This window comes from Cnephaeus nilssonii (genome assembly GCF_951640355.1).
Source record: "Cnephaeus nilssonii genome assembly, chromosome: 15".
Taxonomy (NCBI): Eukaryota; Metazoa; Chordata; class Mammalia; order Chiroptera; family Vespertilionidae; genus Cnephaeus; species Cnephaeus nilssonii.
The window spans coordinates 41,792,421-41,936,599 of record NC_137086.1 but is presented as its reverse complement, the minus strand read 5'-3'; the positions used below and the strand labels follow the sequence as shown (position 1 = coordinate 41,936,599).

The following is a 144,179-nucleotide window of genomic DNA, read 5'->3' as shown; positions in this document are numbered from 1 at the left end:
TTCTGTGCCTGATTTTTCTAATCCATAAATGGTAATAATAATAGCAGAGTATAGAGAAACGCAATTGAAATAGCAGTAAGGTGCTATGCAATGGTGGTTACTGTTACTGTTGATTCACATATAGGCCTCCTGACTTTGAAAGGCTGGCTGAACTACTGGCCACTTAATTTGGTTAGTGATTTGTGTCTATAGCTGACTCCAGTTAGAGCTAATGGTTCTAATAGCCTTAAATAAGTTTTGGAATTTAGGCCAGGCACCTCTGGTTATTGCTTGTTAGAAGTGGCTGTGCACAGGCAGGTTTCTATACAGTGAGCCTAAATACACGGCTAAATGGAGTCAAATACATGGCGAACAATTTTTTTAAAATATATATTTTTCTTGATTTCAGAGAGGAAAGGAGAGGGAGAGAGTATAGAAACATCAATGATGAAAGAGAATCATTGATCAGCTGCCTCCTGCACGCCCTCCACCGGGGATTGTGCCTACAACCCAGGCATGTGCCCTGACCAGGCATTGAACCGTGACTTCCTGGTTCATAGGTCGACACTCAACTACTGAGCCACGCCAGCTGGGCCAATTTCTTTTCTTTTCTTTTTTTTTTTAAAGACAGTACTTGGGGGTTTCTGGACAGTGAGCACTGCCTGCCTCCCAGTCAACTCTGAGCTTTCTAGATTGTATGTCTTTATCTCTGCTTGCCCTGAGCATCCCCGTGATCCCTAAACTCCCAAGGGTGCCTTGGGAAGACAAGCTCCAGAGTAGTCACCCTAGTGCAGTTAAGTTGAAATTTAACTGCACCAAGGGGTCCCCTGAGTTTAAAATTGCAGATATGTTGCCAAAGTTTGCAACCCCAGATAATGATGAAACTATGAATGGAACAGTATGCAAAGCTGAGGCTGAATTTATAGCTCAGAATATATACAGGGGCTTCTCGGGGTGACAGGGCACTCCTGTTCCCTTCTTCTCTCCCCCAGAAAATTTCCTTCTGGGGCACACCCGGGGGTCTGCCTGGCTCACAGGGATTCCCCCTTTTTCTGAGAAGAGCTGACAACCCAGGTTGAGGCCCGGCGGCCATGTCTGGGGTTCAGGATTCCCTTTCTCTGGGCAGAGCTGACTGATAGGGCTATGGACACCTAATCCAGGCAGGCAAACCAGATTCTCTCTCCTGAGAATTTGAAACCTGAACGGAGAGTCTCTGAGCCTGGTCACATGAGCCACTGCGTTATAAAGAGAAGGTCCCCAAGCTGCCTGGTTCTGCATGTCTCGCCCTGTTTGTTAGCTCTTCCTTCAGCTCTCTGAGCCACCGCAGTTTTCTTCTGGAATGTCCCAGCATTGCTTTGGAAGAACGAAAAAACAACAACAACAATAAAACAAACCAACAACCAAACCAAGCCAAGAAAGAAAAGCATTTATAAATATTATAGCGTCCAAGAAGTAGCAGCATGCTGAAGCAGAGAGAGCATGGACTTTTTTTTTTTAACTCCACACCTAGGGTAGTTTTGAATCTGGCCAGCTGTATAAATTTAGGCACGTTCCCTTTTCTGAGCTTTAATTTCCTAGACTATGAAATGGAGATCTCCTATGTCATAAAATCGGTTCTTTATTTAGCGACATTTATTTTGGTCACTGAGAGCCTGTTTATGCTTATTTCCTAGTCCCAGGCTACATGACAGATAACTGAAGCTTCTGGAAATTAGTGATATTAAGGCACTTTAAGTATCAATCATTACAATTGAACATTGTATTAAACCAGGAACCCTCTCTTTCTCCATCTTTTTTTGGGTTTTATTTTATTTATTTTTTTGTTAATCCTCGCACGAGGATATTTTACCATTGATTTTTAGGGAGAGGGAAAGACAGAGAGAAACATCGATGTGAGAGAAACACATCGACTGGTTGCCTCCTGCACCAGCCCTGACCATGGCCTGGGCTGGGGAGGAGCCTGCAACCAAGGTATGTGCCCTTGACTAGAACCGAACCCAGGACTCTTTGGTCCGCAGGCTGATGCTCTATCCACTGAGCCAAACTGGCTAGGGTATCATTTTAAAAAATAGTTCTAGCCCTAGCCGGTTTGGCTCCGTGGATAGAGTGGCGGCCTGTGGACTGAAGGGCCTGGTTTGATTCAGTCAAGGGCTCGAACCTCGCTTGCAGGAGTGTGCAGGAGCATGCAGGAGGCAACCAATCAATGTGTCTCTCTCACATCATTTTTTCTCTCTCTGTCTTCCCCTCCCTTCCACTCTCTCTAAAAGTCAATGGAAAACTATCCTCGGGTGAGGAGTAACAACAACAAAAAAGGAATAGTTTTAATACTTTTCCTACTCAAAGATGGTAGTAACTACATTCAAAACAGTCTTAAAAAATTGTGGTGAGCCGAAACCGGTTTGGCTCAGTGGATAAGAGCATCGGCCTGCGGACTGAAAGGTCCCGGGTTCGATTCCGGTCAAGGGCATGTACCTTGGTTGCGGGCACCTCCCCAGTGGGGGGTGTGCAGGAGGCAGCTGGTCGATGTTTCTCTCTCATCGATGTTTCTGACTCTCTATCCCTCTCCCTTCCTCTCTGTGAAAAGTCAATAAAATATATTAAAAAAAAAATTGTGGTGAAATATACATAACATAACATTTACCACCTTACCATTTTTTCATCTTAACTATTTTTAAAAACTTATTGATTTATTTTAGGGCGAGAGAGAGAGAGAGATTGATTTGTTGTTCCACTGATTTATGCATTTATTGGTTGCTTCTTGTATGTGCCCTGCCTGGGGATCAAACCCAGAACCTTGGCATATTGGGCTGACACTCTAACCACTGGACACAACCGGTCAGGGCTTAACTATTTTTAAGTGTACAGTTCAGTGGCCTGAAGTACACTCACATTGTTGTGCAACCATAGAATCCTCTTGTTTTTAATGTGATTTAAAATATTTAATTGCATTTTAATTTAATTTGTATGGTTTACTAAAAATTTACTAAACTATTAATGGTTTACTAAAACAAACAAAAATTGTTTAAACCCTTTGCCAGACCACTTGTCTCTATTTTTCTGGACTGGGAACTGCGTGACTATTAGTATGAACTGGGTCAAGTTCTAAGCACTTTTGAGCTCTGCTCCTGGGAACAGTTCTCAGAAGTTAGGGCTGGGAGAAGGGAATTTAGGAATTGTCCCGTCCAAGGGCCTTAATTTACGTGTTTTTCTATTCAGGCATCAAACCTTACAGAGGAACTAGGGTGGGTACTAGAGGATGGATGCAGCCAAAGTGGCCAAGCCACTGTCTTTCCTGGTGGAACTCATGGCTATCCAGAGGCGGACACGACACGGGATGGTAGGGCAGTGGGTTCGGTGGGCTGGAGAGCAGGAGAAAGGTGCAGATTTTTTTAAAAAATATATTTTATTGATTTTTTACAGAGAGGAAGGGAGAGAGATAGAGAGCCAGAAACATCAATGAGAGAGAAACATCCATCAGCTGCCTCCTGCACACCCCACACTGGGGATGTGCCTGCAACCAAGGTACATGCCCCCGACCGGAATAGAACCCGGGACCCTCCAGTCCGCAGGCTGACACTCTATCCACTGAGCCAAACTGGTTTTGGCAAGGTGCAGATTTTTTTTAAAAAATCTTTAAAAAAATATTTTATTGATTTTTTTACAGAGAGGAAGGGAGAGGGATAGAGAGTTAGAAACATGCACACCCCCCAGTGGGGACATGCCCGCAACCAACCCGGGACCCCTCAGTCCTCAGGCCGACGCTCTATCCACTGAGCCAAACCAGTCAGGGCAAAAGGTGCAGATTTGCAGAAGATGAGGTAAAAAATGTAGCCTGGGACCAGATTTTGAAGGGTTTCAAATGAGACAGAGAAGAGTTGACATTTTATTTTTCTACAGGTAATGGAGTCTGTGGGGTGGGAGTGGAACTGAAGGCCGATCTTACACCAGGGAGTAACACTGTTGTTAGATGTGCATTTCAGAGTGAGCACTGGCAGCAATGTAGGCGGGAGGGGCACAAAACAGGACTGGGGGTGGGGGTCAATGAGAGGCCTGTTGCACTTAGGGGCTTGCAAACATGAACGGTCTTTAAAAAAAAAAAATCATACATGAGAAAGCTAAGTCCACAGCCCAGCCTCCGGTTCTTTCTAAGTGACTGAGACATGAAGGATTTTTCAAAACGTTGCATATCAGAATTTGCTGATGTTTCCTTTCAAATAAGCCTCCCTCCCACCTGGCCTGCCTTCTTTCCCTCATTCCATTGCCAGTTTCCCCAAGGCATTGCTGGAGGAAGGTTTCTTCCCTAAGAATGTTATAGGAATGAAACTTGTTAGAAAAATGTGAAGCATTTCTAACTATGCCACCTCCACACCAGCAGCAGGCTTTGCAATGCTATCTTTGTGCCTTCAGATAAAGAGATCAAAGTTTCTCCAAGATCTGATTCCCTAGGCTGATTTACATAAGGAGGAGTGGGGGTGGGGAGAATTCGATAGGCATTGGAGGATACAGATGGAAGTTTCTGTGTCAAAGGTGAAGTCGTTGAGAGAGAGAGAGAGAGAGAGAGAGAGAGAGAGAGAGAGAGAGAGAGAGAGAAAGGGAAGGGGGAGGGAGGGAGGGAGGGAGGGAGAGAGAGAGAGAGAGAGAGAGAGAGAGAGAGAGAAAGAAGGTCTCTATTATGGCTGTAGCATTAAATCACTAACAAGGGAACCAGCCCTATTTTCCGGCTGTGGGATCAGACACAAATCTAGGGCAGAGTGACCTCAATCTAGAACGGCGATTTTCAACCCTTTTCATCTTCTGGTACACATAAGCTAGTTATAAAAATTCTGCAGCAAACCAAAAAATATATTTTTTGCTGACCTGACCAAAAAAAAAAAAAGGTATAATTTTGATTCATTTACACTGGATGGCTATTGTGTTGGCTGTTGTCATTTATTTGACAATCTGAGGGAGAGAGGTCAGTAACCCTGACTAAACAGTCAGGTATTGCATGTTTTAAAAATTCTTGTGGCAAACTGGTTGAAAATCGCTGATCTACAATCCTGAAATGTCTATGCTGGAAGCTGCCTGTAGGCCTATCTGGACTAACCTGCTCTTTTTACAGATGGGGGAAATGGTATCTCAGAAGTGGCAGACAAGTGCTCTGGGCTTTTTAAAAAAATTGAATTATGTTTGAGATATAATGTGTACATTTATTTAAGGTGTACAGAATGTTAATTTGATACCTGAATATTGTCATTGTAGTGGTAATTAGCACCTCTATCACGATAAATAATTATCCTTTCTTTTTCATGGTTGGAATTATTAAGGTCAACTCTTTTAGTAAGTTTGATGATTATAATACAATATTGTTGTCTGTCTTCACTATACTGTGCATTAAATCTCTAGGGCTAAGAAAATAAATACATTCATCATTCAATTAACCAATCAAATCTGTAGGCCTTATTTACTATTTGTTGTAAGTGCTCTTGGCTTTATGTCCAGTGTACTTTTCGTAATCTCCTGCTTTCATCCACTCAGTATGTGTGCATGTGGTTATGGGTTTATAATAAAAAAATTTGAGAGACGAATAAAATTGAACAGAATGTGCCCTAAAGTAGCTGTATTTTAAAAATGTACCACCAGTTCAGCCCTAGGTTTGGCTCAGTGGATAGAGCATCAGCCCATGGACTGAAGAGTCCCAGGTTCAATTCTGGTCAAGGACATGTACCTCCGTTGGGTTGCAGGCTCGATGCTGATCCCCAACCAGGGTGCCTGCGGGAGGCAACCAATCGATGTGTCTCTCACATCGCTGTTTTCCTCTCTCTGTTCCCCTCCCTTCCACTTTCTCTAATAATCAATGGAAATATATCCTCAGGTGAGGATTAAAAATAAACAAACAATCAAATAAAAATGTACCAATTCAGAAAGAGCCTGAATCAAAGTGCTCAGCCATTAGGCGGAGCTGGGTCTTGGGGGATCCAATCTCCATATGGATCAGTTAACTTTTTACTCCAGTGATTCTCATCCATAGCTGAACATTAGAACCACCTGGGGCAGCTTTTAAAAATCCTAAAGCTCAGGCCCCAAACCTGACTAAATACATCAGAATCTCTGGGGGCGGAGGCCTAGGCAGCGGGATTTTTCAAAGCTTCCTAGTAATGACACTGGGCAGCCACGGTGGAGAACCACTGCTCTTTCCCAGGGTCATGTGCTGAGCCTCTTACTCTGACCAGCATGTCAAAAACATTTGCAATCTTTGGGAAAAGAAATTGGGGCCCTAGCCGGTTTGGCTCAGTGGATAGAGCGTTGGCCTGCGGACTGAAGGGTCCCAGGTTCGATACTGGGGTGGTGGGCTTGATCCCCATTGGGGGGTGTGCAGGAAGCAGCCAGTCAATGCTTCTCTCTCATCATTGATGTTTCTATCTCTCCATCTCCCTTCCTCTGTTTGAAATCAATAAAAAAATATTTTTTAAAAAAGAAAAAGAAATTGGGAAAGAGAATGTAGATAGATTGCTTGTGTTTCAATCACATAGAAAACATTTAAAGTGTATGTGTTCCTGAGGGTGGGTTTTAACGTGGGTATTCTCTGCCATGTGACAGCTCCTTTGTTGTGTCAGGGCAGGTATGGTGATCCACCTCAATTATACCTCCAGGTCTTTGCTGCCAGGGAGGCAGTTTGGCCAATTGGTTAATAATGGGGTTCTGGAATCCAACTCACTTTCTTACCTAGGGCAAGTTACTAAATCAGTGCAAAGAGCCCGGCTAGTCGTCAACCTTGTAAAAACTGGAGCTGCTATTATGATTATGATTATGATTATGATTATTATTTACTAGAGGCCCGGTGCACAAAATTTGTGCACGGGGGGTGGCGGGGAAAGCGTGTTGCCTCAATCCGGCCCCTGCACCCTCTCCAATCCGGGATCCCCCTCAAAATCTGGGACTGCTGGCTCCTAACTGCTTGCCTACCCGCCGGCCTGATCGCTGCCTAACCACTCCCTTGCTGGCCTGGTGGCCCCCAACTGCCTCTGCCTTGGCCCCTACCACCGTGGCTTTGTCCAGAAGGAAGTCAGACATCTGGAAGATGTCCGGTCACCTGGTCTAATTAGCATATTACCCTTTTATGAGTATAGATGGCTTTGTTCCTTCATGCTTCCTTGGCCAAAGTATCCATTTCCATGTATCCATTTCATTGGTTGATGGGCATAGGGCACCACTGTCCAACAGAAAAATGGAAGCCACAGATGTCCTTTCACATTTTCTAGTAGTCATATTTTAAAAAGTAAAATGAAACAAGTGGACATATTTCAACATGTAGTCAGTGTAAAAGAAGTATTAATACACTAGAGGCCTGGTGCATGAAATTCATGCACTGGGGGGGGTGTCCCTCAGCCCAGCCTTCACCTTCCCCAATCTGGGACATCCCTCTCACAATCCGGGACTGCTGGCTTCCAACTGCTCACCTGTCTTCGAACCTGATCACCTCCTAATCACTCCCCTACCAGCCTGATCGACACCTAACTGCTCCCTTGGCGACCCGATTGCCCCCAGCTGCCCTCCCCTGCCAGCCTGGTCGCCCCCAACTGCCCTCCCCTGCAGGCCTGGTCGCCCCCAACTGCCCTCCGCTGCAGGCCTGGTTGCCCCCAACTGCCCTCCCTCCCCTGCAGGCCTGGTCGCCCCTAACTGCCCTCCCCTGCAGGCCTGGTCACCCCTAACTGCCCTCCCCTCCTGGCCTGATCACCCACAACTACCCTCCCCTGCTGGCCATCTTGTGGTGGCCATCTTTGACCACATGGGGGCGGCCATCTTGTGTGAGGGTGTGAGGGTCAATTTGCATATTACCTCTTTATTATATAGGATTATTAATGAGCTATTTTACACTTTTTTTCCTGTACTATCTTTGAAATCTGCTGTTTATTTTACATCTTAATTCAGACCAGTCATTCACATGTTCAACAGTCACGTGAGGCAAGTAACTATGGGTTAGACAGCACAAGTTTGTTTCCTTCATGTCCCCAAACCTGTACATTGTAAGTTTACATTAAATGTGTTCCTCTGGGTGGGTTCTATCTCCCAACCCCTACTTCAGTACATTCATGCTCTGCCCAGGCCTTCTCTTGTTCCAACCTGAACCCTTTTTGAAAAAAGAGGCCAGTTGTTAGCCTAATATTATAAACCCCAATTCTTGTGTGAACATCCCATGCCTTTGCAAGATCTGTCAGCCTCATTCTTGCTTCAGCTTGCCTGCTTATACCAGGAAATTTGTGGCCATGAGAGGATAGCTACATTTTCTGTCATAATTTTTAAAGAAATATTTGGTTGGCTCAAAAGGCAGCCTGCCCACCCAAGGCATTGTGGGAAGTTCACAGGACCCAGGTACCTGCAACTCTTCCCACCCAGGCCCTGCCCTACGGAGGTGGCAGCCCCCCTCCCCTTCTAAGCCAAGCAGCATGAGTCATCATGGTCACTTGTTAAACCTCCCTCCAGTCTCAGAGCAGCTTTTGTTTTTTAGTTGAATCGGCAGCTTGAAAAACACACACACACACACACACACACACACACACACACACACACACACTGAACCAGGCTGAGGGGTTGGTTCTTAAGCAGGAAAGCAGATTGTTTGCCATAATTACTATGATATACCCAAACCTGGCCCTTCACTGCCATTCCAAGGGTCACTGGGTCTCTCTGCCAGGGAAGTTCTCTGTGGTTTAACTTCAGGCAGAAGGTTGGAGAGGAGTTCAGATCCCAATGAAAGGGCAGAACAAGTCATCCTTCTGTGACTGGGGGGATGGCCACAGCCCCCACAGGACTCCTGGTTTCAGCCTAGAGTTGGAGATTCAGACTCCATATGCACAAACTTACTTTTTGACCCCAACAATTCCCATGGTTGCACATTAATGTAACCAGGAATGTTTTAAAATTTCTGATGCCCAGCCAAAAACCAGACCAATTAAATCAGAATCTCCTGAGGCCTTACTCTGTGACCAGGTGTATTATGATTTCCCTTTTCAGCCGGAACACTATCTCTGCCCAGCAGCACTTAATTCCCTCCAGTCAGCAGGCCCAAGAGCAGTGGTTCCACACCGACACTGATCTCTGGGCTCCCACACTCCCTCCTCTGTCTGTCTGGTTGAAAAAGGACGGAGGTGGGAAGATATTTTCTCCTGAGGCACCAATCCTCACTCATCTTACATACTTCCTTTCTGCTACAGGGAAAGCAGCGGTCAAGGCTAACAGGGTCCCCACCAAAGCAGCTGGGTTATATTTTCCCTCTGTCTTTCTAAAAACTTTAATTAATTAATTAATTAATGTTTTTATTTATTCTTTTGAGAGAGAGAGAGAGAGAGAGAGAGCGAGAGAGACAGAGAGAGAGAGGTGTTGTTTCACTTATTTACCCATTCCTTATTTGATTCTTACATGTGCCCTGACTGGGGATGGAAACTATACCCACAACCTTGGCGTATTGGGATGACACTCTAACCATCTGAGCTACCCAGCCAGGGTCCCTCTGCCTCTTAAACTTTTAGTCTGTTTCACTGTCTTTTCACTTTCAGTTTATAAATATCCTGTGTCACTGTAGTAGTGTCCCCCCTTAGAAGCAGTTTGGCTTTCCATGGTTTCAGTTACCGGCGGTCAAATGTTGTCCGAAATATTAAGTGGAAAATTCCAGAAAGAAATAATTCATAAGGTTTAAATTGTGCACTGTTCTGAGTAGTGTGATGAAATCTCATGCCACCGGCTCCATCCTACCCGGAACATGAATTATCCTTTTGTCCAACATATATGCTATTCTCCAGTTAGTCAATTAGTGGCCTTTCAGTTATCAGAGCAATTGTTGGGGGCATGAGGACAAATATGTGATACCTTAATCAATAAAGAAATTAAAAAAAACAACAAAACAGAGCAATTGTCATGGTATCACAGTGCTTATTTTCAAGTAACCCTTATTTTACTTAATCATGGTCCCAAAATATAAGAGTAGTGATGCTGGCAATTCAGATATGCCAAAGAGAAACTGTAAAGTGCTTAATTTAAGTGAAAAGGTGGGCTGAAACCGGTTTGGCTCGGTGGGTAGAGCGTCGGCCTGCGGACTGAAAGGTCCCGGGTTCGATTCCAGTCAAGGGCATGTACCTCGGTTGCGGGCACATCCCCAGTAGGGGGTGTGCAGGAGGCGGCTGATTGATGTCTCTGACTTTCTATCCCTCTCCCTTCCTCTCTGCAAAAAATCAATAAAGTATATAAAAAAATAAAATAAGTGAAAAGGTGGGTATAATACAATGAGATATTTTGAGAGAACCACATTCACATAACTTATTACCCTATGTTGTTATCATTGTTCAATTCAATAAGTCTTCTTATAAGAAGAATAAGAACAATATATGCTAGAAAAAAGTTATTATTTACAGATAGCAATTCCAGAGAATCACTTGAAAAACAAACCTAATCAAATAATTTAGCAAAGTTGCCTGTTATAAATCAACTAGAGGCCTGATGCACAAAATTCATGCAAGAGTAGGCCTTCCTTCACACCGCCCTCCTCTTCCCCCCTCCCCCCCCCCCCCCCCGGGGCTGCTGGCACCAGCTTCCCTCCGGCACCTGGGACCCAGGCTTCCCTCGCAGCCCCAGCTTCATCTGGAAGGACATCGGTCTAATTAGCATATTATGCTTTTATTATTATAGATGACACACTAAGACAATAGCATTGCTTTATGTCTTTATTTCTTTTTTAAAAAAATATATTTTATTGATTTATTACAGTGAGGAAGAGAGAGGGATAGAGAGTTAGAAACATCGATGAGAGAGAAACATCGACCAGCTGCCTCCTGCACACCCCCTACTGGGGATGTGCCCGCAACCAAGGTACATGCCCCTGACCGGAATCGAACCCGGGACCCTTCAGTCCGCAGGCCGATGCTCTATCCACTGAGCCAAACCGGTTTCGGCTATTTCTTTACTCATTTAAAAACTTTATTGAGAGCCCTAACCGGTTTGGCTCAGTGGATAGAGCATCGGCCTGAGGACTGAAGGGTCCCAGGTTCAATACTGGTCAAGGGCATGTACCTTGGTTGTGGGCACATCCCCAGTAGGAGGTGTGCAGGAGGCAGCTGATGGATGTTTCTCTCTCATTGATGTTTCTAACTCTCTATCCCTCTCCCTTCCTCTCTGTAAAAAAGCAATAAAAATATATTTTAAAAAAATGCTGGCTCAATGTGTGGGTACAGAGTAGGGGCAAACAATAAAAAAATAAAAACTTTATTGAGAACCTAAAATGTGGAGGCACTGTTTCTTAAGCTCTGTGGTTACAGTTATGAACAAACGATGTTTGGTCTTTGCTCCCATGAAGCTTTCATTCTAATAACAGGACTTTAGATGTTATACTGAAAAATTCTACTTATAATAGTCATCAAAAATATAAAATATCTAGGAATAAATTTAACCAGTAATGTAAATTACCTATCAGAATAAAACTATTCAGAGACATAAAGGGGATCTTTAAAAATGGAAAGAAATACTATATACCTAAACTGAAAAATCTAATATGAATTTTTAATTAATTAATTTTGGAGGTACTCCAATACAATAAATTTAGTCAGAAGTTTAAATGAGAGAAAATAGTCAAGAAAGTGTTGAAAAGGGTGTAAGGCTGTGCTACCAGATATTACCATTTCATACATAGTCATAATAACCAAACAGGGAAGAGAGCTGCTATAAGAAAAGGCAGGCATATTTATAAAACAGAAAGCAAAGTCTAGAATAAAAAGAATGTATTATCTAATAAAGGCCTCTCACATTGATAGGGAAAATGATGGACTAGTCTAGGGGATGACAAAAAGTTTCATCTAGCCGAAGCCAGTTTGGCTCAGTGAATGGAGTGTTGGCCTGTGGACTGAAAGGACCCAGGTTCGATTTCAGTCAGGGGCATGTACCTTGGTTGCAGGCACATCCCCAGTGGGGTTGTGCAGGAGGCAGCTGATCGATGTTTCTAACTCTCTATCCTTCTCCCTTCCTCTCTGTAAAAAATCAATAAAATATATTAAAAAATAAAAAGTTTCATCTAGATTCAGACTACACAGGTAGGCAGTGGCTGCCTGAAGTTATAGGAGGGCTTTGAGGCCTAGTCTAGGATTAGCCAGGAGTTCTGCGTTTGATTAGAGATGTCTTCCAGGGGCCCAGGAGGAGGAGAATACACTTAGGCCACATATTTGTCATTCCTGAATTATTTAATAAATATCATTGGGACAACTAGATAGCAATTTTGGGGGAAAAATTGTTAGTTTTTCCCATCATAGATAGCAAAATAAATTTCAGATCCCTTAGATTTAAATGTAAAAAATGAAAACATAAAATACTAGAAGAAAAAAGAGGACTTTTTTTTTTTTTTGTAAATGTAGTGGTGAGGGAAGGACTTCCAAAATATGATACTAAAGACAGAAACCAGAAAGTTAAAGATTGATAGATTTAGCTATTTAATCATTAGAAAATTCTGCAGAGCAGAAGTTAAAAGGAAACTGATCACTAAGAAAAAATTCAGTATATATAATGAAGGGTTAATATTTTGCTACCTGATGTGCTCCTCAATCAGTAAGAAAAATATGAACACCCCAATAGAAAAAGGTAAAAAAGATGTTAATAGGTAATTCACCAAGGGAGAAATGCAAACAGCTGAAAAACATACGTTTTTTTTTTCCCCCCTCACCAGTAGGCTAAGGAATGAAAATTTACACAATGCTATGCTATTTTTTTTTTTTTTCATCTGCCAGATTGGCAAAGAAAAACCTCTAGTGTGGTTAAGAATGTGGGAAACAATATTGAGAAAATTCCAGCTAATGGGGCCTGCTCTCACCTTGGACACAAAATCCACTTTGTAATGGTTTCTAGTTACCTTATTCAGAGAAGTCAAGCTATATAGAAGGTAGTATTTACTGGAGAGGTCTGCAAAAGTTGCTAAAGGAGATCTCGGTAGCTAAGCTGTAATTCTGTAAATTTGTGGTTAGCTAGAATATCCTGTCAGACTGTTAAGTTCTAGTTTCCTTTTCTTGATTTAAAACCTCTCTTCCTAAGAAATGGGTCATGAATGCTTAGGCTATTGCCCCCTAATAAAGCTTTAACTTCTTGGATACCCAAATTCCTTGCTAAAATTTTGTGTATAAGCTGGCCTCACCCCAGGGTACTGATCAGACAGCCCCCTGCTGGGCACCACAGTGTTGGCAGGAGGCCAGCATGCCCACCCAAATGGGTCTCCAGACTTCTGAGCAGGTAAGACCCACCTATTCTGCCACACAAATAATAAAACCCACGTTTGTCACCCTGTTCTGGGTGAGCAGGAGTTTTCTTCCCAACAACATTTGGTTGGGAGGTGTCCTAGAATGATGACAGTAAAGATCATCTTCATTATGGCTCAGATGTGATTTTATTTTCAGTTTGTAATACTCAAATAATCAATAGAATAAAAATGGTAAGATTTTGCTCTAGCCCAGGCATGTCAAACTCGTGGCCTGAGAGCCACATACCTCTTTTATTTGGCCAGTGTTAGTCTTTGAATTTGACATGCTTGCCTAGCCGGTTTGGCTCAGTGGATAGTGTTGGCCTGTGGACTGAAGGGTCCCAGGTTTGATTCTGGTCAAGGGCACGTACCTCAGTTGCAGGCTCCTCTCTGGTCCAGGCCCTGGTCGGGGAGCTTACAGGAGGCAACCAATCAATGTGTTTCTCTCACATCAATTTTTCTCTCTGTCTTTCCCTCTCCCACTCTCTCTAAAAATCAATGGAGCCCTAGGCAGTTTGGTTAAGCTGCTAGAACATCAGCCTGCAGACCGAAGCGTCCCAGGTTTGATTCCCGGTCAAGGACACATGCCCTGGTTTCGGGTTCAATCCCCAAACCAGGGGGGTGTGCAGGAGGCAGCGGATCAATAATTCTCTCTCATCATTGATGTTTCTATCTTTCTCTCCCTCTCCTTTTCTCTCTGAAATCAATAAAAATATAAAAAAGGGTAAGATTTTATTAATACTATGAAAGTGCTAATCAGATGTCTCCTGATGCCTTCCTAGGCCAAACGAACATTCACACACTGCTCGTGGGAAATTAAATTAGAGGACAATTTACATATTTGTGGGTTAGGGGAAAGGAAAGGACGAAACCATTAAAAACACTGATAGGTTTGCCTTTATAAAAACAATAATAATAAAAACCTCTTGTAGTCTAGTTGGTGTGGCTCAAGTATTGAGTGTCGACCCAGGAACCAAGCAGTCACCGGTTTGATTCCCAGTCAGGACACAAGCCCGGGTTGCAAGCTTGATCTCCAGTGGGGGTGCGTGCAGGAGGCAGCCGATAGATGATTTTCCTCTCTAATCAGTGTTTCTATCTCTCTATCTCTCTCCCTTCCTCTCTAAAAATCAATTAAAAAATATTAAGAAAATTTTTAAATCTGAAAAATTAATTAAAAAAACAAAAAATCTCCTCTTGTACATCAAAAATATATGCAACATTCATGACAAAGCACTAATACCCTGAATATAAAATATACTCTTACAATCATTAAGATGCCCGTCCCAGGAAGAAAATGTACAAATGGCTGAAACCGGTTTGGCTCAGTAAATAGAGCATCGGCCTTTGGACTGAAAGGTCCCAGGTTCGATTCCGGTCAAGGGCATGTACCTTGGTTGCGGGCACATCCCCAGTGGGGGTTGTGCAGGAGGCGGCTAATCGATGTTTCTCTCTCATCGATGTTTCTAACTCTCTATCCCTCTCTCTTCCCCTCTGTGAAAAATCAATAAAATATATTTAAAAAAAGAAAAAGAAAATGTGCAAATGATACAAAGAGGCAATTCATAAAAGAAAAATATAAATTACAAAAATCATGAAAAAGTTTCCATAGTATTAGAAATTACAGAATGCAAATTAAAATCACAAACAGAGTCTGCTTTTTGCTGAACAAATTAGCAAACGTTAAAAAAAGTATATCATGCCCAATGTTGAAGAAGATGCAGGGAAAAGGGCACAGTGGTGATAGTGTAGTTTGGTAAAATCTTTCTATTGAGCAGCATTTCTCAAAGAGTTGTTAGAGAACCACCCCTAGGGTTTCTTGAGACTGTTCTGAGAGGGCAAAACTATTTTCATGATTATACTAAGATATTTGCCCTTTTCATTCTCATTCTCTCACTAGCTTAGGGCACAGTAATCCAGAGGCTAGATGATGTGTAATATCACAGCAGACTGATGCAGAAACAGAGATGAAACTCCAGCATATTATATTAAGCCAGACATTAAAGAGCTTTGCAAAATAAATAAATAAAAATAACAAACAAACAAAAAACTGCCAGTGTTCTCACTAAATAGTTTTTGTTTTGGAAAATTTTTTTTTCAAATATATTTTTATTGATTTCAGAGAAGAAGGGAGAGGAAGAGAGAGATAGAAACATCAATGATGAGGGAATCATTGATTGGCTGCCTCCTGCACGTTGGACCCAGCCTGCAACCCAGGCATGTGCCCTTGACCGGAATCGAACCTGGGACCCTTCAGTCTGCAGGCCGACGCTCTATCCACTGAGCCAGGGCGAAAATTGTTGTTTTTAATAAAAATATATTACTTAGCCCTAGCTGGTTTGGCTCAGTGGATAGAGCATTGTCCTGTGGACTGAAAGATCCCGGCTTCAATTTTGGTCAAGGGCACATGCCCGGATTGAGGGCTCAATCCCCACTAGGGGGTGTGCAGGAGGCAACCGATCATTGATGTTTCTATCTCTCTCTCCCTGACATCAATAAAAATATACTTTAAAAATAAATATATATATATATATATATATATATATATATATATATATATATATATATTAGCAGTTAATGGTTTCATTGGTCATTTTTAAAAAAATATATTTTATTGATTTTTTACAGAGAGGAAGGGAGAGGGATAGAGAGTTAGAAACATCGATGAGAGAGAAACATTGATTAGCTGCCTTCTGCACACCCCCTACTGGGGATGTGCCCGCAACCAAGGTACATGCCCTTGACCAGAATCGAACCTGGGACCCTTCAGTCCACAGACCGACGCTCTATCCACTGAGCCAAACCAGTTTCGGCTCATTGGTCATTTTAAATGAATTAATATATAAATGTTTAAAATTCTTCTATGCTTTAATTCTAAGATAGTTAAAATGAATAGAAATTACCACACAAACAAAAGCCCTTTAAAACCTCAGCCGAAACCGGATTGGCTCAGTGGATAGACCGTCGGCCTGCGGACTCAAGGGTCCCAGGTTCGATTCCAGTCAAGGGCATGTACCTTGGTTGTGGGCACATCCCCAGGAGGGGGTGTGCAAGAGGCAGCTGATCGATGTTTCTAACTCTCTATCCCTCTCTCTTCCTCTCTGTAAAAAATCAATAAAATGTATTAAAAAAAATAAAACTTCAATAATTTTTAAGAGTGTAAAAGGAAAGTTTGAAGACCGCTGCTTGCAAGCTAAGTAATAATATGTATCTAAAGCCTTGAAGATGGAGCTAGCCTTTAATCCAGTCTTTCTCCTTTTGAATAATTTGTCCTAAGAAAATAATCAGAAATGTATCTCAAGATATTTTTGTAAATATTCCACCACTGTATGATTTAAGACAGCAAAATGTAAAAACAACTTAAATGTCTGTAAATACGAGATTGGTTAAATAAATTACATCAGTGGAATGGAGTACATACAGCCAATAAAAAATATTACTGCAAAATATTATTTATTATAGTGAATATGTTCACGATTTATTAAGTTAAAAAATAGGATATAATGAAAAAATAGTTTTTTCAACAAATGGTGGTGGGACAACTGGATATCTACATGCAAAAGAATGAATTTGGAGCCCTACTCAAATCAAATACACAAGAATTAACTCAAGAATTAATGCACTGCCCTGGCCGGTGTGGCTCAGTGGATGGAGCGTCGGCCTGCGGACTGAAGGGTCCCGGGTTCGATTCCCGGTCAAGGGCATGTACCTGGGTTGCGGGCACATCCCCAGTGGGGGGCGTGCAGGAGGCATCCAGGATTCTCTCTCATCATGGATGTTTCTATCTCTCTCCCTTTCCCTCCCTCCCTGAATTCAATAAAAATATATTAAAAAAAAAAAAAAGAATTAATGCACTCACTCTGACTAGGGCCTGGGATGGAGCCTGCAACGGAGAAAGGACAGTCTAATGTGGCTGGGAGTTGTATGTCCTGGGGACTTGGGAGTCAACCTTGGACCTGGCAGTCAACCTTGGAATAAGGTCCATTCTCAGTCAAGAGCTGCCTAATATCATGGAAAGATTAACAACCTTGTTGCCCAAACAATGGAGTCCCACCCCAGCCCTCATTGCTTACTTCCCCATGCCTGTAATCCCTACTTCCCCGTGTAATCTTTGTTCTACCCAATAGAAGCAGCTGGCTTTTGGGGGTGTAGAGCAGATTTTTGTGGGTGACCTGTTGCTTTCCCATACTGCCAGCAGTTTTGGAATAAATGCTCATATATGATTAAAAAAAAAAAGAATTAACTCAAATACCTAAATCCAAGGTCATGAAGATTTATCCTTGTTTTGTTTTAAGAATTTTATAGAATAAGACATAGAACCATAAAACACTTAGAAAAGGAAACATTAGTAATGGATTAATCAATAGTTTCTTAAATATGACACCAAAAGCACAACAATAAAAGAAAAAATAGGTAAACTTGACTTGATCAAAATTAAAAACTTTTGTGCTTCAAAGGGCACTGTTAAGAAAGTTAAGCGACAACCCACGGAATAGCAGAAAATATTTACAGTCATCTATCAGGTAAGATCCTGAATATATAAAGAACTCTTACAAATAAATAATAAAAAGACAACCCAATTTTTAAAATCGGCAAAATATTGGAGTAGACATTCCTCCAAATAAAATACTCAATAAAGAAAACTCAGATCATTAGGGAAATGCAAATCAAAATCACAATGAGGTACCACTTCATGCCCACGTGGGTGACTGCAAAAAAAAAGGGGGAAACTGACAAGCCTGGGCAAGAATGTGGAAAAATTGGAATCCTCATACACTGCTGGTAGGAATGTTAAATGGTGCAGCCACTGGGAAAACAATTTAGTAGTTCCTCAAAAAGTTAAGCGGAGAGTAATCATATGACCCAGCAGTATATACTCCTAGGTATATACCCAAGAAACCATAAGTTCACACAAAAACTTCAAAACAGCATTATCCATAATTTCCCAAAGTGGGAACAACCCAAATGTCCATCAACTGGTGAATAGATAAACAAAAGGTGGTAGAATTATACGATGAAATATATTCAGCCATGAAAAGGAATGAAGTACTGATACATGCTACAACAAGGATGAATCTTGAAAACATTATGCTAAGTGAAAGAAACCAGACACAAAAGGTCACATCCTATGTAATTCTATTTATATGAAATGTCCAGAATAAGCAAATCATAGAGTCAGAAAGTAGTTTATTGGTTGCCAGGGACTGGGGTAATGGTGAGTAGTGAGGAGTGACTGGTAATGGGTGTGGATTCCTTTTTGAGGTGATGAAAATATCTGGCACAAGATATTGGTGATGATTGTACAACATTGTGATTATACTAAAACCCACTAAATTGTACACTCTAAAATTATGAATTTTAACCCTGGCTGCTGTGGCTCAGTTGGTTGAGCATCCTTTCATGAACCTAGAGGTTGCCATTTCAGTTCCTGGTCAGGGCACATGCCTGGGTTGTGAGCTCAGTGGGATTGATATTTCTGTTATTGATGTTTCTCTCTCTCTCCCCCTCTTTATTCCTCTCTCTCTAGAATCAATAAAAACATATATTTATATATAAAAGCCTAATATAAGTGGTCAACTGCTCGACCAGTCGCTATGATGCACACTGACCACCAGGGGGCAGATGCTCCGACTGGTAGGTTAGCTTGTTGCTGGGGTCCAGTCAATTGGGACTGGGTGAGATGAGCCGGACATGCCCTGGAGCCCTCCTGCGGTCCCTCCCCGGCTGGCCTGCCCCGATTGGCCCCAGTTGGCCCCAATGGGGACTGGGCAAGATGGCCCTGATCAGCCCTGATCAGGACTGGGTGAGATGGGCCTGAACGTGCCCTGGAGCCAACTTCCTGTGGTCCCTCCCCGGCCTCGAAAATATTTCTTCTAATTAATTTCCTTTCAATGTGCACAAATTCATGCACCAGGCCTCTAGTTAAAAAATAAAATAAGCCCTAACCGGTTTGGCTTAGTGGATAGAGCATTAGCCTGTGGACTGAAGGGTCCCAGGTTCGATTCCGGTCAAGGGCATGTATCATGGTTGTGGGCACATACCCAGTAGGGAGTGTGCAGGAGGCATCTGATAGATGTTTCTCTTTCATCGATGTTTCTAACTCTCTATTCCTCTCCCTTCCTCTCTGTAAAAAATCAATAAAATATATTAAAAATATAAAATGGTGAATTTTATGGTATATGAATGAATCTCAATTTAATAAAAAGAAAAATAGCACACAAATTAGTGTGTAGAGTATGATCCCATAAAAAAATAATACATATATGCTACTTTAAAGGAGTCTTATATATAATAAATAATGGAGGATGTTAACAGCAATATGGATTTTCATGTATTACATAGTCATGTATGTTTCATAAAATATGTATCACCATCTTACTTGAAAAATTGGGCAGTAAAAGTTATTCAAGACAAAAAGTGAAGACTATTTGTCCATTTAGACTCTCCCAGGAGCAGTTTCTCTGGCTTAGTAAGACAGTCCAGAATAGTGAGTAAGAGGAACAGTGTGGGGACCATATCGCTTATGTTGAAATACTGGCTCTATAACCTTGGACAAGTCACCTCATTGCTGTGTGCCTCAGTTTTCTTACCTGTAAAATGGCATCAAAATATTATCTATCTCATAGGGTTCTACAGAGTCAGTGAGTTAATTCATTTAAAGTGCTTGGAACAATGGCTTGCACATAGTAAGAATTTGATAAATGTTAGCCAGTCCTGGGGATGTTGCTTTGGAGCTGCTCAAGTTCCAGGTTCCAGGCTGGGAAATAATTGCAACTAACCTCACTAAGGCCCTATCAGGAGCCAGTGGGAGAAGGTTATTTTTCTTTATTTTTTTTTTTAAAGCATGAGTTTAATTATATATTTTTATCTTTTTAAAAAATTATTGATTTTTAGAGGGAGAAGAAGAAGAGAGAGAGAGAGAGAGAGAGAGAGAGAGAGAGAGAGAGAAAGAGAGAAATATTGGTCCCTTACCCTGACCCTGACCAGGGGTCAAACCACCACCTTTTGATGTATGGGATGACACGTCAACCCACTGAGCCGCACCGAACAGGGCAGGAGAAGGTCTCCTGAGCAAGCCCTGAAAATGCTTTTTGAAGCAGAGGTGAACTAACAAATGAAAGTACAGGTTTTCATTCACATGGAGGCAGTTTTAAGAAGGTGTGTCTGTATCTCCTCATAGTGGGTCACCTTCTTAGGGATAACTAATTTGATGTCTTCCACCACTTCAGTGACTAATTGGGTAGTGCTTGCTGTCACTGGTACAGCTGCCTCAGCTCCCTACCGAGGTGGACTCAGCCTGGCGGCAGATGTCTGGAGTCCTGGACGGAGAAGTGGGGCAGCTACAGTCACCCTCTCTCTACTTGAGTAGACACGGGCTCGGACACTCAGGGGTCAGAGCCCTCTCACAGAGTCACATCATTAGGGCCTGAGAGCAGGGGAAGGAGAGAGAGGAGGCTTGGCTCTGCTTAAGGGGCTAACTGCTTCCGTGTAACTCTCTGGCATGCCTCCTTTGCTTTCTCCTCTACTGCCCTCTCCTCTTCCCCATGGGGTTGAAAGGTGACAGCACCCTCAAAAATGTTCGGAGCAACATTCTTTGATAGTTCCTTTCTTTTTGCTTCCTCCTCAATCAAGCCCTCGTGAGTAGTTACCCAAAATGCCAAGCTGGGGCTTGTTGCTGCCGGTTTTTTAACTTCCGTTTCTCTCTCTTAGAGTGCTTATGAAAGATGTATGTGTCAGAAGTCAGCCTGTGGCAGGAGGCAGAAGCAGGGATGGGTACCCACAAAGGCAGCATTATTTCCAATGGCAGCCAGTGAACTGTGGGTATTATCTTATCCCCTCTTCTCAGATGGAGGACTAAGACCCAGATAGGGGGAGCAGCTTCTCCAAGGTCACCCCGGAAGTTGATGCCAGAGTCTCCTGCTCCTCAGCAGAGTGTCATTTTTCCTGCTGAATGTTGATGCTCAAGAGTAGGAGCCCCAGAACCCCAGGCAGGTAACGAAGAAGAGGGCAGCCAGTCTCAGAATTACCAAGAAACCATTATTTCCCAAGTGCATGAATTACCCAACAGAATGACTTTGGGAAATGACAAGTCGTTCTGTATGGGAGGCCTTGCACTGCAGAGGCTGCTGGGAACAGATCCTGAAGGATCTGTGAGCTGTGCTGAGAAGTGTGGATTTTCTTTCGTAGACCATGGGTAGAGGTGGGACTTGATGGCCTTTAAGCGGGGGAGTGATGTGGTCAGATTGGAATTTTAGGAAGGCCCCACAGGTGGCCAGGCCAGGCAAGGTGGCCAGAGCCTTGGCAGTAGAGCCTTCTCTGGTTGTGACTGCCTATTTATATGTCTGGCTGAGTGCTGTCTCATTGGCAGGAGGGACAGGCCCAGAGATGCTGGACAGGATGTGGCTCACTACTACGTGGGGTAGCCAAGAGTAGCAGGGGATGAGGTAGATTCGACTCACAGACCTCAAGCTCTTGGCAAACAGTTTACTCTCCAGGTGACAGAGAATAAGGAGCCATTCTAGGGGCGAACCTAAGATTCACTGCCCAAACTGCTGCCTGGGGTGGAGCATGTGGTGGTGGTATCTGTTGAGTGAAGCGAGGGGCCTGGGGATTGGGGTGCGGGGTACCAGCCTTCTAAACACGTGGCACAACAGGTGCTTGCTAATGTTTAGAGAAATTATTATACACTCCTGACTGGCAGTGGCTGTGGCCTAACAGCTGGTGGTAGGAATGGGGCTGTGACAAGAAACACAGCAACTCTTTGGATTAAGGATTTCCAGTCCTTAATGCAAAAGAGGACAGGATATACCTCAAGCTGCTCCAAAGAGAAAGGAGAGGAATCCTGTGGGGACAAAGGGAATTACATTCTAATAGTTAAACTGGCCTGGCATCTGATATTTATTGCTCCAAAACCCTCTTCTATCCTGTCCTTTCCTAACTGCAGCTTTTTTCAGCCTTCTATTGATTCCCTATTATCTACCTTTAGTGAGGTTCCTTTAAAAAAAAGACAACCCCCCCAAACCCCATTTCTCCAATTCTTCCCCCTCAAGTTGTCCTATTTCTTTCTTTCCTTTGCACCACCAAGTTTTGAGCCAGCTACTCTCCTGTCTCCACTGCCTCACCCCAGTCCCTCCTGTCTTGGTACAATTTGGCTTCCCCATCACTCTTCTGAAATTCTACTCCCCAAGGATACCTATGACATTGGAATTGTTTTCCCCAGTCTTCTCTTCAAGTGGTCTCTAAAATGACCAGAGGGAAGGGGTAAAAAGAACTATTAGAAATTAGATTTCAATTTGTTTGTGTTTTTTAAAATATATATGTATATTTTAAATACATTTTTATTGATTTCAGAGAGGAAGGGAGAGGGAGAGAGAGATGGAAACATCAATGATGAGAATCATCGATCAGCTGCCTCCGGCATCCTCCCCCTCCACTGGGGACCGAATCCGAAACCTGGGCATGTGGCCTGACCAGGAATCAAACCATAACCTCCTGGTTCATAGGTTGACGCTCAACCACTGAGCCATGCTAGCGGGGCTTCAATTTGTTTTTTATCTTAGCTATTTACACTTAAGTTTTTGTGCTTTTTTTGATATATTTTCATTTAATGCTTGTATTTGGTTTATAAATAAGCATGACTAGTATACATATGTAATCTGTAAGTACTCAAACATGTACTAAGGATATATGTATATTAAAGACTTGTTACTGAAGGGGTACATTTAAAGAAAATGTTTGGAGATCACTGGGTTTTAGAATAAAGCTCAAACCCTTTATTATGGCACTCAAGGCTGTTTATAATTTAGCCTCAAATGATTTAATGGCTTCCTCCACCTCCTCTCCCTCCATTTACCACATACCATACTCTAACTACAATGAGCTACTATATATCTTCCAATTGTACCAAAGCATCAAGCTTTAGTTCATTTTGTACATAGATGTTCAATCAAATCTGTTAGACCCAGCAAGTTTCAGGGATTCCTTATAAATGACTTGCTTTGGTGTTTGAGGGGCCAGCCTAATGATCCATTCCTTCCTTATGCAAACTTAATTTGTGCTTATTCTTTTCAGGAGACACTTAACCCATCCCTGCCTTCAGTAGGGCCTCCTTTACCTGTCTTGGCCCCTCAGTCCAACTGTCTTAGCTTATTTAGTATACATTGCTTTGTTCCCTACCTTTTAATCGTTCTTCTGTGCCCAAATATATTGTGGGCAGAAGTGGGCTCTTTGCAATCTAAAGCATATTTAAGTTTACTGTGTTGTGAGTGCTCTTTTGCTTTCAATACATGTTCTTATTCCGCCCCCCCCCCCCGCCCCCCGCCCGCCCCAAGCCCAGGAGATGAGTACTTTTGCCACCATTTTATACTGAGGTGGAATAATTTGCCCAAGGCCCAAGTAGCAGAACTCAAAATTTGAACTCAGGTTTAACTCCAGAATCTGGGCTTCCTTCAGTGACTATGTGCCTGACCCCAGAGTGGATGTAAAGTATATGGAAGACCCCAATCTTACCTCCAGGGACTCTCAGAACCAGGTCTGTACCTCAGGAAAAAAGGAGCAGATGCCCTGTAGAGAATAAGTCTCAACATATACTTATCATGGATAAAGTTCTCCTCCCATCAGAATTCTTCTTCCCGTTAGGGATCTCCCACAGTGCCTGGGGTTTGAGCTACAATTTGGCACTTAATTGTCTATTGTCTTGTACTGTTGTTTCTAGTGTATCTTTGCCTAATGATCCTTTTTATTCTCTGTCCACACCAGCCTGGTTCCACTGGCTGATGTGGACATGAGCCTTTACAGCAGGATTTTCCTAATTCACTGGTGAAGAGAATCAGTGGCACTCAAACCTAAGAACCTTTTGGAGTTTTCAAAATGCAGCCTGACTAAATTTGGGGCAGAAACTAAGAATCCACATGTTTAACACCGAGGTCATTCTTAGGACTTAGCCAATGGCTCAGCCTACATTCCTGCCTTCGAGACTGCCCCATTTAGGCAGGATTATTTCCTGGTATAATGATTTCTCTAAATATTGCACACAGCTGAAGAATTAGGAGCTAGGCCTCTTTTGTTTCTGGATACGCCACTTGGCAGGTGTAATAACATCCTCTGACAGGCTGCTTGCCACAGGTGCCTGCTTGACACGTGTGCCCCGCTGGTACCATCCCCCATTCATTCAGTCCTGCAGCCCAACCAAAACCCTTCTATCCCTACCACCAGCCACCCTCTTCCAAACCCTCAAACCCACCCTTGCCCCTTTCCCTTCCCCCCACCTCAGCCTCTCCCTTCCTCCCCAGCCACCCCCCCCCCCCCCCCGCCCTCCGGGTCCCCTGGGGCTCCTCCCACCTCAGGACATTTTTTTGTTCCTGGCTAAGAGTTTTCCAGTGAGATTGGGGGTGGGGAGGGGGCTGGTTAGACCAGAGGACACAGGGCCATTCAAAGGTCCTAACGAGTGGGCATACTTTTTCCATCTAAGAAAACACGTTTTCTATCAGAGAAATGGGCAGAGGCCTCTCTCTGGAACTTGGGTGGAGGGAGGGAAGGAGGGAGGGAGGGATGCTACTCTCCCATCGAGACCCCATGTCTCTGTAAATATCCCAAAGCAGGCCCAACCTGCAGTGTTTCCTTTGTTGGGACGGAGAGGAAATGGAATCTTACCAATAAGATGAAAAGGGCTTGAGAGAATACCAAGGATGGGCCCACGTTTCTCCCTGCAAATGCCTAACACTAAAAGGGAAGGGGAAAAAATGCACCAACAAAGAGTTTAAGATCGTAGTTCCCAGCTTTTTCAAATATGAAGCATTTTTTTTAACCAATCCACTTTTTAATTTTTAAATTCTTGACATTACAGAACTAAACTGAAATTTCTTAACATTCCACTCTTACATTTCTTTTTGACAAACAGAAATAAAATCCATGAGCCAAAAACCCAAAACAAAACTAAAAACAGGGAAAAGCTTATAAAACTAAATATGGATCCCAGCATTAACAGCTGAACAGAGAAGGTGATTTTTAAATTCTTAGCAGATGATAAAGTTGTGTAGAAACTGAACACTTACAAATTATTTAAAACCTGGAATCACTGACCAGAAATTACACATTTGGATCATGGGAAAAACAGCAGAAAGAGGTTATGAGTGGACCTACACTGTTCTAGCTGCACCCCATGCCCTTCTCAGAGGAAAGCCTGGCATTGATTAGATATTGGGCCAGACTAATACTGGCAGCAGAACCAGTGATAGTAACCTGCCTACCAGAAGAGCCTTCCACTGGATTGGCAATTTTGATCTGGGCCCCAGACATCTGGCGGATCTCATTGATGTTGGCGCCCTGGCGCCCGATTATGCAGCCAATTAAGTTATTTGGAATGGTGAGTTCATGGGTGGTTTGAGTAGATGCATCCAAACTTGCCCAATAGCCTTTCACCTCCGGAGAGCTGGAGTCAATTCCGGCGAATCCGGTCCCGCCGTGCATCATGGCAAAGTGGGACTGTTGTCTTGCCACCTGGTTCAGCTTGGCCAGATCGAGCGGAGAAATGGTGTGTTGTCCTTGAATCGAGTAGGCATCTAGCGGTGGTCCCTCCAGGTCGTGGGTGGCATGAGGGTAGCCCGCAGCGTCGCTGCACCGATCTTGGCCGCCCGCGCAGATGACCGGAGAGCTGGCTGGCATGGGCTGGTACGGAATGGTCATGACTCTTCCTTGCGGAGACTGGGAGAGCGTCTCCAGCATGACCAGGCAGATCTGCTTGACACACTCGGTGACAGACTGCGGCACGCCAGCAATGGTGATGGCCCGCTCGGTGGAGTTGGGCAGCATATCCCCCGCCACCTGGACTTGGGCCCCGGTGCTCTCGCGGATCTCTTTGATCTTACAGCCGCCTTTCCCTATCAGGGAGCCGCACTGGGTGGCCGGCACCACCAGCCGCAGGGTGACCGGGGGCCTGCTGGCCGCCGTGCTGTTGGTCATGGAGCTGTTGATATCTTCCTCCAGCTTATCGATGATCATAGCGAAGGCCTTAAAGATGGCATTGGTGGGGCCGGTCAGAGTGATGATTCTCTCCGGACAATTCCCCTCCGAGATGTTGATCCGCGCGCCACTCTCCTCGCGGATCCTCTTAACCGACTCCCCTTTCTTCCCGATGATGCTGCCCACTTCCTTTCCGTGCATAAGCAGCCGAATGGTGAGAGTCACATTTAGTCCACTTTCAGTCACACCGGCATCCATGGCGAGCGGCGGGCGGCGTTCGGGGGAGTTGGGCTCGTTACGTGGTCAAGTCTTTGGCGGCTGGCGGGGGGGGAGGGGAGGTGTAGGCCCAAAACTGCCGGCGCGAGGCGAGCGAGGGCCGCGGGAGCGAGCGGGCGCGGGCGGGAGGCCGCGGCGTCGTCGCAGGGGCGAGCGGCGGCGGCGGAGGGGGCGAGCGGGGCCGGGAGCGGCGGGCAGGCGGGTGGGCGAGGGCGCGGCGGTGGCGACTCCGGCGGCAGCCTCGGCGGTCTGGGCGGGGCGGGAAGCCCGCTTTCAACCTCGCGTACCCTCTGACCCCGGAAGTGCTTGCTGCGCAGGACCCCTTGAAAAAAAATGAGGACCCGTCTTTTTTAGGTCACAAGATTGCGCCAACCTCCAGATGGTAGTTTTACAAAAAAATCCTTTAACAGCCTAGCCTTGAATATAAAGCTCCGATGGGCAGAAACTGTGAGTCCGGCAAATTTTTAAAACCAGTATTTATTTTATTAACCCTAGTGGCACCGGCAGATGTTTGGACACGTTAGTGTTGTGAATGGGGGCGACACATTATTTTACCGCCTTACGAAAGGACTTTGGGCCAGGAGGAACAAGGGCAGGCCGGGCGGCGACTGCAGGCGGCAGCTGGGACGCCGCGGATTTAAAACGTGCGCGTAAGGCGTCCACAGCGCGTGCGCGAGGGTGTGGGGGGACGGGAGGGGCAGCGCGGCCTTCCGGGGGGGGAGGGGAGGCGAGGCGAGGCTTCGGGGCGGGCGCGCGGGCGGGCACGTGGGACTCCTTCGTCCCCGGCGTCTGGGCGCAGGGCGCCAGCCGCCACCCCGGCCTGGGCCTCGGCCCTGTGGCCGGTGAGGAGAAAGACCGAAACCCACCCCCAGCCGCCGCCCAAGTTGCGGCTCTGCTCGTGGTTTCTGGGACGTGCTAGAAACGTGGCCCTGAAAGAATGGCGTCCATTTACATAATGCTTTGTTTGCAGTTTGCAAGTTTTCTTTCGGTTCAACCCGCAGGAACCCCACCTCCTGCCCGAGTGGCGCTCTAGTTGTGGCAGCCCCCTCAGCTATTTAAGACAATGGTGTGCCTCGTAGGGGCCGTGTTGACTCCTGGGGTGCCGAGCAGTGCTTTGGGGGAGCTCCCGCGGCTTTCCCCGCACGGCTTAGGCTCCCGCTGCGGCTAGGCCGCCCTGGCCCCGCTTGGTGCAGCCGCCGCGCCCCGCGCTTTCCGGGGGCGGCACTCGCCGGGCCGCCATCTTGGAAGGCTTTTCCTGCCGCAGGCGCTGCAGCACGTTCCTTCCGCCAAGGAAAGGTCGCTGGGGCCGCCGGTGTGCCAGTGATGATTTCTGCCCCTTGCCCTTCCCGTCAGCTAAGCCAGACAGAAAAGGCTGTTTGCGCAAAGTGCTCCAGGATCCCCCAGGGAAAGCGGCTAACGGCCGACTCTCTGCCCCCCCCCCCCGCTCCTTCCCCACGGGGGTGGCCGCCATTTTTCCTCAACACAAAATGGCCGCACGTGGTCCGGATTGGTCGCCAACGAGAAATTGGGGTTACCGTGAAAGCTCTAGAATGCGCCCCCGTCCCCCCCCCCTCCCCGTGCCTGTGGTCGGGGCCGTCCCTGCCCAGCGAGTCCTCCGTCCGCTCCGATAACCCCCACGGGGTGGGCCAAACCTGGGGGGGTGGGGGGCGAATTTTAATGCAGTTCTCTCCCGATTTTGAACCGGGAATTGGAACTGTAAAATGTAGGCGTAATGCCGAGTCTGTCGCTCATTTTAAACTGAATGCACAGTGGGGGCTGGGACCCGTGGGTAACTTGGACCCCCAGGAACAAAGCGTTTAGGAATCCCTGCCTGAGGAGTGAGATGGGAAATGGCTGCATTCCTAGCCCAGCACAGGCTGGGCTGCTGTGCTGGAAAGTCCAAGAAATGGCCTTTTAAATCTTTAAAACAGACACTTTCAACGAAGCGACTAAGATGCCTAGGATTCCCCCCCCACCCCCGCCCCCCGGGCAAGTTGGACAGTGAACCTCCGTTTGCCACAACTGGGGTTCTCTTTGAGTCTGGAAGGGACAGGCATTGACTGTGCGTTGACCAGAGCTAGGTCTCGTGCTAGGCATTTCACTGCAAACCACCCAATTTTTACCATGATCCTCTGAGGTAGGTGGTATTATGGTTCTCTCTCTCTCTTTTTTTTTTAACAGATGAATTCCCTTAGGCACAGGGAGATGAAGTGATTAATTCAAGGTCACAGTGTCAAGGATGGAATCCAGACCTCCTTTTTTCCTTATGGGTGAGCACATTTCCAAATTTTTCTGTCAATTAGAATTTTGCAATTTAAGTGCTGTTTGAACGTTTAGGTGAGCTTGTTTAAAGGAATCCCCTCAGGTAACCTTTTGGTGGGTAGTTTCCCCCCTATTTGTACCTATTTGGGGATTCCCCGTGGTTCCTGGTGTGAGCTACACCTGTGACGGGCTCAGGGCTCAAGTGTTGTTTTTTCTGAGGTATCTGGGTGAGGGTAGGGAGGGGAAGTGATTCAGCCCTGCACAAAGGCTCACGTATCTGTCAGTCCTGCCTTGTCTGTGGCACCTTGGAGTCTACCTGGCTCTATGGAGCAAGCAATTGCTCTCGATGACTCACTTGCTTCCTTTAGCTACCAATGGCTATGACTTCGCCTTCCCCACCCCAACCAGGTAAAAATAAATAATTTTACACTGGCGCCACGTCTCCATTTCTTTGCAAATATTGACAGAGCATGACAGAGTGTTAGATACAGTGTAGTCTGTGGACTCCTCAGTTCAGTGTAATAAATTACTTGTGGGCCAGGCAACACATATGTGCCTAAGCAGGGTTCTGCTTGTGTGGGTGTTAGACATGGAGAGAAGGGCCTTTGCTTCCTCTAACTCACATTCACATCACATTACCAGGCTCTCCAGAGTGCTTTCACATTGCCCCTTGCATAATCCTACAGACACCTTTACACAGGCAGGTGCACAACAGCAGCAATGACGATAATAGCACTCAGTGCTTACTATGTGCCAGGCAAGGTTCGAAGCTTTATTTTTTTATTTTTATTTTATTTATTTATTTAAAATATATTTTATTGATTTCTTACAGAGAGGAAGGGAGAGGGATAGAGAGCTAGAAACATCGATGAGAGAGAAACATCAACCAGCTGCCTCCTGCACACCCCCCACTGGGGATGTGCCCGCAACCAATGTACATGCCCTTGACCGGAATCAAACCTGGGACCTTTCAGTCCGAAGGCCGACGCTCTATCCACTGAGCCAAACCGGTTTCAGCTTATTTTTATTTTTAATATATTTTTATTGATTTCAGAGAGGAAGGAAGAGGGAGAGAGAGATAGAAACATCCCTGATGAGAGAGAATCATGGATCGGCTGCCTCCTGCAAGTCCTCCACTGGGGATAGAGCACACAGCCCGGGCATGTGCCCTTGACCAGAATCGAACCTTTCAGTTCACAGGCTGACGCTCTATCCACTGAGCCAAACTGGCTAGAGCTTGAAGCTTTATTTTGTGTTAATTCAGAGGTTCCCGCTTTTCAGAAGCAAACCACTGTAAGGAATAAATTTTACATAACAACAGACATATATGTACCATGTATATATAACAAACAAAATTTTTGTAAAATGGTACTTATCCTTTACTACATGCAATATATTTGGGTAATTAAAAAAAATATGTTTTATTTTTAGAGAGATAGGAGAGAGAGATAAACATCGATGAGAGAGAAGCATTATCTATCGGCTGCCTCCTGCATGCCCCATACTGGGATCAAGCCCTCAACCCGCGCATGTGTCCTCACTGGAATCTGACCAGTCACCTCTTGGTTCATGGGCGTCTGACGCTCAACCACTGAGCCACACTGCCTGGTGATTTTTGTTTGTTTTGTTAATCCTCACCAGAGGATATTTTTCCCATTGCATTTTCAAAGGGAGGGAGAGAGGGAAAGGGAAAGAGAGAGAGAGAGAGATATCCTTGTGAGAGACACATTGACTGATTGCCTCCTGCACCCAGTCAGGGCAGGGAACCAACCCACAACCCTTCGGTGCTCCGGCTGATGCTCCAACCACTGAGCACAGGGCTACTCCGGTGATTTTTATTTTTACCTTTACGTTAAAAATCGCGGTACATGATAGTGGCCCTACCCAGTTTGGCTCAGTGGATAGAGTGTCAGCTGGTGGACTGAAGGGTCCCGGGCTCTATTTCCAATCAAGGGCGTGTACCTCGTTTGCAGGCTCCTCCCCAGCTGGGGCCCTGGTCAGGGCGAGTGCAGGAGACAACCAATCAATGTGTTTCTCTCACATCAATATTTCTCTCTGTCTTTCCCTCTCCCATTCTCTCTAAAAAATCAGTGGAAAAATATCCTCGGGTGAGGATTAAAAAATAAAAAATAGGGCACATCAAAACTAAAGTGATGAAAAATCCATTGTTAGGTGTTACTAATATGGTTAATGTACATATATAATTCTCACAAAACCTCCTGAGTTCAATGTAATAAATAACTTATGGGCCAAGCAACAAATATGTGCCTAAGCAGAATTCCATTCTGAGATGGGAGTGATGTTATTTCCTTTTCACAGAGGTACAGAGAGCTAAAGGATTTCGTCTAAGGTCACATAGCTAGTAAAGCAGGATTTCAAGCTAGGCAATCTGGGCCCAGAGCCTGTATACTTAACTCGTAAAGAAGTGTTCTCTATAGAGGGCCTTATCTTGTAGGAAGACAGTTGATTAGGGAATTAAAAATGTTAGTAAATGTTAAAAACTTAAGAGACAACAAAAAGACTAAAATACATATAATCAATAATTAATCATGATTCAAAGCATCTGCCACCTATTTATTTTCCCTAAAGAAAATTTTATCCATTGGGTCTTTCTTCACAAGACTGCCTATTTTAAGTCTTTTATGCCTGAAATATTCTCTTAATTTCTTATCTGAATACCTTCAGGACTCGATCTACTTCCTCATTTTCCTAGTTCTTAATCTGCCCACTTCCTCCAGAGTCTTATACCTCCTCCCAAGAATAGCCTACATTTGGCTGTTTATTAAGTTGTAATATGTCTTGGTATTGATAATGTGTTCTACAGGCCACAGGTACCTTTGGTAACCCTGAGATCTGGCAAAAAGGGCGCTGGACTATTCTTCACTCCTTCTTCAGACACCACCCATTTTACAGATGAAGTCACTGAGATAATGGAGCAACTGACTAAATAGTCACCACCCTACCTCTGGAGCCTCACATATGACTCTTCTCCTCCCACTTGAGTGACTGCAGGTTGGTTAAGGGGTTTAACGAGGCTGGGAAGGTGAATTAGGCTTAGACTCTTAAAAATTGAACCACAGGATTTATACTCCATTCAGAGGAAGGATTTTTGCTTCCTCTTACCTCACATTGGCTCATTCTTAAACAAAACCTTTCAGAGTGATATCACATTGTTTATTTAATCATCACTGGCAATGTTTCCAGAAAGGTATTATTCTGCCTATTTTATGGAAGATCCATTTCTGGATCAGAGTAATGAAGTGACCTGCTCAAATTTACACAGCTTATTAGGACCTGAACTGAGCCTCTTGACTCCTAGTTGTGGACTGTTCCTTTCCTTGTCTTCTCATGTTTGTGACACTGACTTGGATACATGGAAAACCTCTATTTTAAACTCGGAAAGCTTTCCATTCTGTCTTTATTTTTCTGTTTCAGGACATCCAATCCTTATTTTCTAATGTTTACATTTATGGATTTGGGGAGTGGTGGGCATGATTCCTACTCAGTAAGACTCTTGGATTCCCATGGTTTCTTTTTCTCTTTCTCCTTCACACTTAGCTTCCCATTTCTCTTTTATTTAAAACTAGAGGCCCAGTGCACAAAATTTGTTCACTGGCAGGGTCCCTAGTGGCTGCCGGCCATCGGCCGGGGCCTCTCTATCCACAGCTGCCTGCTGCCGCCACTGTTGGCCAGGGCCAGCCGGGGGGAGAGGCTGTGGGTAGTTGGCCAGCCAGCCCGGCCCCCTGGTCGAACTCCTGGACAATTTGCATATTAGGCTTTTATTATATAGGATTATAGAAAATTAAGAATCCTTTTCTCTCATTACTTTCAGAGTGCAGCCTAGAAATGTCATTCCCACTTTGTGTGGATAGTAACAATTTGACCTTATTTGCTGGTGACCCTGCATTGTTGTTATGGGGTCGGTACTTGTTTCCTCAGAAACAGAAGAAATATGTTGGTGTGCCTTACAGAAGTGACGAGGAGATACAGCAACGTCCTTGGCCTAAGGCAAAGCAATGCCCATGGATTCTCCAGGGTCACTGAAATAAGGGATGGAGAAGGGAGTACAGAAAAAATTAAAAGGGGAAATGAGAACAGATACTTAGCAAGTGCTAAGTATCCAAAGTGAGAAAGGAAAGAGAAAATAATAGGGCAGAAAAGAGGAGAATACAGGATTAGTGGAAGGGAGGTGACAAGAACAATCCAGAGGTCCATTAGCCCCTCCTGTATTGTGGGAAGCATAGGCTGCTGTCGTGCACCCAGGAAGAGCAGCTGGTATAATAACTCCTCCTGGAGCTGATCTTGAGTAGCAAATCTCTTTTAATTTTTTATTTCCAGTATCAGGTGGGGAAAATTTTTTTGTTTTTGCTATCAGCTGGGTATGTGATTAGATGCCAGTAATTTTTAAAAAAAATATATTTTATTGATTTTTTACAGAGAGGAAGGGAGAGGGATAGAGAGCTAGAAACATCGATGAGAGAGAAACATCGACCAGCTGCCTCCTGCACACCCCCTACCAGGGATGTGCCCGCAACCAAGGTACATGCCCTTGACCGGAATCGAACCTGGGACCCTTGAGTCCACAGGCTGACGCTCTATCCACTGAGCCAAACTGGTTTTGGCAGATGCCAGTAATTTTAATATCAGCATCAGTTCAATTAGTTTATTAAGGAAAAGTGTGCTACAAAATCACATAAGGTATTCCAGGTCAAGTTTCATTTTATTCATTCAATAAACACTGATTGCTTAATATATCCCAAACACTAAGGATATTCAAATGAGTGAGATCCTGTCCTTGCCTTCAAGATGTTTATGGTCTGGAGAGAGAGAGAGAGACTAGTCAGTAGATTTACAGTACAGTGTGTTAAAGTATTAGGATATGAGTAAGCAGAGGGTGCTATGGGCTCAGAGGAGGAACCTTGATTCAGTTTTGGAGGGGACCCAGGGATCTAGGCTGCCTAGAGAAGTTGACATTCAGGCTGAGTCCCAAGTTGGCAAATTGCAAGGTGGAGGGCAGGGAAGGGTATTATTACAGGAAGAGAGAGCAAAGGCCCAAAGGCAGAGCACAGTTCCTTCAGAAGTTATAGGCATTTTAGGAAGGTATGAACGATGTTTGCATGATCCAGTTATTGGTGATTATTGTTCTGTTTCAGAAATGTAGATTATTGAGACTTTACTTGGTAGAGCACAGAGTTGAAGTCCTTATTTTATAGCAGTAATTCTTTTTTAAGATGAAGACATCAGAAATTTTATTTCCTGTCTTAGTATAATGACAAAATGTAAATAAAACACAGCTTTTGAGTTAGCAAATGATTGTTAACCTGCTGTGCAGTAAAAGGAAGAAGGTGAGGGTACAACATATCTCTTTCTCATCCAAGTTTTGAATTTGATTGTGTTCTGCTTTGTTTTTAAAGGGTTATGTGGAAATTTAGGGTCTTGACTAGGATGTTTGAATTAAGGAACAGGGAAATGAGTTGAAGAGTAATTACTACTTTGTGGCAGAACAAAATAAATATTTTTAAATAGTTGATTTACCTGATTTCGCCTACTGAGCATAAGCAAGATGTAGTTGGGGACCTTGTTTCAGAGATAATTACTTGAACCAGACAAAGCATTTGTTCAACATTATTCACTGTGTAAAATCTGTTGTGTCCAGATTAAGAGCATTGATTTTTGTGTGTGTGTTGTTTTTTTCTGAGACACGGATATATTTGCATTAAACAGAAACCTTATGTGTATTCATTGGCCAATACTAGGATTTTACTTGGATTAAAAGATAAGTGGCCCTAACCGGTTTGGCTCAGTGGATAGAGCGTTGGCCTGCGGACTGAAGGGTCCCGGGTTCGATTCCGGTCAAGGGCATGTACCTTGGTTGCGGGCACATCCCCAGTAGGGGGGTGTGCAGGAGCAGCTCATCGATGTTTCTCTCTCATTGATGTTTCTAACTCTATCCCTCTTCCTTCCTCTCTGTAAAAAAATCAATAAAATATATTAAAAAAAAAAGATAAGTGATATTGTGTAGTAGGGAAGAACATGCTTAGAAAATAACACATAGATCATTCAGTAATCATTTCTCAGTTGTCTTCTTTCTTGACCTCTGAGTAGCATTTGACACTCCCTCCTTGCACACTAGTTTCACTTGGCTTCCAGAATGCCACTCCCGTGGTTCTCCTCCTACCTTACCGTCCCTCCTTCCTCCTTTCAACCTCTCTTTCCACCCCCCACCCTTCACTCTTCAGCCTCCAATGATAGAGTACTCAGATCAGTCCTTGGATTCTCTCTCTGTCTATGCTCATTTCCTAGATCCTCTATTTCAAGACTTTAAATACTATTTATACCCTGACAATTCTCAAGTGTATATTACTAGCTTGAATGTCTTCCCCTGAACTCAAGACTCTTATATCTTAGTGCCTACTGGATACTTCCACTTGGGTATCTGATAGCTTCTTGAACTTAACATATTTAAAAAATTGACTCTGGAACTTCTCCTCTCAAACCTCTATCTCTGGCAATTCATCCCCATCTCAGTTTCAGTTGTATTGAATGTATGGAGACCTCTTCCTTGACTTGTTTTTTTTCCTCTTACTTTCTTCATCCGGTACACCAGCAGGTCCTGTCAGCTGTACCTTGAAATAATACATTCAGGATTTGAACATTTCACACTACTTCCTCTGCTACTATTAGAATAGTTTCTAAATGTTCGTCCTCCTTTGCTCTTTTTAAAAATACATTCTAATTGATTTTTTAGAGAGAGAAGAAGGGAGAAGAGAGAGATAGAAACATCGATGAGAGAGAGATCATTGATCGGCTGCCTCCTGCTTGCCCTCCACAGGGGATTGAGCCCACATAGAGGGATAAGGAGAGGAAGATCTGTATGAATAAGACGTTGTCCTTGCCCTCATGTTTCTTTCTTTTTAAAAAAATATGTTTTATTGGTGTTTTGTTTTTTGTTTTTTTTAGAGAGAAGCATCCATGTGTGAGAGCAACATCAGTTGGCTGCCTCTAGCCCCTCTTTCCCGCTACGGGGATCAAGCCTGAAACTTGGGCATGCGTCCTGACTGGGAATCTTAACCAGTGACCTTTTGGTGCATGGACAACCCTCAACCAACAGACACACTGGCCAGGGCTGCCCTCAAGTTTCTTAGTCTAAAAAATTATTATAATGACCAAACAGTACTGTGTTCTCTAGCAGGATAAAGTGCTACATCATTTTGGAATTGGGGAGGTAAGGACTGGTGTGTGAGAGTATGGATGTCTTCAGAGACAAAGTCCTGCTTTGTCAGACTTAATAATTTGCTGAAACTGAAAGAAAAAAAATGTGCTAAATTTTCATTGGAAATATTTGGTCTGTATTTAGCTTTCATAAAATTTACAGCAGAAAAAGTACATTTACATATATAAGTTAAGCTAAAAGTTTTCAAAAAATAAGATTAGGTATAAGTTTTAAATTGATTGAAATAAAATACAATAAATGCAAAAAAGTAATTGCACTGCCTCTTGGAGGACAGGATTGATGATAGCTACCTAGCATTACTGGCTTTTGGGTTATAGTTTGTATTTGGTCTTTCCTTGTTAATAGCAAGAGTTTCTTAAAAATCCCATTATCAGTCTTAGTTATTTTTAGGTACCTCCTAAGAACCTTCTGTCATAGCCACCTCCTCTCAGGATAAGTGCAAGAGTTTACTATCTTTACTTCTTCCATATCTGAAAATTCTTTTCCGGAATTCCTGACTATCCACTTATTAGCCGTTTGGTCTTACGCCTCAGTTTCTGCACTTGTCAAATAGAGATAATGTGAGGGTTAAATGACTAAACATGGGTTTGAGACTAGGAGAATGAAAAGAGAAGATGGTAAAGGGCAGATAATTTTTTTCTTTTTTAGCAAGTACTGAATATTCTGCTTTATTTTGAAAGAATAATTTTAATAAGCATGTTTCTTTTCTAATGAGAACAATGAAGCTTTTCTTTTTGAAAACAAAGACTAATATATATATATGTATGTATATATATATATATATATATATATATATATATATATATTTATTTTAAATATTCCTGCCATTTATTTTTTTAATTTCTTTATTGATTAAGGTATCACATATTTGTTCATATATTGCTTTATAGAATAGTTGTTTATAGAAAATATTTCTCTCTACTCAGATGCTTATCCCTATATTGCATGAGAGAAATGAAATGCTAGAACCCCACTCCTTGCTGCCCAGTGAGTTGGTATCTAGAAAAGAAAACAACTATTTCCCTTTAGATGAAATTGGAACTCAGGAGACTGTAGAATTTGAGAGAGGTTCAAAGGAGTCTGTGATTATGATAATCGCAATAATAGTAATGGCTAACCTTGATGAAATTGGCAATGTGCTAAGCACATTTTGTGGATTGTCTTATTTTAACAACATAACCATATGAGGCAGGTGCTATGAGAGGTAGAACAGTGTTAGGAGTAAGGAACGTAGACTTTGAGGTCAGACCTGTTGCACTGATTCTTCAGCTTTTTTTTTTTTTAATCCTCACCCAAGGATATTTTTCCATTGATTTTTAGAGAAAGTGGAAGAGAGAGGGAAAGACAGAAATATTGATTTGAGAGAAGCACATCAATTGGTTGCCTCCTGCACGAGTCCTGACCAGGGCTCAGACCATGGAGGAGCCTGCACCCGAGGTACATGCCCTTGACTGGAATCGAACCTGGGACCCTTTGGTCCGTAGGCCAATGCTTGGCTCTATCCACGGAGCCAAGCATTGCCAGCAACTAGCCATGTGGCCTTGAATAAGAAAAGAAAAATACTTCATTTTCTTCATCTGTATCTGTAAAGTGAGGGTAATAATAGTACTTTCTTTATAAAATTGTTGTAATGATTAAAATAATGTAAGCCATATAAAGTGCTTAGCATAGGGCTTGGCACATAGAAAATGCTCACCAAATGTCAGCTGTTATCATAATTAAAATAATTGTTATCATTTAACAGATGGAGAAACAAAGCTTAGAGAGAGGTAAGGTTTTTTTTTTTTGCTTAAGTGACACAGCAAATAAATTATGGGATTTGCTCTGAGGCAGCCAGACTTCAGAACTCTTTCTTAACCATTACATTACATACACCACCTTCATGGGTTGAGGGGAAGAGACTGGAGAAGAACTGCAGTTTGTCCAACCTGAGGTAAACATAGATGTAAAAGTTAGGTTTGGGTTTGGACCTAACTAATCTTCATTTGTTATCTTAAGCATCTTATCACCATAGCATGTGCTTGGTTATTCTTTGAGTTGATTCTTACCTAGGTCCAAAAAAATGAATGAGTGGTGGGTTAATGATGGTCTTCTCCATAACTAACCCATAGGGTGTTTCCTGGCCAGGAAACAGCTGAATAAACACCTGTGCCCTTCCCAGTGTTCTTTGGTTTAGAGGTAGAAGCTTGTCTGGTCTCTTGTTAGTATGATTTGTTTCTCTTCTTAATACACCTGGTAATGATGAGAAGTAGAGCAATGTATACGTTGAACACTTTCTGTGTGCCATGCATTTTACATGGATTATCTCATCTAATTCTTAAAATAATGCTGTAAAATAGTTGCTCTTATCGCTATTTTATAGAAACAAAGAGAGGTTAGGAAACTGGCTTAAAATTACACAGTAAGTGGTACAGCTCGGATCTGAATAAGCAATCTTGCTCCAGCATCCATGCTTTTAACCGCTACACTCTACTACTCCTATTCCTCCCTTACCTGTGTAAAGTATGGGCCTGGTGGCTTAGTAGGACCAGTTGTTTTTCCCATTGAAAAAATGGGAAGATTTTGAGTGTTGGGCCTGTGACCTTCCTCCTCATTATTATTATTTTTATTGATTTTACAGAGAGGAAAGGAAAGAGAGAGAAACATCGATTAGCTGCCTCCTGGTCACCCACCATTGGGGATCGAGCCCACAACCTGGGCATGTGTCCAGATCTGGAATCGAACCAGCGACCTTATGGTGCATGAGATGATACTCAGCCAACTGAGCCACACCGGCCAGGGTGATCTTGTCTTGACCTTATCACCAACTTGCCTGGTCCAGAACTTCACTTTTCTCAGCCATATTGTCCACATTCATTAAGCAAATGTGTCGCTCTGAACCGTCTCTGAGATGGATCCCTCCTACCTCTGATGTTCTGTGATTGATCATATGAAATAAGGAGAGTAATAGTAGCTCAGCTTCTTGATTTTGAAGCAGTGGTATTTGTGAGGTTTTAGGGAGTCTGCTCTGTGCAGGGAAGATGCCAGACTTCTGGGCAGAGAGTGAGCTGCCTTCCTGAAGAAGGTAGGTCTGATCTCTTTTTTGAGGATGGTTGCCAAGGGAACCTTGCCTCTGGCCAGCAACAGTCAGGAATGCTTTGGTTGAGGGTTGGGTATAGATAACTAAAACAAGCAGCACATTTAGGTTTCACTTTCCAAACTACCCCTTACCTCCCCAGTTCACTTTCCTTTTCAAGATGCTAGTTTTATATACTTTCTATGTGACAGGCACTGTTTAAGTACTTTACAAAGCATTATATTACTTAATCTTCATAGTAATATTATGAGATAGGTACTTGTATATTTACAGTTAATGAAAGTGAAGCAAATAGAGTTAAATACTTTGTCTACATTTACTCAAGTGGAAAGTGGTATTAAATCCACTAAATTATAATGACTGGTTGGAGCTGGAAAAAAAAAAGCAGAGGGAGGACTATTTATTAGTGGGTTTTGTTTGATTGTTTTGTTTTTGTTCTATTTAGAATGATAGACCCTTGGAGTTGGAAAGGGCCTGTGCAGTAATACAGTCAAGCTCCTTGTCTCCAGATTGCCATCCAGTTAGTGACAGGAATGCTTTCTGTCATTCCCTGGCAGATGACCATCCAAGTTCCTTTTGAATACTTCCATTGCTGAGGAACTCATCACTTCTTGAGGAGTCCCATTATATTGTTGAATAGCTCTCATTGGTAGGAAGTTATTTCTTGTTTTGAATTGTAATATAATTAGATAACTTATCCGTTTTAGGCCTGTCCCCTGGAACCATACAGAAGAAATACAGTCTATCACATGCCAATCTTGTGAATGTTGGGAGACATTCTTTGTATTTATAAAGCATATTTACAATTTTCTTTAAAAAAATTTTTTTAATCCTCACCCTAGGATATTTTTTAGAGAGGTTTTTTTTTTTTTTTTGAGAGAGAGAATGGAAGGAGGGGCAGAGAGAGAGAAACATCTAGAGAGAGACACATCAATTGGTTGCCTCCCTCCAGCACCCGACCAGGGATCGAACCTGCAATCCAGTATGTGCCCTTGACCAGGAATTGAAACCATGACCCTTCAGTCCCCAAGTCAGTACTCTAACCACTGAGAAAAACAGGCCAGGGCTGCAGTTTTCTTGTAGCATCTAAACTTGCATTCAATTCAGATTGGTCTGCACAGAAGCAATCTATCTCTTACTACTTTGTAAGTACAGCCTTGCAACAAATTTATGCTTCTTGTGATTAGTTAGGCACAAAGTGTGGGCCCTTCACATATTTTGGGGGAATGAATGGATAATGAGCTGAATCTATACAATTGTATATGAGACTGGCGGTAGTCTCCTACTCTTGTAGTCTCTAGAATATCAGGTTGCTGCCCTGTACACAGTCAGAGCTCACAAAATGGCTGGTGGTTTATCCAGGCACTTGATGAAACTGCATTTACTTCATCAAACCACTAGGTGACGAACGACTCACAAACCCGGACTGCCTGGGCCGGTTGTGTACAGGGCAGTTTTTGCCTGTACTTGCAAAGGCCATCAGAAGTCATCTGCTACAACCTCATGAAAAGGTTTTTTTGAGGGGAGGGGAAACACATCTTTGTATACTTTGTATTTTCCAGCTTTGTTCCAATTTTTAATATTAATTTGACTAGGATACTTCTTTGAGTGATTTTCTTAGAAAAGGGACATGGGTAATACTTTCTAGGTCCTTATATGTCCTTTTAACCTTTAGGTATATAAATGATACCTTGTATGGATTTAGCATTCTTGAATAGTACTAGTCTCTACAAAGTCTGTATGCAGCTTTTTACTGTCTTCAGTTTCTAGTGATACAGATGAAAAGTCCTATGCCAATAGGATACTTTTTTCTTTGTAAGTAATAAGCTGTTCTCTCTTTCTGGAAGTTTGTAAATTTTTCTTTGTGCTTTATGTTTCGCCATGATATCCTTAGGTGTGTGTCTTTTTAAAATAACACTTGCTTGCCATTTGGTGAACCTTTTAGACTTAAAAACTTAAGTCTTTTCTTAGTTCAAAGAAGCTTTATTGCTTTCCTTCCATCTGTTTCCAGCTCCTTATTTTATAGGTGAGGAAACTGAGCCCAAGGTCACTAAACTAGTTAAAATGAACCTCAAGCAAATAGCCTGACTCCTTTGTGAGTTAGACTTTCATTGTATTGGATATTGCTCTAATGGGAGGGCCATCATGAACAACTTGGAGATTTTTTAGTGAGAGAGGAATTTTGCCGAAGGAAGAAGAAATGATTAAATTCATTATAATTAAAATGTGGTCCATTTGAAGGACTGCAAAATTCACCAGTTCCCTAGTATCTCAGTTATTGGAGCTACCCCAAAGCTCTAAAACTTAATAAAGCCAGGAAGTTGATTGAACACTTGGAGAATTAGATATTTAGTTATCAGAATTTGGATAATCATGGCCATGCTCTCTTGTATATATTGGAAAACATAAAAATGGCATCTGAAGGCTTGGAGACAGATATCATAAACTGTGTCTTATCAGTGATCTGGTTTCTGTTTTGAGTTCCAGCCTGGGACCCTGTTTTACTGGGAATCACCTATTCCTAGCTCTGTTGATCTTTGGATTTCCCCAGCCCTTCAATCCCTTTCAGTTTTGAAATGAAACTTACCCTAGAGGGTGAGGTTGGGTACCTGAGAGGACTTTGACAGCTCACACCAGGTTGTTTTCTTTCTAGAGCTGTCTGGTATGTGAATGCGTGAGACATAAGGCTCAGCAGGCTGTGATATAGACTAATTGGTGGTGAATCAGCCTTGCGTAAGACCTAGGCAGTATCATTTCGTTGGGTAACCAGGAAAACATGGAGACCAAATATATTGTCTTTCATCCTCAGAAAGTTGGAAGTTAAGAGCACAATCTCTAGAAATCTGCCACGATCTCTGTCTTTGGTTTACAGAAGGGAAGGCTTTATTCAGTATTTTTTCTCCTCATTTGTAGAACCTCTTTTCAGGAGATAGCCAAGTTCCTGGCTGTTTTCTGTTGCTCCAGCTTTTATACTGTGCCTCCTGAAATTACTGCTCTGATATGAGGTGACTCTTCTAGATATCCCTAGACACATATCTCCACATACTCTGCTCCTGACCCCTTCACAGAATGTAGCTTCTCTTCCCTTTACTGTAAACCTGGTTTTCACCATATTACAGTACTTCACTTGGAATTTTTATAAGTGCAATTGGTTCTTTCTTCAGCTTACCCCATACTACTTCCGCCTGATTTTGCCTGACTGTCCCCTAGCCTCATTCCCCAGCACTGCAAAGCTGCTTTCAGACTTTCAAATACCTTTTCTCCTTTGGCACTTCTGCTGGCCAGCAAGGCTAGTTGATCCCTGTCCTTCATGCTGGCATCTATACTCATTCTCCCATGTTTGTATAGGATTTTGGTATCTGACCTCCTCTCCTGGGGCTCTGCCTAGGCTAGGGGATTAGTGGCCAGGCTTAAGGAATCAGAATAGAGCATGGAATTACGGGGCTTGGTATTAATGTTACAGATGTGGGCAGATGGAAAGCCAGAAGATCAGAACATCAAGGCCAGTGTGGGATTGGAAGGGACAGAAAATTTAGTATCTGAAGCAAAGGATGTCCTTTGTAGGCTCCCTCTTCTGCCCATTAAAAAAAATTAAGTTTTTTTTTTCTTTTTTCTCTTTTTTCAATATATTTTATTGATTTTTTACAGAGAGGAAGGGAGAGAGATAGAGAGTTAGAAACATCGATGAGAGAGAAACATCGATCAGCTGCCTCCTGCACACCCCCCACTGGGGATGTGCCTGCAACCAAGGTACATACCCTTGACCGGAATCGAACTTGGGACCCTTCAGTCCGCAGGCCGACGCTCTATCCACTGATCCAAACCAGCTTTTGGCTTTTTTTTTTTTTTAAGAATAATTTAGTTCACAGCAAAGTTGAGAAGTCAGTACAAATTCCCATTTTTTGAAAAATTGCTATTTAATTTTACAAAGAACAGATCTTTAAAAAATCAGAACATAGATATTTTGAATACTCCTGCTCCCACATTTTAATTATTTCTATTCCTCAGAGGTAACCTGTTGGTTTGGAGTGTACCTTTTTCTGTATGTTTGTATATATATGTATGAGCCAGAAAAAATTTAAAGTATAATTTTTGTATTTTATTTATTTATACAAATAGGGTTACATTTTATGTATTGTTGTGGTATTTCTGTCTTTGATTCAGTAGTATGCCTTGATAGTATTCCATGTTGGTACATAAAGATACTTATTCTGCCCTGGCCAGTTTGCTCAGTGGTTAGAGCACCGGCCCATGGACCAAAGGGTCAAGGGTTCAGTTTTGGGCCAAGGGCACATACCTTGGTTGCAGATTCCTCAGCTCTGGTAGGGGCACATGCGGGAGGCAACCAATCGATGTTTCTCTCTCTCTCCCCTTCCTCCCTCCCTTCTACTTTCCCACACTCCCTAGAAATCAATGGAAAAAATATTCTCAGGTAAGAATTAAAACAAAAGATACTTATTCTTTTTGGCTACTGTATAATATTTCATAGAATAGATATACTGTATTTTATTTAGCTATTTTACTATCAAGAGTCATTAAGGTTCTTCCAATTTTTTTTGTTATGAATGGTTCTTGTGATTTCATTGTCAGCATTCTGTTCCTAGGCCTTTCCCCCCCTTTTTCTCATATTCTTCCCTAGGTGATCCCAATCTCTCTGATGGCTTCAGTTTCCGTCTACACATGGATGATGCCCAAATCTCTCTCCAACTACTTTTATGGACAACTCCACTGGATTGTTTTGCCGACTTGATAAAATGAAGTCTCCTGCTCTTCCCCACTTGCTTCTTCTCATCTAGTGTCCTGTCACATGGTAAACAGCCCCAAAGCCTAGTAGTAATTTTTAAGTCCTCCCTTCCCTTTCCACAGTTGACAACAAGCTTATCACTAGGACTTGTCCTCATATATATATATATTTTTAATCCTCACCTCAGGATATTTTCCCATTGATTTTTAGAGAGAGTCGAAGAGAGAGGGAAAGACAGAGAAAAATATCAATGTAAGAGAAACAAATCGATTGGTTGCCTCCTGCACGCGTCCTGACCAGGACCTGGGCCGGGAAGAAGCTTGCAATCGAGGTATGTGCCCTTGACCAGAATCGAACCTGGGACCCTTTGGTCCACAGGCTGACGCTCTATCCACTGAGCCAAACTGGCTAGGGCCTCCCCAATATTTCTTGAATCCTTTTTTCTGGAATGCTTTCTTTCCTTCTTCATTGTTACTACTCTGTACCTTAGTTTCCTTATTTGTAAAATGGAGTATCTGTGAATATCTGCTTAGGGATGGATTGGCAACTAGTAAATGCTATGTGAATGTTAGCTGTTATCAACACAGTTGGCTCCTCATTCTCCTCCCCTCCCTCTTTTTCCTCCTCTCCCCACCCCCCTCTTTGTCTTCTTAGTCTTAGTTTTTAGTTGTCATTGTCTTCGTTGTTGTTACTGTTGTTGTTCTATTCCTCTTCCTCTTCCTCCTCCTCCTCCCACACAGTCTCTGTCTCCAGTCCTGATTTTATCGTCTCCCACTTCCATTCCATTCTCCTCACTGCAGCCAGACTAAGCTTTATAAAATGTAAGCCCTAGCCAGGCCGGCATGGCTCAGTGGGTGAGCGTCGACCTATGAACCAGGACATCACGGTTTTAATCCCAGTCAGGGCACACGCCCAGGTCGCAGGCTTGATCCCCAGTGTGGGGCGTGCAGGAGGCAGCCTATCAGTAATTCTCTCATCATTGATGTTTCTATCTCTCCCTCTCCTTTCCTCTCTCTGAAATCAATAAAAACATATTTAAGAATATATAAAAATAAAATGTAAGCCCTAGCCTGTTTTGGTTAGTGGATAGAGCGTCAACCCTCGGACTGAAGGGTCACAGGTTCAATTTGTGAGGATTAACCAAAAAAATAGAGAGAGAGAGAGAGAGAGAGAGAGAGAGAGAGAGAGAGAGAGAGAATAATTGTGATTTAACTCTCCTGTTTAAAAAATCTTCAGTGATCTTTCTGTTGGGCTTTTGCATGTACTATTACCCCCACCTAGAATGTTTTTTCCCTTGATCTTTGAATTACTGTTTTCTTTTTAATGAGATACCCATTTGTTTGTTTTTTTGTTCATCCTCACCTGAGGATATTTTCCCCATTGATTTTTAGAGAGAATGGAAGGGTGGGAGGGAGAAGGGAGTGAGAGAGAGAGAGAGAGAGAGAGAGAGAGAGAGACATTGATGTGAAAGACATTGATTGGTTGCTTCCCAAATATGCCCCAACCACATATGGCTCCACTGGGGCTAGGGGTAGAACTTGTAACTCAGGTACGTGCCCTTGACTAGAAATCGAACCTGAGACCCTTCGGGTGGGTGGGCCAGTGCTCTAACAACTGAGCAACCCCGGCCAGAGCTGAGATACTTGTTTTTAAATGTCATCTCAGAGAGGCCTTACCCTGACTTTCCAATGATTCTAAAGTAGCTTCCCATATACTTTTCATAACATCACCTCTTTCAGTCCTTTGTGTAGCATTTAGCAATATGATATTTTTCTGGTTTATTCACACATTTGTTTATAGTCTCCTCCAGTTAGAATATAAATTCTCTGAGGACAGTGCTTGGCACATTGTAGGAACTCAATGAATACTTGTTAAGTGAATGATGGAACAGCTCCATATGTCTTATGAGGCCCTTCTTGATCTTCCCAGCACCATCTGCCTCTTAGTACACCCTCTACTTTGGCCTCCCTACTCCTCATCCCATCCCATCTCTTCAGATGTGCTTTCTTGCTGCAGGACCTTTGCATATACTGTTCCCTCTCCCTAGAATATTCTTTCTCAAATGCCTTGCCACTGCCTGAGTATCTCCTATTTATCCTTCAAGTTTTAGCTTAGGTGTAATTTCACCTTATTAGCCTTCTTAATCTTACAGTTTTTCAAGTATTGCCTTTAATTATCATTCATATTGTAATTACTTGCTTGTCTTCTTAACTAGACTGTAGTTTCTGTCGGGTAAATGCCCATGTCTTGCCCACCATCAATTTATGTACTCTTAGTCCTAGCTGCTGTGGGCTGGAAGAATCCCTTGAGGTGGGGGTGGTGGGTAGGAGGGATGAAATACCAGGGGTATCACCTAAGGGGCAACAAAATGTATCTTAGAATGTCAAGCCATTTGGCCCTGGCTTATTATCTGAACCATCTAATATTCTTGAGAGGAACCATCTAATATACTCATTGTCTGAGACATATTCATAAAATCAGAGTAAGCCTGGCAGGGAACTTGTCCATGAAGGGGGCATGAATGAAGAGGACAGAGGTTGAGGATTTGGGTACTCTTAGTGGCTTATGGCAGAGTAACAGACTGGAGTAAAATCCTAAGCAAGGAAGGAAGCAAAAAGGCCTTAGGGATAAGGTGAGGCAAAGATGAAACAGGAAGCTGAATCATTAGGTCAGAGATGTAAAGAATCAGGATAGTGGGTGGAGTGTAAGAAGGGACAGAACAGGCAAGTCAGGATTAGGACCATAAATAATCTTGGGGGTTGCTCAAATCATCTTTAGCATTCTTAGCTCTTTAGTGTGGAAACAACTTTTGGGTTATAAGAAGCATTAGGTAGTTAGGCCTACAAGGGTTTGAGCTGGATTGCATATTGGTATTTTATGTGCTATATACAATCAAATCCTACCTTAATTTCCTCCAGAAATTCTAGGTTAACTTTTTCCCTACTTCAGTTTCTGCTCCCAGGAGCCAACCTTCACTCTTTTTAAATATACTAGGTGCAAATAACTCATCTTTGAAAAAAGATTCCTGTATAGAAGCCTGTAGCAATACTGGTATTCCCGTCAGGCAGGGTGAGCAATCCTTCAGGCTGTCCTCTCACCAAACCAGGCATAGGAGCTGGCCGCAGCAGCCTAGGAATTCAGGGCTCTCTGCCTAGCCTGACTGTGGAATTTCTCTCTCCATTTTGGGGAGGGACATGATAGTGTAGAATATAGGGTGGTACTCTCATAGGTGAGGCATATTAAGGAGTAGTGGAAGAATGGCTGGGTGTACATAGATGGTAGAATCTGAAGGTGTGTAGGCAGTGGACTTCAAAGTTTCTGACCTGGAATGGTTCTTGAGTTTGTCAGCATTAGGGGCCTCTGATGTGTCAAGTAGAATAGTGCTTGTCATTAGCCCTCTGAGTTTTTCTGTGTAGCCTAGAGCTCTTCTGCAGAGTAATAGCTGGCATAATGGTGGGTGCTAAGGGATAGAAACAGTACTTATTGAGGAGGAGTGTGTTCTCTTTTGAAGGTTGGATGGATTATTGTGTATTATACTGGGCAGTCTAAGACCTATGTAAGGCTAGGCATTTGTACTTCTATCCTAGGGCTCTATTAGGAAAACCAATCTAAGAGAGCTGGAGATCATGGCCTTTGTTAGTGATTTCCCCAAGAGTGTGAGTGCTCCCAACTTTGACTCCTCTGTTCTCTAAGCCCCAGGCTCTGAGGTCCTACTACTTGTTTTCTACTTGGTGGCCTTCAAATTTCATAATCCATTCTGACACTTCTTTTTATGCCCAGCTTGACTCTTGACTTTACATGGTCCCCTAATTTAATTTTTTTTTAAAAAAAATATTGATTTTTGGAGGAAGGGAGAGAGGGGGTGAGAGAGAGAGAGAGAGAAACATCAATCAGTTGCCTCCTGATGGTGCCCTGACAGGATCAAACCCACAACCTGGGTATGTGCCCTGACCAGGAATCAAACCCACCACTCTTCAGTATACTGGACGATGCTCTAACCAACTGAACCACAGCGGCCAATGCCATAGTCCCCTAATTTTGATATTGCCAGGTAGCTTCAAGTGAGGGCCTTCCTCCATTAGCCCTCTTTCTAGAGCTATGATTTTGAAGCTTTAATGCATTAGAATTACCCATGGGGACAAAGGTTGTGGAAGGGGAGCTGAATACTTACTTAAAATGCAGATTATTGGTCTCCTAGCTATTCTGATTCAGTAGGTATGGGTTGGTAAGCAAGAATCTGCATTTTGATTGGCTTCCCTGGTGACTCTGACACACCAGTCATATGCAGAAAAACTCTGACTTACAGAAGTCTGCTTGACCCCCGACTTCTAAAGGGGAAGGAATGGGCTTTGAACCCTTTCCTTGGATCCTAAGGTCCTAGGAACATTAGTTATCCATTTGGGACTATGGATAACTCTCTGTGTACCAGTACCTGTCTTCTCATTGCCATAGTAGGTGCAGAGCCCAGATGAGGTAGCGGGTCTTTATGACTCCCCCACGGCAGGTCAGTATCTCTGGGATTTACAAAAGGCATTAACTTTGGATTCAGAAGGCAGGCTAGAATATAGACCTTAAAGGCTGCCAGGTATACTTCAGATTTATCTCTGGGGTGCCTCTTTTTCCTGTGCACATAGACCAGCCCTAATATAGGTTATCTTCATTTGGTCTCCAAACTGTCCTCACTTCCTACTGTGGTCATCCTCTGTAAAGTTTCCACTGTCCTCCCATAAAACAACTCATCCTGTCAACCTGTCTCTCTCCTTTTCAAATCCTCTATTGGATTTCAATTATGTGTACAATCAAGTCCAAATGTCTCAGGTTGGAATAAACTGTTGCACAGTTTTGTCCAAATTATGGTCTACAAGGCCCAGCAAAAACTGTTTCTCAGGGCTTATTCCAAGCCCTTCTTCCCCCTTATGTCTGTCTCCTGCAGGCACCCTTGAAGTGCCTGGACTTCTTCTTTAGCTCTCTGGCTTTAGGGCCTTTGCAGTGCTATAGCCTCTGCCTAGAAAACTCTACCCTGCTCTTCACCTCATTAACTATCCATTGCCTTTTTAAATTATTTTTTAAAAATTGATTTTTAGAGAGAGAGAGACATTGATGTGAGAGAGAAACATCGATCTGCTGCTTCCTGCACACTCCCAACTAGGTATTGAGCCCACACCCTTTTGGTACACCGGACGGCGCCCAACCAACTGAGCCACACCAGCCAGGGCTCCCTTGCCTTTAAGTTTCAGTTAAGTATTATCTTCTCTTAGAGGTCTTTTCTGGCCACTCCATATTACTCACACTCACAGGTTATTTAGCACCTTGTTTGCTTCCATTAGCTCACTTACAACTTTTTAGTTTGTCTTTCCTTTCTCCTAAAAATACATCGGGTAAGCTCCTTGAAGGCAGGGACCTTGTGAATGGTTGTATCTTCAGTGCCTAGTGCATAGAGATACTCAGGTACTTGTTGAATCAATTGCCTTTCACCTTGTTCGTACCTGTGTTGGTGCTTTGTGGTTCTGCACAACCTTCACCCTTTGCATATGTTGTTGCCTCTGCCAGAAGTCCCTATTCCAGTGATGGGCAACCTTTTGAGCTTGGTGTGTCAAACTTCGCCAAAAAACTGAGCATAACTCGGGTAGTGTGTCACTTTGAGGAAAAAACATTATTTCACAAATGTTTCATCCTCAGGAGCAGCAAATGTTTCATCCTTGGCATGCGGCCGCCTTAGCGGCCGCATGTCATCAGAAATGGCTACACGTGTCAGTGCTGACACGCGTGTCATTTGTTTGCCATCACTGACCTATTCTCTCATCAACTGTTCAGATTCCCTCTTGTCCTTTACCACTTCTCTGAGCAATTCCTTACTCTCCCAGGCAGTGCTAGTTCAACATAGATAACATTTTGGTCCTCTTTTTTTGTTGTTGTTAATCTTTGCCCGAGGATACTTTTCCATTGATTTTTAGGGAGAGTGGAAAAGAGAGAGAGAGAAAGACAGAGAGCAACAGTGATGCACATCAATTGGTTGCCTCCTGCACAAGCCCTGACCAGGGCCCAGGCTGGGGAGGAGCCTGCAACCAAGGTATGTGCCCTTGACTGGAATCAAACCTGGGACCCACAGGCCGATGCTGTATCCACTGAGTCAAATCTGTAAGGGCACATTTTGGTCCTCTTGAATGGACTTTTGCCCTGTATGGTAATTTCATGTATGTAGGAGATAGATAGTATTGCCTTTGATTTACAGATGACAAGCCAGAGGCTCTGAGAGATGGATTAACTTGGAAATGGCAGAACTGAGATTTGAACCTCGATATATCTGTAGAGTCCTCACTCATTCTACTTCATTGCACTGTCTCTAAAATAAACAAATAGTTCATATCTTTGGGGATTCCTTGTGATAATGACAAAGTCGACATACAGCCTACCAGAAATGAGCTAGGGTGAAACACTATTAAAACCAAAGCAAATTTCAGTCATCATTCATAGTTGCTATGAGGATAAAGAATGAAATTTTAACATTTTTGTTGAGAGGAAAAATATGCAAAATTGGTATACAAAGCCTTTAATACATTTTGCTTAAAAATACATCAGTAAGATATGAATTAAGTAAATTATGGTAGATATTATCATATTATGCTCTTTGAAAAAGAATTAGATACACACACACACACACAAAGTAGTCTTGTGGCTCAGTGGTTGAGCGTCGACCTATGAACCAGGAGGTCATGGTTCCATTCCCAGTCAGGGCACATGCCCAGATTGTGGGCTCGATCCCCAGTGTGGGGTGTGCAGGAAGCAGCCAATCAGTGATTATCTCTCATCATTCATGTTTCTTTCTCTCCCTACCTCTCTGAATTCAATAAAAATATATTAAAAAAAAAAAAGAACAGTAGTCTTTAAGATCTATCATTAACAGAAAACTAAAGGTGCACAATAGTGTTTGTGGCCTGTTAGCTTTAGTATTTGTATGAAAAAGGGGTGGACTCTATATTTATTATACCCAGACTACTTCTGGAAGTTTGTTTTTTAATATCTTTATGTGTTGCTGAAGTTTCTTTTTATTTATTTATATTTTACTCATATATGCATTGCCTTTTTAAAAAACTGTAGTAAAAAACATGACAAAATTTACCATTTTAAAAAATATATATTTTACTGATTTCTTACAGAGAGGAAGGGAGAGGGATAGAGAGTTAGAAACATCGATCAGCTGCCTCCTGCACACCCCCCACTGGGGATGTGCCTGCAACCAAGGTACATGCCCTTGACTGGAATCTAACCTGGGACCCTTCAGTCCGCAGGCTGACGCTCTATCCACTGAGCCAAACCAGTTAGGGCCATCTTAACCATTTTTAAGTGTACCATTCATACAGTAGTGTACAATATGTGCACATGTTGTGCAACAGATTGCCAGAATTGAAACTCTTTTTTTTTTCTTCTTAGAATAAAAGTCTTTATCTTTGGGCATTCATAGAAGTATAATTCTAAATCTCAAATAATAATTATCATTTGTGTATAGAATTCTCTTTGTGTGTATGCAGTTGTTCTTGTTATAGTTCAGTTATTGGTAAATGAATGTAAAGGCATTCAGACATTTGAAAGAAGTTTGATTCACTTTCTGTTTCCTCAGTCCCATTTCCCACAATCTGATGCAATTCCTTCTCATAAAACTGATACTATCACCACTGAGCTACTTTTTGATAAATCCATTGAACTGTTTTGACTCTTTGTTTCTTATCTCTGTCTTCAGTTCTTAGCACTCCTGTCTATTTCCTTTTATTTATTTTTTACTAGAGGCCTGGTGCACGACATTCATGCACTGGGGGAGGAGGGACGGGGTCCCTCAGCCTGGCTTGCGCCCTCTTGTAGTCCAGGAGCCCTTGGGGGATGTCTGACTGACGGCTTAGGCCTGCTCCCCAGTTGGACATCCTTAGTGTTCCCACATCCTTAGTGCCTCTCCCGCCACTGCTACTGCGCTCACCAGCCATGAGCCCGGCTTCTGGCTGAGCGGCGCTCCTCCTGTGGGAACGCACTGACCACCAGGGGGCAGCTCCTGCTTTGAGCATCTGCTCCCTGGTGGTCAGTGTGTATCATAGTGACCGGTCGTTCCACTGTTCGGTCAATTTGCATATTAGCCTTTTATTATATAGGATATTATATAGGATTGTTGACAGTATTACAGATATCACCCATTTCTCTCTCCCTTGCCCCTTTCCATCCAACCCCCACCCCACACCAGGCCTTTACCACATTATTGTCTATGTCTGTGGGTTATGTATATATGTTTTTTGGTTAATCTCTTCCCACCCTGCAAAACTGAAACACTTATACCCATTAAATAAGTCCTCATTTTCCCCTCCCAATGGCTTCTGGTAACTACCATTCTACTTTCTCTTTCTATGAATTTGACTACTGTAGATACCTCATAAAAGTGGAATCATGCAGTATTGGTCTTCTTGTGACTAGCTTATTTCACTTAGCAGAATGTCCTTGAGATGGTTCACCCATGTACCATGACAGGATTTTCTTCCTTTTTAAGGATAAATAATACTCAGTTTTAGATATATGCTACATTTTATCTATTCATCTGTCAATATATTGTCTTTTATAAACTTGTAAAAAGTACTTTGCTTCACCCTTTACATATGATCATAAACATTGTGTGTGTGTGGCAACAGGGAGAGGGGTTGTGGGGTTATTAAATTGTATCTCTCTAAACTTTATAGCAAAGAGAAGGATCCCTTTTGTCTAGTGAATGATCCTCAACTTTATGTTTTGGATTTTTGTATTTGAGATTTTTTTCTTTAAGTGAAACATCTTTTATTAGGAATGCAACAAAAAAAGGGGAGATTGTGTTTGAAATTAAAGCTATCTGTGTATGTCAGGATACACCACCATTTGTCTTACTTCACCCACCCCTTTGTGTTACTAGCATCTCTGTGCTTCTCTGTGTTCCATGCACTAGAAATTTCGGGACCCCCTTTTTATAACATGTTTTCTGTGTGTTGATTTTGTCTTTCTAAATGGGATAAATTATTATTTTTTAAATATATTTTTACTAGAGGCCCAGTGCACGAATTCATGCATGGTGGGGTCTGGCCAGCCCGGCTCCAATCGGGGTGGATCGGACCGGCCTGTCGGGAGGAGGAGACAGTGGGAGATCGGCCAGCCGGCCTGCCCCTGATCGGAGGGCCGGCTGGGGGGAGGGGCCAAGGGCAATTGGCCGGTGGGCCCCGCTCCTGATGTGGGTCGGGGGCTGATTGGGGGTCAGAGGCTAGAGGTTGTGGGAGGTTGGCTGGCCAGCCCCACCCCCGATTGGTGTGTGGGGGAGCAATAGGGGACGGAGCTGGCTGGGGGGAGGGACCGCAGGCTGATAAAGGTGGTGGGGGCTGATGGGGGACCAACAGCCTGGAGGAGGGGCCATGGGTGGTTGGCCTGGAGGAGGGGACCAATCGGGGGCAGAACTGGCTGGGGGGAGGGGCTGCGGGCCGATTGGGGTGGTGGGAGCCCATTGGGGTTGGGGCTGGCCTGGGGGGTTGGCCAGCCGGCCCCACCCCCTGATAGGGCTGGTTCGCTGGCCCCAGTGGGCATCATAGCAACTGGTCATTTAGTTGTTCCGGTATCTGGCTTTATATATATATAGATTGATTTTAGAGAGGAAGGGGGAGAGAGAGAGAGATAGAAACATCAATGATGATAGAGAATCATTGATCAGCTGCCTCCTGCACATCCCCCATTGGGGATCGAGCCCGCAACCCAGGCATGTACCCTTGACCGGAATAGAATCTGGGAACCTTCAGTCCATAGGCCGAAGCTCTATCCACTGAGCCAAACTGGCCTAGAATAAATTCTTTAAAGAAGGAGACATGTCTTATGTTATATCCTCTAGTCAGGAGCTTAATAGAAGTTGCTCAAAAACTACATATTCGAGGAAGATGAGAGAAGGAGGTTCCTCTTCTGAAGAGATGACTGCTTTTGGTTTTCCTCTGACTTATCTTGTACTCTTCACTAGTAAAGAATGTTTACACTTGTAGACTAAGTGTTCAACTGTCAGCGGGACAGCTGGATCTGCATGTGCCTTAGGCTTCTTAAATTTAGTAGCACATAATAGGAATGTTGGATAAAAGTGATTTTTCATTTTGGTGATAGTATATGAAAGCATTTAACCCAGGGCCTGACATATAGTAGGTACCCAAGAGGTGACAGAAGAGAGTATGTGAGAAATATTTTCAAAGTTAAATCTTTCTCTAGGACCCCTACCTCTATTCCTGTGCCTCCACTCCTACCCTCTGGCTAAAGAGATAGGGGATAGCAACATGGATTCCACCTTTGGGAAGCTTCCAGTTTCTTGTTTGTGGCTTTATGCTCAGGTGAGAAATGTAATCTGCTCCCATAAAACCTCACCCCAGACTGATAATGTTCCAAACAAACTAGCCTGTCTTGTCACTTTAGGCAACTTTAAAAAATATATATATTTTTATAATTTCAGAGAGGGAGATAAGGGCTGCCTCTCGCACGCCCCACATGAGAATGAGTCCACCACCAGGGCATGTGCCCTGACCGGGAATCAAACCATGACCTCCTGGTTCATAGGTTGACGCTTAACCACTAAGCCATTCCGGCTGGTCCCAGCACCTGTCTATGTAGACAACTTTCTTAGTAGGGACCTAGCCTTGAGAATCTTAGTGGAAAAGTGTGTGAATCTCTAGGGTAGTTGTGGCAAGGTGGTGAGTGTATGGGGTTGGGCATGAGTTCAACTTAGCCAGGATAGCTTGTTAGGTGCAGGTATGGAGAAAGGGATATGGTAGAGAGAGAAAAGGGCTCAGCTCTGTCATTTTCTGCTCATAGGGAGATACAGGCACTTGTGCCAAGCACATAGCTCTGGCCTGCTACCTGTCACCTCCCGTGAATGTCACCTCCTGGCTGCTCTGCAAGGCATTTGTGGTTAAGTAGATGAAATAGGGACTCTGAATCAGATAGCCTTGCTTTAAGTGTTACCAGTTTGCCGGGTGGAAGTGTGCCTCTCAGAATCTGTTTCCCTTGTGCCGAAATTAGTGGAATCCCATCCAGATCTGGGAGGGTTTCCCTCCATCCTTCTTATGCCACCTCAGCTTACCTTGATCTTAAGCTTTTATCCCTTTCATCCTATCACTGGTCTGGCTTCTGGGAAGAGGAGGGAAAAAGATGAGGAAAGATAGGGAGAGTTGAATACCTGGTGGATAGTATGTGGATTTGCTATCCTTACATGCTTTCTGGAACAAAGTGTAGGTGGGAGGAGGATGAGTGAGTGGATGGGAGAACAAACATATATTACCTGTACCACTTGTTTGTCCCTCAGCCTGGACCCTTGCTTGGTATTCTCAGTCTCCGGTGTTGTTCCTCCCTCCCATTTAAAGTATCAGCATAGCCAAAACCGGTTTGGCTCAGTGGATAGAGTGTCGGCCTGCGGACGCAAGGGTCCCAGGTTCGATTCCGGTCAAGGGCATGTACCTTAGTTGCGGGCACATCCCCAGTAGGGGGTGTGCAAGAGGCAGCTGATCGATGTTTCTAACTCTCTGTCCCTCTCTCTTCCTCCCTGTAAAAAATCAATAAAATATATTTAAAAAAATATATATATTTTATTGATTTTTTACAGAGAGGAAGGGAGAGGGATAGAGAGTTAGAAACATCGATGAGAGAGAAACATCGATCAGCTGCCTCCTATACCCACAACCAAGGTACATGCCCTTAACGGAATCGAACCCAAGACCCCTCACTCCGCAGGCCGATGCTCCATCCACTGAGCCAAACCAGTCAGGGTGGTTTTTTTCTTTAATACTGTTTTGTAATCCTTTTTTTTCTTTTTTACCTCCCCCCCCCTATTTTATTGAAATATAATTGATATATAACATTGTGTAAGTTCAAGGTATACAATGTGATGATTTTATATACATACCAGTATATATTGTTAAACGATTACCACATTCATCACCACACATAGTTACCTATTTTTTGTGTGTGGTGAGGACCTTTTTTCATTTAATTGTATGTTATGGACATCTTTTCATGTTAACCAGTACTAGTATAGAGTAAGTGGTTGAATTATATTTCAATGTGCTGCTATACCATAATATATTTTGTTCTCTAATATTTAATCTATTTATTTCATATATTACCAATGGGGCCTTTCCTGACACACCCCCTTTCTTAAAATTATAACAAACCTCCTTCCTTTCCTATCTCCTTTATTTTTTTTCCATACTATTTAGTACCACTTGATATACATTTAAAAATGTATTTGTTTATTGTGTAACATGCTCCATCCATTAGAATGTAAGCTTCATGAAGTCAGGGATTTTCCCCCCTCCTTTTTTCTACTACTGTATACCTAGTGCTTAGAATAGTTCCTAGTCACTATTGGTGCTCAATAAATATTTGTTGAATGAATGAATTTGTTGGACTTTTTGTGTAACTATTAAGTTTTTAATTTGCAATATTTTTGTTGTTATGTACATTCTGTGATAAATGCCCTGGTATATACCCTTAGCACACTTATCTATCTCCTTAGGATAAATTCCAAGAAATGGAATGCCTGAGTTAAAGGATTATGCACATTTAAATTGTCAATTCATGGAGCCAGACTACCCTTAAGAATGTTAACTTCCATCAATAGTGCATAAGGTTGCCAATTTCTCCATATTATGTGTAACACTGGGTTGTGTGTTTTTTGTATCCCCCAGCTGACAGGTGAGACATGGTCTTGTCACTGTAACATAGTAGTTGAGAATGTGACTCTGGAGCCAGCCTTCTGGGGCGTGAATTCTGACTCAGCCACTTACTGTGTGTCCTTGGGTAAGTTATTTAATGTCTCTTCCCTCAGTTTTGTCTTGGGTAAAGTGGGTATAATGATAATATTAATTTCATGGGGGAGTAAATCTATTAATTCAAGTAAAATTAGTTGAAAGAATAACAGATATAGCACACAATAAGTATGATTTAATTTACATTTTTTGAATATTAAAGATTGAACATCTTTTCAGAAGTATCTTTTCAGATGTATTTTGGACATTTATATTGTTTCTTTGGATCACTTATTCATGTCCTTTGCACATTTTCCCAGTCATGTTTTTCTAATAATTTGTAAGAGGTAAAGTGTTGACTATTATGTATGGTGCAGAATTGTTCCCAGTTTGTCATGTCTTTTTATCTTTGTTTTTTTTTTGATGGTGAACCAAACTGATGCATTTTACCTTGTTCTTTATTAACATGCGTGAATATTCTTAAGTTGTAGAATCTTAGAATACCAGACCTAGAAGGGTTATTCATCCAGTTAAATTTTGCATTTTATACAGGAAAAGAGAGAGAGAGAGAGAGGATAAGAAAGGCGGGTAACAGATTCCTGATTACATGAATAAAATTTACTGCGAATGTGGATGAAGCAGAATTTGATATATGAGGGTTTTCTAGATTCTTTTTATCTTTGTATATGCAGGTTTTTTTTCTGCCTGCAAGTTTTATAGTTTTAGGTAATCAAAATAATCTTTTCCTTTATAATTTTCTCTGCTACTAGGCCAATCTTTTTTTTTTTTACACTCTACTTCTTTATTTTTTTAAAAATTACTTTATTGATTAAGGTATCCCATATTTGTCATCAACCCCTCCCCCCCATTCCCATCCCAAACCCCCCCATACTCATGCCCCCATCCCCCTGTTGTCCGTGATCACTGGTTAGGCTCATATACAAGCACACAAGTCCTTTGGTTGATCTATCTCCCTTGTCCCCACCCTCCCCTACCTTCTCTCTGAGGTCTGACAGTCTGATCAATGCTGTTCTTGTTCTTCAGTCTATGTTGTTCATCATTTCCCCTAGATGAGTGAGCTCATGTGATACTAGGAATACACTTACAGGAACCGAAAATGAGACAAGCAATAATGGTTATGCTGAGAGGCAAATGAATCAGTCTATAGTGAGTTTCTTTCTGGGCCAACAGTTTTTTTGAGTCCCGATTTCTGTGTCCAACAGTTGTTTATGTGTTCATAACAGCAATGATATTTCAGTTCTGGATGGTGGACAAATGGTGGTAATGCAGGTCCGACCCTCTCTGGTTTGGTCCTGGGCAATCTGCAGTGACGTACATCTGCTGACTGCTAGTATGGCAAGGCATGGTCAGCGTCTTCCATCTCTGGACTGTTTCTCTTCTGTCTTCATGGCTGGAGCACTCCTGTCAATTCCTCTCTGTTGCAGGAATCCACATGGTTTCGGAGTTGTTTTCTGAAAATATACAAACATATTCTTGACCAAAAGTTAATAAAGGAATATTTTCTATAAATTTGACTTGCGATCCTTTTTCATTTTTTTGCTCGAGCGATTTTTCTTTGGCTTGTTTTGACACCATGTATGTTTTACCTGGGTGTCTTGCTGTTAGCATTACAAATGAAAGTTAATTTTCTAAAGTAAAAATTTTCTAGATATAATTTATTTACAGGATATTTTTCCTTACATGATATTCTTCTACTATCTCCCCTTTTTTGGTTTAAATATTGTGAGGCTTTTGGAAATTTTATGCTGTAATCTTCATAGCTTTTAAATTTTACTTTTTTGCACTAAAATGTGACTGCTTTAGGTTCATTATATGTTACGCAATTTTACCATGAGATGAACTACCAATAAAAATTTTAGTTAACACTTTAGGAACAGCTTTTTTTGTCCAGTACAATTGATTTTTCTAGAGTATTTGCTTATTTTGATTGGCCAATTTAAATTGGTCTGAAAACTTGACTACTATTTTACTGTCAAATTTAATACTCTAACAACCATCTTGTTTTACCCTGTAAATATTAGTGGAGAGGATTATTTGCCTTATTGAGTAGACCCTGAGCATTCCTGGTGCTAGGCTGGATTTAGATATCATAGACCCCAGTTCCCGGATCATGGGTGCAAGACATCTCCATCAAGTCTTGTTGCAGTGAGAGGGCATCTGCTGTCGGCCAGGTCTCTGTTACCTGGGTCCCGATTTGAGCTGGGCATGTGAAGCTGAGCAGCCATGGGGGCAGGAGATCTCCCTCAGCAGGGGTGAGGGTTCAGGCCCCTGCAAACTTGGGGGGGGTGAAGGTCTGTGCCCCACCTCTGTTGACCCCCAAGTTCTCTCCTAATGGCCCTTATGCAACTGTGCCTGTCTTAGGTTGTTCCTTCCCTGAGGAATCTTACCCGTCTCTGGCTAACCAGCCATCCTCCGGGGCCAAGCAGGGTGATGTGAGGTTTAGTTCTGTCTCCTTGGTCGCCTATGCCCCCATGGCCTCCACGCCCAGCACCTGCCTTGGGATCCCCTCGCCTGCTGGCAGGGTCCCAGCACTGATCACATATCTTGTGGAACCCAGGTTTCTTCTCCAAGGATAGGCCAATCTTTTTAAAAAATATATATTTTTATTGATTTCAGAGAGGAAGGGAGAGGGAGAGAGAAATAGAAACATCAATGATGAGAGAGAATCATTGATCATCTGCCTCCTGCATGCCCCCTCTCCCTCCCTCCTAGGGATCGAGCACACAACCTGGGCATGTACCCTGACCGGAAGTCAAACCATGACCTCCTGGTTCATAAGTCAATACTTAACCACTGAGCCACACCGGCTGGGCTACTAGACCAATCTTGAGAAAAGGCATGTTTTAACAGACTGACAGCTGTCAGAGGGAAGGGGTATTGGGGGTTGGGGGAGAGCTGGGTGAGGTAGGTGAAGGGATTAAACAAAACCAACAAAACCCTAAACAAAAAAACAACTCATGACACAGACAAAAGTATGGTGATTACCCGAGGGAAGAGGGAGTGGGGAGAGGTAGAAGAGGGTAAAAGCGGGGGGGATAAATGATGATGGAATGAGACTAGACTTTGGGTAGTGAACATATAATACAATGTACAGATGATGTATTATAGAATTGTACATTGAAACATAATTTTATTAACCAATGTCATCCCAATAAATTGAATAAAAGATATAAATAAATAAAAAGAAAAGGCATGCTTTGTTACCTCAAAATTATAAAAATAGTAACCCATTCTCTTTGAGTACTTTGTGTATATGTGTATTTTTAAGTCTTTAATCCACCTGAGATTTATTTTCATATGAAGACAGCAATTGTGATCTGGCTCCTTCTTTGTATTTTATTTAAAAAAAAAACACTTTTATTTCAGAAAGGAAGGGAGAAGGAGAGAGAAATAGAAACCTCAGTGATGAGAGAGAATCATTGATTGGCTGCCTCCTGCACACCCTCTACTGGGACTCAAGCCTGCAACCCGGGCACATGCCCTTGACTGGAATCGAACCCAGGACCCTTCAGTCTGTAGCCCGAAACTCTATTCACTGAGCCAAACCAGCTAGGGCTGGCTCTTTTTAGTTGGGTAGTTTCCCAAACCCATTTATTGAAGAAGAAGGATCAAGCGTAGGAGCAAGAATGAGGAAGGGCTCTCCTTCAGGAGAATCTGTTCTCCCCTCCTTTAATTTGAAAGTGGGATATCCTAGAGATAGCAAATCTCCATTTCAAACTCAGTCAATAGTCAATAATCATTCTGTTGCTAAGCTGTGGAATGAATATGCTGTGTAAAGCAGTTTGGGATCAGAACTAACAACTTGACTCTTAAGTGATGAGACTGCTCTGCTCATTGGTGCAATTCTCCACTGGCTCTGGAGGCTCCTCCTAAGTGGATCCTAATTTGGGGACTATTTTGAAGGGGCATTGTTAGTTTGCAATAATAAGTTCTGTGTTCAAGAAATAAATAAAGTGACTATAGCAGATATTTCCTCACTGCAGCCTGGGAGTATTGTTGGGGTATTGATAGGAAGTATTGAATAGTAATAAATTCACTGTGTTATAATTCTGCCCTTACTAGCTCTTTTTGGAACTCTAGTCCCATCCAGTTGCTTGCCTCTGACTCAAGATAGAGGGAGGATGATTCTTGTATTGTAGAGCATCCACATATCCCATGGCAGCTACTCTCTTCCAGAGATAATAAAGAAGGGTAGCTAACTCTTAGATGGCATATATTATGTGCTAGGAACTGTTCAAAGCAAAAAAAATATATATATATACACACACACACACACACACACACACACACACACACACACACTCTCTTCATGAAGTAGATCCTCTATATTGGGTTGAATAGTGTCCACTCAGAACCTATGAATGTCATTTTATTTGGAAATAGGGTCTTTCTAGATGAATCAAGCTAGGATGAAGTCATACTGGGTTAGGGTGGGTCCTAATCAAATGATTGGTGTTCTTATAAGAAGAGGGAGACATACCAGAGGGAAGATGGCCAGATGAAGATGGAGGCAGAGATTGAAGTTATGCTGCTACAAACCAAGGAATGGCAAAGATAACTGACAACCATCAGAAGCTGGAAGAGGCAAGGAAGGATTCTTCCCTGCAGCCTTCTGAGGGAGCACAGCCCTGCTGACACGTTAATTTTTGACTTTTAGCCTTCAAAACTGAGAGAATAAATTTCTGTTGTTTGAAGCCACCCAGTTTCTAGACTTTGTTACAGCAGCCCTAGGAAACCAGTATACACTCTTATTATCGTCTTCATTTTCAGGTAAGGCAATGGAGGCCCAGAATGGTCAAATATTTCGAGATCTCTCAAGGCCACTGCTCGGCTGGCTGGGTACTTACTCTGAAGCTCCTGCTGTTGCTGTTGTCAGCTCTACACTTTCACCACAGCCATCAGCTTCTGGTAGTGCTGGGGCTGAGCTGCTGGAATGGCTCCTTTCTCTCACAGCAGGCCCAGCCTTTTCCCCATCCTTGCCCACTTCACATCCTGAAGCAGAAACTCTTTTCATGAGATTTCTGGCTATAGCCTGATCATTTCACCAGGTCTCTTCCTAACTCCAACCCTTCAGGGGAAATCAGGCTTTTATTTTTCACTTCCATGCATTATCAGAGAAGTGTGGGTGACATTTGAGGGGAGGGTCACCCAGCTCCTGGCAGTTGAATTATGCGTCTCATTTCTGGCCTGCTATGCTTCCAAGAATTTCTGTCAGTAGACAATTCAAGTCTTTATTTTTATTTGGAGCTTTTAAGATCTCACACACAGCTCATATAGCACATATCACAGTTCATGGCTGTGAGCAGAAAAAGAGCTGCTTCATGGTAGCACTGTCTGTGGCTGCCCCAGTCACCTGTTCTTGATGAACACAAATCACCACAGTGGCTCTCTCCCCTGCCACTGGGAGTGGCGGGGATAAAGACATTATCTGACCCAGCTCTTCACTGTAGCTCCTTGTTTGCCCATGGTCTCTTTTGCTGGCATCCCAGGAGAGACCTGCATCCTGTGGCTGCCTCTGGAATCTCGTCTATTTTCTACTATAGACCTTTTGCTTTGGATCCTGCTCTTATTGTCAGCTCCTCTCACTAGATTGAACTTTGGGAACTCGGGAACCATCTCTTTTTTAAAAAAAATATATTTTTATTGATTTCATAGAGGAAGGGAGAGGGAGGGAGGGAGAGAGAGAAACATCAACGATGAGAGAGAATCATTGACTGGGTGCCTTTTGCATGCCTCACACGGGATTGAGCCCACATCCTGGGCATAAACCTTGACTGGGAATTGAACTGTGACTTCCTGGTTCATAGATTGATACTCAACCACCGAGCCATGCTGGCCAGACAGGAACCATATCTTTTGTTTGCTGCTGTAGCCCAGGACTGAGCAAAGACCTGGCACTTACTAGCTAATCCCTCAGGAAATGTTTATTGAATGAAGAAATGAATGTTGACCTTGAAGCTTTGGAATCCTAGTTTTTCTTGCTTCTTGTTAAAGCCAATGATCAGATTAAGAACTTTAGAGGCCTACACAATAGGATAATTATGATGTCCCTCATACTTCAGCCCCCAGTATATATATTTTAAGGATAGTATTAAAATAAGTATAGAGAAAATCCAGCAAAATTACCATGGTGACTACTTGGATAAATATTAAATAATTTAAAACATTTGTTGTTATTGTCTTTGCTTTGCTAGTTCCCTAAGCACATGCTGTTGGATAATCATGCCTGGACTAGCCTCTCACTCACCTTGAACTTCACTTTCCTCTTTATGCCATCTGCTGAAGCTGCCAGCTAGCCCCTTTCACCCCACAGTGGTGTCTGGCTCCTGAGATCCCAGCCTGGGCTTGTGCCCTGGGCTCCCTGGGGGCTTGCCAGAAAATCAAGTAGAACACAGCTAAGGAGAACTCCCATGCTGACTTGGAATTATAGTTAGCATAGCACATTGTGCTACTTAGGCCATTGTAGTCATAATAATATGCTTCCTGATCCTATATGTGGAAAGCTTAGAAATTGTCTTACAGTCTTCCTTCCTGGATTACCGAGAGAGAAGTCAAAACACAGGTTCACTTTGCCTCCTGTATTAATCTGGGCCTTGCTGGGATCATTCAGAAAAGTAGGGTGTGATTCTGGAAGTGGAGCCCAGACTTCCTACAGGCTGTTCCAAGGCTATGACCATAGTCAAATCCAGTTGCTGCTTGATTCTAAGGAGTTTAAAATAGTATTGGAAACCTCCTAGGAAAAAAATCACCACCGTTACTTCTTGGCTAAGAAAGTGGTGTTTGCTGGCCAGAGCAGAAGGGGTAGCCAAGGCTCGCAAGTTCTATTCTGGACCTGTTGATTTGAGGTGTGACATTCAGCATTTTGAGATGATGTCCTGGAACTCTGATGGTTTCTCATCTCAGCATAGAGAGTGATATGGGCTGTGTTTTAAGGGAAAGAGGCCAATAATACTGTCCTCTAGGAGAGCCTCACCATTCGATGTCCTTTCATTTGAATTTCCAGGCTCTTTAAATACAGCCTCCCCCCCCCCCCCCCCCGCCACACACACACACACACACATATACACAATATAGGAACCCAGCAATATTATCCACATTTTACTTGAACTCATTTAATCAGAATTGCTTTCCTTTTAGCAGTGTGATTAGATCAGCTCCTCTAAGGGATGAGAACTTTGATAGGGTTTAGGAAAGGAAGGAAAGGTTTACATGGGGCACATACCTTGGCTTCGGACAGCCAGGGAGTAACATGAGGGCACCAGGTACATGATGTGCTAGATGAGGAAGAACAAACTCAATTCCTGGAGAGCCAGGCATGTAATTAGATGCTTTTCATCTATTTTCTTACTTAGTTACTATAATGCAATCCAATAAATTATCATTTTTGCACGGGCAAGCTGAAAGTCATAGAACTTATGTAACTTACCCAAGGTCAGACAGTGAATAAAAGGCTGAGCTAGGATTGATTTATCCTCAGGTCTGTCCAATTCCAAAGCCCATGCTGTTTTCACAGCTCTTCTATCTCTGACAAGATTTAGCAAAAGAGGGTGGGCAAAAAAGAGAAGATGGGGAGATGCCATCTTTCTCTGCCTCACAGTTTTGCTTGTTGAGACCTGTTTAGCCAGAGCATCCTGTTTATAGAAAACTAGGTTCTATATATAGAGATGCTACAACAACATATGTGGGAAAGATACCAATTGGCTGTAGGGGAGGATTAAAAAAAGCCTTTGTTCTTTACCTCTAGGTCTCATTGCAGTGTAACCACAAGTGTCAAAACACCACTAGTAACACTGGTTTAGTGCGTAAGAGGCCCTGTCCTATCATCCAAATAAAATCTGTTGGTCTATCCCAAGGAGTAAGTAAGTCATCATGGGGCAGAGGTGAGGGTGTGGTGTGCCCTTACTGCATTTACTGGAGCTGGTGGCACCTGTTATGTGACTATTGCAGTGAATTATTACTGAGTAAACAAGAGGTGTCTCTCTCTTGCTTTTCTAAGGGAGACCAGATGGCAGTGGGTGTTGGCCAAGATCCAGGGGATCCTGGCCTCTGCGCTGGCAGAGTAGACAGCTTGAGAGGTCAGGTGATGGAATAAGAAGAGACAGGGCTGGTCTATCAACTGATGTAATCTTAGGGGCACCTAGAATGTGTCCTGCCCCTCAAAGACTTGCCTCAGTGATTTGTTCTTGCTTGGAGTTCCATAGTGAAACTTTCCCCCTAGATTTAAGTCTTTGAGACCCTACTTAAAATGAAGAGACTCCAGGAAGGAGTTTGATTATGAAGCATCCTGGTCATCTAAGTGGAAGTGTGATTCAGCTTATGAGATTAATTTCTGAGAACTAGATTAAGGCAAGGGACAGAGAGGAGAGGACACTGTGCTCCTAGTCATAGGGACAGGAAGGAGATACCACTGACTTGGATATAAAGGCTCTACAAAGAAAAGTTGGGTCCCCAAAGAAACATTTTGTCCTTCACAATTTTGTCTGAGAGGAAACTAGCAGACGAGGGTGGTGGGGATGGAGGCTCTTGACCCCAAGAATGGGTGTGGGGCAGAGATTTCCCACCTGCATGCTGGGTATGCAGGCACATCATTGTCTGGAGCGCAGCTGACAGGCAAAATGTAACAAGGAGTGCAGGACTTTTTGGTCTGTGGTTTGCTGTTATGTCTTCAGACAAGACCGTCACAGATCTTAGGAAGCAAGAGGGAGCTTCACAGAAATGATGTAAAGTGGTGGTGCAAAAGAGGCCGCTGATGACAACATGGGCAGGGTACTTCCTCAGTACCCTGGTCACAGACAACTGTGGTCTTGATTTCCCAATGAGTTGTGCTGAGCTAGGGCTTTATGGGAAGGCAAAATAAGCCATGTCAAAAGCAATGACAAAGCACTTGGGTGTACGTGCACGTCCCCTTGTTCACTAACTTTATGGAGCCAAAATAGCTAATCCAGAGCCTGCCAGGATAGCACCTGTGATTCAGATCTACAATTTTTTGGCCTGAGTTACTCAAAAGTGAGAGAGCCTTCCTAATTGACTATTCATCTTCGTGATCTGAATTTTCACATCTTTTCCTCCCCCAGAGGCAACTCAAATCCCTGCCTTTCCCAGCTCCTCACAGATGGATTCATGGATGTCTTTTACTCTTAGGCTTCAACTTCACTCTGTTCACTTTCCTACCCTAAGTGGAGAGCATTTTCTTTTGAATTTTTAAATTTTTATTGATTTCAGAGAGGAAGGGGGAGAGAGAGAGAGAAATGTCAATGATTGATTGGCTGCCTCCTGCACGCCCCCTACTGGGGAACAAACCCAGGACCCTTCATTCCACAGGTCGATGCTCTATCCACTGAGCCAAACCAGCTAGGGCAAGAACATTTTCTTTTGATCAGACTTTTGGCTTCATTCAGACCACTGTGGTTCTTACTCATTTCTTCTGGCATAGAAGCTTCCTAGAGAGCTGTCCTAGAAATGATCTCTATCACTCACCTCCTAAAGTTTGACAAGGTTTGGACTTCCATCCTTACTGGAATCAACACAATGCTGTGGAGGTTTCTGGAGGTACCCTACCCCATCCTTTTCCCCCAACCACTGTAGCCCATACACAGGATCGAATGATGTAGCTGGATCTGATGATTACCGAGATTTTGGAGCCAGTAGCTCCAGCAGGGAGGGACTCCTGGTCATGTGTACTATGCCCTAAATGACAATCTGCCTCCCCTCCATGTCACCTATATTTTGGCTTTTTACTAAGAGGATCAAGCTCTGTCCAATTGCCCTATTCAAACCCCCTCGCCATGTCAGGACTCCACCCTTTGTCAATTCCTCACCAGGGGCTGTGGCCTTTGCTTTGCAGCCTCCTTAGGCCAGGTCTCGTCTCTGATACTAGAGCCTTTTCTTGCATCTAGGCTTTGGTAGGTAGAGTCCTGCTCATGCACAAATCTCCCAATGTTGACCACTCTGAATTCAGCTTGCTACTTTTTGGCTAATTGGATGTCATACTGATCTGTCCAGCTTCACTTCTGGAACAAGGTTCTTAGCTTAGGTCCCTATCCTGAATTTCATGCTAGCTCTCCAGCTGCCTCTGCCTCAAAAAAGAGCTTTTAATATGCATTTATAAAGCTCCAGAGGGAGGTAGAGAATATAACATTTTTCCAAACTTATTTGTTTAGAGAACCAGGCCTGCTGGTGTTTGAGCATCAACCTATGAACCAGGAGGTCACTGTTTGATTGCTGGTCCGGGTATGTGCCCGGATTGTAGGCTTGATCCCCAGTAGGGAGCATGTAGAAGGCAGCCGATGTTTTCTCGCCCTCCCTCCCTCCCTCCCTCCCTCCCTCTCTCCCTCTTACTCTCTTTCTAAAATGAATAAAAACCACACATTTAATTAGAGAACCATTTTATTTTCTGAAGGAATATTTATTAAAACCTCACAGAATATGGAGTTTGGTGGAGCACAGTTTTGGAAAGTATGAACCTTTATCCCAAAGGAATGGATGACAAATGGAGGAATTCCAGGTGAAGGTAATGTGACTATCAGTGAAAAAAATTCTTTGGGGTTGGAAATTTCTCCTTGTGCTCTTCATTGAACAAATGCCCACTGAACCACCTACTATTTACCAGTCTCTGCTGGAGTTATACCAGTGTTTGACTGTTTACTGTGTGTCTGCGTAAGGCCAGTTCCAACCTGGAGTGGAACCTAAGGTGGGGAGGAAGTAGATATTCTACATTCTTTCTCCCACATTTGAATTCACTTCCCCTTTCCTCCAGTTGAAACAGGAAGTGGTGAATGGGGTGATGCCATTATGGCCACAGACATCACTAGCTTTTGGATCCAAGGAAGGAGGGCTTCTCTGAGGCATCTTTCCCCATGTTTGACCTCTTCTAGGATTTCTTAAGCACTCCTCCTACTCCAGGACTATTTATCTCAGCATCAAAATCCTGCTAGTTCAGGATTTTGACTTTACATATAGGGATCAGTGCCAAGTGGAATGGAACTCATTCTTATGGAAAAACTGTGACATTCTATATTTTCTACTTTTCCTTTTCTTTTATAGCTCATGGGAAGTCCAGATTATAATTTTTTCAACCTTTCAATGAGATAAACCCATGTTCTGTGGGCAGGATGATCTTGCAGGTGGAGATCAATTTGGTAGGGAAGGTGATCAAGTGTCAGGAACTCAAGCTGGCATAGGTGGTAACCAAAGAGGAAACCAGTCACTTCCTTTGTGTGCGATTCTCAACCAGGACAGACTGGAAAAAACTACTTGAAGCAGATAGAAATCTCTTAAGTCTTGTGATTAAGAAATTACTAGGTCTCTTTGAGACCCTGATGTATATGTCTTTACTGTCATTAGTGAGATCTTTGGTCAGCCAGTCTTGACTCAGTTGGCTGAGCTAATCATAAAACAAAATAAATGGACTCAGCTTTTTTTTTTTTAATTCTAGATTTATTATTTTAAAAAATATATATTTTATTGATTTTTTTACAGAGAGGAAGGGAGAGGAATGGAGAGTTAGAAACATTGATGAGAGAGAAACATCGATCAGCTGCCTCCTGCACACTCCCTACTGGTTATGTGCCTGCAACCAAGGTACATGCCCTTGACCGGAATCGAACCTGGGACCCTTGAGTCCGTAGGCCGACGCTCTATCCACTGAGCCAAACCGGTTAGGGCTGGACTCCACTTTTAAAAAAATATATATTTTTATTGATTTTAGAGAGGAAGGGAGAGGGAGAGAGAGAGAGAAACATCAATGATGAGAGAGAATCATTGATTGGCTGCCTCCTGCATGCCCCCTACTGGGGATTGAGCCCAGAGCCTGGGCATGTGCTCCTGACTGCAATCGAACCCTTCAGTCTGCAGGCTGAGGCTCTATTCACTGAGCCAAACCAGCTTGGGCAAGACTCAGCTTTTAGGTTTGCCCTTAGGTATGATGTTCTTTGAACATCCAACAAGTAGTATTCTCTACTCATAAGCCCCATCCTAACAGCCTTGGCCTATGGCACTTGTCCATTTCTGCCCCTTCTTCTGAAAGTTCTAACTGTGAAGATCAGGGAGTGAGGTAACTTACAGGAAGGTGGAAAGAGGGCTTGAAATGAGCATTTAGAGATCTTAAATAGAGCCAGTCAGTTATTTGGTCACTCTGTAGGTATTTATAAGTATTAGTTGGCGTATAACTGCAAAAGGCTTTTTTTTTTCTGACTTGTCTTTGCCTAACAGGCTCCCTACATAAAGACATTCCTTAAGATTCTGTTCTTAGCTCCATTCTCTCCTCCCTCTACTATCCCTGGGTGATATCATTTATGCTTATGGTTTTAGCTACCACTGATAAGTCAGAAACTCTTACATAACTCCAACTTAAATTTTTCTTCTGAGTTCCTGAATCACAGTGGCCAAACACTATTGATGTTATAACCTGGATGGCTCTTAGGCATTTTAAAATCAACATATCCCAAACCAAATTATATTCTTTATCAACCCATTCTCTTCTCCCTATTCCCCTATTCCTTCCTATTCTTACTCCTCCTCGTTTGTTCCTGGACTTAGTAAATTGGTTTCTTTTTCTTTAAAAAATTTTTTCCCTACATTTATTAAAGCTGGGGGGAGTGAAACAAAGAAGGGCTTAGAATAGAAGGAGCAACAGTGGAGAGCCTAGGCAGGGCTGCTTTGACTCACTGGAAAGTTAGAGAAAAGGGATCTTGGAGACAGGTGCAGTGAGTTCGCTTGGGATGAACTGCTGCTGTCCATTGCAACCCTGGTTGCAATCAGTTTAGAGTTTAACTTAAACTCTAAACAATAAATTTTAGGGGATGCACTCCTATGGAGGAAGAAGAGCGGGTAGGGAAAGGTGCAGGCATGCTCCAGGGAGGGAGAGCATGCCTGTAAACTTGTTTCTGTATCACTATCTTATACTATTCCCCCACCATAAATTTAATAGGCTCTGAGTGTAATGAAAATGTTTAGAATATGGATGGGTAATTTCCTTCCTTCCTTCTTCCCTCCTTCCCTCTCTCCTCTCCCTCCCTTCCTTCCTCCCTCCTTCCCTTTCTTCTTTCTTTTCAGGTTGTGGTTCTTGCCTGCAAGGCATCTATAGTCGAATTCAATAGAAAAGTTAACAGATAATAAAAAACAAAGAACAATGAAAGGTTAACTGAGGTTAAGATTCTAAGTAAAATGGAAGTTATGGAAAGGAAGCATCTGAGGGCTAAGACCTTGGGAGTAAGCATCATAAGCATCATGGAAGAGATATTGACCAAGAACACCCTAGGTGGGTTAGGGATCAGAAGACCCCTTGGAAGCTTTCAGAGTGGAGAAGGGATGGGCCATATGATCCTCAGCTTGTTTCTTGCGCAAGCAGAGTAATTGTCACCTTCCCCACTGGCTGCTTCTGTAAGTCATCTCAGAGCCTCATGGAATTTGGTTCCTTTAAAAAGATTCTAAATGAGGCAGAAACCCTAAAACAAAAGAGGATAAGTAATCTACCATCTTAAGGAAGTCATTAACTGAAAGTCATCTAGCACAAAATATCCCCCACCTAGTAAAATATCCACAAAAATCTACAGGGATCCTCTCCTTAGATTATCATTATGGATCCTCAGCAGGAATACTGAAGTACAAGGGTATTAAAGGATTTATGGAACCTCTGATGTGTTATTTTACATTATCTTCCCTATTTTGAAAGCATTTCTTGTTTTAGGTAGCATTTATTTCTTCTTACCCCAGGAATGGTTTTGCTTTGAAGGATCTGTGGAGGGAAGGTCTGATGATGTTCCAGGCAAGGGCAACAATGTGAATATAGGCAGTAACCTACATAGAACTATTATGATCAATGAAAAAACTGGTCCAACTGGAAAGAATTCTTGTTGGGGAGCAGAGCTCAGAATAGATTAGAAAGCCCAGAAACAGACTTGGGTTTCAGTGGGAAAGGCTAGTGTTTAGGACAAATGTCTAACCATTAAAAAAAAAAAATTCTGTCACCTTCTAGCAAAATAAATTCTAGATGGATTAAAGATGTTTACATAAAAACTAAAGTAATAAGTATACTAGAAAGTAGTTTCTTAGTAGGGCACCAACAACAGAAACTATAAAGGAAAAAGTGTGATAGATTATCTAAAAAAATTTATGCAACACACCATAAACAAAATAAGCAGATGACAAACTGGTTACAATTGATTTGAGAGAGAGAGAGAGAGAGAGAGGAGAGAGAGAGAGAGAGAGAGAGAGAGAGAGAGAGAGAGAGAGAGAGAGAGAGAAACATCTATTTGTTGCCACTTATTTTTTAAATTGATTTGAGAGAGAGAGAAAAAACACACACATTGATTTGTTGTTCCACTTATGCATTTATTAGTTGCTTCTTCTTTTTTTATTTATTATTATTTTTTTATGAGTTGCTTCTTGTATGGGCCCTGACCAGGGATCAAACATGAAACCTTGGCATATTGGGAGGACGCTCTACCAACTAAGCTCCTTGGCCAGGGCACAAAGAGTTTTCAACATGTCTCTGAAGTGCACAAGCCGCTTACAAATCAATAGGAAAAACACAAAAAGAAAACAGGCCAAATTCATAGAAGAATAAATACAAATGACCAGTAAAGCTTATAGAAAAAGGCTGTTTTAACCCAGCTGGTGTGGCTCAGTGGTTGAGCATTGACCCATGAATCAGGAGATCATGGTTCAATTCCCAGGGCTCATGCCCAGGTTTTCAGGCTCGATCCCCAGTAGGGGGAGTGTGGAAGGCAGCCAATTGATGATTCTCTTTCACCATTGATGTTTCTATCCTTCTCTCCCTCTCCTTTCCTCTCTCTGAAATCAATAAAAACACATTTTAAAAAATAAAAGGGGCTTATAAATAAACAAAAAGGAAAAAAGAAAAGAAAAAAGCTGTTTCACTTATAATCCAGAAAAGGCAAACAGAAATGAGATATCATGTTTCAACTGTTAGACACATATTAAACAAAATATTTATTACTGCTGAGGGCTTGAGGAAACAGGAACTCATACTTTGTTGCTAGGGATATAAATGAATACAGTCTCTCTGAAGTTCAGTTTGGCAATACGTTTCAAATTTAAAGTGCATACACTGTTAAACCAGCAATTTGACTTCTAGGTATTTATCCCAAGGGCAAGTGTACAGAGATATGTGTGAGGATATTTGTTACTATATGTTACTATAGAGTTTCTAAAATAATCAAAATGGCCATTGATAGGGTCAAATAAATTGTGGTATGTCTATACAATAATAAATGAAATAGATCTATAATTATTAACTCAGAAAGATGGCTACAGTATATACATGAAAAAAATAGCGTATGAAGCTGTTTCAATTGAAATATTTATTTAAAAATTCATGCAACACATTGTTAACAGAAATTATCTTTTCTGATTCAGAAAAGAAAGAGCCACTTAAAAAAAAATAGGACATAGATTCTGACTTGACTGGTTGGTGGTGGGTAGGTTAAAACCAGATTGGTGGACTAGGTAATGAATAGTGGTGATAAAAGCAGTGTTTATGGAAGGATTTATGGTGTGAATGTATGACATGAATCAAGTGAAAAATGCAATTAGATAAATAAGATAGTGGCAGTCTAGGTCTGAAATAATGAGGCATAAACTGGAGTAGGCAGTGGGTTGATACGGACAAATATCATTCTGAAGGAAACACTGATTTGATAGTTTCAGTCGGGAGGAAGATAAAGAAGAAAGAGTAGCAAGTCACTGATAATACCATGGTGTCTGTCTACTCTCTGAAGTTGGAAAGTTATTTGTCATGACAGAAATGGGGGTAACCGGAAAGAGAGAACCACTATTCTAGAAGGGGAGACAAATTTGTTTCTTGGAGTTGAATTTGAAGGGCCAGATGTATATCCAAATGGAAATGTTTTGTAGACTGGAGATTTCTATTTGGAGAAAAAATTATTTCTAAACTAGAGGCAATAGGTGGCAGTGGGGACTCTTTAGATTTGACATCTTTAGAAGCTTGAGGAAGGGGTGATCATATATCTTGGTTCTCTCTTTCCTGTTAGCAGTCTTGACAGATCCTGGAGAGGCGTGTGTGGCAGTGGTCTCAATTGTAACCTGAGTAGAGTGCTTGAGGAGAGGTAGGAGTGGGCAGTACTCATAATAAAACAATAGCCACAGCATGATTTAAAAATCACTCTACCATTTACAAAGGCCATTATATACAGCGACTTAGCTTACACAGTCCTGTATGCTGTGTGTTACCATTTTTCTTCTTTTATATGGACACTGAGACACAATTAGAGAGTAGAATTCAAACTCAAACTCAGGTATTCAGGCTTCAAATTCTATTTCTCAGTTCTTCACTCTCCATCTCTTAGAGATGAATTTTCCAAGGAGGGGAAGAATAGAGCAAAAGCTGCAGCCTGGAGCTAGGAGTAGCCACAGTAAGCGGTGGGAGGAAGAAGAGGGGAAGACATCATATCACTCATAGTCACTGCCTTGCTCCTGCCCCTGCCCCTTGTAGGCCCTGACATTCCTCTAAACTAGAGAATGTTGGATTTCTTTTGAATTCAAGGGGGGAAAATGTCTGAATCTGTCCATAAATAGCTTGAGGTATTTTGGAAGTAAGGTCGCCAGTTTGGTTACAGCAGAGTTAGTGTGGTGGCTTAGTGGTTTATTGAATTCTGGCTTCATTCTTTTGAAAGTAATACAGTAAAAGCATATTACTTTGAGCCAGGAGGGAAGGGCTTGTCTGAATTAATTACATGAAAAAAAATTTTTTTAACGAAGTCATTAGGTTTGTTTACTTTTGGGATCACATAGTAAATCACTTGTGTATGTGCCAGCTGGTAGAGTTCCTAAGAGGACCTGCTTTAATGAGTAAAATAACCAGTCTTAAGTCACTTAATTTTTCCAGCTGACAATCATATTTATGGGTTTAAATTATTTGCTAACCCATTCTGATAGCATAATCACAAAAAGTAGTTATTTCCTGTCAGGAGTTCTAAATTAACAGGGGCCACTTTAAAGAGGTTCTTAGGCAATTGCTAGACTAATATCCTCTGAGAGTCTGCAAGACATCCTTGCAGCCCAGTGCTTGGAGCAGAGTGTGCAGTCAGGAAGCCGTGGTTGAGTGAGTGAAGGACCAAAGGACTCTTTCTGCCTGAGGCATATTGAGCTGTGAGGAACAGTCTTCCCACAGTCTCACACTGCAGCTTAGCTGGATGGTTTTGAGGACAAGTCTTTCCTTTGGATTGTGTGGTGGGAAGAGAAGAAATGGAGGCACCATGGGAAGTTTCTGCTCTGTGAGCTGGTGACTCCACAGAGAAGGGACGTTAAACTGGTGTCAGTTGAGTCCCAGTCACATGATCTTTCCTTCTAATGAGATCAGGCTGCTGAGAAAGTCTCTGAAGCAAGTGAAGAGGCCTCCAGAGGTATGAGATTTCCTATTGGCAACCTGGATCTTACCCATACAGGGCAGCTACTTTCCAAGTCCTCTGGAGGACCTCTCCAAGACCCTTCCTCCTCACTGCCTGGATTCTAAATCAGGAGCCTCTTGGGCTCATTGCTAGCTTTTGCTTACCCAGCCTGGCCCTGCCCTTGGTCTGTGTGCCATTGGCGATTTTTCGCCCTGCTAGAAATTAAACCCTCTGTGAGGGTAAAGCAAGCTGGGAGGTTCTGTATCCTGCTCTAGAGGGACTGGGGCTGTCCCCTGGCCCTGCCCTGTGTTTCCTGACGTGCATTCCCTGGCACTCTGTTACTCTTAGCACAGTCCTCCAAGCCCATAATTCTACTTGTGTGAGGACTAAGGACTGGCCTCTGCAGAGGGACTGTGGGAGCAAGAATGTCAATGCTTTGGAAGAAGCTCCTGACGCCAGTCTCCATGTCCTGCTTGAGGAGAATTATTGGTCTCAGAGAGGAATCTAGCAGTTATATTGGGAGTGATAGGGGGACTTGGACATTCTTCATATCACAAAAGGATTTGCCACTGAGTTTTTTAAAGCATTGAACCTGCTTTTCAAGATAAAATTTTATTTTCATGCTGTAAGTAATGTGCAGTTATTCACATCAGAAAAAAACTTTTGAGACTTTCTAGGCAGACATCTTGTTTTAGAAAAGAGTAAACTTTGGAAGGGTCCAGCAAAGACAAAGCCATGCCTGTGTTGAGGAGCTGACACTCAAATGATGTGAAAGGAGTTGAAGCAGAAGGAGCAGACTGCATGAGAGGAGGTCTCAGTGCTCCTGGAGGAGCATATCCCTTTGATTGGGTAAATTCTGCCTCACTGACTTTTTTTAAAATCCTCACTCAAGGATGGATGGAAGTACATACATATATATATCCTTTAGAGGAAGGGAGAGAGAGAGAAAGACAGACACCTGTCAGATGTGAGAAACATTCATTTGTCCACCTCCCCCACACACCCTGACCAGGGATTGAACCCACAACCTAGGTATGTGCCCTGACGGGAATTGAACCCACAATCCTTTGGTGTATGGGACGGTATTCCAACCAGTGGAGCCACCATCCAGGGCTGCCTCACTGACTCTTATCTTAGTCCTTTCAGACTGAACCCCAGACAACACGGTAATACCTCAGTGTTGGAGATTTTGCAAGGCATATGTAAATAAGCAAAACCCTAAATTACAGGATGTAACTGACTGAATGCAACTTTATTAATTTTAATGTATAAAAAAAGACTAATATTAAGTTAGCAAAATGTTAGTGGAGGCTCTTCAGGGGGCCTGATTTAATTAGTCAATTAGATTGACTAGTAATTAGAATTATATAATCTATAATAGGTGCTTGTAAAGTTCATTAGTTCATTTATCAAATATTTATTAATTGCAGTTCTATGATAACAGAGTATGACAAGTATAGACTAACTGTGGGAACTCAGAGAGAGGAGAGATTGTTTCGATTTTAATTTTTTTGACTATTTTTTTCCCCATCACCGTTTATCCCCTCCTATACCCTGTTTCACCTCCATCTCCCTCTCCCCCCTTGAGGAGAGATTGTTTTTAGCTTTTGGGTCTAGAGAATCAGGGAGGCTGTATCTAAAAAAATATATATTTTTATTGATTTCAGAGAAGAAGGGAGGGGAGGGGAGAGAGAGAGACAGAGAGAGAGAGAGAGAGAGAGAGAGAGAGACAGAGAGAGAAAGAGAGAGAGAGAGGAGAGAGAAGCATCAATGATGAGAGAGAATCATTGATTGGCTGCCTCCTGCATGCCACCTACTGGGGATTGAGCCCACAACTTGGGCAGGAATCGAACTGTGACCTTCTGGTTCATGGGTCGACACTCAGTCATTGAGCCACGCTAGCCGGGCCACGCTAGCCGGGCCAGCTTTCTTTGTTTTAAAGAACACTTTTAACAATCTTCCTTATACCCTATTCAGAGGCAATGTTGATACAAAGGAAATCTATCATCATTCGTGTTATTACAAATTATTCTTATTATTAAAACTCTGAATTAATAGCAACACAATGTATTTCCTTTCACTATGCTTCCTTGTTAATCTCTAAAGCAATTTCCCAAAGAGCAGACCTTTGATAAATAAGACCAGTCCACTCTCTCCTATGAGACGGTACCTCTGCAGCTAGCAGATGGAGGGAGGGTGTGGACTCAGTCAGGAAGGCCACTTTTTCAAGAAGCTTTTCTGTGAAATGAGAGTTAGTGAAGGGGATCTAGAAGCATATCCCTTTGTTGTGGAGAACAAGCTAGTAGAGAAGATGAAGTTGGAGATTGAAAGAAAAATTGTTGATCAAGGCGCTGGCGGAGCAGAAGGTTACTGTATTCTGAGCACTAGTACAGAGATTACAGTTGAACTGAACAAAAGACTAGGCTAGCCCTAACTGGTTTGGCTCAGTGGATAGAGCGTTGGCCTGGGGACTGAAGGGTCCCAGGTTCGATTCCAGTCAAGGGCATGTACCTTGGTTGCGGGCACATCCCGAGTGGAAGGTGTGCAGGAGGCAGCTGATCAATGTTTCTCTCTCATTGATGTTTCTGACTCTCTATCCCTCTCCCTTCCTCTCTTAAAAAAAATCAATAAAATATTAAAAAAAAAAAGACTAAGCTACCATTGAGGTTAACTCTACCACCACTACCACTATTTACTGCTTTCTACCTTATGCTGCCACTCTGTTGAACACTTTTAAGTCTCATTTGATAGGGGGAGGGAAATGATAGGACAGAGGAATTTGCTAAGATTTTGGGGAGACAGAAAGTTGGAATTTCTGCCGAAACCGGTTTGGCTCAGTGGATAGACCATCGGCCTGCGGACTGAAGGGTCCCAGGTTCGATTCCGGTCAAGGGCATGTACCTTGGTTGCGGGCTCATCCCCTGTGGGGGATGTGCAGGAGGCGGCTGATCAATGTTTCTCTCTCATCGATGTTTCTAGTTCTCTGTCCCTCTCCCTTCCTCTCTGTAAAAAAATCAATAAAATATTAAAAAAAAAAAAAGAAAGTTGGAGTTTCCTTCAGGTGGGTTTTGTTTTCTCTAGGCAGAAGTTGAGGTCATCGGCTAGGAGCAGGTGGGGTATTGGGGACAGTGGCATGGTTTTAAAAACTGTTGTGCCAATGGTAGTAATCAGGGTATGTAGGAGGATAACTGAGCAGTGCTGCAGACCCAACTAATGTTGAAGACAATGAATATCTAGAAGAATCAGCCCTCATGATAGTGCTTGCTTTAGCAGCACTCAGCAAATTAGGGGTTAAAGCAGAGGACATTCTGTTCAAACAGGAGTGGTGTTTTATGGGGCAAATGGTAGACTTGGAGTGAAGGGAGTGTAAGAATTGGTAGCAGAGTGGTTGTCATCCAGTTGGCTAGAGAGAAGTGAATCCAGGAAAAGACTGATAAGCAATATAATGGGCAGCTGGTTTCAAGGAACTGGAAATCTCAATGCTGTTGAATAACAGAAGCTGTAGAAATAAAGACAAGGAGGGGTAGAAATATACACTGAATGGCCAGGTTATTATGATCTCTGAACGCATAATAATCTGGCCACTCAGTGTATATCTACCTAATAAAAGAGCAACATGCTAATTGACTGTACCTTCGTGACACCCACCAGCCAATCAGGACTGAGTATGCAAATTAACCCAACAAAGGTGGTGGGTTAATTTGCATATGCAGGCGTATCGTACCACCCCAACTGCTCTGGGTCTCTGGGCAGCGTGGGAAGGCAGAAAGACAGCTCCAGGTCGTAGCAGAAAGGCGGCTCTGGCGAGAGCGAAGACAGTGCCGGCAGCCAGGGGAAGGAAGGCCCATTCTTGCACGAATATCATGCAATGGGCCTCTAATATATATATATATACTAGAGGCCCAATGCATGAAGATTCGTGCAAGAATGGGCCTTCCTTCTCCTGGCTTTGCTCATGGCCGCCCGGGAGCCGCCAAGTCCTCACTCCCGGCCAGAGCACCACTCCTGTAGCTCCCTCCCCCACCTCCCCCTCATGGCAGGTGTCCTGCCCCGCCCGGCCACTCTGCGCCTACATATGCAAATGAAGTCGCCATCTTTGTCAGATTAATTTGCATACTCACTCCTGATTGGCCATGGGCGTAGTGGAGGTACAGTCAACTTACATGTTTGTCTATTATTATGTAAGATTAGAGGCCCAGTGCATGAATTCGTGCATGGGTGGGGTCCGGCCATCCTGGCCAGGGGGAGGGGACATGGGCGGTTGGCCGGCCTGCCTGCTGGTCGAACTCCTAGTCAAGGGGACAATTTGCATATTAGCCTTTTTATTATATAGGATATACACTGAGTGGTCAGATTATTATGCGTTCAGAGATCATAATAATCTGGCCACTCAGTGTAGAACCTAATGACCAGGCAAGGGGTCTGACTTAGAATGGAAAGGCAGACTCTGATCAAAAGCCAAAACCCCCCGATGACCAATAAGGTCCGTAGTTGACAACAGTGAGAAGTGTAGTTATTTGGTGCAAACCTCAGCAAAAGAAGGATTTTTTTTAAAGATTGTAGGAATAATGGCTTTGCAGCAGCATTGGGACAGATTGTTTCTCCTCTTGGTACCACTGGGTACTGACTGATGAATGATTTTATGGCAGAATCTTCATTGCCCAGAAATCAATTTCCTCAAGGAGTGTCAGGTTTTAGCAAGGAGAAGGAGACCAGAATCATCTTTTAGTTCTGCATTCTGCACTGCCTGCCTAAATACCATGGAGTTTTTAATAGTTGGGGGAGGGAGGAAAGGGAGTTCTGACCAAATGGGAGGACTGCCACAAAGTTCTGGGCCTTTGGCAGAGTTTGCAGGAACCAGGGACTAAATACTCTTGTAGGCAAAATCTCACTTGGCCACTAGGTTTTTTTGAATTGTTCAGTGTCAGGTTGGGCCAGTGCTATCTTCTGTGAGAGGCTGGAGGGAAACTTTGTAAAGGTTTCTTGCTTAAAAGTTTAGGAGTTGGTGGATTCTTGAGCTTTTCTATTCCTGTGGAGTCTGGAATTTATTTTTTCTCCATCCATGGTGGCAGCAAATAATGCCCTAAAGCCCACATAGTTTGAAAGAGTCTGGAAATACTCAGACTATTGTTTATAAAGATGTTTTTGGATTTGCAATGGTTCAGGATTCCTTTGACATTGTTAGTACATGACTCTAAACATTTAAAAAGGAGCCTCCAAATAGCTGAAAACAAACAAATAAAATCTTCAGAATTCTTGTTGCCCCTTCTTAACTTGATCTATTTACACTATTGCCCTGGCTTTAAAACCAGATGTGAACAGCTCAGAAAATGATTGCCTAATCAGCCATTCCCCACAGGAACCTAAGCAAGGTTGTGTGACCCCCAGCAGAAGAGGCTGTGTGGTTCAGAGCTCAGGGTGCACTGTTCCCATGGCAGTACTTTCTAAGTTGTGATTGGTTTTGCCTCATGAAAATGAGAAACTTCTACCTGGCTAAAGTCATCCCAACACACTGGGAGAAAAATTTTGCAATATATGTAAAAGACATCCTATCTAATAAAAGAGTAATATGCAAATTGACCATCACACCAAGACACAAGATGGCCGCCCCCATGTGGACACAAGATGGCCACCACAAGATGGCCTGCAGGGGAGGGCAGTTGTGGGAAGTTAGGGGTGACCAGGCCAGCAGAGGAGGGCAGTTGATGGTGACCAGGCCGGCAGAGGAGGGCAGTTGGGGGACACCAGGTCAGCAGGGGAGGGCAGTTGGGGGTGACCAGGCTGGCAGGGGAGGGCAGTTGGGGGTGACCAGGCTGGCAGGGGAGGACAGTTAGGGGTGACCAGGCCAGCAGGGGAGGGCAGTTAGGGGTGACCAGCCGGCAGGGGAGGGCAGTTAGGGGCAATCGGGCCAGCAGGGGAGCAGTTAGGCGTCGATCAGGCTGGTAGGGGAGTGGTTAGGGGGTGATCAGGCTGGCAGGCAGAAGTGGTTAGGGGCAATCAGGCAGGCAGGCAGGCAAGTGGTTGGGAGCCAGCAGTCCTGGATTGTGAGAGGGATGTCCCAGATTGGAGAGGGTGCAGACTGAGCTGAGGGACACACACACACACACACACACACACACACACACACACAAAATCCTGTGCACTGGGCCTCTAGTATATTATAATTTTTATAGGGTTCCTATAAATCAATAAGGAAAAGACAATAAACCCAATAGAAAATGAGCAAACAATACAAATAGGTAGAGCAAATTGGAATTTCACCTAAAGAAATGCTTATCCTAGAGCACAGAGTTCTCTGAACAAGAATGTTCATTGTTTTGGTAAATATCCCTGAGTAGGGGATTGTGAAATACTATGTGGCCATGAAAACATTGAAGTAGGTTTCTGTATCATTGAAAAAAGCAAGTGCAGAGCAATATAATAGACTGTTCCCATTTATTTTTTAAGCACATTGCTATTTATTTGATTTGCAATGTATTCATTCTGTTATAAATTTTATTAGAGGGTTCATTTAGGTTAAAAATATTTAAGACTATTCTTCTAATTATGATATTAATGAATGAAAAGTCAACATGTTTTTCGTTTAGTAAGATAAAAGATTTATTCTCCCTCCTCACCCTCTTAACTCTCTTTATTTGTTTAACCCATTATTATAATTTGTAACTTCTGAGAAGAATTTAGGGACCTTTTACTATCCCACCCTCCCTCCCCAGGAACTAAAAGGACTTCTGAGGCAGACTACTGGGCCTTGTGCCTGCTGTAGTACTTTTTGGTGTGACGAACAAAGGAATTCAAAGCTCAGAATTCTTCTTTCCTAGGATTTACCCCTTTTCATTGTTATTTACAGCCTTGCGGAGCCTCTCTGCCCCCTGCCTCTGATGCAGTGGGCGGGACTGGGTCTTCCTCTGCTTGCTCCTTCTCCTTAGAAACCAAAGGGAATTTTACTAGAGTGGCTCTGGAAGGCAAGGCTTAGAGCTGGCCTAGGCCTTGGGAGGAAACATGCTCCTTGCATTTATCCTTTCCTTTCCTTTGGAGAAGCCTCTCGGCTGCTTTAAGTTTTGTCTCAGGCCCCCACCAATCTAGATGAAAAGAGTCCTTGAAGCTAACAACTTAGTTTTGCCTATTTCACTGGGGTTTGAGGCTTCAGAATGCTAGCCTGGAAACAGGAGGACATAAACCCCTTTGTCTTTGAAAAGACAGGTAATGTCTTTGGGACAGAAGCATTGCTTTCCTTAGTCACGTTCTCAGTGTCAGTGGACCCCAGTATGGGTATATGTGAATTGTTTGGGACTTGTAACACAGGCTTTTCTCTGAGCTGGACAGTTTACATTGAGGGGTGTAATACAATAACCTCATTTTATTGTACTTCTCTTTGTTGCGCTTTGCAGATAATTTCATTTTCATCAACATAGAGGCAACAAAAATTATGACTCACTAAAGGCTCAGATGATATTTAGCATTTTTAGCACTAAAGTCTTTTTTTTAAAATTGATATCAGAGAGAGGAAGGGAGAGGGAGAGAGAGATAGAAACTTTGATGAGAGAGAAACATTTATTGGCTGCCTCCTGCACACCCTCTACTGGGGATCAAACCCACAACCCAGGTATGTGCTCTTACCAGGAATTGAACTGGTGACCTCCTGATGCATGGGATGATGCTCAATCAAATGAGCCACACTGGCTGGGCAATAAAGTCTTTTTTAATTAAGATATGTACATTGCTTATTTTTTTATTGAGGCACAATTGACATAACATTATATTAGTTTCAGGTGTACAAAATAATGTTTAATATTTGTGTATATTGCAAAACAATCACCACAATAAGCCTAGTTAACATTTGTCACTGTATGTAGTTACAAAAATGTTTTCTCTTGTAATGAGAACTTTTAAGACTTACAATCATACTAACTTTTAAATATGCAATACAGTATTAACTATAGTCACCATGCTATACATCACATCCCCATGACTTATTTATTTTATAACTGGAATTTTGTATCTTTTAATCACCTTTATCCATTTTGCCCACTCCCTACCCCTATTTTTGGTAACCAATCTGTTCTTCTTTATCTAAGAGATTGATTTTTGTTTTGTTTTCAGATCCCACATAAAAGTGAAGTCATACAGCATTTGTCATTTTTTTGGTATTTTTCTTTTGTCTTTTGTTTGTTTGTTTTTCTTTTCTTTTTTTTGTTGTTTTTGTTTGGGCAGCATTTGTCTTTTTCTGTCCTACTTATGTGGCTCAACATAATGCACTCATGGTCCTTCAGTGTTATCACAATGACTGAATAATATTTTATGGCTGAATAATATTTTATATCTATTATATTATATCTACTACATTATATCTATTATATTATTCCAGAGGTCCTGGTGCATGAATCTCTGGGGTCCCTTGGCCTGGCCTGTGGGATTCAGGCCGAAACCGGCTCTCTGACATCCGCTGAGGAGTCCTGGAATTTGAGAGGGCGATTCTCAGGTGATGCACCTCAGAATCGGGCTCCCTCCTCTCTGGTTCCAGGTGCATCACCCGAGAACCGCAGCTGCCAAGTCACCGCAGCTTGGCAGCTCCTGCATTAAGCGTCTGCCCCCTGGTGGTCAGTGCGCATTATAGCTACTGGTCAAACGGTCGCTTAGGCTTTTATATATATAGATATCGATTATATTACATATCTATATATCTCTCTATATCTATATTTATATCTATATCTATATCTATATCTATATCTATATCTATATCTATATCTATATCTATATCTATATCTATATCATTCACATTTTCTTTGTACACTCATCTACTGATGGACACTTAGGTTGTTTCTATATCTTGGCTGTTGTAAACAATGCTGTAATAAACAAGGGGGTGCAAATATTTTTTCAAGTTAGTGTTTGTGCTTTCTTGGAATAAATACCCAGAAGTGGAATTGCTGGATCCATTAGTTCTTTTTTTTATTTTTCAGTTTTATTTTTCAATTACAGTTTGCACTCAGCATTATTTTGTATGTTTTAGGTGTACAGCATAGTGGTTAGGCAATCATCACTTTACAAAGTATTTCCCCCCAATGTTTCAGGTATACACCTGGCACTATACATAGTTATTACAATATTGTTGACTATATACATTGTTTTCTAGACATAATATTATTGCACACTTAGACTACAGTTTAGTGTAAACATAACTTTTATATACACTACAAAGCCCCCAAATTTGTGTGTCTTGCTTTATTGTGATACTCATTTTATTGTGGTGGTTTGGAACTGAACCTGTAATATCTCTGAGGTATGCGTGTAGAAAGTTATTTAAAACCAAAACTGACTGTAGCTAAGTCTGTTCTAAAGAGGAATGGCATAATTCATATTTGTAGAGGAAAGAATCATTCCATTTGCATCATCACTACACAATGGTGGTAGTGAGAGAGGGAAAGTTCAAAACCTCTTTTTGTTCCTCAGTCTAGTCAGGGGTGGAACCTGGAGTGGATGGTTCATAATGGGGCTGACTCCAGCTCTGATGGTCATTGGAGTTCAGAGGAAGGGGGATGGAGAGCTAAGTTACTCTGAATAATATAAGGGGAGCTTAATTTCCTGAGGGAAGGAGAGACCCCTTCTAAATATGAGAAATATCTGGAAGGGTGAAGGTGCCCAGCAGCATGGAATATAAAACCCCTCTGTTTCTTCAGAACTTTAGGATCATCTGATGAACACAATGTTTTGAAAGAGTTTGTATATGTGTATTTTTTTCTCCTTTTTGGTAAAGCATGGGACAGCTCGAGCAGAGGTAAGAGATCAGCCTTAGAAGGTGAAATGTGAATGAGATCCCAAGTCCAGAAGGAACTGGAATCTTTTCAGAGCCAAAAGGGGTTGTTAAGAGCATTAGCTGCTGGGAATTTGTAGAAATTGTGGGACAGTGATTTGGACTTCACGTAGATTTGGGATGGCGGATCCAGGCAGCTTCTAAAACATGCCCAAGGACAGGTGGTTGCAATTGATATATCATTGCTCTAGTGCTGTGTACCTTATAGGATGTTTAAGTGATTTCCCCCATTCCCCTTCTCAGGATCCTTCTTATGGACATCTATTTGTTGGGTGCTTCATGAACTATCCTAATATTCCTGTATGTGCCCAATGAAAGCCATTTTCAGTTCAGACTCCAGAAGGGAAGTAAAACTTTCTAGCAAAGGACTTGTCATTCTCTCCTCTCCCTATAATTTGCACAGACCCTGTGGACACTTGCCAAAGAGCCAAAGAACTGCAGCTTCTTTTAGCCAGTGCTGAGGAGGGCACATCATTTTGGAGTGAAGGGAGGTGGGAAAAGTCCTCCACAAAGCCTTAGGACTTGAAGACTGTTCTGAGCAAGTATTTAAGCAAATATTAAGATTCTGGTGAGTGTTCTAAAGCAAGAAGCCAACGTCCCCAAGCAGCTGGAGTGGGACTAGGGCAAATCCAGACAGTGCCACACTGTACAGCACTCTTGCCCATTCCTTAGGGAGGAAGAATCTATTGGATAGTCTTAACATCCACTGTAATTCCAAAGTTTGAAGACAGTGGGGATCAGTGGCTTTGACTGTCCAGCATGGATTCTCCCTTTATAGGTCTGAGTACCTTAGTTTTCCTTTGGGAGACCACCTCCTTCCCCATTCTCAGCCTGGATTCAAGTTCATCCCTTGGCTCTTGATGGAGGACACATGATTATGCCAGTCAGAGAACAGCAGTTGGAATGGGCATGGTCTCAAATCCAGACCAGTCAGGACTCTGGACTTTTGTTGGAACTATTAACAGGTGAATTCTCATTTCTTTTCCAACTGGGTTGCCAAGCCTGTAGTATGTACATAACTCTGAGGCTGCTGGTGACTGTCTTGCCACCCCAAGCGGAGTGCTGAGACCAACACATGAAAGCTGAGCTGTGAGATGGAGAGAGATGGAGACTAGATGACATCTTTTGAGCACCTGGATCTAACCATGCCTTAAGCTAATCTAATGCTGGCATTGCATTTTACATGGGCCCCAGCTTTCCTTTTTTTCTTTTCTGTCTTTTGAAACTTTGATTTAGATTTTTGTAATCGGCAGCCAGTAGAGTCTTAACGTATGGTATGAATTGTATATAGTTCTCATTATAAATAGTGATATGGCCTTTAATTTTTTATTTTCTTTTTTTAACCTTTATGTACAAAGAGATAGCATTCTGTCATTAGGTAGATGTCTTGAATGACCCATTCATGGAAGTTCACTTAGTCCAACTTAATGAAGCCGATGTTCTTCACTTGGCGGAAACACTGGCGGCACATGTTGAGGCCGTATTTTGGGTCAGACTGTGGCCGTTTGAGCAGACGTGGCAAGAACGAGAACTGGCTGAATTTCCTTGGATGGCTCCAGTAGAGTTGCTGGTGACCCATCTTGCTCTCTCTGTAGCAACGACGCAAAAGGAAAGGTGATCTGGCCTTTTTCAACAGATCCTTTTGTCTTAAAGTGCTCAATTGTCCATTTGCTATATGAATCAAATGAGACTGTACATATAAAGAACCTAGCATTATCCGCTGTACATAGGGGGGAAAACAGTAAATATTAACTACAGGGAGCAAGGCAAGAGGGAGGATGGGGAAGTGAAAGAAGAGAGGGTGCTGAAAAAGAACCCTGAAGTGCCTAGGGTAATCTTCTAAGAACCCTCAGACCCTATCAGGCCCCCTCCCCTGTTCTACATATCCCTAGTGCCCTGTGTTTTTCCCTTGTAACCCTTCAGCATGGTTTGTAGCGATATGTTTATGTAATATTTCGATTGTCTCCCTCATTGACCTGGCAGTTCCACCAGGGCAGTGATTTTGCTCACTGTTATATCCCCTGCAGAGTCCAGTGTGGCATTCAGCAAACATTTATTGAATGAATCATCACATATAGTTACCCAAATTGGACTCACCCTCCTTGATTATTTATTGGGGGTAGGATTGTGGCAGAATTGGCAAAGTCAGGGAAAGCTGTTTCTATCCCCTCTGTATCTCCTATACTACCCACACCTCCAATACACATACAGAAAATTTTGTCTTAATGAGATCATTTTGATTTGGTTGTGAAACCCTTACCAAACCTATGGTTCTTCTATTTTATTGAAGAATTAAATAGTGTGGATATTGGCCTAATGTGTGGAAAGCCCTGTAGAGTGGGTCAGGTCTCTGTGATAAACAAGCAGTCTTCCTTGCTCCTCTGTCTTTATAAAATCATCTTATTTAGCTGCAGTAGTGCCCTTTGCCTAAACAAACGCAGGCTTGTTTAGGAATGTATTGGAGGCTATAGGAAGACCTGGGAAGTTGATGAGGGAAAGATCCTGGATGCTAGAGACTACTCTAAAGCAAGAAATAAAAGCAGTAAAAGGTAGCTCCTGGGAGAGGGTGGTAACCTGAAGCTCACTCCAGGAACCCTGAGTCTGGGTCCAGAGAAAACTCTCAGTGCACCATCCCACCCCCTCCCTGCCTTGCCATTCAAAGCTTCATCCCAGCTGAGGCTGCTGCTCATCCCCTCCCCCAGCCGGCTTTCCTTGAGGTGGGGAGAGTGTTTCCCATGGCCCATGTGACTTACACTGGCAAGTGACGATTACAGGCGGTTTACCAGTCAGTAAAACTGCCAAAGGCTTTGTGCTGTAATAATCTTTTTCCTGTTTAAAACTCTGGGGATTTTCTGCTGTTGCCAGTAGTTTTTCAAGTCAGCAATTACGGTATAGATTATGTAATCGCTGGGTATTAAAAATAGAAAACACCAGAGTTTGCATCTATTTTAACCAAATCAAAACAGAGCAGAGGGAGGGGAAAAGAGGCGAGGGAGAGACTAGAGAAGGAGGGAAAAAGATTACTTGACAAAAAGCAGTGAGATTGCATCAGGTGACTGGACAATCCAGCCCACAATTTACTCTGCCCTTTTCCTGCCATTCTTGGCCCAAGGGGCTGCATTCCCATCCTCCAGGGAGGGAACCCTCAGGAGAATTCTGAGGACTCAAGATCCTTGTGGATATTCCTCAGCTCAGCCTTGAGGTGTTTACCTGCCTCTGACAAGCAAAATGACTAAGGTGGGGGGGGGGGATTGAATTTGACCTACTCCCCCCTTGTGTCTTGATTTCATGGTCTTGATGCTCAGCTTGTTTCTTTTGTTGAAGAAGTAGAGTCAAAGGGTGGTTTATGGGCGAGTCTTTAGCATCCCAAATCTCTATCAGTTCCTTGCCAAAGCCACCCCAAATATCCTATATAATATAAGTGTGGTATGCAAATTGTCCCCTGGTCGTCCCAGAGTTTGACCAGGGGTCCGGGCTGGCCGGGGGAAGGAAGGGAGTACCCCGCCGGCAGCTGGCATCTGGCATCCGCTGTGCACGAATTTTATGTACTGGGCCTCTAGTTCAATATAGTTGAAAACCATGTATGTATGCACTATGAAAACACAGCTTTAATATAGATACTTCCAACCCTCCCACTTTCTTACTCCTGCCCTCTGCCCACTGGGTTGTTACCTCTAAGCTCCTCATCTAGGAATTCCAGGCTGATTCCTGATTTTGTGTGATTTCTCACTAATCTTGCACCACCACCCCCCCTGAGTTAAATGATCTTTGTTTTTTTTTTTAGAGACCTATTGAGTAATGTTACAGACCCTCTAAAGGTGAAATTTTGAGTGTCAGGTGGGTCTGGAATAGGAGTGATATTTTTGGAAGGAGGATTTTTAAAAATTTTATTGATTTTTAGAGAGAGAGAGACAAAGGGGGGAGAGAGAGAGAGAGGAGGGGGGAGAGAAAGAGAGAGAGAGAAACAGATGTGAGAGAGAAACATTGATTGGCTACGTGCTGTACACACCATACCAGAGCTGGGCATGTGCCCTGACTGTGAATCAAACCTGCCACCCTTTGGTATATAGGACAACACTCCAACCAACTGAGCCACACTGGCCAGGGCTTGGAAGGAGGATTTCTAAGAGCCTGACAGATCACATCAAAATACACCAGGCTTCATACTATGTCACCCTCCCCTTCCTGGATACAGAGGCTCCCAGCGAGGGAGGATTTGAATTAATCACTTATAGCCCTGAGTCTACATAGAACCCATGCTAAAAGCACCCAACTTTGTAAGGTCTCAGGTGGCAGGGAGTGGTGAGTACTTCAAAGAAGCTCATTGTTTCTAAAGATTGAACCCAAATGGGTTGAGAGGGGTTAAGGAGAGAGACCTGAAAGACCTAAATCGTCAATATAATCAGTTGCAGGCAATATTAGAAAGTTGTCTCCTCACTATTACTTCCATCCACTCCCACACCTATTCTATCACACTTCATTCTCAGCCTTCATCTGTACTGGGGTGAAAAAGAGTGACAGCAGCTCAGAGTAATACTGGTCCCAGCTCTATCCTGCTTCACCCAGCATTACCCAAACTAGTGGAAGTTCAGTGAAAGGAAGAGAGCTCTAATTTTGGGATTTTAGGCATCATTTCACTAGATAGGGGAAATCTGGGAACCTTCCTTAGGGCTTTAAATTATCGTATCAGCCTAGGTTGGGAAGTGCCCTGACATCAAACCTCTTTCTTACTCTTGGAAGTTTTTAGTTCTCTGATGCTGGGTTTTTAGCCACATTCTCACCATTGACAAGTGTATTGGCCTTGAATGTGGTCATTGTCATTGCAGCATCAGTTTTATTGTTTTCTGGACAGGCTGGATACTTTAGACCAGGTAGTCAACAGAACTTGGAGGTCACAGTGAGTATCTGCCCTCCACATCCCATCCCCCCTGAGGCTTTGGGCAAGGTAGAGTCCACAGAAGTACCCGTCTGAGGGGCTGCTAGGGCTACAATCAATCCAGGACTAAAGTCATTAGCAGCAAGGTCCACAAAGGAACTATTTCTACCTAAACTCAGCTCTCTTGGGGCCTCCTTCCCACTCTTATCCCTCCCCCCCACAAAGGATATGACCATAAGGAGACATCACAACTTTGACCACAGCAATGTTGGGTACATTGGTCATCCCCATCCTTTTCCTGAAGATCACTCTATCATTAAAAATAATTACAGATTTTTAACCTCCCAACACACACTCACCCACGCGCACACACACATATCTTTCAGTGATGGTGCTTCTAGTGTCTGTTGCTTAAGATAATACTAGTGGTCACAAGCTAGTATGGACAGGATAACACATTTAAATAGGTTTAATTTTTATTCATTGAACTGCATTGACAAATTTGAGACATATTAGTGCTTATATATGTGGAACATTCATTTGTACCACAGACAGTGCAAGGTATAAATGATAGATCTCTTGCATGAACTCCAGTACCAAGGCACAGAGCTAGACAACTACCTCCCTTTACTGCCCATACCACCAGATCCCTCTGACCCCTTTTGACATCAGACTCAGAAATGAGTTTGGAGACTGGGCCAAGATAGGCCGAATGGTTAGGCCTTAAGACTTCACCTATTTGTTGTAAACCCTCTGGCTAAAGTACCAGGCAGTGGGAGTGCAGAGAGGGTGGGATGTGGGGAGAGAGAGTATGGCATCTGATATGACTCCAACCAAACCTGGACCTACTCTTTGTCTTCCAACAGAAGATGGGGGAGAGGAAGCAGGGAGAGGGAAGGAAAGAAGGAAGGAGAGAGGGAGGAGTGAGGCAGAGAGGGAAGGAAAAGAGGTAAGGGACAAGGGGATTGTAGGCTGAGCCTTGAGGCTGGGCAGAGCCAGACTGACGGGGGTGTCTGTTCCCATTTGTAACTGACAGGCCAGGTAGAACCTCAGGTTTGAGGCCAGATCTTAGGGAAGCAAGTAGGGGTTGTCTTGGCAGCCTGTACAGCCTGGGTGTAATCTGACTCGTAGCCACTAGGGTTCTGAACAGGGGGCAGTGCCAGGCTCTCTGTACGCTCAGCAGCATCTTTCCTTCCAGCCAGACAGGCCCAGGCTCCAAAGACCCAAGAGGCAACTGAGGAACGAACTCACTAGCACTTACTTCCCTGAGCAGTTTGCACTTTAAGAGGACACTCCAGAATATTACTTCTGTTACCACTCTAAGTATTACTAAAACTACTACTTCTTCTCTAGTCAGTTTTAGTAATTTTGAATTTTTCTAAAAAAATTTAAAATGTAAGAAAAGTTCAAAAAATTATTAGTGTAAAAATGTTATAGTCTTTTTTTTTTATCTCTACTGTATTTTATTTTTATTCCCTCTTTCATGCCCAGTATTGCTTATTTAATGCTTCATGTCTTTTTTCACGATTACTTTTGTTAGAAGTCAGTTTTTCTTTCGAAGAACCAGCTTTTGTGTATTCATCTCTATTGTTTCTTTGTATTCTATTTCATTAACTTTTAATTATTTTAAAACTAGTTTTATAACTGAAAAGTACTACAGAGGATCACTTTGTCATACAAACTATTATGAAAAGACCAGATATCCAAAAGGATGGACAAAGCATTAAAAAATGAAATTGATGTGGCTTATAAACATAAGAAAAGACCTTACTTGCAAATAAAACAATGCATCTTTAATGGTGGACCTCTAGGCTTGCTCAGGGAAGAGAGGCATTTTAGCTGAGCATCCAGTGGAGGGAACCCTGGATTCAAACCCCAGGCTGCTGATTCCAGTCTGATTTTTATTTACTGGTATTAGGCAAGGCACAAACCTGTTTCCTCCCCAGTAAATCATGACTGATAAAAAATAGCTCCACCTGCCTTACTTCATTGACTTTTGTGTCAAATTAGATATGGAATGTGAAGAAGATAAAACCTGAATGTCCATTGAGCCCTCTGCCCCTAGTCCAGTGATGGGCAACCTTTGAGCTTGGTGTGTCAAACTTCGCCAAAAAACTGAGCATAACTCTGGTAGTGTGTCACTTTGAGGAAAAAACATTATTTCGCAAATGTTTCATCCTCAGGAGCAGCAAATGTTTCATCCTCGGCATGCGGCCGCCTCAGCGGCCGCGTGTCATCAGAAATGGCTACGTGTGTCAGTGCTGACACGCGTGTCATAGGTTCGCCATCACTGCCCTAGTCTTTCTTCTCCCACAGGTGGCAGTAGAGGGGATTGTGGATGAACCCAGCCTTGCCTGGTAGAACCACTTACTGGGCCTTGGCCCTGATATTAGGAACATTATTTTGAAGGGAAGAAAAGAGTGTTATTCTCTCTTTAGTTCACTGTGCCTGCTGTTTTATCTCTTCTTCAGCTAAGTTTATATGTGGTCTGTAGCTATAGATATTAAAAATATGGAAATAAAAGAAACGGAGGTTTTGAAAGTATTTATTATTTAAAAATAAACGAGAAATAAATCCTTTACACGTTAATGTAATTTTTATAAAAATATGTTTTCTAAAAATAAAAAAGAGAAGAATCACATTGTTTTACAGTTTTGCAAATCTCTTTAATGACTAGCTTAAGAGAAGATAGCTGGATTCTCATATCGGCTTCTGTATTCAGTCTATTGCAATATGTTTCTTAGGTTGGAGTAGATGAACAAAATCCAGCCTCATACACATTTGTGGTTGGAAAAAGTAGGAGTATTTTAATAGCCTTTTCAGATCATTGTAGCTATCTTTGATATGCCACCAAAATTGGACAAAGCCAGTTTCTGAAAGATTAGTTTGCAGTGTGGAATCTGAAGCCACATCAATGAACTCCTCATACTCAGCTATATTAAACTCTCTCGGTCTGTCTTACACCTTGAGTAGGTCTTTTATTCATGTCTGATTTTATAACATCATGCATTGGTTATTTGGAAAACAATGACTCAGTGAGTTACGCAGATCTTTCAAAGTGGACACATTTCATTCCACAATATCATATATATATTTTTTGTTTTGGCCCTGAGTGTGGGTTTCTTTTTCCTGTTTATTAAGTACTTTCCATTCGTTGTTATTATGTTTTCATCTCAGATTTGTTAATATCACCACTGATTTAATCAGCAAAGTCTTTAGGTATTGGGAAGCTGTCAAGCTCCTGATATGGATATGTTTTCTTTTTCTTTTTTTAATATATTTTTAATAAATTTATTTTTTATTTTTATTGATTTCATAGAGGAAGGGAGAGGGAGAGAGATAGAAACATCAATGATGAGAGAATATCACTGATCGGCTGACTCCTGTATGCCCCCTACTGGGGATCAAGCCCGAAATCCAGGCATGTGCCTTGACCAGGAATTGAACCGTGACTTCCTGGTTCATAGGTTGGTGTTCAATCACCGAGCCACGTCAGCCGGTGATACAAGTTTTCTAAAATTCTAGTTTTCACTTGACAGCTCAAATTTTATCATTGGCAAAAATTACTATCAGTTGTTTTGCTTGATGTGAAACATCATTCATTTTCAAGAAAATGTCTTCCAAATACCCAACTCTGAATAATGAGTTTGTCAGTTGTTCTTTCTAATAAAAATGATGTTCCACAATAAAAGCAGGTAGTTCAATTCTCGGTGCAGTCAATCATGTAAATGTGTCCATTACTTAAGTATGCAGCAGAAGTGCTTTATGTATAGATGTTAATAAGATCTATACTCAAGGGTAATACTTTAATTAGTAATTATTACTCCATCATAGACATTCTTATATGAAGCTGGACTTTTTGTTAAACCTTAAGTGCATGGGTGGTGAATAATATGACTTCGCTGATTTGTGTTAAGGCCCCAGCAGTTTTACTCACTGTTGCTTTTGCATTATCAGTGCAAATGTCAACACAGTGAGTACTGCAAAAAAAAAAAATCTTGGTGTTATTATAAAAATGTTCTTCATCTCTTGAACACCCAGGAATGGTCTTGGGGACCCCAGGAGTCCAGCAATCATAAATCACACTGATCACTGTGACCATGGGTAATAATAGCTCGTGGCCTTGAACACCTCAGTTAACCTCCCTGGGCCTTAGTTTCCTCAAGTTTAAGGAGAGCCTTGATGGGCTCTTAGTTTGTCTACACTATAGAACCATGTTTGCTACTCCTTGAAGCTACTTCTCCCCTAACAGCTGTAGTACTCTCTTTTCCCCTCCCTCTCTTATGTCTCCTTTCCCTTCGTAGCTCCTCTCAGCCCACCTCCTACAGGTGGGCGTCCTCCTTGTTGTTTCACCGCTTCCTTTACTCCTTTGGTGATCTTATCCCTTCCTTGGTCTTTAGCCATCCCCTACAGGATGACAGCTCTCTAATCTTCGCTTTCAGATCAGATATCTGTCCCAGGTATCTGATCCAATTCTATGATTCCACCTGCCCCTCAGACTTCTCCACTTGTGTGCCCTACCTGTATGTCTAAACTGATTTAATCATCTTCCCCCACACATTGCCTCCTCCTCCAGACTAGCCAGTTGTGGTTAATCCATCATCCACCCAACTACTTATGCCAAAAGCCCAGGAGCCCTCTGTCCCTTCACTCATCTAACCACCTAGGCCTATCATTTTTGCCTCCTAAATATTTTCCCAATCTCTCCCTGCAGTCCAGCTCCGTCACCACTACCTCAGATCAGGCCCTCATCATTTCTTACCCAAACTATTACAAGAGGCTCCTCCTTGGTCCCTTTCCCCTTTCCAACCTATACTCTATAGCTCAGGCTAGAAACTACAAGAGTTATCTTCTCACAGTTGTTTTTCCCCCCACTAAGTAAATACATATTGGCCCAGTTAGGCATAGCTCAGTGGTTGAGCGTCGATCTATGAACCAGGAAGTCATGGTTCGATTCTTGGTCAGACACATGCCTGGGTTGTGGGCTCGATCCCCAGTGTGGGGCATGTGAGAGGCAGCTGATCAATGATTCTCTCTCATCATTGGTGTTTCTACCTCTCTCTCCCTCTCTGAAATAAATAAAAATACATTAAAAATACATATTGAGAGCTTATCATGTCAGACACCGTGGAGGTGCTGGGGATATAACATAGAACAAAGAGCCAGTCCCTGGCCTCCAGCACTCACAGTATACAAAGGGAGAGAAAAAGTACAGGCCATAGGTCATCAAGACAGTGTGATAGGAGTGCTTGAGAACCCCTAGAAACCCTAGCTAAGAGTAGCTGAGCCTTAGGGGTGGTCAGGGAACACTTCCTGGAAGAAGCAACACTCTCAAACTGCTCACTGGGTAGGAGTTAGCTAGGAGTGGTGGGAGTATGTGAAAAGCTTTCCTGGTAAGTTGATTATCTCATTTCCCTGCTTAAAGCCCTCTTCTGGGCTTCACCACTGCCTGTAGGATGAAGTCCCGGTCCATACCATGGAATACTACCATTGTGGCCTCATCTACCATTCCCCTGTATTCAGCCTCAGCTGCTTTCAGTTCCCCAAACCCCGCTCACTCCGTCACAGCTCCAGGCCTTTGTATACGTGGTTCCTCATCTCCTCCACCCTTCCCACCCACTGCATTACCAGGCAGCTGACTCAGGAGACCTTCCCTGACCCTCCCATGTAGACTTTGTGGCTCCCTGTCCTGTACTCCCCACCTGTGCATACACTTGGACTCCTGTGCACTCTCACAGGTCCTGCCTAGTTCCCACACCCTCACCCCACGAGCATTTTGGGTGTCCTCAGAGTGTGTGCCTCCCATGTGCTGGTGGATAAGGCTACACAGTTACCACCCCCAAACCCCCAGCTATCTTTTTCCCTTCTCTGCTCTGTAACCTCCCTTTGCCCCTGCCACACCCCATGGAACTATCAGTTCTGCTGGACATTGCCACACCCATCAGGCACCCCACACCTACTGGGAACCACTGACACTCCTGTTGGCATGAGGTCAGCCGTTCCACTGTAAGAGCAAGGCTATGGGGCTGATGATATCCTCATTGCCTTGTACAGCTATAGGGTATGGCCCCACAGATATGTCTAAATCATAAATACCACTCTAACTCAGAATTATCTCCTTTCCTCTGAGCAAAGCTTTGTCTCTGGGTTAGTTCATGGTACCAGTCTCCTTCTCTTAGAAAGCGTTCTTTCCTAACTGCCCCTCATGCAAATATACTTCCCAAGGTTCTGCCCACCAGAGGACCAGATAGGTGTGACCTGCATCAGCCTTCATCTCTAGCCTGGAGGCAAAAGATATATGGGCATTTATTTTTAAAAGTAGATTATATAAACAGTATTGATTATAGCTTCATCATTTAAAAATGCAAACAGTTAAAAATCCCCTTGCATCCCTCCCCCTATCCTAAAGCTTACCCTGCTGGTAGGCACTGTTAAATATTTGGTAGAAATGTCCAGACTTTTGCTCTGCATTTACACACATATGTGTGGCGGGTATAATATTTGAGAAATTAATTTCCACCCCCTCCCTAGATTTCCCCCTTTTCCACTCTCAGGATTATGGAACTCATTTCCTCCTGAGCTAGCTCCCCAGATTAGAAAATGGAATTCACTTTCAGGTGTCTCTGGCTTTGTGTGCCCAAAGCTTATTCACTTAAGGGAAACTTCGCGATTCGAGGAATAGCTCATCAAAGAAAAAGGATTCTCTTGCACAGACTGGATGTCTAGAAACAAGATAAAAGAAGGATTTCACCTGGAGTGGAAAGACCCCCAGCCCTTTGAAGCCCTCCTTACCCAGACTGTCTGGGAGCAGGAAAGACAGGGGAGAAAGATCTGTGGTCTCTACCCTGACTTTTATCAGCTTACCCGGGCAGGCAGGAGTAAGATCCCAGGGAATGGTGGCCACGTGGTTGGGCAAGCTGTGGAGAGACAGGTGATATGGTCCAAGATTCCTGGCTGCTCACACGTGGCACAAAGCAGCAGAGGCTACTAGACCTGGCTTCAGCCAACTTCATAGCCACTTCCTCTGTCCCGTGCCTGGCACTTCTCAGTGTTCTGGAAGACTTGTACACACCTGGAATTAAGTTTCCTCTTGGCAGGATGGAAGCTTAACAAAAACATTGAGTTGACTTATAGAAACTAACATTTAGTTTCTTGCATACCTAAATTTGTGAACTGCTCCCTGTACTATTCATGCTTGCCCCTTTTGAAAAACAATTCATAATGTATGTATTTTTTCAATTCATGATATATTTTAAAAATTCCCACAGTTGTAGATACAGATTTATGTTATTCTTAAGTTTCTTAAAAATACATGCTCATAGTAGGAAATTCTAATAGTACTAAAGGAGAAGCAAAAGTTCTCAGTCTATTCCCGCTTTCTAGATGCTAATAGCTTCTTGAGAGTTCTAGAAATTTTTTATGCAGATAAAGACATGTATCTATTCTATATAGCTCTTTTTATATACCAATACTCTCCAACTGTATATACTTATCTGCAACTTATTTGCTTCTTTAACAATTTGACCTTATTATTAAATAAATTGCATTATTTAAAGTAGATATAGTCCTACTTCATTTCTTTCCGTGATGCTCAGTATTCCATAGAATAGATGTGTCACGTGTATTTAACTAGGTGATTGGCATAAGTTTCCAGATTTTTAGCTATTATCAATTAAGGGCACAATGAACATAATAATAGCATTTATTGACCACAGACATCTTTCTTTGCATATAGTCAGTCACATAACCCGTGTAACAGCACAATGAGATAGACCTTATTATTGCCTCTGCTTCATAAATGGAGGAATTAAGTCAGAAAGAGGTCAGTAACTCCCACAATCACATATCTGATAGGTGGTAGATCTGGGATCTGAACCAGGCAGTCAGGTTCCAACCCTGTACTCTAGTATACCACCCAGTGCACCTGTGCTATTGTATCTATATAGAATACATTTGTAGCACTGTACTTGCTGCGTCAAAATAAGTGTGTGTTAAATTTTAATGTGAAATGGTCAGAAGATTCTTTCATGAGAAGAGCAATATGCTTCTTTTTAGAATCGAGTGCAGAGCCCACTTGTTTCCTGAGAAGAGAGGGGCTGCTGCTCCTGTGCCCAGAGGCCTCACTAGTAAGGGCCTGTTCTCTGCCATGGCCAGGGCTTCATCTCTGAATTCAGTCTGGCCTTCTCCCCTCTGGGCTGGACTGGGCTCCCTGAAGTCATGTCCTCTAACTAAGGCCACAGCCACAGGCTCCCGGGGAATTCAGCTCTAGCCTCCTTTTCTCGCTGTACTCTCTTGGTCTCTCAAGGTGAGGGTACCTCCCAACTAGAGGGCTGCCTCAGCCCCGGTTTTCTATTCCATCTGCAAGAAGAGAAAATGGCAGCCACCTGGAGAAACAGAATTGGCTGCTCTTTACTTCCATATCTGCATGCAGTTCCTACATCTAACCACAAGGGGCCCAGTGTGGGACCTCCAGGCCTAGATCCACACCAGACCTGGAGGTGGGCGGTCAGAGTGTGTGACATGGCTTCTCCATAGGACTCTATCAGTGGTTCTGAAACGGAGGCAGGTTTGTCCCTCTTCCCCCACACCAGCTGGGGACATTTAGCAGTGCTTGGAGATATTTTTGGTTGTCACAACTTCATGGGGTTAAGTGGGTTTGCTACTGGCATCTAGTGGGTAAAGAGAAGCCAGGGATACTGCTAAATATCCTATATTGTACAGGACAGCTGCTCACAACAGAGTTATCCAGCCCAAAATGTCAGTAGTGCTGAGATTGAGAAACCCTGGGCTACAGTGGGCAGACTGCCCGGCAAGTGGCTGTCACTGTGACTCCCTCTGTTTTTGTTAACAGTGGCAAACACTTATGTCTTGATCACCTAGAGTTTGCCACTGTTTGGAGTGCTTTACATCCTTTAACTCATGTAATCCTCACGAGTCTTTAAGGCAGGTTCCACTATTATCATCCCATTTACAGATGGGGAAGTTGAGGCTTGGAGCTCTAAAGTACCTAGTCCCAGGTTCCTGTGGTGGCAGTCTAGGCTTGGCTTCCATATAGCCTCTCACATGTGCTCATGGTGAGTGCCCCAGGACTTCTCTCCTCTCTCTGCTTCTTCTAGAACCTTGGAAGCACCAGGGATTGTTTATGTCTATACAAGGAGAGAGAAAAAAGTAGTTGGTTGGTTTTCTTGCCCTGATTCTGACTCCATTTCTGATACCTTTTGTATTTTTCTCTCCAAAGGGCTTAATTGAAGTAAACACTGATTGCAGAGATTATGGACAACCATGACAATTTACTTGTTGAATTTGCATGAAAAATTTTGTCACTCACTCCTACAGTGGTTTCTCAGAGCCCTTTCAGTCTCGGGGCCTTCAGACAGATGCTTTTGAGTAGTTAGTTTTGCTTAGACATGAAAGCAAACTTTATCATCCAGGAGGACAAGGAGGAGCTGGTGAGTCAAGCTTGGGACCAGAGACACAGGTTGTCTGCCTACCGTTTGGATGAGGGGAGTGCATCTCTAAAGGAGGTCTCCAACAGTCAAGATGGGAAGTTGTAAATGGGGCGAGGGTGGTAAAAGAAGTGGGAAGGGATCTGTTGGATCAAAGCCAACTTCACCCCAGAGGAAATACTTACTGGCTCATTAATTATAGGATGCCATAGGATTGGCTTTGCCTCTGGTTGTGGGTGCAATAACCTATGCTTTAAACAGTCCATCACTCAACAGTAATTAGCACAGGACCAGATTGACAGGTGGCCCACAAGCACAGTCTCAAACCTGACCTGGAACTGGGCTTGGATGCCACACCTGTGGAGCCAACCAACCCATGTTCTGGCAGCCCACGGGTACAGGCACAGAAGTGGCACATTCTTTTGGTATATGAGACAACGCTCCAACCACCTGAGCCAGACGTTCAACCCAGAAAGTGGCACATTCTTTCTTGGGCCATTTGCTGAGACCTTGCTATGTACTAGGCACTGAGAGGAACACAAAAGAAATGTAAGACACAGGCCATACACACAGTCTAGAGAATTGAGGAGATAAGGTTAAGTTTAAAAAGTTAAAGAGCAGCACATGAAATATCATATATGTCATATATAAGGGATTTGGATGCTCAGAGCAAATAGGAGTTCTGGACAGGGATTCTCCACCAGGTGGATGGATGGTGGTGGAGGGGTTCTACATCACACCTCCATGTTGTAAAAGAAGTAGGAAACGCAAAGAAGAAGAAAGAAAAAAATTAAAATCATACTAACTCTTGTCAAATACATACTGTTATTATTTTGGTTATCTCCTTTAAGATATTTTCCCCCATGCAGACATATGAATATATACTCATATACATATTTTGTTACATAAGTGGATTCATGTGACTTACATTTTTATACTTAGCAATAAATAAATTTCTTAGGATCTTTTGTATTTTATTGTATACTTACTATAACTAATCCCTTGTTATTGCCCCTATAGGTTACTAACAGTTGTGGCCTATATAATACTATATCATACTCTGTGCACATCCTTTTCCCCCCACACCTGTACTTTTATCCCTAGGACATACTCTTTAAGTAGGATTACTAGATCAAAGTATATGTACACTTTGAACTATTTTGATATGTATTGACCATTTGCCTTCCAGAAAGGATATATCATCTTAGGCTCTTACCACCTGTCCTACGAGAGTATCTCTTTCACCACATCCTTCCCAACTCTAGGTATTTTTTTTTTAATTGCAAATTTGATAAGCAAAAATAGTATTTCATTGTGCTGTTTTCTTTTGTTTTTCTTTTTTTATTATTATTACACTAGTGGCCTAGTGCATGGATTTGTGCACATTGAAAGGAAATTAATTAGAAGAAATATTTTAATATGACTATTCCCCCTTTCTCTATAATAGAAGTGTCAGAGATTAAAGAAAATTAGTAAAATATATATGAAAATAATATATAAATTGATTAATAAAGAAACAACATGGTATAACAACAACAAAAACATGATATAAAAACAACATTGATAAAAACAATGACTGATAGATTGATTAAACTTATTCTAATATCTCCCTGTATACCACATTAAGAGTAAAAAAACTTTCAGAGTGCTTGACTAATTTGCCTTGTGATGAAGTATTTACAACTTTAATGTAACATGCTCTTCAAACTCGAGAGAAAGCAATATATAACTAACCATGTCTGAAAACGGGTTCAGGTAGGAATATTCCTACTCTGTCTAGAGTTTGTCCTTGTGATTTATTAATAGTCATTGCAAATGCTGGCATCATGGGAAACTGCCTTCGGATTAATTTAAATGGGAGGCCAGTGTCAGACGGGGACAGTTGTGCCAATGGTTGGTCTTCAGACATATTCTGTCAGTGCCGCCACTTTCAGCTTCAGAATGTCAACAAAAAAAACCAAATTCATGATTGATAATGACAGATCGAAACACACGCATGCGATTGGCGCCAGCAAGAGCTTTATATGTATTGCGCATGTGCAAGTCAACGTTTATTTTTAGATTGCCAGTGCGTGACATATGTACCAGATGGTCAGTCACTTAGCCTTTTATATATATAGATAGACTTTTTTTTTACAGGCTAATTAGTCATTGGTGATTCTCTTTTGACAAATTGTTTGATTATGTGCTTTATCTCTTTTTCTATCAGAAAGTATATTGCTGCCCGGCCGGCATGGCTCAGTGGTTGTGTCGACCTATAAACCAGGAGGTCACGGTTTGATTCCTGGTCAGGGCACATGCCCGGGTTTCAGGCTCGATCCCCAATGTGGGGTGTGCAGGAGGCAGCCAATCAATGATTCTCTCTTACCATTGATGTTTCTATCTCTCTCTCCCTCTCCTTTCCTCCCTGAAATCAATTTTCAAAAAAAGAAAGTATATTTCTTTCTTTTTCATTTCATTTGTGCAGTATTTTATTATTATTTAGTGTGGTTTATTCTTTTTGTCTTATTGATTATAAGAGTACTTGATATATATTCAGGGTATTGACTCTTTGTCTTCTTTTTTTTTAAAATCCTCACCCGAGGGTATTTTTTCCATTGATCTTTAGAGAGAGAGAGAGGGGAAGGGAGGGAGGAAGAGAGAAAGAGAGAGACAGAGAGAGAAACATCAATATGAAAGAGACACATCGACTGATTGCCTCCCTCAAGTGATATGACCAGGGCTGGGCTTGAACCTGCAACCAAGATATGTGCCCTTAACCTGGAGTCGAACCCATGATCCTTCAGGCCGAGGGCTGACACTCTAAACACTGAGAAAACTGGCCAGGGCTGTCTATTTTTTTACTTTCTGTGATTGATTGATTGATTGTTAATCATCACCCGAGGATATTTTTCCATTGATTTTATTTTGGGGGGAAGAGTAGAAGAGAGAGGGAAAGACCAGAGAGAAACATTGATGTGAGAGAAACACATTGATTGGTTGCCTCCTGCATGAGCCCCAACCAGGGCCTATGCTGGGGAGGAGCCTGCAACCAAGGTACATGCCCTTGACCAGAATCGAACCTGGGACCCTTTGGTCTGCAGGCTCTGTCCATTGAGCCAAACCGGATAAGGCTGTATTTCTTATATTACAAATACTTTGTCCTGGATTGTCGTTTGCCATTTAGTTTTTGTTTACTATTTAAGCATTCATAAATCTAAGATGTCCATGTAGTCAAGGTACTCTGTACCGGCTGTCCAAACCACTGAGCTGGAGGTGGCTGTGACTGGAAGCAGGGAGGCCCATGCGGCCCCTGCGCTGGCACAGGGGTGGCAGGACAAGACTTGCAGTCAGGGCCAGGCTGGAAAGGATCCAGCTGGGCAGATTCTAGCCAGAGTGGGGAGGTGATCAAGATGTGACTTGGGTGGGGAAGTGAAGAAGGAGGGGGAGTCTGGGGTGACTCACAGGATGCTGACCTAGACGACAGAGTGAGCAGGTGGAGGGTGAGCCAGAATCAGGAATATAGGAAGTGGGGTAGGGGGCAGAGATTGTTATAATTCCCTTTGGGATTGTTGACGGAGGCTCCTGCTGGAGAGAACTTGGTATTGGGATCTCTCAGCCTGGCCTGATTTTTGTCTTGTGTCAGCTCAGAAAGGCTTTTTCTGCTACAGGATTATATATTCACATAAATTCTCTCATAGTACTTTAATGTTTTTGTTTTTGTTGTTTTACATTTAACTTCTAATCTAGACAGAATTTGTGGTATTTTGGTGAATTGTGACAGTTAAGGATTTAACTTATTTTTTCTGAAGTCATCTATGATTAAAATATCTATCTTTGCCCTCCTGATCTGAAATACTACCTGTATCTTACCATTCGCTTCCATGTGTATCTGGGTCTGCTTTCGGTCTCTGTGGTCTGTTCCAGTGAATTGTTTGTTCCATCTGTTTTGATCACATTTTCTTTAAATATATCTCAATAGGTGCTTGGGTAAGGTATATATTTCATCGTGTTTTTTTTTTTTTTCTCTCTCTCTCTCTCAGAATTTTCTTTGCTCTTTTAGGATAGACCGGAATCATTATGCCAAGTCCTGCTCCCTTGGACTGCACAGTGGAAGCTGGAAACAGTTGACCTCAGTTGGGCTTTTTTAAAACCATAAGTACAAACATTCCAGAAGCTGTATTTGGTGGGGCTGGACTTTCCTCTTGGTACAGACTGTTTAGGAAGAAGCCCCTCACTGCCACTGACCTCCACTCGGGGCAGCCCCCAGACTCCTGCCCAGATAGTCCTGTGGACCCCCAGGGCCCCTGTGTTCATACTGCTATGGCCACCACAGCCTCCAGCCATAGCTCCCCTGTAGCCAAGCCAGGCTTTACTGGATTTTCCTGTCCATCTTGCAAGGTCCCTGCCTCCAGCCAGTGTTTTCTCTAAGCCTGTTCTCCTCTAAGGATTTCCTATGGGTTAGATCTGGGGATCTTTTCCTAATCTGTTCTTAAATATGTTATTCCAGAAAGAATTCTTCATAATTGCCAGCATCATGATAGCTTTTTCCTGGTTGCTTTTGTGCATGCATGTTTTCCCTATTTCACATTTGTTACATTCTTTATTATTCAAGTGATGTTTTCAGGATCGTTTTTATTGAGTAGTAGTAAACATATAGTAAACTCTCAGATCCCAATCACCAATCTCAGTGAATTTTTCCATATGTGTACACTATATAACGACCACCCTGATCAAGGTATTTCTTTTCCAGTTAAGAAGTTGGGTGGAGAGGGAAATCATGAGTATGCATGCCCCCAGGATGCCATATTTTTCTAGAATTATCTTTAAAGGGTGTTAAAGAGTGAGCCAAATGTCAAGTTTGTACAGGGATGTGGGGAGCAAAATGGTTAGGAGTAGTGGGTCATGTTCCAATCCTCCCCCTTTACTAGCCATGGGATTTTTGTGCCTCAGTTGTAACAACTGTAAAATGGGTGTAGATAGATGATAGCTCCTACCTCACAGGGTTGTCATGAAGATTACATGAGGCAGTACATGTAAGTGCACAAAAATTTTTAATTGTTGTTTTTGTTGTTATTAATCAAGAGGAGGAGGCGGCAGTGATTCTTAATGAAGGGTATGCATCAGAATCACCTGGGGCACTTTCGCAAAATACACAAGCTCAACCTGGCCAGATGTACTGAGTCAGAATCTAGATTTTAAACTCCTCTCCAGGTCATTCTGTTGCTTATTAATAGTTAAGAGCCACTGGGCTGGAGGTGGCTGTGAATGGAAGCAGGACAGCCAGTGGGTGGCTCCTGTGGTAGTGAGGGCTAGAGGGGATCGAGCAGGGCTGATTCAAGTCAGAGTGGCGAGGTGGCCAAGATATGGTGGCTTTGAGTGGTGGAGCAAGGAAGCGGGGTGGTGGGGGGGGGGGGCGGAGAAGAGTCTGGGGTGACTCACAGGGTGCTGACCCGAACAATAGAGCGAGCAGGGGGAGGGTGCCAGAATGGGGAATAAAGGAAGGAGAAGAGCAGCGGGCCAGCGATTGTTATAATTCCCTTTGGGATTGTTGAATGGAGGCTCCTGGTGGAAATCAGTTAGTGTTTGAATCTCTAGGATTTTTTAGGGAATCACTGTGGTGTTTTTCAGGGAATCACTGGTATGAAGGAGATAGATAAAGCCATGGGCCTGGTCATTGAGTGAACATAGAGGACAGAAGAGGGCCAAGTTCACAAGCATCCACTTGTGAACCTTCATTCACTTCTTATTCTTTCTCTAGAAATAGAAAAGTGCTTCTTTCTCATGTAATAACCCCCTTGCTGAGGACCGTGGGGGAATGAACTCAGTCTTCTCACTTGAAGATGAATATTGACTGTGGACCCTTTCCTCATAGGTCTCAAAGTTTTCCACATCTTCTGATGGAGGAGCTTAATCCTTATCCATCAGTATCCTCAGATGGGGCATTCAGTTAGGGGCAGAGTCCTATTTTCTGACATCCCTTTACCCCCCAAGCTGTCACACATACTCAGCATCTGGTGGATGGCTTCTTAGACTATGACTCTCTTCAGGCCCTTGAGATCAACCAGTTACTCTTTGGTAAGAATTTCACTATCTCTTCCAGAAACATTTGCACTTAGAACTAGAGGTGTAATAGGACTAATGGAAGGTGTTGCCTTCCTGAGGGAAGGTGAACCTGGAATGGATTATTCATTTGCTCACTCTAGAACATCCCTGTCCAGTAAACCTTTCTGCATTGCTGGAAATGTTTTTCTGTACGATATAATACCATAGCCACTAGCCACAAGTGGCTATTGAGTATTTGAAATGTGGATAGTGTAATTGAGGAACTAGATTTTTTATTTTTATTTTATTTTTTGTTAATCCTCACCTGAGGATATTTTTCCATGGCATTATTATTATTATTATTATTATTATTATTTAGAATGTCCTTTCTTTAATCAGAGCAAGGCAATCATGGTTAACAGAGCATGATTAATATTTTTTATAACTATACCTAGCCCCCAACATTCTATTTTTGCCCCTAACATTTCCCCACTGCTATTTCTATCATCTCATATCTATGAGATTAGTTTTAGATGAAAAGCTCATCCTGCTGAACTTCATTTACTTCTGCCTTGTAAGTAGTTCCCCAGGGATGGAATACAGTGAATGCAGGATTTCCATTGCCTTTTAAGAGACAGTGGAAGGGATTTAGGGAGAGGGAGAGGGAAAGGAGGGGGGAGAGAGAGAGAGAGAGAGAGAGAGAGAGAGAGAGAGAGAGAGAGATCAATGTGAGAGAGACACATCGATTGGTTGCCTCGTGCCAGGAATTGAACCTGTATCCCAGGTACATGCCCTTGACCAGGAATTGAACCTGTGAACAGGCCGACTCTCTAACCACTTAGCAACACTGGCCAGGGTTAGATTTTTTATTGTAATTAAAAGTTAAATTTAAATGGACAAAAGAAAAGCAGATTCTATTAGGTTGCATTTACTAGATCAATGAGATATATAGGGACACTAGTCTGATACCCCATTCGCTGCTCCACTATCAATACTCCCCAGAGGTACCTTTGAAAATGGGTCTTTGAAATCAAATGGGCTTTCCTTCTCTCACCTCTCTAGCCTTGGCCCTTGTTTTGCCTCCCCAAGAAGGCAGGCATCTACAGCTGCCCTCTCCCGCTTCTCCAGACCCTTGCTTGCCCCACTCCTTCCAAGGACAAGACAAGTGCCTGTGCCTTTCCTTATGCCCTGCCACCCTCTCTCCCTATTTGTTATTCTGCTCATGCCACAGCAAACCCCACTTCCTCCAAGAAGGCCTCCCAGACTCCTGCGCCTTCTGGGTGAGCCAGTTCTAGGGCCCTGAACAGATTCCATTGGCTGCCCAGTTGTTGGTGGAGGTGGCAGGGATGGATCTTAGGAAGATGTAGCCGTAGGATGGATGTGTGTCAGCTCACTGCCCCTTAGACTTCCTTCTCCAGCTACATCTCCACTCCCTGGGAGAAATAAATCTCGTGTCCCAACTACCACAGACATACATACCGATACATAACACCAAAGCAAGTGTTTTGTAAAAACAGTACTTGGCTACTTTCCATCCTGTTCCGTTTCTTTCTTTTAAAGAAAAATACTGGTTGTGACCCATTACCAACACAGTAATGCAGCACAATGCACAGGGCGAAAAATGCAGATCATTGCTGCTCAGAACAGCTCCAAACACAGGCCAAGTGACCTTTTCCAGACGTCACCCTAGGCTCCTCGAAGAGCTGGCAGATGACGGCTCTGGAAGCCTTGTGCTCCTGATGGCGGTCCACCTGGTGATGCTCTCTCTGCCTCTCCTTGGAGTCTCCTTTCAGGGCCCCAGGTAGTTGTGCCATCAAGTGGCCATGGTCACAGATGCTGTCTCATGCTGTGGCAGGAGGTGGGGAGTCTCTAAGGTACTCCAGACATCCGAGAGAAAGATGTCAGGTCTGTGCCACAGGACTGAGTATCTCAGCCCTCTGATGAGGCTCCTCATGGAAGCAAAGCTCCCAGGCCTAGTGAGGGCTCACCAGTAGCATCCTCTGTGGGGCTACAACCAGCAGGAAGAGCAAGACATGGAGCTCCTGCCTGCAGCACCACAGTAGAGACATCTGACCAGCCAGAGGATGGAGGACACATACATCTAGGGAGCATTCCAGGAGGAAGCAAGTCTTGGAGTCCCCTTTTCCTCTGGACTTTAGTCCTGAACTGGGAGTTACTGAAACAGAACCCACTGAAATAACTACATCAAAACCCTGCATCTAAACTAGGTGTTTTACCCCTCTGTTGGCATTTATTTATTAGCATACTATCCTAACAAGAGTGGCTGTCAACACACTGCAGAAGAAAAGAAATGGCCTGGAAGGTTGGTGGCAGTAGGTAGTTTTTAGAGACGGGCTTGTAGATAACAGGAATGTGAAGGCCATGGAGAGGACAGAGAAACAATAAGAAGAGTAGGTTGGATCCTTGCCTTCAAGAAGTCACAGCCCAGTGTGGAAAGTGGAGAGCTGTCACGTGTGGAGAAGGGGCTTGGGGAAGGTTCCTGGGGGTGGGTGCCTGGGACCTTCTTCCTTGGAAACGAGCTCTTGAAACCGTGTCTGGGCTCCACAGCATTTTCAGGCATCTCAGGGCTGCTGTCTTGGTCCCATGCTCTCTGGCTGTTGGCTGTGGGGGTGGCTGTGCACGAGATGCCTCTTCTGTACCCCAAGAAAATGCTAGGAATGGCCAGTCCAGCTGGGCAGGTTTGAGGGTGCAGGGCCCTGCCTTGGGGCCTCTCAAGCACAGCTGGGACCCACATTCCTTAGCTTTAGGGCCCAAACCCTAAACCTTCCTGTGCACACCCTTTCTATGCCTGGCACTGTGCTGGGCGTCCTCCGGTGGTGTCATACACATCATATCTTGGGAGGTGTCAGGTCATCCACATTTTACAGCTAAGTAAACAGGCTGGGATGTTAAATGTCTCCGAAAGAGCAGAGCTGGAACTTGAAGCCAAGGTTTCCAAGGCCAAAATCAGGTGCCGTTTCCACACCCCACCCTGTTCGAGACCAGAGGTGACTCAGCTGAGAACCCTGCCCTCAGGAGGAGATGGAGCCAGAGATGTAATATCTGACCACCCCAGCCCCGGGGAAGGGCCAGAAGGGCTCTGAGAGTCCTACCCTCCCAGGCCGGTCTGCTGCTCCTCAAACCCCTGTCTACTCACAAGACCTTCCTCACAAAGCCAGTACTGCTTGCCAGTACTCAGGGGACCTTTCCTGCAAAGTGGTCCCTGCTTGCTCACTCTTTATGGAAACATTTCTCACCCAGTGGTCATTTTAGAGAAGGAAGGCAGTGCTTTAGAAAAAATGTTTTTAAGCAGCGGTGACCCTCTCCCACCCCTCCCCCCACACACTGAAAACTATTATTTTAGAACAGTTTTAGGTTCACAGCAGAATTAAGAGGAATGTACAGAGATTTCCCATATACCCCCTGACCCCAGACATACACAGCCTTCCCCATCATCAATATCTTCTACCAGATCAGCGTCTTTGCTACAATTGATGGATCTTTGGGGTGACCCTTTCCCCCAAACTTTATCTGAACATGCTTAACATTGAAGACAGTTACAAGGGGAAGTGTTCTGTGTGAAGAGAGGCTGGGGGAACCTGTTTCTTGACCCCCTCCTACCGCCCCACCCAGATTCTGCAGAACCAGATGTAATTTATGACCCCTGCTCTGAGGTGCGGAGAGTTAACCCTACTCTTTGTCAATGAGCTCTTCACCAGGTCTCTACCGCTAGAACGTAAGGTCCAAGTAGCAAGTTAAAAAAAATATATGGTAAAATATAATAACATAAAATTTACTATTTTAACCATTTTTAAGTGTACAATTCAGTGGCTTTAAGCACATTCAGATTGTTCTTCACTCATCACCACCATCTATTTCCAGAACTTTTTCATCCCAAACTGAATCTCTACACCCATTAAACAGTAACTGCCCTGCCCTCTGCCCCCCAGTTCCTGGCAACCACCATGCTACTCTGTCTCTATGGATTTGTCTACTCCAGGAACCTCATATAAGTGGAATCAACCAATACCTGTCTTTTTGTGTCTGGCTTATTTCACTTAGCATAATGTCTTCAAGGTTCATCTATGTGGTAGCCTGTGTCAGAATTTCCTTCCTTTTTGAGGTTGAATATTTCATTGTATGTATACCTTGCATTTGTTTATTCACTCATCTGTTGCTGGACAATTGAGTTGCTCCCACCTTTTGGCTATTGTAAATAATGCTGCTATGAACATTGCTGTACAAATATCTGTTCTAGTTTCTGCTTTAAATTCTTTTGGGTATATAATAATTTGGAATTGCTGGTATATAATAATTCTGTGTCTAATATAGATATATAATTCAGTTGAGAGAGAGAGAGAGAGAGAGAGAGAGAGAGAGAGAGACATTGATGTGAGAGAGAAGCATCAATTGGTTACCTTCTACATGTGTCCCAAATGGGGATCAAACCTGCAACTTGGGTATGTGCCCTGACCAGGAATCAAACCTGCAACCTTCTGGCATATGGGATGATGCTCCAGCCAACTGAGCCACACTGGCCAGGGCTATGTTTAACTTTTTGAGAAACCTTCATACTGTTTTCCACAGAGGCTATACCATTTTACATTCCCACCAGCATTGCACAAGGGTTTCAATATCTACACATCCTCACCATTGTGGCAGGTTTTTTTTAAATCTCTTATTCATGTTGTATCCCTAGAGACTAGGATAGTGCTCACTCAGCACATAGTAGATACTCAATAAATATTTGTTGGGTTGAATGAATGGGAGGCCTTGGTCTCTAGGCAGCTGTATCAGGGAGCCATCCTACCTGAAGCTGGCACCCAGGCAACAGATTCATCCCTTTCGAGTCCCTGCTCAGTTCTAAGAGACCCGCCCTTTGGATGGGGTAAGTTACTTAGGGTAAGGAGTGGCACTAAAGGGGCAGAGGTGCACTGTGGAGGTCAGGGAACGCACGTGCTACCTAGCATGGGACTGTTTTTCAAACTTTGGGTCTCTACCTATCTGTGGCTTGTGTAACCAATTTTTAGTGGTTAAAATTAGCATTTATGAAAAATGAAACAATAAAAATACCAGTGTGTACCACATAGAAAAAAAGAAAAGTACCATATTGTGAAACTTTTTTGTATGATATTTGTGTGCATGTGTAATGAATCACAAAGCATTTGAAAAACGTTGTGTAAGATCTGCCTAAAGAATTCCCCATGGCAGGGGGTTAACTACCTTACAAGGAAGCCCACACTAACTGAGTAGAAACCAATCAGCATGTAAGATCTTTGCTTTGAGGCCCTACTGTGTGCCAAGACCTGTAACAGGCATTGAGATAAAGAGGAATAAAGGGTGCCTCCAGCAGTTTAATGGTGAACAAGAAAGAGGACAGCCTGCTGTGGGCAGGGTGGGGAGAGGAGGGACAGGGTACTCTGCCTGGGGGAGTCCAGGAAGGATGTTGGAATGGGTCTTGAAGGATAAATAAGAGTTTGCCGTTCTCTATTGAGAGAAAAGCTTATAGGAAAGTATGGAGATCAGAAAGCAGATTATGTTTAAAAAAAAAAATAGCAAGGAGCCTGGTCTGCCTGGAGTCCAGGGTTCTTAAGGAAGGCAGAGTGGGGGAGGCCAACTTGAGGGACAAGAGGCAGGAGAACAGGTGAAGATCAGATTGTGAAAGGTCTTGACTTAGATTTTCACCCTATAGCCAGAGGGGTGTCATTTAAATATTAGAAAACAAATACATGTCAGGATGTGTGCTGGGCTCTGGGGAATTGGGGTGAATGAAACAGAGACCTCGCCTTGAGAAGCAGATCCCTCCAGTGTGGAGAGCAGGAAATTAGACACACAGTTGTAGAAAGTGGGGTGCGTTGGGTGACAGAAAATAACAGGGTCCAGTGAGAAAGGGTGGAAGGGAGTACCTGGGTTAGACCAGGAGGGGAGGGAAGGCTTCTGGGAGAAATGATGTTTAAGTTGGAGCTTGCTGGCAAGAGCCTTCTCAGCAGAGGAGACAGCACAGGCAAAGGTCAGGAGGTGGAAGACCTGAGGCAAGTGGCAGCTGGGAGAGGGAGGCTGGAGTGGCAGAGCCAGCCTGTGGAGGGGCCGGGGAAGGGGTGGGGGCGAGCCTAGAAGAAGGATTTGGGGTTTTCTGCCACAGGCAGTGAGGAGTCATTGGAGAGTTTGGGGTGTTTTTGAAATCTTCACCTGAGGACATTTTCCCATTGATTGTTTTAGAGAGAGTGGAAGGGAAGGAGAGATGGGGAGAGAAAGAAAGAGAAACATTGATGTGAGAGAGACACTTTGATTGGTTTCCTCTCTTGGGCACTCCCACTAGGGCCGGGGATCGGACCTGCAATCCACGTAAGTGCCCTTGACTGGGAATCGAACCTATGACCCTTTGGTGCAATGGCCGATGCTCTAAGCTCTGAGCCACACCGGCCAGGGCAGTTGGAGAGTTTTAAGCAGGTGTGTGTGTGTGTGTGTGTGTGTGTGTGTGTGTGTGTGTGTGGCGGGGGCGGAGGGGGGGGGCGGTGATTTTTGTTTTACCATGAAAGGAAGAAGTACATTCAGAGCCATGATCAGAGTCAGGAGTCCCAGAGGAATAGGAAGGAAAGGACAATGTGAAGGCCGTGAAAAGCTGCCCTTGTTTTCTATGGATTCCAGAGCTTGGCTGTTTGGGGAAGAGAGAGGCGATGCCCAGAGGATGAGACACCCGGGGGAACATTGGCATGTTCTGCCTCCAGTGCTGTAAGGGAAGGCTGGGAGGAACCGGCAGGATGACGGGGTAGGGGTGGAGGGTTGGAGTGTCTTATTCTCCTGGGCCCCTTTTCCTGATGCCTTCTCTTCACTTAGGCTGGACTTCTGGTCAGATGCCTGTTCCCACCTCTGCACCTTTGTTCAGGCTGTTCCCTCATCCTGGAACACCATTCCTGCTCCTTTCCCTTTCTTCCTAAGCTAAGGTAGCCTGTTCCTCAAGGCCCAAAGGCGAGCCCACAACATCTGCAGGGCTTTCCTCACCATTCTAACTGCCCTTCCCTGCCAAGCCCAGCCCTGTGCCATCTGCCCTGGCAGGGGAGGGAAGAATGGTGTCAGGCAGCATGAGCTGTGGTGCTGCACAGACGGGGCTCCTCTTCAGCTCCAGCTGGGCCAGGACCAGAGTCTTCCCCACTGAGTGACCTCACAGTTGCCTCCCATTCTCCTGGCTTCCAGTGAGAGGCACACATGGTCGGGCCCCCATCAGTGGTCTCAGTCAGCATGAGACCAGCAGTGAGGCCCCCAGAAGGGGGTCCTGATGTCCCACATGGCTCCCTCCCTCAACACAGCTGGGCTGGGGATATAGGGCCCTGAGTTAAAGGACCTTTTAGGTGTCCCCATAGGACTTGCTGATTGGGAGGGCTTCACTTACCCCAGGGGACAGCCTCTAGCAAGCAGGCTCTGTCCCAGGCACACTAGTTTCTGCCTAGGGTGTGAGGGTTGCCACTGCTGCCTTCTCACCCCACTTCTAATTATCCCAGCCACGTGTGGAGTTACCCATGTGGGAAGCAGCCCAGCTAGGGCAGAGCCTGCTGCCGGAATCTTCTGATTGGGATTCATATTAGACACCCTGTTTGTACTCCCCAGGGAAAGTATCTGCATACAGGACCTCTGTGTCCCATTCAACAGTCAGGCAGGCCTACAGTCGGGCCTCCCCTGGCCCCAGTCCCTGCAGGTCTCATGTAGGATGACTGCTTCCTTCTCTGCCATGTGCCCCAGGGCTTCCCACAGTTCATTTATTACATGCCATAAAGTTCGCATTTTAAGTTTAGCCATCCCACATTCCCCCTCCAAACCTGATGAAAATCCCACCATCATGATTGTACGATGCTGAGGCATATGAGCAGAAACAATTGTACTTATAGGTTTTCTTTCTCCTTGGCTCCTGGGTTAATGTTACTCTCTGAGCCATGCCCAGGCCTGGGTTCCGTGTCTACCTGACTTCCTGCCCCTCCCCTACCACAGCCTTGTGACACAGGTCTAATTGCTTAATTGTCTTCACCCGGACTGGGCTTTAGCTCTCAGAGGACACCAACTGTATCTTTTTATCTCTGAACCTGGCACATGAAGTCAGTGTACAGATGTATGAATTTTAAACTTCCTAAGGGTGAAGACTGGGTCTTTCTTACCAATTCCACATTTCAGCCCAGCCTAGGGCTAATGGGTTGGCCAGTTGATGGAGTGCTGGAGAGTCACCTGGAAAAGTTTACCAGGTCAAACTGGATTTTGATCTTCAAGGAAACAAACCCAAGGTTTGACTCTCCCAAAATACCTGGTGTCTGCCAGTGAGAGGTCAGACCCTATCACACGTGAGCCATCATCCTGAGCAGTGGGAATGTGGTGCAGTGCTGTGGGAAGAATAATATTAACTTGGTAAAAAAACAACAACAAGAGAGGGGCTTTGCATGGACCAGTGGTGATCAAGTGCCATGAACTGAAGAGTTTGGATAATCATTTCTCTGCCCCAAGGTTCAAATCCAAAAGGAAGAGAGAGGAAAGGAAAAAAGGAAGGGAGAAGGAAGGGAGGGAGAGAGCCTAGACTTGGAAGCTAGATCAAACTGGACCTGAATCCCCTTTCCATCTTCTTTAATTGTAGAACTATAGACACGGTATTAATCTCTCTGAGTAGTCCCAGTTTCTGCATCTGTGGGATGAGAATTAGATTAATGTATGTGATGGGTACCACATTGTTTTTGGCACAAGGTAGACACTCAGTAAATAATGGGAGTTATTAAATGGCATCATGTTTTGCATACCTTATCAGTTTGGCTGTAGCTAACATAAGCCAAAAAGAAAGCTAATTGTTAGAAAAATCCTGTCCATGGACTTAAGTAAAGGTTGACTCTGAGACCTCAGGAAGGCCAGGAAAATTGAGCCTGGGTTTTCAGTAACAGGAAGGCTGCCTTTGGGCGGAGGTAGTGCCAGCCTCCTTGTGTGATCTCCAGATGGAGTCTCATTGGCTGGGTTGGATTCAGTGCTGACAGTCCCACTGGGAATTTAGGGAAATGGAGTTCTGCCTCAGAAGGCGTCTGAAACCCCTTCCTAAGTGACCTTTTGATGAACTTTTATTCCTTAGCATTCTATCACGGCCAGGGGTGGAGATTTAACATTAAAATGAGACATGAGATGTTTGGCTAGGTATGTTCCAAGCATGTTTGGGAACTGCACGTACTCATTTGGAAGTCTGAGAACTCTCCACCCTTTTCTTGAAAATCTGTACCCCTGAACCTACCTAACTCACTCCAAACCCCAACTTTCCTAACTCCCCAGAATTGGGCAGAAGGGATCTTTAGAGCATAAGCTTGTCATTTTTCATTCCTTGGCCAAAGAATAAAGTTTCTGATCTGCTTTACCGAACACAGTTTCGTTCTATTGGTGTTAGCAACATTGGGCAGAAGGACCACGGTTTCAGGTCTCTTACTCGCAGGGGTCAGTGCCATTCCCAGTGCCAGTGTCCATTCTGAAAGGTACCTTTCCTTTCCTGTTGCTCTTATTAAAACTTAGCTCCTGTGTCTCCTTCCCTTTCAGCCAGCTCTGTGTTAGAAGGCTCAATCAATTAATTCCCACATAGGTGGTAAATGTAAAATTCCAGGAAACTTGTATTTATAAAGGGGAGATGTAATGGGACAGGGTGTCTATTTCAAAGGGTAACTCTAAAGATTAGCTCTTCACTGTGGGCCCCCAGGCAGTGTAGCTCTAATATTGGAGGAAGGAAGGGAAGGAAGGAAAGAAAGAAGGAAGGAACAAATGAATGAACTGGTGAGGAAGGAAGGAACTGATTGGGGAGAGATTTCCAGTCACAGTCACCTTCTCAGGATTCCGACCACCACATAAACAGATGGCCACCTGCTCTGCCTACATGGTCCTGACGTGGGGGACAGCTGGGTTCTACTAGCTTGAGCATCATTTACAAGTAAGGAAAACATTTAAAAAAAAAAAAAAGAAAGAAAATTATGAGTAGAAGTGAAATGCGGCATTTGGATAGGGGAATTTTTTTCTTTCTCTTTCTTTAAAATTGAGATAATAATCCACAAACCACAAAATTCATCCTTTAAAGTGTATAATTTTGCCCTGGCTGGTTTGCTAAGTGATTAGGGTCACAGTTTCTATTCCCAGTTAAGGGCACACACCTAGGTTGCAGGTTTGAACCACGGCCCAGGTCTGAGCTCGTGCGGGAGGCAACCAATCGATGTATGTCTCTCACATCAATTTTTTTCTCTCTCACTCTTTCTCTCTCTCAAAAATGGAACAAAATATCATTGGGTGAGGATTAACAACAACTAAAAAGTGTACAATTCAGTGATTTTTAGTATATTCACAAGTTTGTGCAACCATCATCACTGTCTAATTCCAGAACATTTTCATCATCCCAAAAAGAAGCTCTGGACCATCGATGTGTGTCTCTCACATCAATTTTTTTCTCTCTCACTCTTTCTCTTTCTCAAAAATGGAACAAAATATCATTGGGTGAGGATTAACAACAACAACTAAAAAGTGTACAATTCAGTGATTTTTAGTATATTAACAAGTTTGTGCAACCATCATCACTGTCTAATTCCAGAACATTTTCACCATCCCAAAAAGAAGCTCTGGACCATTCACAGTCACTCCCTACCCCCCCCCCCCCCCCAGACGCTGGCAACCACTAATCTACTTCCTGTCTCTATGTATTTGTTCATTCTGGACATTTCATATGAATAGAATCATATAATAAGTGGCCTTTGTGTCTGGCATCTTTCACTTAAAGTTCTCAGAGTTTATCCATGTTGAAGCATGTGTCAGTACTTCATTCCTATTTATTGCTGAACTAGTGGCCCGGTGCACGAGATTCGTGCATGGGGGGGGGGGGTTCCCTCAGCCCAGCCTGCACCCTCTCAAATCGGGGACCCCTTGGGGGATGTTCGACTGCCGGTTTAGGCCTGATCCCTGTGGGCCTGATCTTGCAATCTGGGACCGCTGACTCCTAACCATTCACCTGCCTGCCTGCCTGATCGCCCCTAACAGCCTCTGCCTGCCTGCCTGATCGCCCCTAACAGCCTCTGCCTGCCTGCCTGATCACCCCTAACTGCCCTTCCCTGCAGGCCTGATCTTGCCCCCAACTGCCTTAAAACCCCTCCTCAGCCCCCACCTTAGATTCTGCCTTCGCAGTTCATCCAAATTAGGTTCTGATTGGTCGGTTTCTATGCCAGTCAGCGTCTCCGGGCCTATCTCCGGGCCTGATCAGAGAGGTGGGGGCTGATCAGCAGCCCCCGCGGAGGCCCGGAGAGAAAGAGAGAGGCAAGGGCTGATCAACAGCTGCCACGGAGGCTACAGATCAGACCCTGTTTCTCTTTCCAGGCCTCTCTCTGGGCCTGATCCGCAGCCCCCTCAGCAGTCAACAGCAGTCACGGCAACCCTGCACTGACTGCAGGTCTGACTTCCAGTGTTCGGTCAAGCCTTTGGTCGTTACGATCACTGCCTTTTTATATACATAGATAATATTCCATTGTATGGGTAGACCACATCTGTGTATCCCGATGGATTGTTTCCACTTTTTGGCTATCCTATATAATAAAGAGCTAATTTGCAAATGGTTGTCACACCCTCACACTGGTCACGCTGTAATGGCTCAGATACTCAACACTGAGGAGAGAGGAATGGGGACCAGCCAGGCTGCAGCAGGGAGAGGGACAAGCTCCCCGCCCTGCGGTCCCGGGCACCAGCGGCTGTGCCTGTGCCTGCAGCCCGGGAGAGGGACAAGCTGCATGCCCCGTGGTCCCGGGTGCCAGTGGCTAGGACTGCAGCTGGGAGAGGGACAAGCCACCCGCCCCATAGTCCCGGGTGCTAGTGGCTGGGACTGCAGCCCAGGAGGGGGACAAGCCGCCTGCTCCATGGTCCCGGGTGCCAGTGGCTGGGGCTGTGACCTTGGAGAGGGACAAGCTGCCCGCCCCGCAGTCTTGGGCACCAGTGCCTGTGCCTGCGGCCTGGGAGAAGGACAAGCTGCCCACCCCGTGGTCCTGGGAGCCTGCGGCTGCAGCCCAGGCAAAGCCGCCCAACCACAGTCCCCTGCGGCTGCAGCCGGCCTGGGTCCTGGATGCCTGCGACCGGCCAGAGGAGGGAATCCTGGGTCCCAGGTGTGGGGCGAGGCAGAGGCGGTTAGGGGCAATCAGGCAGGCAGGCAGAGGGGTTAGGGGCAATCAGGCAGGCAGGCAGGCAGGCGAGTGGTTAGAAGCCAGCTGTCCTGGAGAGGCAGTGGGACATCACCCAAGGGGTCCCAGATTGGAGAGAGTGCAGGCCGGGTTGAGGGACTCCCCCAACCCCCTCACACAAATTTCGTGCACCGGGCCTCTAGTCTATAATAATAAAAGTGTAATATGCTAATTAGACCAGACATTCTTCTGGATGACCTTCCGGATGAAGCCGGGGCTATGAGGGAAGCCCAGGTCCCGGGTGCCAGAGGGAAGCTGGTGCCAGTAGCCAGGGGAAGGAAGGCCTATTCTTGCATGAATTTCGTGCATTGGGCCTCTAGTTATAAATAATATTGCCATGACCATTCATGTACAAGGTTTTTGTGTGGATATATGTTTTCAGTTCTCTTGATTATATACCGTATTTTCCGGCATATAAGACGACTGGGCGTATAGAAGATTTTCCTGGGTTAAAAAGTCGTCTTATACGCCAGAAAATACGGTATATACCTAGTAGTGAAATTGCCAGGTCATATGGTAATTCTGTTTAAGTTTATTTTTTTTTCTCTGTTTAAATTTTTGAGGAACTGCCATGGGTTGGGGATTTCTGATATCTTTTTTCCTGATTATAAATAACATGTTCATGGCAGAAAATTTATAATATATATATAAATATATTCAGAAGAAAATAAAATTCACTCTATATGACCCATTAATAAGTACTTTTAATATATTGGCTTATTTCCTTCTTGCTCTGTACATCATTTTAAAATTGTTTTGAGCTTAAAATATATATAGTTTTGTGTCAGAGTTCTTTCACATTACCATTTATTGTAAACATTTTTTGTGTTAATAAATATTATTAAAATGTGATCCTTTCTGACCACATTCTATCATCATTGGATTCATTGTAACTTATTTAGCCAACCTATTGTTCTTAGACATATAGAGAATTTCCACATTTTTATGCTTATCATAAGTGGTGTAATATTCTTGTACGTAAATGTCTGTCTACATCTCTGATAAGTTTTGAGATAAATTCTTAGAAGTGAAATTCTGGGTAAAAGAATGTGAATATTTTAAAAATTGACCCTTTTGTTTTGAAAGAACTTTAGATTTGTAGAGATAGTACAGAGAGTTCCCGTATACCTAGCTAGTATCTCACCTAACCAGAGTGTAGCTGTCAAAAATACTAAGTTAACATTTGTATGCAACTACTGATGAAACTCCAGGCTTTATTTGACTTTCACCAGTTTCCTTACTAATGTCCCTTTTCCATTCCAGGATCCATTCCAAGACACCATGTTGTATTTAGGTTGTGAATACTTTTAAGGTTCTTTGATGTATGTGTGTGTATAAAAGTTAAATTATTTTATATGCCCACCAATACTATAGGGGAAAAAAGACTTTGCCAACCTAATAGGCATAATAGCAATGACAATAACAAGTTTAGTGGGCATTTCTTAATTGCTAGTGGGTTTACCATTGTTTCATCTATTTGTTGGCCAGTTGTCGTTTTTAAAAAATTTCTCCCAATCAGCTATAGGGGTTCTGTCAGTGTCCAGGCCTTTAGCTTCCATTCAAACTGACATACAGTCAGTGTCAGGGAGCACCCAGGGAGCTGGACTGAGGCCTGTGGGCTGTGGAACCTGGTGACAGTGAGGGATGCTCTCCACAAGAGTGGGCTCAGCTAGCTGGCTCAGTGCAGAGTGGGCAGTGACGTGTTGTAAAGGGCACTGTCTAGGAGTCAGGAGACAGGGTTTCATCCTAGTTCTCTTACTGTCTGTGTGAACTTCAGCAAGTTAGTCCATTTTCTGAGTTCTAGTTTTTCATCTGGTTAACAGGCGGAGTCTCAAAGACCGAATGGACGATTTGTGAAGGTACTTGTAAAGCACCATACATCATAGGGAACAGTGTTGCAAAGGGAACCGAGAAGTGCCTTATGTGGACATATGAATATCAACCCACCATCCCAAGAGGGCAAGAAATGCTTCTGAGACCAACTCAGTCCCAACCCTGAGCTCCCATCTTGCCTGATGGGGAGGAAATTCCATTGTGGTGATTATAGGCTCCCTCTTGGTAAGCGTCACCCAGAATCCAAGAGGCTTATGGGGCTGCCCAGAAAAGGAGCATTTCTGTGGGCTGTCTACTCTCATGGTCCCAGGTGCCCTGCAGGGTCTGCCCTCAGGCTATGCTTAAGGTCTTTGTGCCACCTCCAAGGCTTGTCCTTTCCTGGAGGTGCAGAACCCGGGTCTCCATCCTTTTCCTGCTCCCCAGTTCCCCTGGTCCCTCTCCCTATCATTTCTTCCTTCCCACGGTACCTTCAAGACACTCCCCTAAGAGTCCGCTAGGAGCCCAGGCTCAGGAAACATTAAGGAGAGAAGGGCCTGGGGTGGCTTCTGTCTGGTCCTGATACTCAAAGAGGACAGATCCAAGGCCCTGGCTTGGGAAGCGAAAGGAAAACGCAACCATCTAAACACAAATAATATCTGAGAAAATAATCTGGCCACACCAAGGAGAAATAGGAAGATATGCCTCTTGTCCAGGTACTGTCACAAACCTGCATTGCGGCCTCAGGCACGTCACCCACTGTCTCTCAGCCTGTTTCCTCAGCTGTGCCATGAGGGGGTGGGTGCTGTAACCTCTACAGTAGCTGTGGGCACTCACAGCCCTCCAATTAATTGGCCACTTCCTGAGAAGGCTAAGGCTTCTTTTATTTTGGAGTTCCTGTCCTTTTCCAGTCATGTGACCTGACCAGGAAGACAGATTTTTACTGAGGCTATTGTTGGTTTAATCTGTGAGAGTGTTTTTGTAGCTCTGTGTAACATCATGGTAAAGATGAGCTAGCTATGGGCTTGGCTAAGTGCTCTCCATGCGTTATCTTATTTAATCCGCATAACTGCTTGTTGGGTTGGCCCCATTGTTTTCATTTTATGAAAGAGGAAACAGGCCAGATAGCTTTCCAGCAGCCACAAGGTAGGTGAGGGACAGAGCTGGCCTGACTCTGAGGCTGAGCTGCGTAGCCCTCTGGATTGTGTCCCCTCAGGGGGTCAGAGGGACTCAGAGGACAAATATTCTAGGACAAGTGTGTGACCATCTTCAAAACTCTTCCTGTAGAGACTCCCAGGTTCCTTGAATCCTGAAGAGATGGAGAAGGGAGTATTGGGAGGAACATGAGAACCCCTTGGGATTGAGGTTCTCTGGGGGCAAGAGCAAGCATTTCTCAGAGTTCTGAAGTTGCTGCCAGGGCCTAAGACCCGGGACCCTACCTGCGTGCCTGCCCTGCAGAGGGCTGTCCTCTCTCCAAAAGCAGTACAGGCACGTGGCTAGTCATGTTCATGCTAAGGTGGTCCTGGAGTGCCTCAGCCTGCCTGCTTGGTGGGAAGTGGTGTCTGGGTTTGCATCCAATCTCTGGCAGACAGATGCCACTGTTGCCATGCATCACTCAAGGACAGGGACTTGTATCTGGGGCTCACCACCTAGAGACAGATCCAAGACAGCCTGGGATGGTGCAGCTCAGAGTGACACCAACAAGCCTCCCCTCCGTGATTCTGTCACATCGGTCCCCTGCTGCCCCATCGTTACTCCTGCTTCTAATTTCCACCCGTTTCCCCTTCACTCCAGGGGCTAAAAATTGACTTGGAGAAAGAGAAAATTCCAAGACTTGTGACCTCTCAAGATACATTTTATACAACTTTCCTGATGAAATTATTGGGAAATGGCAGCTTGTTTCACCAAATCTAAGCCAGGTTTGGAGTTATACTGACAAAAATCCTGTTAGGCCATTTCTTCCCATTTGTACTCATTAAGCCCTCTCTCGGCAGTACCGGGGCAGGCCCTCTGCGGACAGTGGGAATCTCAGACAGAAGTTCTGAAGGCCACCCTTCATTTCACACATGGGCAGGACAGTCCAGCGATGCTAAGGGGTTCATCCAAGGTCACGGTGACTTGCGGGCTCCTGTGGGTTTGGAACTTGAGGTTTCTGCCTTTCAGCCCTATGCTCTTTCGATAGCATCTTACACAACTTACGGTGTGGTCGGAGGAGCAGGAATGACACCTCTGAAACGATTACGGAACCCGTGGAGGGAGCAGAGTTTCCCTTGTGATTTCCTGCCCACAGTGAGCTTGCTGCCAGTGTCTCTATGTTGTTTTCTTTTATAGGCTTGCCTGGGGTTGTAATTTTCTTTGGAGACATTGGAAAATCCCATAATGAAAAAAATGATTAGGTGAAATTGAATTCTTACATTGTTGTCCAGTTCGTGCTACGTCAGTGTGTGTGTGTGTGTGTGTGTGTGTGTGTGTGTGTGTGTGTGTCTCACGCTGGACCTGCAGGGAGAAGGGGTCTGCCATGGTGTCCCCTGGTGGGGTGAGGTGGGGTCTCTTAGTGAAACAAAAGAGGCTGGTAAAGGGTTTTCTAACCCAGAAGCTTACATGTTTTGAAAGCTCCTGACTCAGTGTCCATGTCATTCATTCACTCAAATAATTCTGGAGAGCGTTCAACAATAGTGATTGGAATCACCTCTGGGCAAAGGCCCCGTGTCAGGTTCCAGGAAGGGTTTCATATGCAGGAACGTGTCTTGGTTATAGTCTCTCCTGAATAGGAGAGTCTCCAGGGGGTCCCATGGCCTGTCTGAGAGCTTCCACTCAACCACAGGGCTCAGAGGTTGACTCATGACTGGTTCCAGACCCCCCCGGGATTGGGTCGCGGGGGGGGGGGGGCGGTGAAGGCCGCCCATCCAAGATCAGATCGGAGTGAGTGAGACGCTGTGCGGCTGGGCCTGGCCTCCAAGGAAAACGGCCTCCGCAGCCCCTCTGTGAAGCCAGAGGCTGAGAGCAGGGCTGGGGGATCGTGGGTTTCCACCCTCCCTGCCTTATACCCAGCTTCTTGTCAGAGAAGATGAAAACAACAGGATCCACCATCCAGAAATAAAACCAGATTTGGATCTCATGAGAGATCAGAATAGGGAAGCCCAGAGACCTTGGCCAAGCAGGGCACAGGCCGCCGGGGTCGCCCCGCCTGGGTCGGGCCACAGGCCACCCAGTGGCAGCGGGGGCCTGGGTGGGCAGAGCTGCAGTCGGGCCACATTTCTCACTCCTGCGTCTGAGCTGTGAGTCGGACAGATTTCATCTTGCCTGCTTTGACCCTAATGAAGCAACAGCGGAGTGTGGGGAGAGAACAGGGAGCAGCAAGCAAGCTGGTTCTTCTTTTGGCCCATTTAGCAACTTCCTGTAGCTTTTGAGTAAGGACAGGTATTTGCCCTTGTGCCCTGAGGTGTGCAGTCTCCAGCATATGCCTGTGGCCCAAGGCCGTCTAGAAATGGACCCAGGCTCAGCCCCAAAGCAAGTGCTGTAACCATAGGGAAAGGAAGGGGACATCAAATAGGCAGTCTCGCTGTTCCTTCATGTTCCTCTGACTCGGCATTCGGTAAATAATCTTTGGCACCACTCGGTGCCTGCACAGTGAGGGGCGTTCTGGCTCGTGTCTCCTTCACTCCACTCCTTTCCCCTTATCACTCAGCAGGGCCTACATTTTACCGATGAAAACGTGGAATCACAGGGAGAAAACCATGGACTTGGCCTCTATCTCTAATCTGATAGCAAAGTCTCTTGGCAAATTCAAATGTATCTGCTACAATCTTTTCCTCAAGTGATTTCGGGTGTTTTCAAATTTACCAATTCGTTAAAGGATGAGTGAGCTGCCAGGCGTGCCTGAGGACCAGCTCTGTCCCCAGGAGCTCTGGGGGCTCAGACACAGGGGTGCAGGGCTGCTAGCTGACAGGGGATGTGGCAGGGATGTCACCAGCCCATGACCCCATATCCTGGGAACAGCCTGGCCTCATGGCTCCGTGCCCTCCTGACCACCTAACCTTGTCAATCCCCAGAACTGTTCTACCAGAGTCCTCGCTTTCTGATCCCGGCCTTCTCCTTTCCAGAGCTTTCTTCCACAACTCCCACCACCCCTGCCCTCCACCTGGAGTTTCCCCGCACCCTCCCCTCCAGCCTGTCCTCACCTCCCTCTCCCGAAGGCCCAGACCTTTTCCCTCACATCAGACATGTCTGCCCCAAACCTGCCAACCCCTCTCTCCTCTGTCCTGCCACTGCCCCTGACTAGGCTTGGTCATCTCAGCTCTGGGTCCCATCAACCTCCTGCCACCCCCGTCTCCCCAGTGGGAGGATTGGAGCTGCTACACACTCTAGGCCTCCGCTCACAGCCAGACCTCAGCCAGCCAGCCTCAGCCTCTCTGCTTCCCTAGGATTCTTCCAAGCCTCCTCTGTTGTCATCTACCCGTGTATGTCATCTCTACACTACACTTCGGGCAACAACCCAAATCCCGCTTCTCTGGGAAATCAGAGGTAACCAGATGGGGAGCACCCTGCTGTGGAGGGAGTGCTGCTCAGTCCTCCCTGCCAGAGGGAACCGGAGGGGGGGGGGGGGCATGTGCCCGTCAGCTGCAGCCACCAGTGAGCAGGGCAGGGGTGTGAGGGCGTGGCCACTGCTGCCCCAGGTCAGAGGCTCTGCCTGTCCTCCTGCCTGCTCTGCACCTGAAGGCCTTCTCTGCCTCTTCCCGCTCCCCACTCCCAGGTATCGCCGCCCCACTAGGACTCTTGTACTTCTAACTCCATTTGGCACCTGCTTCCCAAGTCCGCCTTCCTGGCTGGTCAGTCTGAATCCTTGCCTGCCTCATTCCAGCCTTGCGTCCTGGCTCATCTCCATAAAGGCAGTTCTTCCACCGCCCAGAGGCTAATATTTCAGGGGGGCTGGGGGTCCATTCCCTTGCTGGTCTCCCTAGGGACCCCACAGCCCTGGTAGCCATCATCCCAGTTCCCAACCTCCTCCTTCCCTTCGCTGCCCTGCACTTTTCCTCGCCAGCCACGCTTCCTTCACCCAATGTCCCCAGGGCCACCAGTGAACCCCAAGTTGCTAAAATCCTCGGGTACTTCTCGATCTTTGCCACACTTGGTCTGTGCAAAGCACCCTCTCCTCCCTGAACCACTCTCCTCTCCTGTCCTCTGGGTCCCTGTGCTACTCTCTGCTCCTTCCTCTTCCGCCACTTCTGTCTCCTCATCCTGCTGGCCCCTTCTATGCTGTTGCTTCCCAGGCTTGTGTGGGACCCTCATCTCCTCTCCTTGAGGGAGAGCATTCCCAGATGCTGACTTGCTGATGCCTTCCAAATTCCATCTTTCCATCAGGAATTGTTCCTGAAGTCCAGATTCCAGTAGACAGCTGCTGAGGGGCCCTTTCCATTGGCTGTTCTTCCACCAGCATGTCCGGGGATGAACTCATGGTAACCCGCAAAGCCACGCCTGGGGATTTCCACTCCAGAGAATGCCACCCTTCTCCAAGTCACCCAGGCCAGGAACTGGGGCAGCCCCCTTAGTGCTCCCTTCCAGGGGTCACCAGGCACTGCTGATTCTCCACCTCCCCCCCTCTTGAACTGTGTGCTCCTTTCCCAGGCATTGCCGCTAAAGGTGGCCTTTAGCGTTTCTTACTTGCACTGTCCCGTTTCACCTCTCAGCCAGCGTTTTGGTTCTCATCAGGTGCCTCTCCATTATAGCTCTCACACTGAGCTTTCTGAAAGGCCTGTGGCTCTGGCGCAGGAAGACTTCTGTTGCTCCCATTGCCTTTACCACTGCCAGCATCACCATTTCAGCTTTTTCCATGTGCCAGTTAAAACCCCGTGGATCTGGTCTTGCCTTCCTCTGGACCAGGAGTCCTCAAACTTTTTAAACAGGGGGCCAGTTTACTGTCCCTCAGACCGTTGGAGGGCCAGACTATAGTTTAAAAAAAACTATGAACAAATTCCTATGCACACTGCACATATCTTATTTTGAAGTAAAAAAACAAAACGGCAAAAACACCCGCATGTGGCCCGCGGGCCGTAGTTTGAGGACGCCTGCTCTGGACCCTTGAGGACAAACAGACAGAATCACCTGCAGCTCCCAGCACGGCAGGCACTCTCATGCCTCAGGGCCTTTGCATCTGCTTCCCTCTGCCTGGAGCACTCTCCCCGTCCCTCCCCTGGCTAACTCCTACTCATCTATCAAAGATCAGATCAAGGGCCACAAGCCCCAGGAGCCTGAGTAAGGGTGCCCCCTTCTGCTCTTCTCCAGCACCCATAGAGCTCTACCAGGGGGCTGGTTGCCCTAGCTCTGTTTCCCCTGTTAGAGCTTTCTGAGAGCCAAGTGCCTTTCTGCGTCCCAGCATCTAGCACAGACCCTGGCACATAGTTGGGACTAAAATATTAGTAAGGAAGTAATGCATGAGTGATCAAATGAATGGATTCTGCTTGCGCTTGGGGTGCTCACTAGGGTGCTAATATTTGAGGTGAGTCCAAAAGAAGGACTGAGAATTGTGAAGCAGGAATTTGAATGGAGAAGGGCATTCCAGGACAGGGACTGGCATGGAGGGCTGGAAGTTTGGGAGAGTGGGATGTGTTAAGGAAACTGTAGCTAGTTCTGCCATTGGGGCAGAGATTGAGTGAGCCACAGATGACTCTGGAGAAAGGGGACAGGGGGTAATGACTGTTGGGCTCCAGGGAGACTGGCTTTTTCCAGTATACAGCAGGGTAGGACGTGAGTGCTTTAGATGCCACGAGGAAGGCTGTGGGGGGCCCGGGGAGGAGGTGAAGGGGTGTGATCCTGAGCAGGCCAGGGGTCAGAGAGCAGGGGCAGAGTTGCGAGGGGTTCAGATGGAGGTGACCTATGCCAGAGGAGGTGTGAAGGTGGCAGGATGCTGACGCCATGTGTCTGGCTTGGGTTGCTGAGTGGATGGTGAAGTCCTTCGTTCACCAAGATGGCAGCCTTGGAGAGGAGCAGGTTTGAGAGCAAGAAAATGAGTTCAGTTTTGCTTATAAGACCTGAAAAGAACATTGGAAGAGGTCATCAGGTTTGGAGAGCTTTTCGAAGGCCCCATTCAAAGCACAGCTGGTGGTAAGGGGACGGATCCAGGTGTGTGATCACACCAGCTCCTGGGAGCTGATTGTGACATTTTTGGGAACTTGGCAAGGCAGTAGTTAAACCTAGCTATTATTTAAAAATTAAATTATATAAAATTACAATTAGATCAATTATATTGGAAACAAAGATAAGTCCTCAAAACTTCCTAAGAATTTTACAATATTTTATTACTTATGCTTGTAAGTTTATTTACATCTGTTATGTCTGTAGAAATACTATATAATGTGTTACTATGCTGTCCTTCCCAACTCTGCATTCAGTAACATCATAGTAATAGCTTGAAATTGGTCAGGTAGAAATATTTACACGATAGAAATTTGCAAACCCCACACATCAGGGCTTGATTTATTGTTTGTTGACTGTCTAGACTTAAGAAAGTTATAGAGAAAATGTTAATAATGCACATTAAACTTAAATGTATATTGTGCCTGTAGCCACTACATGGTAAATTGCACAGAAAAATTGAGCCAAAGCATAGTCCAAAAACTATGCTTTCATTCAGTGAAGATGTGCTCACATCACTGACAAACAAGTGAAGTTCCAACATGTATCTTCGTTGTGTCACTTTTTTCTTAGTAGTTGCCAAAAATAAAACTATCAACCAGCATTTACATAGGAACTACACTCATTTGTCAAGTATAGGTTGGGTATGGATTCCGCAGGTTGCTAATAATCAATGAAAGCATTTGTAAGACTCAATTTGCTCTATGCAATTTACAGTAAAGAGTATTGTACATTTTATTATTATTTGTAAATTGTAAATTGCTAAACATCCTTTATGTCAATAAAATTTATTGCACACTCATTTATGTACTATTTTCTCTGCCATGTAGGATGCCAGCCAAACATCTTCTGAGAGTGAGGGGCAGAGAAGAAGCAAGAGCTAAGGTGGGTGAGGCACAAAGAGGAGGGGCCTGTGAGGACAAGGCGACTCCGAGACAGGCGACGACAGCAGCATCATAACCGTGACATCTAGAAGGTGGGTGCCAACCCGGTTCTGGCCCTGGGCCAAGCCCTGCGGTACGGATTTGCTTTATTAATCTGCTGGGACCATCCTGGGAGGAAACCGAGGCTTGGAGAGATTAAGTCCTTTATCCACTGCCACCGCCAGTTAGTGGCTGAGTCAGGATTCGAACTCAGGCAGCTGGCCCTCCTGACAAGGCAGGAGCCTGCACAGCAGCCCCTTCTCCTCAGTAAAGCCCCTTAGACGGTGGACACTGGAATTGCTTCAGGACAGAGACAGGGAGGGCCGGTGTGGCACATGTCGAGGACTCGGGGGCATCAAAAGGACTGGCAAAGCCGCCTCATGCCTCTGGCCCCTACCTGGTGTCCACCTCCCAGCTCGTTCCTGCTGCCACTCCACAGGGCCCACTGCAGCTGGTAATACGAGCCAGGGCTTGCATTTAAAACGTATCTTTATTCTTTTATTTTCTAGTATTTCATTTTTATTATGTTTTTTAAAAGTAAAATACATGACAGATTGGAAATTTACAAAATTGGCGCCTTTCCTTAGAACATTTAAGATGTGCGTTCTAATCCCCCCTCTGTCACGCTGCTCCCGCTGGAAGCCCTTACCGATCCCCACGGACTACAGCAGAGGCGTCAGGTGGGTGGACAGTTTGTGGGCTGGGAGCTTAATTCAGTGTCATCACCAGCATTTAATAAACAGGAGCGAAACAGAAAATGTCAGAGTACATTGCATGTAATAAATACATTTTGTTTCAGCTATATGTAAAAATAAGTACATATAAAATATTAAATACATAATAGATAATGTATTAATGTTAAATATATGATAAAGAATTATGATATAACAGACTAATAATGTATACTATATGAATATATTATTGAGAGCACATATTTATAGATAGGTATATGTATCCAATATAATGCATATGTATACTGGAGTATGATGAGAAATAGCTTCCTTTTTTAAATATATTTTATTGATTTTTTACAGAGAGGAAGGGAGAGGGATAGAGAGCTAGAAACATCGATGAGAGACAATCATCGACCAGCTGCCTCCTGCACACCCCCTACTGGGGATGTGCCCCCAACCAAGGTACATGCCCTTGACCGGAATCTAATCTGGGACCCTTCAGTCCGCAGGCCAATGCTCTATCCACTGAGCCAAACTGGTTAGGGTGAGAAATATCTTTCTTACTATAATCACAGTAAAGAAAAACTTAATTGCCACTGGTCTACCAGAGAAAGCAACACTGTCGAGCCTGACCTTCAAAGCCACACAGGAGAGAGCGATTGCTGAGGAAGAGCAGGCAGCTTTTCCCCAAAAAAGGGTGCAGTGAGCTGAGCTCGGAGGACGGCCAGGTTATGGATGAGCAGAGGAAACGACATAAAGACCACAACTTGCACGCCTGGATTGTGCTGGTGCTCCCGCTCAGAATGGGTCTGGACCTGGTGCCCGGGAGCTTGCTTGCAGTTCCTGTGATGGCAGCTTAGAGGAGGGAGACCCTTCGTCTGCTGGAGAAACCAAGGGAGACTTCCCAGAGGTGGTACCACCTTAGCTGACTTCTGAGGGAGGAGTTGGGGTTTGCCAGGAGAACAGGGGTGTGGGGAAGGCTAGCCTGGCCAAGTGAGTGGCTTGTGAAAAGGCAAAAAAAAGCCTGTCATGTTTGGGGAAGTATGGGCCACTTAGCGTCAGTGGACCATGAGCTAGGGAGGAGGCCTCAAGTGCCATCTTGAGAGTCAGGATTTGCTTTTGGGCTGAGGAGCCACGGAGGAATGTTGAGCAGAGTGGCATGAGGAGACTTACTTCCCAGGACTCTGGCCGCCCTGAGGAGTGGATTAACGCAGAGGGGACAGGAGGCAGGGAGGCCTGCAGGGTGACTGTTTTAATCGTTGGGCCTGAACAGGGCAGTGGGGATGCAGAGGGAGGGTGGGAGAGAGAGAGACTCAGGAGGACGTGGCCACCCATTACTCATCGGATGAGGCAGTGAGGGGAGGGAGGTCAGGGTGACTCCGGGGGTGCTGACTGGGGAACCGGTTAGATGGTGGTGCCTTTTGCCCAGATGAAGAACATAGGAGGCAGAGAGGGACTAGGGAGAAGATAATGCTTTCAACTGAAGCCACACTCGTAGGTGGACGTGGCAGTGGGCAGCTGGAACAGAGGAGCGGGGCTAGGCCAGGGAGACACATGAGGGAAAACCCATGAAAGACTGAGGGAAGTGGTCTTTTTATTATTTAATTTTTAAAAATTGTATTTTTCAGTCATAGTATACATTCATTATTATTTTGTGTTAGTTTTAAGTGTACAGCATAGTGGTTAGACAGTCACATACTTTACAGAGTGACTCCCTCGTCCTCCCAATATTTCCAGGACCCACCTGACACCATACATAGGTGTTACATTATTAACTATATTCCCTGTGCTGTACTTTATATACCCGTGACTATTTTGTATATTGATTTATGCTTCTTAATCCCTTCACAAGATCCAGAAACTTGGGTCACAGAAGCCAAGGGGGCAGAAAAGACCGAGGAGGAAACACAGCGATACAAATGCTTCAGAAAATCAAATTCCTGAAGGGGCTATGGGTGTGGCCTTGGGAGGACTCAGGTGCCCTGGGTAAGGGTGCGTGGAGGGTGCATGGCAGGAGCCGGGGCTTTGGCAGTGAGTGGCGATGTCACACTGAGACAGAGCGAGCGGGGCTCATGTAGACCATATGGTGCCTTTGTGCGAGTTAGAAGGGGACACGCCTTCCTCCGGGCAGATCAAACCCTCTTTCCAGCACTGGGGCTCGGGTAGAGGGGTGGAGGCTGGATTTCAGCCCCTACAGGCCCCACAGTGGAGCACCCATGCGTGCCGTGGCCCTGCAAATGTACACCAGCCCTTCTAGAAAACTGACTGGAAAAGGAGCGAAGTAGTCCTTGACCGAGGGGGATGCTGGACCATGCGAAGGGTTTCGTTTTTAAGCTGTGAGAGATTGGTGCATGCTGACTCTGGTGAGAGAGGGGAGCCCATGAAGAAAAAGAGGGTACGGGACAGGGAGACCTGCAATGGGAAGCTGGGTGGGAGCCCAGGCAGGAGGGGCGGTCTATGGTGCGCTGTGTACAGGGTCAGGGCTGGTGCTGCGGCCATGGCTGAGGGTTGGGTGCCCACCTGGAGCCTGGGGCCAGTGCGCAGGCCGGTGCTGCAGCTGAGTTCACTGAGAATCTCTGTAATGGGGCAAGGGAGCGGACGCCGAGCAGGGACACTGAGACATGGCTAAGGCGGCCTGTCCTGGTATGTGTATACGTATAGAGCAGTTCTGGGCCCTGGAGAGGGGACATGCAGCAGGCCAGGCAGGGTCTTGGCACAGAGTTTTGTTTACTTATTATTTTACTTTTTACTGTGGAAAAATTTCAAACACACCCAAAAGTTGTGGGAAATGCAAATGAACATCCCTCTTATACCCATCATTTAGCTTCAATGATTATTACTATTGTTAATGTTATTTAATGACACCCTCTTTAAGTACCTGTTTACTATTTTATTTATCTATTTTAACTACCTTTTTAAGAACTTAAAAACATTTTTTAACAGTCTTCATTTTTTAGATCAGTTTAGGTTCAGAGCAAAATTGAACGGATGCATTTTCCTCTGGTTAAAAACTTTTTTATTTGGAAATAACTTTAAGCTTACAGAAAATTGCAGGAACAATTTTTTTTATATTTTTAAATGCTGTTTTCTTATTACTAGTAAAGAATATATTCTCAAAATGTATATAGAAGAAAATTGAGATCATTTGTGATTCTACTATCCAAAAATCAGTACTATTATTGTTTTGGTGTATTTCCTCCCAGTTTATTTCCCTATACTTATACACATATATTTTTAAAAATATATTTTTATTTTACTTATTTGTTTATTATTAATTTTAAAAAATATATTTTCATTGATTTCAGAGAGGAAGGGAGAAGGAGAGAGAGATAAAAACATCAATGATGAGAGAGAATCATTGATCGACTGCCTCTTGCACACTCCCTACATGTGCCCTTGACCAGAATCGAACCTGGGACCCTTCAGTCCACAGGCCGACACTCTATCCAATGAGCCAAAGCAGCCAGGGCTTATACACATATTCTTAACTGAACTATTTTATCCAGAGACGAACCCCGCCCCTCAGCTCCCTCCTTTCAGTGTGCCCACACCAGTGGCTCAGTGCTATGGCCTTCACCCCCAAATCCCTCCACAGAGTCTGCTTCATGAGCAACAATGGAGCCACGTTTGTGGCTTGTGGTGCCCTCTCTCCCCAGGTTCAGTGCTAATGCAGGCCTCCCCTTTAACACTGGTTTCATGGTTTTTCTTAGATAACATTGGCTGACTTCTGGTGGGACGAGTTGCCCAATGCTCCTTGGGCCACCATCTTGCCCACGTCCCCTACTCATCTCTCTGTATCTGAGTCTATCTCCCCACCCACCTGAGCGCTCTGTGAGGGTGGGGCTTAGGGCTGACTCACCGCTCTACATGAGGCAGAGTTGGCCTTAAGAAATATGTATGGAATTGAATCAACCCACTTATTTGACATTGCCCATCCCCACTGTGCTGCAAACTCTGAGTGCCTTATACTAATTTACAGCCTCCAGCATGGTGGCTGGCACATAGTAGGTACTCAATAAATGTTTATTACTGTTGCTACCAAATAACCTGGAGATTTCCATACATGGTAGCTGTTTTTTCCTTCTGCCCATTCCTGCCTCTCCCCCCTTCTCCTGGATGGTAAAGAAGGAAGACCACTGAGACATGCCAGAGGGAGGGGCCCTGCTTTGTCCCCATCTTCTATAAGTTAGGAGCAAAGCTAAGCTGGCAATGGATTCAAAAGAAGCAGTTCTTCATGTCGAGGTCATTTTATATGTTTGCATTGCTCACAATACCAGTTATCATTAGCAGCAATTAAACTATTTCAGGATTAGTTCAAAGCTGCCTTTGAGGTATTTTAAGTTGGACAAACGTCTTCCATGTGTCTAGCTCTGAGCCAAGTTCCCTAGTGTCATTAGAAGCCCACTTGTATCTAGAGAATACCCAGTCTGTATACTTTGATTGCCTGAACATTTCATAGATTTCAGGAGTGTTTGTCGGAAGTGGGTTAATGTCTCCAGAGCTGTTTGGTCTGTCTTACAAGTCCCACTTCCAACCGTAAGTGGAGGAGGGGCTCTGCAGAGGGTCTTCCCTTAGAGACAGTTCCTCTGGCCACGCAGAACCCTGGGCATCCTTGGCCCCGGAGGGAGCCTGGCAGAAACCAGAGCAGGAAGGGATGAGGGCTTGGTCTAGGGTGGGGGCATCAGGAATTGGGAAGAAGGCGGAAACCCAATTTACAGGGCTGGGCTGTGAGGAGAGGAGTGGGGCGGCCTTCAGAATGCCTGAAGTAATCTTCAGATTTGATTGAAAGATAAAAACAGGGAAAGAACCGGTTTTGGCATATTGGTCTGCTAGGGAGTTAGTCAGCAACTTGCTCTGACCCACTCTCGGCCCTGGCCCTGACCCTGGGCCTGGAGGGCTGGCTGTGGCGGGAGGGCCCAGGATCACTATTGCCTAAACTCTCCAGGACCCTCCAGGGCCACGATCGGCACCAAGCATCTCGCTGCCTGCTGACAGAGGGGCGCCTTTGACGGGCTGAGCTGGGCCGCTTTGGGTGGGAGTTCTGAAATGGGTGGCAGCCCAAACGGGAGGAAGAGCCTCTGGAACAATGGAGAATCGGAAAGGCCCTGCCAGCGGCCGGCCTGTGGCAGCGAGGCTGTGGCCGGGCCAGGAAAGGGACCAGTTAAGACAGAGCTGTCTTGCCCAGGTGCGTTTGCCCGTGACCGACGTGACCGTGGGGTCGTTTCTGCTGGGGAACGGGGTTTGTGGTTGGGGAGTAAGGGACCTGCTGCTGCTTTGGGTTTCCCACACGCCTTGCCGTGGTCAGAGCCACCAGCCTTCACTGGGCTCTGATATGCATCCCTGGGACTTCTGTGCAGAAGTCACCCCTTTGCTCCTCCTTTCAGCTTGAGGACCCGAGGCCGTAACCGCTGACAGAATGCTGGGAGCCGCTGTGGCCCAGCTCCTAGGACAGCCACACACTCACACCAAGCCCGGGGCAGACAAGTGGGACCTCTCGCGTGGCGGCGAGTGCCCAGAGGTGGTAACAATGGAGGAATCCCGTCCTTGGCCCCACAACGTGGGCGGGCAGACGGCGGATGACCCACTTTCAAAGCGGCGTGGCTGTGATGGGGCTGCTTCAAGTGGTCGACCTGCACATACACGTTGGTCTTAAACTCTTCAAAACGGGGCGGTTAAACATCGGCATCCTGTTTTCATTGGCTTGTAAGCCATGGTGATGGGGACCTGCCTAGTCTTCTGAGCCAGCAAGTGTGCCCAGAGGCTAATAAACAGCAGGTGCCTCCAATAAATATGATTTTAATGCTCAATGTAAATGTGTGCAAATAAATATGTAAAATGAAATGTGGGAGCTGAATCTATATGCAGGTTACACAATTTCTCAGCTGTTTTGAACTGTGAACTGTAGTGACTGTGTGTATGGTGTGTGTTTTACATGTGCACAGTGTATAGTGGTGGGGAGTGTGTTTTTGTAGACAGTGTGTGTGTGTGTTGTGTGTGTATGTGCGTTTGTATTGTGTGTGTGTGTGTGTGTGTGTGTGTGTGTGAAGGGAAGTCCCCATTAGGTTGGTTGGAGACAACACCAGCCACATAATTTACAGGGTCTGGTGCAAAACAAAAGTGTGGGCCCCTTATTCAAAATTATTGGGCATTTCACCCCAGCATATTTTGCTTAATGGATAGAGCATCGGCCTGTGGACTGCAGGGTCCCGGGTTCGATTGTGGTCAAGGGCACATGCCTCGGTTGCAGGCTCAATCCCTGGCCTTGGTTCAGACACCTGCGGGAAGCAACCAATCGGTGTGTTTCTCTCACATCGATGTTTCTTTCTCTCTGTGTCTCTCCCTCCCTTCCACTCTCTCTAAAAACCAATGGGAAAATATCCTCTGGTGAGGATGAACAAAAAAATAAAATAAATAAAAATAAATTATTGGGAATTTCAAGGCAGCAACAGCAGAGCATCAGACCAAGCTTGGACCTTTCTGAGTGAGAGCCCCGTGTGACTCCACAGGTCAAATGGAGACAGTGCACCTCCTGTCTCCCTTCAGCCGTTCTTTGCTGTCTTAAAGAGTCCTTGAACCCCCTTCCCTCTCTCCCCATCCTCCTCATGAGCCTGGAGAGGAGCCGCAGCAGCGCCTGTGCCCTGTGGGGCTTGCTGCACCTTTCCCGACCCTCCCTCTGTTCCAGCCTGGGCCTCACCGGGGCACCCAAATCCATAAGGTCTCTCAGCTCTTTGCTAAAAAAGATGTCCTGAGAATGTCCAGGTCCCCTCCCAGCCCACCCTGCACCGCCGGGCCCTGCCTCCACCCTCAGGACTTGAAGGCTCGGGCTTCTGCCGGCACCAGTGCCCTCGGTGCCCTCAGAAATCGTCAGGCAGCAGAAACAGCACCGAGAAGGCGGCCCATGGTTTCCAGTTGCGTCCTCACTGCCCACCAAGTGCTTCAGTTCTCAGGGGCCCAATGGGCCCTGTCCTGGGTGGGGTGGGAGTAGGGGGAGAAGCGGCAAAGGGGCGCTGGGAAGCTGGGGCCTCATGGTGCAGGCAGAGTTCGCAGCCTTGAGATCTCAGTGAGGGAGTGTGGAGGTGGGGACTCCCTCAGTCCTTCCTGTTTACTGTCCTGATTTGCCTCCTCTCGGGTTAAGTGCCTGCTTCAGAACATACTCAGGAGATGCTAATGGGTAATAATGAGGCTGTTCCTGCCCCAATACCTATACTTGTCAATAATTAGCCACGATTTCTGAGGTTCTGGGAGGAGACACCTGGTTTGCCCCAGCTGGTTTTGCTCATCAGTGTAGCAATAGCATGACAATTTTGAGGTCCCTGAGTGGTTTTGGGGTGTTCCATGTGTGGGCATCTCCCAAGGGTTAAGGGAACTTGAGAACTTCCTTCACCCTGTTTCTGACCCTAGCCAGAGACTAGTCCCTAAACTCAGCCCATCCCAGCTCCCTGGTAACCACCAGCTCCATGTGCTTCTGTTTTAGGGATCCCAGATGGGACTGTGTGAACCCCCAGCCTGGGGACCTCCCTGCGGAAGGCCCCCTCCTCAAGCCAAGGGACCCAGAAGTGTAAAGTTTGTGAGTGACGTGGGGCAAGCTATGCTAGAGAGGGGATTTCAGTAAGTGGCCAGGCATGAGTGGAGATGGCTACAAACTTGTTAGGCACTGGCCATGGGGCTTTGCCTGCCAGGGAGAGTAGGGGGCGGTGGGGGAGGTGGGAGAGGAAAAACAAGTTCTTCCCCATGCAGGGGTGTGATAATAAATTGGATTTCCAGAGGGAGGAACATGTCTTAATTTAGAATTTACTAATTTCTGTAGTGTAAATACTTCTACAAAGCTACCAGTTGATTTAACAACTGGCTCATGAAATTCTTGATTCAACAATCAGCTCTTGCTTACTTACTGCTCATTAGATCTTTGTCCCCATCAGAGGCCATCAACAGCACAAGCCCCCAGGCCCTAGCTGCACACCTCCCTGAGCCCAGCATGCCCACTTCCCAGATTTTATTTACAGAAAGCCCTTCTCCATGCATTGGGCATCTTGGGGCCTGAAGCGAGCCATCCAGATGTTCAAGCTCCCTGTGCTTCAGACCCTAGAGGAGGGTGGGCTGGTCTGCCTCACAGGTTGTTATGAAGCTCAATGAGGCGATGGATAGGAAATGACTTTGCCAAAATGTACACCAAACCCAATCCATTGAAGTGCCAGGACCCAAGTTCCATGGCCGCCTCCTTCTAGTCCAGAGCACCTGGGGAGATCTGGCTTCAGTGTGGTTTGAAGAGCCACAGTTTGGGGCATGTAGCAGTTCTAATTCGCCAGCTGATTAGCCACCCTGCCTCTCACCTCCCTTGGTCACATGTCAGCCTCCTCACTCATCTCACTGCCAAGGGACCAGGTGTGTGTGGGTGACAAATACCAGGGAGCCAGGAAGCCACTAGGTCAGGTCCCTGGGCCACAGAACAACGCCCATTCCAGGGGCTGGGAGTCTGTCCACAGAAGTCCACCTGCGGAAGGGGCTTCCTGGTCTTGCGGGTGGCCGGGACATTTCTCTGGTGCAGGATTTTTTATTATGCAATCTTTCCAGAGACCCACCTGCCCTTGACTCCTTCCCAGTGACTTCATTTCCCCCTCCTCTGGGCTCCTGGAATGGCCCCACCTTAGCTTGGCAGCTGTGATGAGAGGTGTTGACCCAGCTGCCTATCTGCTGGCTCACTGTGTCAGGTGGAAGGGGTGAAGACAGTAGCAGGGTTGAGGGTCTTTCCTCACGGTCAGGAACCTGGAACTGTCTCCAGGCAGGATTGGGGCCAGGGTCCCCTGGGATTCAGCCAGCTCCTAGGTGATGAGTGGTACAGGAAGCCAGTGAGGAATAGGCCACGGGACAGGAAAACAGCCCAGAGCCACAGGTATGCCACTGGTTCTAGCTCCTCTCTTGTCTTAATCTCCCGTTTGGTGAGAGCACTCGGCCAGGCCTGGAGCCCAGCAGAGAGCACCTGCTGACCCCAGAATAAGTTTCTGTGGGGGCTGGAGACAGTCACACCTGCCTGACGTGTGTGAGCCTCACATCCCGGTTCATCGAAGGAGACAGGCTGGTGAATAACCCAGCACAGCACACGGCAACACACACTCTCCTGAATGGGAGTGGGCACCCGTGCAAGGGGCAGGGTAGAAGGCTCCATAGAGGAGGTGTCATTTAACAGGGTCATAAGAGTGGGTCCCCCCCAATAGCCCCAATCTCCCTGCACAGGCCCAAGTCAGGCTCCAGCTGTGGAGCCCACAGATCTACCTTCTGGGCATCCATGGGGTGACCCTGCACCCCCCACCTCCCAGCAGGAGATTACGCAGCCCAACCTCCTCCAGCCAAAGCTCCACCAACATGGCAGACTTCCCCCTTCTGGGAACAGATGGGAGTAAAATTCCCTGGCTGCTCTTTTTATGAATGATCCGGGGTGGGGGGGGGGGTAGGGGAAGGGGCTCTTTCGAGGTTCCTGGAAGGTGAGAGGGACCATCGGGAGGAGACAACACAGGTGTCACGCCCAGAGCTGGAGCTGGATCCCGGCTCTGGCTTCCGGCGTTCACTCCCAGAGTTCAAGGTCTGCACCAGCCCACTTCAGGGACGTAGTGAGGGCACAAGGGCTAAGGCCAGCCTGGAAGAGTTCTGACTCTGAATTAGATGTGATCAACGAGGGAAAATTACTGCAGCAATTGAGTTCATGGAAATGCTGTGTGTGTGTCCCATCATTTAAAAACTGTATCTGTGCATTCTTGATTCTGGGACCCTCTTCTATCTCCCTCTCTGGGGAATCTTATGGGATTCCACATTTGGTTCAGAAGGTATGAGAAAACACCTACCCCATGCTCACATATAGTAGGAGTGCAGTTAATGTAAGCTCCCTTCCTTTAACCACTCAAAGTAGTCACTTGGGGCTGAGGGCAAAGGGTTCCCTCAGTCTAAAGGTTGATGGGCCTCTGATCCCTGCCTCCCCCTTCCTTCTCCAGCTGATGACAAACACCGGGATGTCATAACGTCTTCTGCGTCCTCATGTGTTATTCTGGGACACAGTCTGGGGAGGGTACCTGAGTAGTCCCCCTCTGACTGAAGCTGGCAACGTGGGCTGGCCTGTGCCAGTCTCATGGATGGATGTAGAAGGGCGAGGCACTGATCCTGCTCGTTGGGCAGGATGCTGGCAGGAGGGCAGGACAAGCAGGGGCGGAGCTTCTAGAACAAAGGAGAAGGGGAGCCCTGGGGGCCAGGCTAGGCATCAAAAAGGCTCTGCAGAGTGAGCATGCCACAGTAGCCACCTCTGCACGCAGCAGTTCGTCAGACAACCCTCACCTGGTCCCTTCTGCCTGCCCCAGGCCGGGCACCTCAGCAACACTGTTTAAAGAGGCCTTGTTCTCCAGCGTGATTGCGCCGACACTGCTCTGTGGCTTTCTCTGCTTGGCGTGGGTTGCTGCTGCCGTTCCAGACGAGAGCAGAGGGATGGCCGAGAGCGGAGCCAGGAGCCAGGGAGGCCGCCGGGAGCATGCCTTCATCCCGGAGCCTTTCAATGGAGCCAATATAGCCCCCCACCTCTGGCTGCACCGCTTTGAGGTCATCAACGACCTCAACAATTGGGACCATGCCACCCAGCTACTGTTCCTGAAAGAGTCCCTCAGGGGAGATGCCCTGAAGGTCTACGATGGACTCAGTCCCAAGGACCAGGGGGACTACATGGCTGTGAAAGACGCCCTGCTGACGACCTTTGGGGGGCCCGGAGCCACCCGCAGCCACCTGCCCAAGGAGATCGTCTTTGCCAACAGCATGGGTAAGGGCTACTACCTCAAGGGGAAAATCGGCAAAGTGCCCGTGAGGTTCCTGGTGGACTCCGGAGCCCAGGTGTCTGTGGTCCACCCGAACTTGTGGGAGGAGGTCACGGATGGGGACCTGGACACCCTTCGGCCCTTTGAGAATGTGGTAAAAGTGGCCAATGGGGCAGAAATGAAGATCCTGGGCATCTGGGATACGGTGGTGTCGCTGGGCAAACTGAAGCTCAAGGCAGAGTTCCTGGTGGCCAACGCTAGTGCTGAAGAAGCCATCATCGGCACCGATGTGCTCCAGGACCACAACGCCGTCCTGGACTTCGAGCATCGCACCTGCACCCTGAAAGGGAAGAAGTTCCGCCTCCTGCCTGTCGGAGGGTCCCTGGAAGATGAGTTTGACCTGGAGCTCATAGAGGAGGAACCCTCAGAGGAGGGGCAGCAGCCCTCCTATTGAAAAGCCCCCATTTCCTTACCCCCCAAATACTGGTGGAAGACCCACCACAGTGGAGGGGAAGGGCAGGTCCTCAGGGGATCCCTGGGCGTGGCCAACCCTCTAAAACCAACTCCTTCCCTCCTCTACTCATCCCCTCCTCCCTCTGCAGGGACCTGAATCTGCCCTGGTCGGGGAGGCTTCATTGGGAGCCGCACGGGTGAGGGGGAGCAGGCTGGCCTTCTTAGAGGGAGAGAGGGTCCTCACGGTTGCCAAGCTGCTATTGGTGGCAAAGACTCAAAGGCTGGAAGAGGGTTCCATGAAGGCTAGAAATGACTGTCTTTGAGAGAGGACTAGAGGACCTCTTAGACCCCTGAGACACGGCTGCTTCTCCTCAGGGCTGTGCGGCCTCAGTCCGCGGGGCTGGCTGCAGGGTCCTCTCAGCTCCTCGGGGACTCCTCCCTGTCGGGCCTTCCCACCTGCGTGATGTATATTTCCTTCTGTCATTAACTTTGAAACCCATGGAGCCTTGTGCCAATAACTCATTACTTCCAAACCCAATAAAGATTGACTCATGGCAAAACCACATCATGTGTTGATTGGGGATGAATGGGATGGATGTGAGAGGGTGAGGAAAACAGGGTGTAAATGTCAAAGAGAAGGAAGATTCCAGTATTACTGAGTGCCTACCCTGGATATAGGAGAATACATAGACGGTGACTATGTATCTTGGATTTTATGACAGCCTCAATTTCAAATATTTTGACTTATTTTCTCCATAATTCCTACCATCATTTCTAATGGAGTCATAAATCCTCTAATCATTTCAAACTACAATATTATAGCATCAGAATTGCCTCTTATACCCTAAAGTTATTTGTGAGGTGTCTTGATTGGGGAATGGAAAATTACAGTGTTTGTTAACAGATGGGAAAGGATCTGCCTGGCAAGTAGGTTCCTACAGCCGCCTGGGAGCCAGGATTGGGGGCAGAACACAAGGCCAGGGACAAGTGTTGGCCTGCATGGGCCACCCAAGGGAGTTCTGGGAGGAGGGGATGTGGTGACACCAGGGTGGCCCGGGTGGTGGGAGGACAGCTTCTTCCTGGAAGGACTTGGAATGAGTCTGAAACTGGAGAGGCGGGATGGAGTGGGGGGAGGGGCTCCCAGATCTGGGAATGGGGTGTCCATCTCTTTGAGGGTCTACCTCATAATCTGCTTCCAAATGCCTGCCCCCCTCTCTGGAATGAGCAGGGCCAGGAATCTGAAAATCCCAACCCAAAGGGGGACTGCGGTACAAAGCTTTGAGAGCTTTCATTGGGAGGGGGAAGGGCCTCTTCCCCTCCCTCCTGAGGGTTCGATGAGCCTGTCCTGAGGTTTCCACTGGGACACCCCGAGACAAGCAGCCTGCCCGGACGGTGAGTATGACTTGCCCCTGGACCTCTGGGCTGAAGCTAGTCTGAGCTGAGAGCCGCTGCTCCCCCTCGAATTCCAGCTGATTCTCTGTAAACCGAGGCACCTGCTCAGCCCCGGAGCCTCGTGATTACTGAAGCCCAGCCCTGGGAAGCCAAACAGTGTCAGCCCCAGGGAACTTCGGGTGATGGGCGGGTCTGCTTCAGGGGGAAGTCTTTTCCCAGGAAAGTGAGGCCTGGAGGAGGGTGGGCCCAGCGAGAAGCCTTGAAGTGGAGACGGAACCAGAGAAGGCGGTAGGAGAATGGGGAAGGAGGTCCTCTCCTCTCCCCCACCTCCGGGTCGCCCTTCTTCAGTTTGGTTTTCAGCTTGTTACAGAAGCTGCTTGTCTCCTAGGCCAAACCCTCCCCTGAGGGGACAACCCAGGTGGCACCTCCCTGTAACCTATTTCCTCCAGGTCCTCAGCTCCTAGCCACAGGCTGGGCTGAGGCGGGGAGGTTGTGGAGAGGTGGGTGGGGAAGCGGGCAGGGGTGCGGACACAGGGAGTGGGTGCCAGGCCAGAATTCCAGGGCAGCACCCGAGTCGCCCTCTCCCTGCCCTTCCCCATGCACAGCAGGCTGGTGAACAAGAGCGGGTGACCTGTGTCCCAACTGCAGGGACCTCTCCTCCCTGTTCTGAGCCACCGGTTCTCTCCTGGGGGAGCATGAGTGCCCGGCTGGGGCCCGCGTGAGGAGGCCCCATGGAGGAAGGAACTAGGTGGTGGTTCTTACTAGGGCGCCGTATGTCCCACCCGGAGTGAGACTTAAGACAGGTACAGTGTGTGTGTGTGTGTGTGAGGGGGTTACCAGTGCCAGCGTCCCCCACCCCCACCCCGTGTGTGAAGGTGAAACCTGGGCTGTGGGTGGTGAATGCCGCTCTCCTAGGAGCAGAGTATCAGGGAGAGCCCTGGAGAGCAGCCAGGGAGTGGGTCGGCCACATCGCCGAGGACTGATGCCTGGACGAGGAGTTTGAGGTAGCTTGCAAGGAGTGTTTGAATGGTGGAGGACAAGAAAGATCTATCTGGCTTCTAGGTGTAGGTTGGAGTAAAAGAGCAGCAAAGAATCTAGCTTGAAAGCCCTGGCAGTATTCAGACGTAGGGCCTGCGTTTGAGATGATGGAAAGGAGACAGGCAGGCATCAATGTGAAGCTCTAACCCTGGCTGCATTGGAATCGCCTGGGAAGAGCAATTACTAGTAAAGCTGGTTCTCCAGAAGGGCCCAATGAGCAGCCGGCTCAAGAAGCCCGGCTTAAACCTCAGGTGTATCCATCTCCTCGGATCCTGGGACCGGCAGGAAGGTGCCTGAGCACCAGCTGGGAGCTGGTGAGAAACACAGCATCTCATCCTCGCCCAGGCCGGCACCTGCATCGAACCAGACCTCCAGGTGATTCGAATGCACATGAATGTCTGAAAGGCCCTGGCCTAGAACATTCTGATCCCACTAGTGAAAGGGCAACTCACGGCCCCCACAAGACCCCTCTCTTCTAACAATGACCACCACACACTGAATGCCTCCCAATTCCCAACGGTGCTGGGTAATTTCTCATGCTTTATCCAGCAAACATTTATTTTTAAGCTTTTGTTTAATTTCAGACTTACAGAAAATTTGCAAGAGTAGTACAAAGAATTTTCATATACGTTTAACCTAATTTCCCCCAATATTAACATTTTACCAATTAACATTATCATTATCTCTCTCTCAGTATCTATAAGTATATGAACTGTTTGAAAATTGCAAATATGATACATATTTACTCCTCAGCACGTTAGTGTTTATTTTCTAGAGAAGGAAGGAATCCTCTTATGTAATCACAATACAACAATCAAAATCAGGACATTAACTTGGTATAATCCTGTTATCATCTGCAAAGCGTGTCGCATTTCCCCAATTATCCCATTAATGATCTTATAGCAAAAGGAACCAGTCCAGCCACACAATGCATTTAGTCATCACATCGCTTTAGTCTCCTTTAATCTGAACAGATCCTCAATCTGTCTTGTCTTTCGTGACCTTGACATTTAAGAAGAGACTTGGTCACTTTGTAGAATATGAACCTACATTTTCTCATGATCAGATTCAGGTGGTACATTTTTGGCAGGAATACCCAGAAGCGCATCATGTCACGAGGCACGGGATTTAATAATGGAATAAATGCTTATTCATTTCATTACTGGTGATTTAACTTTAATCAGTTGGTCAAAGTGGTGACTATCTGGTTTCTCCATTGTAAAGTAATTTTTCCTGTGTAGTTAATGACTTTCTTCTGGGTTGATAGTCTGAAATATGTGTTATATATAAAATATATAAATAGCCTGTTTCTCGTCCGACTGTCGCCCACTGGATCCATTGATGGTCCTTGCCTGCAGTGTGACCCCTCAGTTCTGCCCCTCTGCATTTGTTAGCTGGCACTCAGCTCTGAAGAAAAGCTTTCCCTTCCTGTTTATTTCTTTACTCTCTGTGTGTACATTTGTGGACTCACAGACTTATTTTATTCCATCAGTTGTACTCTGTTACTATCGTTGTTTATTTTTGATGCTCAAATTGCTTCAGATTTGGCCTCAGGAGCCTTTTCACACTGGCTCGTGTCTTCTTGGGACGAGTCCCCATCATCATCTGAGCCCTTCCTTATTTTCTGTCACAAGATGTTCCAGGTTCATCTTGTACCTTCCTTGCACCAGCCCTGGAATCAGCTGTTTCTCTGAAGAGCCCTAGTTCTTTTTTTTTTTTTTTTTAATTGATTTCAGAGAGGAAAGGAGAGGTAGAGATAGAAACATCAATAATGAGAGAGAATCATTGATTGGCTGCCTCCTGCATGCCCCATATTGAGGATCGAGCCCGCACCTGGGTCATGTGCCCTTGACTGGAATTGAACCTGGGACCACAGGCCGATGCTCTATTCACTGAGCCAAACCGTCTAGGGTGAGCCTGGTATGCAGGTCACAGGGTCTGCGTGTTAGGTGTGCTCATTGCTACTGAGTGTCATGACCTCTTAAGTCTCTCAGAGCTACAAAAACATGTAGTACATCTGTATATGCTTCTATATCTATCACTCTCTATATTAAAAATCTGAGGTCATACTGACACCTACAATTCCAGCCCAGCACCATAGGGCCTATTCTAACCTTCCCCCTTTCCTTGTTTGTAACTTCTTTTCCCAACAATGAGAAACGTGGCTCCGGAAAGTAGTTTCAGAATACTAACCCATATGTCTATGAAAAACACACCTAGAAGCAACCAGTTGTTAAACAGCGCCTCAGTGCCAGGTGTGGGTGGTCCTTGGCAGCAAATAAGACAAATTATGCAATCAGACTGTGGTCACCTTAAGAAATGCTGAGGCTCACAGCTGTGCATGGCTTTAGGTGTCAGTCTAAAAGGACTACTTTATCTTGAGGACACAATGTGCCCATCAGGAGGCCAGCTGGAGTCAGAGACCAAAGGCCACAAGTCGTCTCGTGGCGATGACGAGGGAGTGGCCAGTCTCCATGCCCCAGAGAGGTGACCTGGCCTGCCCACCTGGTCCTCAGCCACTGAGGGCACACCGAGGCAGCTGCCAGCTGACACCACCACACATTCCAGTCCTATCAGTCACCGGCCTCTCCAGAGTCCCCTGTTGCCAAGCAACCCAGGGTAATAAATGAGGCTTCCCTGGCTGGGCTGCAAGGAGCGCAAACTCTGATCAGGCCACTCTGACCATCGACTCCGCCCAGCTGGTTCCGTGCCTCATTGTGGGTTCGTGCGTTGGTCCTCAAGTTCTGACTGCTCAGAGACAGTGGGCAGGCCTTCCCCAAGCCTGGACAGGCCAATTCTCCAAGGCACGTGGGGCCAACCTCGTCCTGCTCCACCTCTCTGGGTTCCCATTAGAGTCTCTTGATGCCTGGGAAGTGCGTGAGATGGGCCCTGGCCTCTAGGGATTTACAGTCCGAAGAGGGAGCAGCCAGACCCGTCCTGTGTCCCCTCCCATCTGTGCAGGACTCCGGGACAGGCACATGGTGGGGTTGGAAAGGGCTCACAGGGGAGATCTTGAAGCTGAGTCTTGAAAGACAAGTGGACATTTCCCAAGAGGAGGTGGGAGAGAGGGAGGAAAGTTAGGAAAGGGAGCAAGGAAGAGCGGGGCTGGTGCAGGTGCAGGCTAACGGGGGCCTGGGGAGGGGCACAGGCCAGTGTGGAGGATCCTGAATGACTTTAAGGAAACCGCAGAAGGCCAGGGATAGCCGGTGCTGCATTTCTTCAGCTCTAAGATGCACTCAATTAAAACGTACATTATAAATTTAATATTTTTTGGAGAAAGAAAAAATAAACCCTGTAACATAAATGTATGTACCAATGGTGCACCCTCGGTTAAGAAGCAGTAAAATGTGTGTGGGAGTGGTGATGGTGGAAGTGGGTCCTAACGTCCAGACAATGATTGACTTCAGGTACCAAGTCTGCTCCATGCAGTGACCTGGTGGATGGTGCTGAAAAGGATTCTGGGACTGTGTTCAGATGCAGCCAGAAAGATGCCATGATTGATTAGTGATGTCTGCCCTGGGAACAAGCGTGGAGAGTGAGCCCTGTTCCTCTGCTGTGTGGTCAGGGCCTTCAGCCTCAGGGGCGAGCCGGGAAGAGATGTAGACAGGGATGTGACGTGCTGACATCCGTGTTTATAACTCCTCCGAGCCTCAGTTCACAAACTCAGTGAGGTGTGAG

General features: G+C 44.8%; 2 protein-coding genes and 1 pseudogene across 5 annotated transcripts; 1 reads left to right on the top strand and 2 right to left on the bottom strand.

Moving 5' to 3' along the window:
- Positions 1-24,979: 24,979 nt before the first annotated feature.
- Positions 24,980-26,706, bottom strand: PCBP1 (poly(rC) binding protein 1). The gene has a single exon (XM_079791726.1). It carries the CDS (start codon positions 26,438-26,440, stop codon positions 25,370-25,372), a length of 1,071 nt encoding a protein of 356 aa, XP_079647852.1. The 5' UTR covers positions 26,441-26,706; the 3' UTR covers positions 24,980-25,369.
- Positions 26,707-26,843: 137 nt separating this feature from the next.
- ASPRV1 (aspartic peptidase retroviral like 1) lies at positions 26,844-139,041 on the top strand. Of its 3 annotated transcripts, XM_079791728.1 has the most exons (10): positions 26,844-26,905; positions 28,640-28,728; positions 31,545-31,732; positions 35,681-35,945; positions 43,670-43,840; positions 54,014-54,132; positions 56,482-56,593; positions 126,065-126,210; positions 134,306-134,398; positions 136,815-139,041. In XM_079791728.1, exon 10 carries the CDS (start codon positions 137,299-137,301, stop codon positions 138,070-138,072), a length of 774 nt encoding a protein of 257 aa, XP_079647854.1. In that variant the 5' UTR covers positions 26,844-26,905; positions 28,640-28,728; positions 31,545-31,732; positions 35,681-35,945; positions 43,670-43,840; positions 54,014-54,132; positions 56,482-56,593; positions 126,065-126,210; positions 134,306-134,398; positions 136,815-137,298; the 3' UTR covers positions 138,073-139,041. The 3 variants fall into 3 exon arrangements, with proteins under 3 accessions (XP_079647854.1, XP_079647853.1, XP_079647855.1); XM_079791727.1 differs by lacking the exon at positions 54,014-54,132 and having other exon boundaries at positions 137,220-139,041; XM_079791729.1 differs by lacking the exons at positions 26,844-26,905; positions 28,640-28,728; positions 31,545-31,732; positions 35,681-35,945; positions 54,014-54,132 and having other exon boundaries at positions 36,826-43,840.
- On the bottom strand, positions 85,157-85,981 carry LOC307111794 (small ribosomal subunit protein uS14-like; annotated as a pseudogene). Its single transcript has one exon. The product of its transcript is annotated as a small ribosomal subunit protein uS14-like (transcript).
- Positions 139,042-144,179: the final 5,138 nt, after the last annotated feature.

Excerpts from the sequence above, each read along its gene's own strand:
- ASPRV1 (XM_079791727.1), top strand. The coding sequence starts at position 137,299 with ATGGCCGAGAGCGGAGCCAGGAGCCAGGGAGGCCGCCGGGAGCATGCC.
- PCBP1 (XM_079791726.1), bottom strand. The coding sequence starts at position 26,440 with ATGGATGCCGGTGTGACTGAAAGTGGACTAAATGTGACTCTCACCATT.